General features: G+C 35.9%; 3 protein-coding genes across 54 annotated transcripts; 1 reads left to right on the forward strand and 2 right to left on the reverse strand.

The window, feature by feature from the left end:
- Window positions 1–287: 287 nt before the first annotated feature.
- On the forward strand, window positions 288–59183 carry LOC127875237 (uncharacterized). Of its 50 annotated transcripts, none has more exons than XM_052420373.1 (14): window positions 288–377; window positions 27623–27685; window positions 30332–31372; window positions 42358–43343; window positions 44145–44506; window positions 45124–45189; window positions 47745–48634; window positions 49245–49393; window positions 51296–51407; window positions 52162–52316; window positions 53140–53285; window positions 55827–56343; window positions 56564–56651; window positions 56784–59183. In XM_052420373.1, the coding sequence occupies exons 3-5, from the start codon at window positions 31038–31040 to the stop codon at window positions 44495–44497; spliced, it is 1674 nt and encodes a 557-aa protein (XP_052276333.1). In that variant the 5' UTR covers window positions 288–377; window positions 27623–27685; window positions 30332–31037; the 3' UTR covers window positions 44498–44506; window positions 45124–45189; window positions 47745–48634; window positions 49245–49393; window positions 51296–51407; window positions 52162–52316; window positions 53140–53285; window positions 55827–56343; window positions 56564–56651; window positions 56784–59183. The 50 variants fall into 50 exon arrangements, 47 of the variants coding, with proteins under 47 accessions (XP_052276333.1, XP_052276351.1, XP_052276361.1 ...); XM_052420391.1 differs by having other exon boundaries at window positions 56564–56607; XM_052420401.1 differs by having other exon boundaries at window positions 55827–56299; window positions 56520–56607.
- An 18110-nt stretch (window positions 59184–77293) lies between these two features.
- Window positions 77294–90239, reverse strand: LOC127875420 (NACHT and WD repeat domain-containing protein 2-like). 3 transcript variants are annotated; one of them, XR_008047412.1, is made up of 5 exons: window positions 81532–83872; window positions 80507–80664; window positions 79793–79961; window positions 79454–79566; window positions 77294–78082 (listed from the first exon to the last, which is right to left on the reverse strand). XR_008047412.1 is itself a non-coding variant. In XM_052420483.1 (4 exons), the coding sequence occupies exons 2-4, from the start codon at window positions 89075–89077 to the stop codon at window positions 88179–88181; spliced, it is 237 nt and encodes a 78-aa protein (XP_052276443.1). In that variant the 5' UTR covers window positions 89078–89147; window positions 89708–90239; the 3' UTR covers window positions 87689–88178. The 3 variants fall into 3 exon arrangements, 1 of the variants encoding a protein (XP_052276443.1); XR_008047405.1 differs by having other exon boundaries at window positions 77296–78082; window positions 80543–80664; window positions 81532–83868; XM_052420483.1 differs by lacking the exons at window positions 77294–78082; window positions 79454–79566; window positions 79793–79961; window positions 80507–80664; window positions 81532–83872 and adding exons at window positions 87689–88222; window positions 88526–88685; window positions 89045–89147; window positions 89708–90239.
- Window positions 90240–104093: 13854 nt separating this feature from the next.
- LOC127865312 (uncharacterized) lies at window positions 104094–119341 on the reverse strand. The gene is made up of 8 exons (XM_052405328.1): window positions 118765–119341; window positions 118001–118090; window positions 117703–117807; window positions 116563–116646; window positions 115235–115298; window positions 114121–114326; window positions 108215–108395; window positions 104094–104151 (listed from the first exon to the last, which is right to left on the reverse strand). The coding sequence occupies exons 1-8, from the start codon at window positions 119039–119041 to the stop codon at window positions 104094–104096; spliced, it is 1065 nt and encodes a 354-aa protein (XP_052261288.1). The 5' UTR covers window positions 119042–119341.
- Window positions 119342–144179: the final 24838 nt, after the last annotated feature.

A 144179-nucleotide genomic window follows, 5' to 3' on the forward strand; every position in this document is an offset into this window, starting at 1 on the left:
TTTTGATATATTCTGTTCTAAAATTTTGATACCTCACTGTCAATGGAAAACATCTTTTGTGTACATCATTGATTGGTTGTGAAATCATCAATTTTTCTTCCTTTTTTACCAGTAAACAATCTAGTTTATATCAATATGGTACGTCGGCATTATTATTTATAAATCCACAGTGAAATCTTTGTTTGATATATTATACATATGCCATTATTATTTGTGACCGGGTCGACTTTCTCCCGATTTGTTTAGTGTTTTATAACCCGTACTTATTATTTTAACATGATATTTTTGTGAGTGTAGTCACATGATCAAATCGGAGGGAAAAGCTGGCAGCCATTTACCTGTTCTATAAAAAAAACGAGTCCAAGTTCACTCTAGTGGTCAGTATTGGTTCTTGTGTTTGGATTTTATTGTATGTAATTGAAAAGGGTTGCAATGCATCGTTTTCATTGTATTTCGTTTGAGGTTTGAACCAGAGGCGCTCGATGTCAATGACAATGTTTTGTTAAGGTTCATGTAAACATAGCTAAAGAAACTTAAGCGTATGGTTATTACTGGTTGAGTCGTGGGTTCTGTTTGATTCGTGGGTAAAGAAATCGCCTGAAATCTCGCGATAGAATGTTCGCACATGATGCAGTTCGTTACGGAAAAATGTTTTGACACGGTCACCATTTTTTTCCGATCAAAAATGCGTCAAAAACAAGTAAATAGTGTAATTCATCACAACTTGATAGATCGGTATGAAATATTTCCCCATTTATGCATTGTTCATATAGTGTTTCAAAGTAACACAAAATCGTTTATTTAGAAGTATTTACCATGCTACATCGTCTGTTGACATTTTTTCACAAGAAATTAACCTTTCCTGCAAGGTCAGTTTAAAGGCTATTTATAGTATGCAAATCTTGAAATTCTGGGGGCAGGTATAAAACCCGGAAATATCCGGAAATCTTTATGGTAAAACCCGGAACCGATATAAATGGTTATAACTTCATTATTATTCGTCCGATATTAATTATAATGGTACCGTTGTAAAGAAGATCCTCTACAGATTCTAACCATATCAAAATATTTTATGGCAGGGTCGTAGTCGGCCTGTAAATCGCGGACAAAGTCGGCCTGTTTTAACGTTTTTTTTTACACACGCAAATGCCGAAAAGAAAACCCGGAACCGATATAAATGGTTATAACTTCATTATTATTCGTCCGATATTAATTATAATGGTACCGTTGTAAAGAAGATCCTCTACAAATTCTAACCATATCAAAATATTTTATGGCAGGGTCGTAGTCGGCCTGTAAATCGCGGACAAAGTCGGCCTGTTTTAACGTTTTTTTTTACACACGCAAATGCCGAGAAGAAAACCCGGAACCGATATAAATGGTTATAACTTCATTATTATTCGTCCGATATTAATTATAATGGTACCGTTGTAAAGAAGATCCTCTACAGATTCTAACCATATCAAAATATTTTACAGCAGAGTCGTAGTCGGCCTGTAAATCGCGGACAAAGTCGGCCTGTTTTAACGTTTTTTTTTACACACGCAAATGCCGAGAAGAAAACCCGGAACCGATATAAATGGTTATAACTTCATTATTATTCGTCCGATATTAATTATAATGGTACCGTTGTAAAGAAGATCCTCTACAGATTCTAACCATATCATAATATTTTATGGCAGGGTCGTAGTCGGCCTGTAAATCGCGGACAAAGTTGGCCTGTTTTAACGGTTTTTTTTACACACGCAAATGCCGTAAAGAAAACCCGGAACCGATATAAATGGTTATAACTTCATTATTATCCGTCCGATATTAATTATAATGGTACCGTTGTAAAGAAGATCCTCTACAGATTCTAACCATATCAAAATATTTTATGGCAGGGTCGTAGTCGGCCTGTAAATCGCGGACAAAGTCGGCCTGTTTTAACGGGTTTTTTTACACACGCAAATGCCGTAAAGAAAACCCGGAACCGATATAAATGGTTATAAATGCATTATTATTCGTCCGATATTAATTATAATGGTACCGTTGTAAAGACGATCCTCTACATTTTCTAACCATATGAAAATATTTTATGGCAGGATCGTAGTCGGCCTGTAAATCGCGGACAAAGTCGGCCTGTTTTAACGGGGTTTTTTTACACACGCAAATGCCGTAAAGAAATCCAGGAACCGATATAAATGGTTATAAATGCATTATTATTCGTCCAATATTAATTGTAATGGTACCGTTGTAAAGAAGTTCCTCTACAGTTTCTAATAATATATAAAATAGTTTATGGCAGGGTCAGAGTCGGCCTGTAAATCGCGGACAAAGTCGGCCTGTTTTAACGGGGGTTTGTTACACACGCAAATGCCGTAAAGAAAACCCTGAAAAGGAAAAAGGGAATTATAAAAACATTATTATTAATTCGATATTAATTATAATGGTATCGTTGCAAAGAAGAACCTCCACAGTTTCTAACCATGTTAAAATATTTTATGGCAGGGTCAGTGCCAACCTGTAAATCGCGGTCAAAATTGACCGAAAAATACCGTTTTGTTTTTGTACACAAAACAATGTCTTGAGGAAAACACGTAAAAGCTAAAAGGGGCTATAAAAGCATCCTTTTTCTAACCGACCATACATTTTTGGTACCGTTGTTATGGTTTTCTTCCACTGTTTCTAAATATGTAAAAAAAATTGTGAGAAAGCATAATATGAAATAAGGCGATGCATCAAAGCGAGCTCAATTAATCTGTAATAGAAGAAACCACGGACTCTAGATGACAATATACAATATACGCACCGTGAAGAAACTAACTCACAACTTATATACAGATAATATTTGAATTAAATCATTAAAGGCACTTCTAGCAGAAGAACCTGGAGTTCGTAAAGACTTTTATTAAAAAGTAAGGAAATGAACTTTCAATTATTACTTTAATCAGCAATTCAACAACAAACGGGCCATATTAAAGGGTTTCATGTGACCTAATGAACTGAACTGTTAGCCCAAAAACCCCGCCCAAAACAGATTGTCATACTATTCGTTGCCATCCTTGCAACCACAATTTACCTACGAAGGTCAGATCGGGATTCGAACCCGAAACCACCCATTAGCCATCTAAATAAGATATGATTCCGGCCTGGGTTGCTCTACCAATTAAGCTATTCTGACCTTTTGAAAAATATATGGGTAAACTGCAATTCTGTTGAATAGCATGATTAACTTGCTTAGAAAAACGTTTCCAAAGAATTACATGTACATTTCATTGAAATTGTTTTATGATTTAGAACGATATATTGGCAGTTTAAAAGGTCACACGAGGCAATGTTTGAAAAGCCCACAAAAGCTTTCGTTTGTAAAATGGTGATAATTTGCCGACCGTGTAGTTCATATAAACCCTTATTTTGCACAAATCGGGAAGAAACATTTATGGATCGAAAACCAACTGCAGATAAGAGCAACATAACAGTCCTTGTAACTAAGTAACTTTTTTGTTTTAAAATCGCACAAAAGCTGCTGTTTGTAAAATAGATAAAATCACCTTATGTCGGCACACATCTGAAGTATATATGGTTCGAATACCAACTGCGGATAAGAGCAACTAAACAGTCCGGGGCAATTGCACTTTACCGGTACGCACTATAACCCAAGCCCTTATAATTAGTGTTAAGTTGCGCAAATTTCGGAATCCATGATGGCAGCGTACCGGTAAAGTGCAATATAGCCAACATAAATAAGGAGTTAAAGCGGGACTGCACGATTTGTGTCAAATATGTTAATCAGCAATTAAACAACAAACAGGCCATATTAAACGGTTTCATGTGACTAGACGAACTGATGAACTGAACGGTTAGCCCAAAACCCCGCCGAAAACAAATTGTCACACTATCCGTTTCCAGCCTTGCAACCACAAGTTTATCTACGAAGTTCAGATCGGGATTCGAACCCGAACCCACCCATGAGCCATCTAATGATACCGGCCTGGGTTGCTCTACCAATTAAGCTATCTGACCTTTTGAAAAATATGTAGGTAAACTGCAATTCTGTATAATAGCATGAATGACTTGCTCAGCAAAAGTTTACAGTTATTCGCACATCCCTGCTCATAGCAAAACACAATTGACTAACATAAAATCTTTTTCCGTAAATTTCTAAATCTTTAATCGAAGCATCTTCATTCATTTTCAGAAGATAATGTTTTATTAATTTTGCATTGCCTTGTGGCTTTACATTTAAATTAGGAGATTTGTGACGTATATCGTGTGTGGTCATTTCAGTGACGAAAAAAACTAGTTTAACCTCAAAATATTTAACATACAGTCCACACAGGCTAAACAGGGTCGACACTCTTCGCTGTTATGACATTTTTCGTTTAAATGAAGTCTCTTCTTAGCAAAAATACCATTAAGGCGGAAAGTGTCGTCCCTCATAAGCCTGTGCGAACTGCACAGGCTAATCTGGGACGACACTGTACGCACATGCATTATGCCCAGTTTTCTCAGAATACGACACATAGTTTAAACGCATTTTCGATAGAATTAGCGACGACATATGAACGTGGTTTGTTTTTAACAGTTAATTATTTATTCAAAGCATCATCAAATGCAAAACGTATTTAGGATTGTTTGTTTGTCATGCATTATTGTAAACTTCGATAAGATTAAAAAAAGAGCATACATGTGTATGTGGTTAAAAAAAATTAAGATAAATTGAAAGAGAGCATAATGTGGATGTGCATTTCGTTTGACTCTCTGGATTTTAATGACAAGTCGGACGTGGCATTTTAGTTAACAGTAAAATATTTGTTAAAAATTCGAACGAGCCCAAAACGCATTTTGGATCTTGTGTTTGTCATGCATACTAGAAAACTTCCATAGGCATAAAATAACTCGCTTCTACGTGATCGCGGGTTTGTAAAAAAAAAATGGTCAGAATGGTTAGCGTTCGAAACAAACGTTATCAATAATGGTGTGGTTTAAATTAAATTTCGAAAAGGTGACGGCAGTACAAAAATGGTTGTGCATATCATTGTAAATATACCTTTAGACTTTTTTTCATTGTATATTCGGAGTCCAATGCAATCAATGACGATTTGTCCAGTATACTTATTGAATTATCTGTCTATTTGTAAATCCAGTATGAAATTTATCAAACCCATTTTGATACTTAAAATACTTTCAAATATATATGCATTTAAATACAAGCAAAGTTCGGATTTCAATACACATATCTATACTTAGATTCTCAAAACCATACCCATATCAGTAATTTTAGTCGAAAAACTCACCCCGTATTTTCGGCACATCCCTATATACCCGTATATAGGAAGTTATCCCCCCCCCCTTTTTCCGGGGCTGGATGTCGAAGGCATAAATTGCATTTTATTGGACGAGATAGATTAATTTGTTATAATGGAAATGACACCATAAAAGTAACTGTACTGGAGGATATCATTACATTATATCTAAATAGATATCATATTTATAAACATTAAGATATAATTGTTGTACCATAATCACATACCTTTATCTCAGTGCTTGTTCATCTCAAATTACCATGTGCAGTATGGACACAACCATTTTTCATCTTGGTTTGTCATTGTGTACCCAACACATCTTTTGTGAAACCATCTATTCATTTTGCATCTTTTATTGTCACATTCCACCATATCGCCAACTATATCAGGCAACTTACAAGCGCAAAAAATCTTAATAGAACAACTTTTTGCTACTTTACACGGCATTTTTGGCATTTTTTCTATTTTTGGAAATGTTGTAAAATGTTGTTTAGTAATACATTCTAATAAATGTGCTCTCATTCTTGGTATATCATATCTGATAATTGAAAAATCTACATCATAATTGTTGTGTAACACCTCAGTAAGATTGGCAATAGCAAAAACACCACAATCTGTGTAATTAGGTTGACGTTGTACGTCGGGTATTTGTACTTGTACACTGCGCTCTCCATTTTCATAGATTTGAGCGATTTGAATTGAAATACTACTGTTTAGAGTTCTTGGAGATTTTAAACTGTCCACCACAATAACATGTCGATCTTTCTGTGATTGGTATGATAATATCCAGTGATTACTGGCGTTGTAATGTATTTGGGCGGACGGGGGATTTTGTTTCGTTAAACGTTTATTTATATCCCAGGTACCTAAATCATGATTAAAGTACGGAGCAAGAAGTGTGTTCTGCATCCCACTGTCAAGCGCGAATTGTTCTTTTAGCATTTGCTGACATTTGTTTATTATTGGGTCGTTCAGCCACCCGGATGGATTTTTAACTAGCTCGATTGTATATGCCTAATTTTTCTAACACCCAACGACCAGAATTATTCAAAATGGTTTGATGCAAATGTCTGTCAAAATAGTTCTTAAATTCCTGGCTCCACTCTTGTTCTATTTTAGATTTATGGTCAGTGTAATCGTCTTCAGTTGCACATTTCATTAAGTCTTGCACATGTTTAGTGTACACGGAGAAATCATCACTTTTTGCATTAGTTTTCTTAAGCCAAGTAGTTACGTCTGTTCGTATGTGATTCCAGCAGTGAATAATTTGTATGTTGGGTAGCGAATTCTGAATTGCTAATTTTATTCCGGCCTCGCGATCACAAATTAGCGGAAAATGTGTTCTTTTTAAATTTGGAATATGTTCCTTTATAACACTGAAAAACCTTTCATGGAATTTTGCGTCTCGCCGTTCGTGCATCATGAATGCTACGGGCACTATTTTATTGCCTTCAAACAAAATATGTTGATATGACAGAACACTAACAAACAAGTGCCCCATTTTATAAGTTGTGTCATAAAACATTTTTAGGGGTGTATCGGAGTCGAACATTAGTAATTCATTGAATTCTGTCAGTATTTCTTCCAACCCCGATATGCACACCAGGGATGGAAAGACGTCAATTTGTTTGTTAAAATTTTCTAATTCTATTGAAATTTCACAGAGATTATATATTTCGTCGTTGCTATAACGTTTTTCACTTCTACTTTTGTATAAATGATTTTTTACCTGGCGAACGTTTCTTGCTGTTTTTACACCAAAATCTGTACCTTTCTCAGCTTTGCATTTCAATTCTTTGTCTATAAAATTAGCACTAACGGTTTCATCATCAGCACGTGACTTGATATGTTCAATAACAGAAGGATTTGTGCTTATAAACACCGTTTCCTTACTCTTAGAATTCCCATGTGCTAGTGGTGTATATATGGTGGGGTCTCCAAGGTAATGTATAATTGCAAATTTTCCATTTTCTAAGCGTTCGTATATATGCTTTTGAAAAGATTTTGAATGTTGGTTTTCGACTAATTTAATTTTGAAAAATGACTTAAACATCGTTGGTTTTTTCTTTGGAAAGCGTTTGCGACCGTCATTTACCCACATATATTTGTCCACGCGAACGTCTTTTTTCATTGCTAATGAGTCTAAAGCTACCACATATATATCCCCACCACTTATGTTGAAAGGCATGTCAGTTGATACCTTACCTTGCCCAGCCTCACAAGCACCCATTATGTCGTCAACACTCTGTGCAGACAATGGTTCCTTCTGGTTTGAATGTACTACTGCAGTACCCGCCCCCCACCGGACTGTCTTTTTCTACCGTGCGGAACTTTTGTAGCATCTTCAATCCATCGGACTATCTCATCAAGTTCGAGATGAGTATATGGAGAAGCGTGCTGCTCGTGTCGCGTCTCACCACCACCATCACCACCACCACCACCACCACCCCTTCTACCACCACCCCATCTACTACCACCCGTACTACCACCACCACCACCATCAACACCACCGCACACTACCGCCACCACCACCACCACCACCGCCACCACCATCACCACCCCTACCACCACCACCCCTACTACAACCACCACCACCACCACCACCACCACCCCTTCTACCACCACCCCCCCCTACCACCACCACCACCACCACCCACCACCACCACCACCACCACCACCACCACCACCGCCACCACCACCACCACCACCCCTACCACCACCACCACCACCCCACCACCACCACCACCACCACCACCACCCCACCACCACCACCACCCACCACCACCACCACCCACCACCACCACCACCACCACCACCACCCACCACCACCACCACCCACCACCACCACCCACACCATCACCCCACCACCACCACCATACCACCACCACCACCACCACCACCACCACCACCCACCACCACCCCACCCCCTACCACCACCACCACCACCACCACCACCACCACCACCACCACCACCACCACCACCACCACCACCACACCCCTACCACCACCCCCACCACCTACCACCACACACCACCACCACCACCACCACCCCTACCACCACCACCACCTACCACCACCACGCCACCACACCACCACCACCACCACCACCACCACCACCACCACCTACCACCACCACCACCCCCTACCACCACCATCACCGCCACCACCACCACCACCCCACCACCACCACCACCACCACCCACCACACCCCCACCACCACCACCACCACCACCCTACTACCACCACCAACACTACCACCCACCCCACCCCACCACCACCACCACCACCCTACCACACCACCCACTACCACCACCCTTCTACCACCACCCCACCACCACCCGTACTAAAGTCATAATCTTGATGCAATTTATATTTTTATGAACGTGTTTACACGAGCATTAATTTGTACCCGCGCTTTCGGTAAATCTAGTAACCGTTTATAGATATATAAATATATTTACGTAAAACAATGACACTGCGATAAGATGCACTAACGCGCATAATATAAAATGGTTTAAGAAATCAAGTATATTATGACCAGGTCGGAAATTAACTCATTAGCAATGGTTACCCACGCTTGATTTATAACTAACAGACCCTAAAAACAACGACAATATTTACATAGCTTACAATTAAAGACTATATCAGTTATAAATTATGTCAACCCTCCTGAACATCAACATACAACGGACAGTGAACGAGTACATGTATTTCATCCTCGATCTTATCTGTACAATGAAAACAAGTTCTGTTACATAGCTCATTATTTTCATTCCGGCCGGTCTCTAGCCTGACTACTGAACATACTAATATTCGCGAATAAACCTGAGTTCACAGAAATGAATGCTATTTACATTATTATTTCATGTTTCAAAATCAGTGTGCACTTAATCAACTAGATCTAATAATTAGCACTTACTCATTCGTACAATAACAAAAAATCTGTATAAATTAAGACTCGTTTCATGAAGACTGAAATCAAAATCATGATGAGAGCTCGAATATACGAATTTGAGTTTTTTAGTGAATTTTACTTTAAACGAGAACATTGCACTATGAATGCATACTAATTCGTTGATTTTGGACCAATTCGTACAAGTTTTTACCCGCAGCCTTGGAGCGTTCAAGTCTCTCTCTCTCTCTCTCTCTGGTGTTAAATGCAATATACGTTTACAATCTCATATTTTTGTGCAGTTATTTCAGCTTGTGGTTTTGTTTACAGTAGACGTTTAAAACGATTTTACTACTAGCGAAAGGCAAGTCAGTCTTTCGTTGATTTTTTTGTTCTAAAAAGTGCTTTCTGCAATGCGTGCTTATACTTTTGTAAGATACGCTAAAAAGAAGTACAATTCCTTTTACCAAAATATGAATCATTTTCTGCACACGTGAAATGCAAATTATTTCATTGCGAATGAGATGCTAATAGACTGATGTAATGACAGCGATGAATTTAAAGAATCTGTTTGTCTTACATGTACACTATACATGAAAGGAAGGTATCATTAATCTCGTTTATTTTATACATATTATTATGAAAAATTATTTCGTTAAAGGCATAGTCAAACGGAAAAACTTTTCATGGTTATTATAATATATCATTCCTTCACTAAAATGAATGATATATCTTTGGATAGTTGTCAATTTTGTGGTTTAAATTTGAAATGTCATAATATGTAACGTCTCTTACAGAGTATATTATATATACGATTTTGTAGTGACTGTCATGTTTTATACATAGCACACACAATGCACCCATATCCGATTTTTCGTCATTTAAAGTCAAAAGTTTCAATTGGTTGCATCAAAATATCACTCACTACAAGTTGGTTTTTAACTACTTCAAAAAATGAAAATGCCCCTTTAATTGACTATAGAGGATTTGACACCATTGAGTTAATGCTGTTAGTACAGATGACATAATAGTTTCAGATTTTAATTCGCACCGTTCGCTTAACTCAACGTTCAATGGCACGCGAACTTATTATTGTAACTAATGCAAGCTAAAAATAATATGTGAATATTTTCTAAAAAAAACACTATCCTGCGAAAATGGATCTTATTTAATTGTGGTTCCCTCTTATGTTGTCCGTCGACTTTAAGAATAATGTGTCAGTAATAAAAGTATTGTACATATTCACATGCTTTGTAATAAATGAAAGATGCAAATGTGTCCAATTCATCTTTTTCAGTGCGCTTAATGAAGCTTCTTTAATATCCAACTTAATTAGCGCCGTCTTTATTAAGGCTATGTCTATTTTAAGAACAGATTACGGGGCGCCTAGATTACAGTGAAGTTTATACTAATGTGCAACAATGATGTGGGTCCACTCTCGTTGTTTATTTTAAATGTACATAACAATTTGGCAATAAATGACATCAGTTATTTTCAGTAAATCCAATTTGTTCATAACAGTAGCCAGGTGCCTGAGATAGAGCTGATAAATAGGGATAACCACAGCGGGTGGCTAATACACAGTGTAGACTTCCCCTGTTTTATTATTGGAATTGTTTTTTTATCTGATTGGCATTTATGAAGTGTATTAATTCGGGTCTGTTGGCGATCATTTTATGTGCAAAACTGTGTTTCTTACATACTTTCAATCGTTATGCTTTTAAACACAATTTCATGAAACCATTTAATTAAATACATTGGCGCGTTGGAACATGAATTATAAATCAAGCTGAGTGGTATCAGTTTTTAAATCGCATAACTCGCTTAAATCAACGTTCAATATCACGCACGCTTAACAAAATTATAAAAACATCACGTGATTCATTATATTGGTTTAAAAAAGTATGTACACATATGATATGTATTGTTATATTTTGTTTTTGTTTTTAATCAACAAGAAAAAATAAAACATTGTCATATATATAACGCTTTACCTTTGCAAAATTCTACATTACATAAAGAAGTATCGTATTTGTTAAAGTGAACATGCTTGACATATTTATCATGCATTATTACAAGTAATATAGTGCACACGGAATTTGACCTTTAACTTTATGCAATCCACATTTTTAAGCGTCGTATTGTAACAGTAGCAGACAACAGGCATCAGGTTAATAAGAATAACTGATGTATTTATAGAACGTGAATAAAATCACCAAGTAACATGTTTTGAAATTACAAATAATAGTATAACATTATTCATCTATCAATGGTCATTAAAAGCTATGTTTAAAAGCAAATAATATCAAAATGTTTGCCGAAATAAACAATTGTGCTGTGTTTGTGTCACGCTCTATTGGTATTTAAGTCGGTCCATACAATCATCGAAAAGCACCGAAAGGCACTCAATTTCTCTATCTATATATGCAATATATCGTTTCTAGCGTGTGTTAACGGGTTTAATTAGTTATTAATGGTTATATGAATGTATGTCTATACTACATTTTGCCCAAAATTGGATTAATATCGGCAATATACCGACCGAATAGCAATTCATGTGAAGACCGAAAAGCAATCAATTTCTTGTATATAAATGAAAAATTGCGTTTCTATTGTGTGTAACGGATTAAATGAGTTATAAATGGTTATATTTTATGCATACTTATACTACCTTTTGTTTATTATGATGTATTTATGCCCAAAATTGGATAAATATCGGCAATATACCGCCCGAAAAGCACTTCATGTGACGACCGAAAAGCACTCAATTTCTCGCTATATATATGAAAACTTGCGTTTCTATTGTGTGTAAACGGACTAAATTAGTTATAAATGGTTATATTTCATGCATATTTATACTACCTTGTGTTTTTTATGATGTATTAATGCCCAAAATTGGATAAATGTCGGCAATATACCGACCGGAAAGCACTTCATGTGAAGACCGAAAAGCACTAGATTTCTCGCAATATATATGCAAAAATGCGTTTCTATTGTGTGTAAATGGACTAAATTAGATAAAAATGGTTATATTTCATGCATATTTATACTACCTTGTGTTTATTATGATGTATTAATGCCCCAAATTGGATAAATATCGGCAATATACCGACCGAAAAGCACTTCATGTGAAGACCGAAAAGCACTCCCGCGACAGCACAGAATCACCGAAAAGCACTCAATTTCTTCATATTTACATGAAAGTAAGCCATAAGTGCCGTTTATAATGGATTGAAAACATGTATGTATTAATTAAGTCATTAATCACTTCGTTAAATATTGATTTAAGTGTAAAGATCACGCACAATAGTATTTTTATTTGCAACCGAAAAGCACTATCGCGCCAGCATAGAATCACCGAAAAGCACTCAATTATTCTATATATACATGAAAGTAAACTATAAGGGCCGATTTTAATGGAGTGAAAAAATGTACATATTTATTTAGTCAATAATGACTTCGTTAAATGTTGATTTAAGTATAAAAATAAAAAAGGCAGTTCTTCTTTTCATTTGCATCAAATTAAAGGTTAAAGACCGAATGTTTAAAAAAAAACTGCTATTTTATGAATATATATCAAGCACGTACACTTAACCAAAAAATACGATATTTCTTTATTTAATGTAGAATTTTGAAAAAGTAAAGCGCTTTATACATAACAATGCTTCTTTCTGGTACTTCTTGAGTAAATAAACAACAATGTACAGCATATTATATTTGTACATAATTTATAAAAAGAACTATGCGCGTCCCATTGAACGTTGAGTTAAGCGAGAGTTGAGAATTAAATTACACATTCATTGTTTCATTATTTCTTTTTTAAATTGAAATGATTAAAAAATTAAGTCAGAAGACCAGCTTTTCTGCATTAAATGACCTTTAACAAAACGCCATCAGACCCGAATGAATACACGTCATTTATTCCAAGCAGGTAAATAACAAATACTATAATAAAACAGGGGAAGTCTACACTGTGTATAAGCAACCTGCTGTGGTTATCGTATCAGCTCAATACACAGGAACATGGTCATAATGGCTACTGTACTGGAAAAATTGGATTTACAGTCAAAATAACCAATTTTTTTTAAGTCTACACTGTGTATTAGCAACTTGCTGTGGTGATCTTATCAGCTCAATAGACAGGAACATTGCTACTGTACGGAAAAAAAATGGATTTACAGCCAAAATAACTGATTTCATTTATTGCTGAAGTGGTGTGTATTTAAATTAACAACGAGCATTGATCCACCTCACCGTTGCACATTATATTAAATTAATTAATTTAATGAACTAATTAAAGGCGGCGCTAATAAAGTGTGAAGGTGGAAATTAAGAAATAAGATATATTTTCGCATGACACTGAATACACACGATACATGGATAAAATATAAATAAGACACATTTGAATCTTTCATTTCTCCAACAAAATAGCACGTAGTCACATATATAAGATAGCTTAAAGACCAGAAAACAATATAAGTTAGACACATTTGCATCTTACATATCTGAAAAAAAAAACAAACATGTGAATCTAAAGCAATACATTTATTACTGACACTACCTATTCTATATGTCGGCGGACAGCATAAGTTCAAAGAAGGAACCACAATTAAATATGATCCATTTTCGAATGATAATGATTGTATAGCAAGAAGTCATATATTAATTCTAGCTAAACTTGCATTAGTTAAAATAATTGTGTTCATTAAGTTCACATCAATCTGTTCTGTAAAAAGAGATAGAACAGATTAAAGACGGCGCTAATAAAGTGTGAAAGTGCGCGTGCCTTTGAACGTTGAGTTAAGCGAGAGGTGCGAATGAAATTACACATAATTTAAAACTGATACTATTGTGTCACCTTGCATTGTGCTAACATCAATAACTCAAAAGTGTCTCGATGCTCGCGCAATAAATGGTTTTAATGGAACCATTAAAATCGCTATTATTAATACAAAGCACATTAACTAAAATTCATGCTGCAATTTCTATTTAAGAGTTTCACGTCAATTAGAAAAACTTAAAACATTTACATCAATTTACGTATAAGATGATAAACAGCATGAAGTGCTTTTCGGTTGGTACATTGCCGATATGAGGCAATATCTTGATATTGAGTGTATTTTCGGTGCTTTTCGGTGCTATTCGATGCTTTTCGGTACTTTGCGGTGATTGTATGCACCCGTAAATAACTATGTATAGACATCGTGAACAATACATAGTGAGCAATCTACCCATATATATTTTGATATGGTTAGAATCTGTAGAGGATCTTCTTAAAAAACCCTTTAAAACAGGCCGACTTTGTCCGCGATTTACAAGCCGACTACGACCCTGCCATAAAATGTTTGGATATGGTTAGAATCTGTAGAGGATCTTCTTTACAACGGTACCATTATAATTAATTTCGGATGAATAATAATGAAGTTATAACCATTTATATCGGTTCCGGGTTTTCTTTTCGGCATTTGCGTGTGTAAAAAAAACCCGTTAAAACAGGCCGACTTTGTCCGCGATTTACAGGCCGACTACGACCCTGCCATAAAATATTTTGATATGGCTAGAATCTGTAGAGGATCTTCTTTACAACGGTACCATTATAATTAATATCGGACGAATAATAATGAAGTTATAACCATTTATATCGGTTCCGGGTTTTCTTCTCGGCATTTGCATGTGTAAAAAAAACCGTTAAAACAGGCCGACTTTGTCCGCGATTTACAGGCCGACTACGACCCTGCCATAAAATATTTTGATATGGTTAGAATCTGTAGAGGATCTTCTTTACAACGGTACCATTAAAATTAATATCGGACGAATAATAATGAAGTAATAACCATTTATATCGGTTCCGGGTTTTCTTTTCGGCATTTGCGTGTGTAAAAAAAAACGTTAAAACAGGCCGACTTTGGGCGGCCCCCGACTTTGTCCGCGATTTACAGGCCGACTACGACCCTGCCATAAAATATTTTGATATGGTTAGAATCTGTAGAGGATCTTCTTTACAACGGTACCATTATAATTAATATCGAACGAATAATAATGAAGTTATAACCATTTATATCGGTTCCGGGTTTTCTTCTCGGCATTTGCATGTGTAAAAAAAACGTTAAAACAGGCCGACTTTGACCGCGATTTACAGGCCGACTACGACCCTGCCATAAAATATTTTGATATGGTTAGAATCTGTAGAGGATCTTCTTTACAACGGTACCATTATAATTAATATCGAACGAATAATAATGAAGTTATAACCATTTATATCGGTTCCGGGTTTTCTTCTCGGCATTTGCATGTGTAAAAAAAAACGTTAAAACAGGCCGACTTTGACCGCGATTTACAGGCCGACTACGACCCTGCCATAAAATATTTTGATATGGTTAGAATCTGTAGAGGATCTTCTTTACAACGGTACCATTATAATTAATATCGGACGAATAATAATGAAGTAATAACCATTTATATCGGTTCCGGGTTTTCTTTTCGGCATTTGCGTGTGTAAAAAAAAACGTTAAAACAGGCCGACTTTGGGCGGCCCCCGACTTTGTCCGCGATTTACAGGCCGACTACGACCCTGCCATAAAATATTTTGATATGGTTAGAATCTGTAGAGGATCTTCTTTACAACGGTACCATTATAATTAATATCGAACGAATAATAATGAAGTTATAACCATTTATATCGGTTCCGGGTTTTCTTCTCGGCATTTGCATGTGTAAAAAAAACGTTAAAACAGGCCGACTTTGACCGCGATTTACAGGCCGACTACGACCCTGCCATAAAATATTTTGATATGGTTAGAATCTGTAGAGGATCTTCTTTACAACGGTACCATTATAATTAATATCGGACGAATAATAATGAAGTTATAACCATTTATATCGGTTCCGGGTTTTACCTAAAAGATTTCCGGGTTTTCCGGATATTTCCGGGTTTTATACCTCGCCAAATTCTGGCAGCCAATCAGAACCCACGAATTAACCAGAAGCTTATTTTCATGATGGTAGTTTGACACTATCAACACAGTCGATTATTTTGATGATAAAAGACGATAAACATTTGGAAAAAAGCAACAAATCTTAAAGAAGAAAGGTTAATTATCATTTTCATAATGAGTCATGGTCATATATTTATAAAATATTTGTAATGTAACAACTTTATGAAAATTACCCACGCAGTGATTTTTTTTGCTTTAATTTGTTACAGCCTGTGCCTTTTGAATTGGGAAAATTAGCGCGATAAACCGTGAAATTGGGAAAAATAGCACGATAAACCATGAAATTGGGAAAAATGAAGCATTAATAATAGGATTATAAGTAACAGAAGTGATATTGTTTTTAAGTGCATGTTCAGGGAGTTTTCTAGAAAAGTAGTCTGGTCAAATTGTTGTTTTTTTTAATCAATAAAAGTGGCAAGTTTGGGAATGAATTATGGACAAAAATGACTAAATTCAAGTTATATATTTTGTAAGATGTTTAAAAAATAAAGTTGAGACCTAGATTTAAGAAATCATAATTAAGTTATATGAGACTTCTTTCTTAAAAAAAAAAAAAAAAAAATTTTTTTTTTTTTTTTTTGAAGTTGGGCTTTTTTTGGGGAAATTTTGGTCAGAATTTTGGGAAAAAACGTGTATTTTTGCGATTGGGAAGCAGCCGAAATTCGGCTGTAAATTTAAGCAAAAAAAATCACTGCCACGACTCAACCAGACTATAGCATACAGTTTATATAGTATTGACAGACCTGTACGCTGAAGCTAACCCCGTATCAACCAGAGTCGTAACATATTTATGTCACGCTATAAATCAAAGAAAGCTCATTTTCTTGGATACATTTCTACATATATTGGTGAATTAATATAAATTACTGCATCGGGGAATATCTTAAGGTTCAAATGTTTCGAATGCATCTTACAATAGAATAAAATAACTCTAATCAGTCTGAAATTCACAATTTTGACGCCATTGTCGCTTTGTCACGTGACGAGTTTTCATTTGGATACTTTCGGATCGACCTTGACATTTTATGCTGAAATGGTAGACAGTCTTTCGTTTTCTGAAATCTATTATTTGTGATTAACAAATTACTTCTGGTGGATTATAAGACTGATTTCAGTGTGAATCAGGTACTTTAAAATAATATTCACGTTGAGTTTGTATTTACATTACAATTTGTTTACAAAACAAGCAAGAATAATCTTAAATACCGAAAAATGTCATTCTGAATTTGAAAACACCTGAGCACATGGTATGTTACTTAAAATAGAAATAACGTAATATGACCGTGAAATCTCGGGAGATTCGCATTTCAATGAATACGTTACATCGCTGTTTTTCTCGATATGTAAGAGCAAAATAGATAATTTTTTAATGTTTAAGATAGTATTTTGGGAAAGAATATATCATTTAAATGTGAAGAATGTCAATCTTTCCGATCAAGTGGTTGATTTGGACCAATAACTGCATTTAAAAGCTGTTTTGAACCGGTCTTTGTTAACTGTCAACTTTTCGGGAATTTCTGGTTGACTTTCCTAATGGGGTTGGTCCATAACTATAAAGTCATGCCAGTCAAAAATCTTAAAAAGCGACATTTCAAGTTATAGTAGCCAGAACTATGTAAACAGTAAAGTGTAAAAAGGCTTATTTTTCACATAGGAATAGTTCAATAAATATTATGGCAAATACTTCAATTTATATGTCAACAGGCTTGTAAATACTTGTAGAACAGAAAAGTAAATGCTAATAAAAAAAATATTATGCAAAATGTTGCTTTTGAAGAATTATACAGTGCATGCATGAAATTATCAAAATAACAAACGGAGTTAAATTGAACAAATTCCTTTGGTCAAAATATTGTATACACTTAATGTTAGGTACTACAAATGAAAAGTCCACACAACACACACCAACAATCCTAAACTAGAAATGGCGCGGCAGAGGCCGACGCGTATCCCCACGCCGAATGTTTGACCTAGGTGTGCCCCAGGGTTGGTAATGGGGCCATGCATAGCTGAGATTGACCGTATTGTCATAAGAGAAGTTCATCATCAATTAGAAGTGAATTGGTGTAGAAATGAAGAAGAAGTTATAGTAAAAGGCAATTTTGGGTGGGTGTGACATATGTGGGCAGGGCGCCCCAGGGTTGGTAATTGTGCCATGCATAGTTGAGATTGACCGTATTGTCATAAGAGAAGTTCAGTATCAATTTGAAGTGAATCGGTGTAGAAATGAAGAAATTATAGTAAAAGGCAATTTTGGGCGGGTGTGGTCTATGTGGGCGGGGCCCCAGGGTTGGTAATGGGGCCATGCATAGTTGAGATTGACTGTATTGTCATAAGAGAAGTTCAATATCAATTTGAAGTGAATCGGTGTAGAAATGAAGAAATTATAGTAAAGGCAATTTTGGGTGGGTGTGGTCTATGTGGGCGGGGCCCCAGGGTTGGTTATGGGGCCATGCATAGTTGAGATTGGCCCTAATGTCATAAGAGAAGTTCAGTATCAATTTGAAGTGAATCCGTGTAGAAATGAAAAAATTATAGTAAATGGAATTTTTTGGTGGGTGTGGCCTATGTGGGCGGGCGCCCCAGGGTTAGGATTGGGGCCATGCATAGTTGAGATTGACCCTAATGTTATAACAAAAGTTCAGTATCAATTTGAAGTGAATCCGTGTAGAAATGAAAAAATTATAGTAAATGGAAATTTTTGGTGGGTGTGGCCTATGTGGGCGGGGCGCCCCAGGGTTGGGAATGGGGCCATGCATGGTTGAGATTGACCGTATTGTCATAAGAGAGGTCCAGTATCAATTTGAAGTGAATCGGTGTAGAAATAAAGAAGTAAATGTAAAATAACCTAAAAAATGAGTGATAATTTCTGACGCGGCCCCACCCCAACCGCTATAACTTTTGACCCAGGGGTCAGATCAAAATTCCAAATAGTGCAGGGTCGCACATATGCTCATAGCTACCATGTGTGTAAGTTTCAAGGTTCTAGTGCTTTTAGTGTAGGAGGAGATAGTGGCCAGGACGGACAGACAGACGGACGGACGGCGGAGATAACCACAATATCCCCACCTTTTTTTCAAAAAGCGTGGGGATAAATATCCAAAAGAAAAACATCAAAGAATGTCAAAAGTTAACAAAATAATTGGGAAACTACTTTTAGTATGGTGGACTTTCCAGTGAACCTTTATTGTCAAATTTACTTATTTACTCGCAATACAGTACTCATTATAGTCACGAAATGACACTAATACAAAAAATAAACTATATTACCAAAAGTCATAAACGTGTATTGTTAATTTGAAATATATAAGACTCGGAAAGACGACTAATTTGCTACCTCAAAACAAATTACAACATGTTTATGTCACTGCTTGAACACCATACCTGTTCGTCAAACACGTGGGGCATAAAACATCCGGTTTAAAGGAAGCCGACATAACAATATTTTAATTAACGATCTAGGCATAATATTTATGGGATCGAAAAATTAATTATACAAATATTGGGCACACGTTACTCCTATAAATATGAGGTCGATTTACATCAACCTCATATCGTTTAACGTTATTTTGCAATAGCATCGTTCCGACATGAATTCATGTCAGAAGCTTTAACGGCATCAAATTCATATAACAGCAGGGCTCGCACTGTCGTTCGCCATTTGAGCCATTTGCGAAAATATTGAGAAATTGGCTCAAGAAAATTCTGATTTGCGAAAATGCTAAAATCTTTCAAATCTTCATTGAAATTATCCGCCATTTAAATCCAGACTGGTTTTTTATAGTTTTCTCTTTGTTTCATTAAAAGTGTTCGCAAATTGAACAATAAACGAAAACCGTTCTGCACCAGAGCATGAGACATCGGTTGACCTTTTTGTTATTGAAGTGCACGTGGTAGCTGGCCAATCAAAATTGAGTTCGCTCACACATAATATTGGGTCAATCATGCGTAGACACTTGGAATACACAGTTGATATTGTCGTCTGCCTACAATTTAGCGACCGATGTCAAGCGTCGTATTTAAAGATAAACAAATGACAAGAGCAACAATAAATAATTTCTCAGCTGATCACTTTAGACCTGTCTACCGACTATCGATCTGAATTAAAGGATGATCATTAAATAATAAGTTCTATGTTGATGATGTTACACCTTTCTGACGATTATCGACGTTATCGTTTGAAATAAAAGGTGATAATTAAGTTGTTTTACCCAAAAGCTATGCTATTGTAAAGAAAAATGTCAACCAAATGATATATTTATTACGTATTTGCTAGGCTACCAATTTTCATTTTCTGCAAACAAACGATATGCAAATTCTATTTCAAGTGCAGAACGCGTACAATTTTTCGGACTGTCGTTTTCGGATACACTATTTTTCGCAAATTCCACGCAAAGTTGTCGTTCCTTGCTCTCACATACAACTCTGCGAAATGCTCAGCTTGCCATTTTGTCTATAAAATAGGTGAAACCGAACAAACGCATTCAATGTATATTTGATTAGATTTTTAAGATCGCATGCATTAAATTAAGAAATATGACTTTTAAATGTACGATAAATCGTGCAAAAACTTGTGAGTTTTAATGCAATTCTTTGGAACTAATTTATTGCCCATTTACGCAGATGAAATCATTCCATGCACTTCACAAATGTAAACAATTGAACATATTTTTTTTGAGTTACGTTAGGAATTGCTAGACGTGTGTATGTATGTTGGTTTCTTAACATAAAAAAACATATCAATTTTATAATAATGAATTAAGACTGATATAAGATATCATGGTATGAGATGGTTTTCTTTAATGCAGTGAATGCAATGTAACCGTCGTGAAAGAGATTGTTTAGTATTCTGTAACCTCAATGATGAACGCTTAAAATGATCATGGCATACATGAGACGCTTTCATAACAATAGTCCGTTCTGAGCCCAACACAGAGGTGAATGTAATGTAACCATCGTGCAAGAGATTGTATTTTTCGCCGATTTAAATTTATTTTCGGAGTTCTTTATAGAAGAAATAGAATGCCGAATACACATGCGGTAATACAGACGATATGGTTTATATTATTTCGAATTGTATTCACTTGAAATTGCAATTGGAAAGACTATAATAAAGAACAATTTGTAAGTCTCTGGGTGGGGTATGGGGCTTTGCCTTTTATTCCTGTTGGGTTCCTGGTTATAAGACCCCCGGCCTAATTTTCAGGATTTCAAATTCGGGACAACTTACTCCACTGTTAAGTGTACATGTAAAAATTAACTTATGTTAGTACTTTGAAAAGCACCATAATAATTACTTCTATATTGAAAACTGCATGTTATATTATATGTGATATGCCCTTGTTGTCATAAAAAGAAATATGAACAAGTTGATAATATATATTATTATTCTAAAACCACTTTTCGCTCGCCGAAAAACGAAATCTGGTTGGCTCAAAGAAATTTTGGGCCAGCTCTAGCCCTGTAACAGCACAGAATAATCGTGCAATAAATTATTAAACATAAAATATAAACATTATTTTACTAATTGCACTAGAAGAATGTTTATACAAACTTACAAGTAATGATAGTCCAGACCTTAAAACACTACCACTGTTCAAATTCCATATTGTTGCCATATAGCACTGTGTAAATTGAAAGTTGCATAATGTTACCTCATTGGTCGGTTATAAATACATTGTTTCTCTATATAAAGTATTCGATTAAGACGAAAATAATAATTTACGTGGAATGTCACATTAGTTTACCATTAAAACTTTGATCTTGCCGTGTGTGTTAATGGACGTTATTAATTATGTTATACTTATTTTTGTATTTCATTAAGAATAAGAACGTATAGCCCTTTTTGTTAACTGTTTTAAGCAAACGATTCGCGGCTTATTAAGTTAAGACACGGAAAATAGTTAAAGCGACACTTTCATTTAAAGGTTTAATGTGAACAATATTAAATGAAACCTTTTTTGGTATTAATGTATTTTATTGACATGTTAAATTCGATACTTGAAAAGGTGTTTAGTCTTTAAATAGATGTCGCTGATATTGTTAATTTCAATTACTGTTAATATTCTCAATGTTGTATAAGAAATTGAATAGTGTCACTGAGTTGTATTCCCTAAAATCCGATATCGTAAAACGCGCAACGGTTAAGAATAAGGTCTGAATACGTTTAAGTATTCAGATCCGAATATCAGCAGCTGTGCCAGCTGGGAAGCCCTGTATGGATTTAACAACCGCAAGCGAAACAACATCCTTTTTTTATGTCCCCCACTATAGTAGTGGGGACATAGTGTTTTTGCCCTGTCTGTTGGTCTGTTTGCGCCAACTTTAACATTTTGCAATAACTTTTGCTATATTGAAGATAGCAACTTCATATTTGGCATGCATGTGTATCTCATAAAGCTGCACATTTTGAGTGGTGAAAGGTCAAGGTCATCCTTCACAAGGTCAAGGTCATCCTTCAAGGTCAAACATCATATAGGGGGACATTGTGTTTCACAAACACATCTTGTTAAGTCTTGCACTTCGACTCCATGATCACAGAAATAACATTGAAATCCCCAAACCAAGATAATATTTGCATTTAGAGTAAGAAGTATGCACAAGAGTTAAATTGGTTGATAGAACGAGAAAGGGTAAGTTATCTAAAGGATTTAAGTATAGTGTATGTCCATTAATACAGTGTCGGAGACTTTTTTCGCTTTTAATGAACTATTCGATTATCAATATTATGTTTCGATGATTATTATGTCTCACTCATAATGAGCTTCTCCACCTTTATTCATGATTTAAATTTTGTTCATGTACGTTTATGTATGTTTTGTTTACTTGTGAGTGTGTGAGTGTGAGCATAGGGCTGGTGCATATTTCTGCAATTTTGTTTTCTTTTTGTTGACTTCTTATGAAAATATGTTGTTCTCGTGGGCCCCATATGGCGTATTACAGGTTTTTTTTCCTTCTTTAACTAGTACCGGGGAACGGTACCTTTCCCAAAGCCTACCGGAGGCTTCCCAATTTTAGCACCGGACCTTTCCCAATCTCGATATCTACCGTTCCGAACGATTTTAGGTGCCGTTCCCAATAGCCAGTGCCTTTTATTTTCGCTGGAAATATCTTTTGATATTGTCGAGCCTTTCATTTTCGGCAATTTATTTTCGCAGGACATTGTTGCGTAGAAAGTAAACAAAACTTTTCAAATGGGGCGCAACTCTAACCGCTGTGTAAAATGTGAATGGATTACATAACCGCGACGAGTGATCGATATTTCCTGTGAAAGAATTCCATCGCTAAGACCAGTCTTCCTTACATCAATAAACTTTCTCAACACTAATTTTTCGTTGACATTAAAAAAAACGTAACCGTATTGAGTTAAATGCGCATATTACTTCTATGTATAGTTTTTTAAGTGTCAAATACGGACAGTAACTATTCGGATACGAATATAAACAAATAAAAGTTTAACATAAAATTAAAAATAATGAGACATGGGTGTAAAATCCTATAGTTATTTACAACATATACATAAGCATTTAATGGCAGATGATCTTAATATCTTATTTGATGATTTGAAAAAAAAATCAAAACAAAATATAAGACTTACCTTTGAAAATTATTGTTAAAGCATTCCACTCTAAAAACTCATTTTGGTTACGTGTGACTATTCTCACTGTCTATTGTTAAAAGATGTCAAACCAGTACAAGATCCATTGTTGTTGTTTTTGTTTAGTTTTTAAGTTTTTAATTTAACTCACATGAAACATTGCAGGGCTTGTAAGACTTAAGGGCTAAAACAAAATTATTAATATTATTTTTTATGCAACCTCAGTGCTTATGCCTATCACTGGAAGATATTTTTCCAATTGACGGGCACATTCTAACTGAAGTGGCAATAACACAATTTTCACATGACATGATACGATAGTCAAAATATCATAACCGTACTGTAGTTTTTCTGTCAAAACCTAGAGTTTAAAATGCTTTGTGATGCAGAATATAGCCCCTAATGATAGATTACATGCATTTTAAAGGTTCCCAATTCATCAATTTTGCGACTCGAATTTTTCCCAATTCATTGATTTCGCGACTCGTTTTTGTCCCAATTTGAAGATTTCACGACTCTAAAAATTCCCAATTGTAGGGGTACAGGTACCTTTCCCCTTTGGGGTAAAAAAAACGCTGTATTAGATCGAAATAAACACCTATCATATATTCTTTAAAAAAATGTTTTATTAAAGGGGCCTTTTCACAGATTTTTGGCGTGTTTTGAAGTTTGTCATTAAATGCTTTATATTGATAAATATAAACATTGGATCTAAAAAGCTCCAGTAAACAATCAAGAATAAAATTTAACAAAAGGGGAAAAAAAGTAGCCCGCATCAGGGCTGAAACCAGTGACCCCGGGAGTCCTGGAGTAAAAACCAATTAGACCGCTCGGCCATCCTGCCACGTATGTATAAGCGACCTATTTTAAACTTTATATAAGCAATCTTCGTAGTTTTACAAAATTAAACGACAAAAACAGAATTCTCCAAATTATTCAATCGTTTGGCGTTGCAACGCTTTATAATTTTCAGGTTTTTAAATCGCCAAAAGATGCATATAATGGCTATATTAGACCATGGTAAATGTTCAGCATAACTGTTTCCTCACAAAAAATCATAACTAAAACGAAAATTTGCGAATCTGAAACAACTTTTTTCAATTTTGTCAATTTACCAAAACGTGAAAAGATCCCTTTAAGTATTATTCCGTGTTTGCTGTCAAACACATTTTTATTAAAGAATACATTTCATAACGTTGCGCAACAATTAATGATGCATACAACTGGTAGTTTTAACACACACATAAAGGTTTCATTTAATTAAAGAGTACAGAAAGCTAAAAAATGATGTGGTTTGTTGTACAACAACAATTGGTTATGTGTAACCTATTCAAAAAATAATTTCGTTCAAGATAATTCAATGAATTTCTATAAATGACAAACACACTTCGTGTGTTGTGTATGTTTATTATGTCCCCCACTATAGTAGTGGGGGACATATTGTTTTTGCCCTGTCTGTCTGTTGGTCTGTTTGCGCCAACTTTAACATTTTGCAATATATTTTGCTATATTGAAGATAGCAACTTCATATTTGGCATGCATATGTATCATATAAAGCTGCACATTTTGAGTGGTGAAAGGTCAAGGTCAGAGGTCAAATATATGTGGCCAAAATCGCTTATTTTATTAATACTTTTGCAATATTGAAGATAGCAACTTGATATTTGGCATGCATGTGTATCTCATGGAGCTGCACATTTTGAGTGGTGAAAGGTCAAGGTCATCCTTCAAGGTCAGAGGTCAAATATATGTGTCCCAAATCGCTTATTAGCTCATCTATTTTTTGAAAAAAAATTATGAGCTATTGTCATCACCTTGGCGTCGGCGTCGGCGTTGGCGTTGGCGTCGGCGTCCGGTTAAGTTTTGCGTTTAGGTCCACTTTTCTCAGAAAGTATCAATGCTATTGCATTCAAACTTGGTACACTTACTTACTATCATGAGGGGACTAGGCAGGCAAAGTTAGATAACTCTGGCGTGCATTTTGACAGAATTATGTGCCCTTTTTATACTTAAAAAATTGAAAATTTTGGTTAAGTTTTGCGTTTAGTTCCACTTTTCTCAGTAAGTATCAATGCTATTGCATTCAAACTTGGTACACTTACTTACTATCATGAGTGGACTGGGCAGGCAAAGTTAGATAACTCTGGCATGCATTTTGACAGAATTATGTGCCCTTTTTATACTTAGAAAATTGACAATTTTGGTTAAGTTTTGTGTTTAGGTCCATTTTATTCCTTAAGCATCAAAGCTATTGCTTTCATACTTGCAACACTTACTAACTATCATAAGGGGACTGTGCAGGCAAAGTAATGTAACTCTGACTGGCATTTTGACAGAATTATGTGCCCTTTTTATACTTAGAAAATTGAAAATTTGATTAAGTTTTGTGTTTAGGTCCACTTTATTCCTACAGTATCAAAGCTATTGCTTTCATACTTGCAAGATTTATGAACTATCATAAGGGGACGGTGCAGGCAAAGTTATGTAACTCTGACTGGCATTTGGACGGAATTATGGGCCCTTTATACTTAGAAAATTGAAAATTTGGTTAAGATTTATGTTTTGGTCACTTTACCCCTAAAGTATCATAGATATTGCTTTCATACTTGGAACACTCACAAACTATCATAAGGGTACAGTAAAAGGACAAGTTGCATAACTCTGGTTGTCATTGTTACGGAATTATGGCCCTTTTTTGACTTAGTAACTTTTAATATATGGTTAAATTTGTGTTTCGATCCACTCGAAGTATCAAGGCTATTGCTTTCAAACTTCAAATACTTACATGCTATCATGAGGTTACTGTACCTGGCAACTTGAATTTTACTTTGACCTTTGAATGACCTTGACTCTCAAGGTCAAATTATTAAATTTTGCTAAAATTGCCATAACTTCTTTATTTATGATTAGATTTGATTGATACTTTGATGAAACTACTCTTACCTGACATACCACAATAGACTTCACCCAAACCATCCCCCGTGCCCTCCCCTCCCCCCCCCCCCCCCTAATTTTTTTTTTTTTTTTTTTTTTTTTATAAGATCATCTCACAAATGACCACCACACCCTCACACTATACCCCCACCCCACCCCCCCCCCACCCCCCCCCCCCAAATTTTTTTTTTGATTTTTTTTTTTGATTTTTTTTTTTTTTTAAGATCATCTCACAAATTATCACCACACCCTCACACTATACCCCCCCCCCCCCCCCGATTTTTTTATTATTTTTTTTTTTTTTTCGCTTTTTTGGAAGATAATGTAATAAATGTCCACAACCCCACACTATACACCCCTCTTCACTCCACTCCTCCCTCCTTTGTGATTGAAAATGAGAGTCCCTTCACCTTTAAAAAGAAAATAGATGAGCGGTCTGCACCCGCAAGGCGGTGCTCTTGTTTTATAAATACTTTTGCAATATTGAAGATAGCAACTTGATATTCGGCATGCATGTGTATCTCATGGAGCTGCACATTTTAAGTGGTGAAAGGTCAAGGTCATCCTTCACAAGGTCAAGGCCATCCTTCAAGGTCAAACGTCATATAGGGGGACATTGTGTTTCACAAACGCATCTTGTTAAAATGATTTTTCATCTGATTGTGTCGGTCAGTCGGACCGATTATCTTAAATCACTTGTCGGTCCCAAGAAAAAATTGCCGGTCTGGACTGGCAGACCGACGGTTTTGGCGAACCCTGATTGTCATTGACATCCAGAGCCTATGGTTTGAACATTTTTAATGTTCAACTCACATGATTTCGCGAATGGCAGCAAATAAATAAATTCACTTTTGGAAAGCAACTTATACACTGAGTTGAAACACCATAATATCTGTTTGCATGCTCGAATTTACAGCACCAGCAGGTTAAAAGAGGAGAGACTGAAGTGAAAGAGAAAGGGACTCAATTCCATAAATTGGTAAGAATTGTAGAAATTATATCAATGTGTTGAATGATATATTTTTAACTCATTATTATGCCCCCCTTTGAAGAAGAGGGGGTATATTGTTTTGCACATGTCGGTCCGTCCGTATGTCCTTCCGTCCGTCCACCAGATGGTTTCCGGATGATAACTCAAGAACGCTTAGGCCTAGGATCATGAAACTTCATAGGTACATTGATCATGACTCGCAGATTATCTCTATTGATTTTGAGGTCATTAGGTCAAAGGTCAAGGTCACGGTGACCCGAAATAGTAAAATGGTTTCCGGATGATAACTCAATAACGCTTAGCCTAGGATCATGAAACTTCATAGGTACATTGATCATGACTCGCAGATGACCCCTATTGATTTTCAGGTCACTAGATCAAAGGTCAAGGTTACAGTGACATAACTTATAAATATGGTTTGCGGATGATAACTCAAGAACGCTTACGCCTAGGATCATGAAACTTCATAGGTACAGTACAGCCAAAGCGGCACAAACATAATCCGCGGCTACGCCACGGCCAGATTATTAGTCCGCGGCGGCCGAATCGTTTGTTCACGCGGCGTATCGCCGTGGCACTCGGCATCGATCCGGGCAATGACGCCGAGTCTGTATTAACCTCGCGTACTTTCGCGGAGTAAATCCGCCGCATATGTACGCGGCGGATCGAGTGAAAAGATATCCACCTACATGTACATGTATGTGTAGCGTAGAATTAATTACGCGCAGCTGTTTATATTTCGTTCGATTATCATTATTAAATTTGTAATCCGAAACACACTTCCAAATTTTAATGCTAACGCGTCCTTTGGCAAATTCTAGCGTCAAATTAACAGTGCTAAAATATCCTTTGTTTCATAAAATGCGCGCGAAAATTATGCAGACATGTAGAACGTCGTTTGGAAAGTTTGGGTGTATTTTGTGTTGTATAAATACATGAACATCACGTCAGGCGTAAAACGCGTATTCAGTGAAAAAAAACCCGCCCCGATTAGACGTGCTTTCATCATCTCTATAAATAGTAACAAATGCCAAAATGTATTTGATACTTAAGGAAATATCGAGAATGTGTGTGTTTCGTCAATATTTACTAGCATTTGCTTTAAAACTGGAATATACGGGATTATCCGGTAATTAGTAGCGATATTTACTGTATAATATGAACAAAATAAAACGTATTTATATACGCATATTCAAACAATAGTTATAATAAGCTGATAATTAACAAAACAACAAATACATCGTCACCGTCTTGATTATTGATGTGGCTTCAAACTGCTAATTTTCTCAGCTAAAATATAATAGCAGAATCAACATGCAATTAATTTATAAATCCACCATATGCTGGAGCTTTTACCACTTGTATGTGCGAAAACATAATTACGTGACCTTGTTTATGTGTGAAATACATACACTACGGGCGGGAAACAAACTTAATTGGCCAGACACATTAACTATGCTTACATGTATATGCTAATACAATCCGCGCACAATAAAGATATTTTGATTTTAATTATTATTATAATTGTTCTTTCAAAATTTGTTAACTACATGTAACTAATATTTTTAAAAAGATTTTTTGTTTCATGATGCGCATCGACTCGGCATCATGTCGCGGAATGCCTCGGCGGACAGATGCGAAGTTTCGCGGCGAAATGCGACTTGCCGCCGCATACTGATGCGGCTTCAACGACTGACGCGGCATCGACTCGTTTCGCCTTGCCGCCGCGGATCGCGAAATACGTTTGTTCCACTTTGGCTGTACTGTACATTGATCATGACTTGCAGATGACCCCTATTGACTTTCATGTCACTAGGTCAAAGGTCACGGTGACTTGACACAGTAAAATGGTTTGCGGATGATAACTCAAAAAAGCTTATGCCTATGATCATGAAACTTCATAGGTACATTTATCATGACTCGCAGATGACCCCTATTGATTTTCAGGTCACTAGGTCAAAGGTCAAGGTCACGGTGACCCGAAATGGTTTCTGGATGATAACTCAAGAACGCTTATGCCTAGGATCATGAAACTTCAAAGGTACATTGATCATGACTCGCAGATGATCCCTATTGATTTTCAGGTCAAGGGTCAAGGTCACAGTGATTCGACTAAGAAAAATGGTTTCTGGATGATAACTCAAGAATGCTTATGCCTAGGATCATGAAACTTCATAGGTACATTGACCATGACTCGCAGATGACCCCTATTGACTTTCAGGTCACTAAGTAAAAGGTCACGGTGACTTGACACAGTAAAATGGTTTCTGGATTATAACGCAAGAAAGCTTACGCCTAGGATCATGAAACTTCATGAGCACATTGATCATGACTTGCAGATGACCCCTATTGATTTTCAGGTCACTAGGTCAAAGATCAAGGTCACAGTGCCAAAGAACGTATTCACACAATGGCTGCCACTACAACTGACAGACCATATGGGGGGCATGCATGTTTTACAAACATCCCTTGTTTTTAAGGTTTTTGATGCTGCTTTGTGTATTTATGATTATTTTTGTCATTGTTGTGCCTAAATCTTATATGAGTGGTTGAGTCATATAAAATAAATGTTAAGGCCACTAGAACAGAACTATTGTTTTATTGTTAAGCATTTTATTATTTTATATATTTCAGATCCTGATTTATACTGTAGGATTAACTGCTATTTGAATTTTCGTCTGCATGTATTTCATAAAGGACTGAAAAGCATTCCTACATTATTAAAAGAAGTGAACTGTGAACTATCTTATTTATGATTTCTTGTTTATTGGAATACAACACAGCCGTAACCATCCGGGTTACAGTATTATAGACTATTTTAACAGAATTATACTTTAACCCTTTCCAACTTAGAAGCAAAGTGAAAATGGCTATGTGCAAACAGCATAAAACCAGAACAGCCTGCGAGTAACTCGCAGTCTGTTAAGGTTTTATGCTGTTTGCTGCTCATCAGTATCTAAGGGTTGGAACTGAAACCTTTAAACATTGGGTCTAGTAAGAAAGACCTTCAATAAAATGCAACTTTCTTAGGGACTACAAATGCGTCAAAATACGTATCTAAGTGGTAAAGGGTTAACTACATGTACTTTAACATGTAAAACTTCATACACTAGAGTATCAAAATTGGCGACAGGTTCATTGTCTAATGTTGTGAAACGTTGGCCTTTGGTTGAAAAGCTTTATTGTACATCTTGTGTTTGAATTTATCCGTGTTTCAGTGTTAATTTTAACTTCTAAGGTTGATAAACTTTTGGAACTAGCTTTATTGTTTTCATATTTCACAAGAAATATACTTGAACGATACGAACAAAAAGGTTTTAACATTATAAACAGTAACAAAATGGCAACAGGTTCATTGTCTTCAGTTCCAAAACGTTTTCTGATGGTTGAAGACTTTTCTTGCACATGTTGTTTAGAGCAGAATCTTACGGAATCTGCAGACATTTATTGTGAACAATGTTTAAGGTTTTATTGTAAAAAATGTGTTATCCTGCATAGTCAGTTGTTTACAAAACATATGACATGTGGAAGGGAGGATATTAAGAAATGGCCAGTTTCTAAGGCGGTGGAAGATTTTCTCAGGAAGTGTGAGGTGCATGAGGATGAAACACTGACACAGTTTTGCCATGACCACAGTCAGCTGTGCTGCTCTGCATGTGTTGGAACAATTCACAGGTATCTCACACATTTATATTCCTTTAGTTATCAATAATTAACAGCACTTCCGCTAGCTTTTATAGGTTGGAAGTCCTGACTACCAAACCATAAAATTTGGACGTCCCAAACATAAATTTTGAAGTCCCACTTTTATTTTATAATTTTAAAAGACCCTACTTGTGATTTCAATGGATACAAACATGTTCCTTAAATCTATAAATAAACATATTATATTGATAGATCTTTGCATGTTCCAACGCTATCCATTACCGGATAATCCAGTATTATTACGATTTATATTTTCAAAACCAAAATACGGCCAATATTGACAATGAATGTTTCAAAGAATTTCATAAACACAAATGTCCGCCATTTTACACAATTGCATATACAAATTGAATTCTGGGATGGGGGGAATTCCCATTGAAAATGTGTGAATCACGTGACGCAATTTGAGAGCATCGAGGACAGTGCTTTTTTTTACCTGTGATTCCTGCGTCCTGGACTCACAAAAATATCTGGGGATGCAAAGTTTTGAGTTATGTGAGTCCCAAAAATGCATAGAATTTTCAAAAAAATAAAGTTTAATACTTGGACTCGCAGTAGCAGCGGTTTTCAGCCTTATATATCAGGAGCCATAAAGGCCCCTTTCCCAATAAAAAATTTCATTAAAATCATGCAGATTTTCCAAAGATCTTTACTTACACCAGCTTTTTCATTTCCCAAAGCAGTAATTTTAGCGAGAATTCTTCCCAAAATCCATAGGTTAGGGCCTCTTTCCAATGAAGCGAGGAAAACCCCTGACTCGTTTTTTTTATTCGGAGACTTTGCAGTTTTGCAGGTTATGTAGTCCCAGGACTCAGATGAGAAAAATTGTAAAAAATCACTGCGAGGACCGATCATCAGGGATTTCAATAGATTTTTAAAACCAGGAGTCATCAATGCCCCTGGACTGAAATTTTGAGGAGTCTAACTTAAAAATGCTGGGGTCAATTTTGAAGCGTGCTAATTGTGTTTTTGTCTGTATTATTCAATTTTTTTAATACAAATATGCTCTAAGAGTAACACAATATCTTAAAAAGTTATACTGCTTTATTAAATAAAAAATACCATGATAAATAACACAACATATTTTAATGAATTGGTACACAAAGATAAGGACACACTTATCAATAATTTGTGCGAACAATATAGACTAAGTTTTTCTAAAACAAAACCTGTTTATTTTACAACTTTTTATTATTTCTATCACTATACTATGTTTATTTGTAAAAACAATAAATGCTCATTAAAATTACTTGATCATAACACATTTAAGTATTTAACACATTTAAGTAATTTAAGATATGTACCAGTAGCACCGTTCCATCACATATTTATCCTCATTATATTATCATCATCCCTATGATAGCTTTTGTACAAAAACACAATCTTAATGCATGGAACATCTTGTATATCTATCTGTTTATCCGATTACTATACATGTCCAAAATATATTCACTTAAGAATGCCTTACCAGTAGTAGTTTAACTTTAATTATCCAAATTTTCCTTGTTGTTATCTGGTTTAACCAACCTTATCAAATGTTTGTTACATCCAGTTAATGCTTTCTCCATTATTGAATGACCATAACTTGTAATTTGAATCGCCATTTTTTAATTGAATGCGGCTTCAATGTTAATTTACAATACGTCCGCCATTTACAATGTCGATGGTCATGACGTAGCAATTTAATTCTACTCGGATAATGTATGTATCTCATCGAGGAAATGTGTTTTCTTAATGTTTATGTGTAGTATTATGACTTGTTAGTATAAAAATGAACTGTGATTCCAGTTTATATAATATGGGCGTTACTAGTAATTATCGGTGGATTAGCAACTTTCAGGTCAAAGGTCAAGGTCACGGTGACCCGAAATAGTAAAATGGTTTCTGGATGAGAACTCAAGAACGCTTATGCCTTGGATCATAGGTACATTGATTATGACAGATGGCAGATGACCCTTTTTGGTTTTCAGGTCACTAGGTCAAAGGTCAAGTCACAGTGACCTGAAGCAGTAAAATGGTTTCTAACATGATCACACAATGGCTACCACTGCAACTGACAGCCAATTTGGGGGAATGTGTGTTTTACAAACAGCCCTTGTTAGGATTTTATCAGTCAATAGTGTGTATGCCCCGGCCTTGATTGATGTGTGAGGTACATGTATATATTGATTGACCAAACCGTCCATTTGTACTTTACTTGACATTTGCCTTAGTTGGCAATTATATTTTTCACTAATGCTTATTTCTGGATTTATCGTTATTTTCATTATTCAAGCTCTTGGCATTGCATTTAAACCACTTCTGGGACATTCATCAACAATCTTTGACTAATACAACATGGTAAAATTTTAAGACATTAGTACCAAAAAAAAAGAACAAAGAGGCAAAAATGATCAAAGTTTAAAAAAAAATAGAATAGATTAATTACAGAACAGCCAACATGGTACAAATATATTTTGAGAACCGCGGCGGCAATGCGAAACAAGTAGATGCCGAGTCGGCCGTTGAAGCATTTCGAAGCAAAGCTTCGCATCTTTCCGCCGAGGCAAGCCGCGATCTGAGACATGACGCCGAGTCCATGCGCATCTTCAAATCAAAATCTTTTTTAAATGATTAGTTAGTCAAAGAAATTTAAAAGAACAATTATAATTATATTTAAAATCATAATTAATTTAATGCGCACAGATTCAAAATAGATAAATTAGTTAATAAAAAAACATGCTGTTGTTTTGTTTCTAGTGATTGCATTCCCATTTCTAAAGAAATTGCTGTCATCCAGATATAAATAATTATTATTTTAAAAGAATGCAAATAAAAAAAATCGAATTAATTAAAACAAAATACGATTATCACAGGCATGTATTAATAAGATTCCAATAATCATTTGCCATCGTCATTTATAGAATCGGCTTAAGTACTTTAAGTTACTTTGTGTGCGTTTATTGCACTGTATGAATATTGTCTTTATATTAAAACGATCAACAGACATATTTGTTTTGGGTTTATTTTTTACGACAAAGTGTATTAGCATATAAGCATATTTAATGTGGCTGGCCCCAAGTTAGTTTGTTTCCTGCCCGTAGTGTATGTATTTCACACATAAATGTCACGTAATTATGTGTTGGCTCATACGAGTGGTCAAGAATCCAGCAGTTGGTTGATTTATAATTGCTTGTTGTTTTTGCTATTATATTTTAGCTGAGACAATTAGCAGTTGAAGCCACATCAATAACCAACACTTAATTGTTGTTTTGTTAATTATCAGCTTATTATAACTATTGTATGACTATGTGTATATAAATTAGTTTCATTTTGTTTACATTATGCAGTTGATATCGCTAATCATTACCCGATAATCCCGTATATTCCAGTTTTAAAGGAAATTCCGGTAAATATTTACGATAAAAGTGCTCAAGACACACACACATTCGCAATTATTCTCAAGTATCAAGTACATTTTGGCGTTTGTTACCATTTAAAGATGTGATGAAATAACGCCAAATCGGGGCGTTTTTTTCCCTATTGAACACGCATAAATCATCTGACATGATGAATGTGTTTATACAACACAAAATACACCCAAACTTTCCATGCAACGTTGTACATGTCTGCATAATTTTCGCGAGCTTTTTATGGAGACAAAGGATATTTTAGCACTGGTTATTTGACGCTAGAATTTGTTAATGTAGCATTAGCATTAAAATTCGGAAGTGTGTTGCGGATTACAAATTTAAGAAAGCTCATTTCAGAATCAAACGAAACATTAACATTGTGCGTAATTTATTCAACGATATATGTTAAAGCGCACTTAGTGCCATATCGCTTATTAAAACGTGAAAATAATTAATATGAAAGTAGCATAAATCTAGGTTTCTATGCTACACAAATGTAAGCATAAATCTAGGTTTCTATGCTACACAAATGTACATGTAGGTGTATATCTTTTCACTCAATCTGCCGCGTATGTATGCGGCGGATTTACTCCGTTAAAGTAGGCGAGGTTAAAACAGACTGCGTCATTGCGCAGATCGATGCCAAGTGCCTCAGCAATACGCCCGTGAACACTCAACACGCCCGCCGCAAACTAAATTTCAGGCCGTGGCATAGCCGCAGATTATGTTTGTTCCGCGTTGGCTGTAATGTAGATCAAGCATCTAAAAAAAATGAAACCACTTCTGTCATATTAGCATAGTATAATTCAAAAACTGTAAACTGTAAGCGGGTGCTTAACACTACACTTCTACAGAGAAATATTTATGAAATAAATATTATTTATTACCAAAATAGTTTTTTTATAGTTGGTCAATGTTAATTTGGAGTAGACAGATAATACTATACACAAATTGGTTTCATACATTAAAACAATTGTTTCACAAAGTACATAGCATAAAGGGATATGCTATATGGTTTTCAACACATGTCAATTGTTTAAGGATAATATTTTTTCGGGTCAGGACACCGTCAGGTAAAAAAAGCCTTCAAAGTGCTAACTGCAAAAGTTGTATGGCCGTAATTGGTATATAAGTTGCTATTGAAATTTTGCTGATGACAAGTGTTATTGTATATTATGTTCGAATGCTTTTACAAATATATTACACTACTGCGATTTTTTGCCTAAATCACCGACACTCTGTGGTCATTATTTATTTTGGGTGAAAAATTATCGCGATCTCGCGCGATCATCACGCTAGGTCGAGCATGATCACCGTGTATGCTATAAATATCATCTCCGCGGTGATTCACCGCGATTCACCCCGTTCACGGTCAACGCAGTGAAGAACGATTTTCCTACGTTACATGTACATGTCTAATCTTCACAAAGATTATAGCAATATGGGATTATTAGCATTGTTGGCAGATATAAGAGAGTAGCCTTTTTTAAATTTCAACATGTATTTCACACCCATGTCCCTGACAGGTTATTTTTTACTTTTTAAATGCTGTGTATAAAACAAAACAGTGTTCGCACCTAGCTAGCTGTATGATACCGCAACTGGAGGAGTGTGAATTGCGTTATTGGTATGCAATTAACAGTTTGAAGCCATGGAGAACTCATAACTGATTGTAATATCAGCGATTTTCCTTGTCCAATTGGGAAAAGTACCTGTACCGGTCCAATTGGGAAAAAATGAGTCGTGAAAACCTCAAAATTGGGAAAAATCGAGTCGTGAAATCCTTAAATTGGGAAAATCGCGTCGTGAAATTTGGGTCTTATTGAATACATCATAAAGTTCAAACTAAATTGAACATACCCATTAAAATAATCATTTGCAGGCATGCCTTAATGACCATTTCTTAAAGTAATAAAGTTGATATAAATAACAAAATATTATATAGAAGACACAAAATCAATTACTAGTTGTTTTAATCGCTTATAAAGCAATGTCTCTCGCTTTCATTTTTATGTCCCCCACTATAGTAGTGGGGGACATATTGTTTTTGCCCTGTTGGTCCGTTGGTCTGTCTGTCTGTCTGTTTGCGCCAACATTTTGCAATAACTTTTGCTACATTGAAGATAGCAACTTCATATTTGGCATGCATGTTTATCTCATGAAGCTGCACATTTTGAGTGGTGAAAGGTCAAGGTCATCTTTCAAGGTCAGAGGTCAAATATATGTGGCCAAAATCGCTCATTTTATGAATACTTTTGCAATATTGAAGATAGCAACTTGATATTTGGCATGCATGTGTATCTCATGAAGCTGCACATTTTGAGTGGTGAAAGGTCAATGTCATCCTTCAAGGTCAGAGGTCAAATATATGTGGCCAAAATAGCTTATTTTATGAATACTTTTGCAATATTAAAGATAGCAACTTGATATTTGGCATGCATGTGCATCTCATGGAGCTGCACATTTTGAGTGGTGAAAGGTCAAGGTCATCCTTCAAGGTCAGAGGTCAAATAAATGTGGCCGAAATCGCTTATTTTATGAATACTTTTGCAATATTGAATATAGCAACTTGATATTTGGCATGCATGTGTATCTCATGGAGCTGCACATTTTGAGTGGTGAAAGGTCAAGGTCATCCTTCACAAGGTCAAGGTCATCCTACAAGGTCCAACGTCATATAGGAGGACATTGTGTTTCACAAACACATCTTGTTTTGAAAATTTCAACAATCTTTGATGTTTGATCATCACTCAGTTGCTGGCATCCCTCTCTGCACAGCATCATTAGAGCTGTCAATGTGTCCTGTGATAGATGGTTCCGATTGGTCGTGCAAAGATTGTTCATTAGACTGAACAACCTTTCCACAGAGGCAGTGCTGGAGGGCATTTTAAACTACGATAAGGTTTCAAACCGACGTCAAACAGTACGCTGGCTGCCTGACAAAAGAACCGCAAACAGTAACGACTCTATTGATTGAACGCGCTGAATAATAAAACCAGATATTAATCGAGCGCGTGGTTACACACAACTATACGATTTCCTTTGTTCGCTTGCCGAAAGTTGGGTTTTGTTACGAAACTTTCGATCATTTTGAGAAAAAATTCGGACGCCGATTGGGATTTTTTCAGATGCCGATTGGGAATTTGGAAATTTTTGCTCGATTGGGAAAGTACCGTTTACCGGTACTTTATAAAGAAGGAGGAAAATCGCTGAATGTAATCGTCGTATTTTCTCCGAGTCTCTCGATTCCCCGATACATACGTTTCAACTGTCTCAATCACATTCATGCAACTTCTTCCGTCTTTATCCATTGCTCGATAATCCCGCATATGCCCTATTTCCATTTTAAAAGCGAATTCTGGTTAATATTGATGATAAGAGTCCTAAAGAATGTCATACACGCTGTTTTGTAACCGTTGCGCTGTTTCAGTTCCTTCATTATTGAAACAATTATTGTATTGTATACTGACTACACACTTAAGTGTCATGTACAGTTCATAATCTTCTTCAACGACCAATACACAACTTAATTTATATTTAGATTAAATGCAACATGTACACATCATTTTCTGGGAATCAAGAAAGCGAGTTTATTTTGTGAAAATAAACCAATATCTGTTTATTGAATTTGTCAGTTTTTTTAATGCACATGTAAGTCATTTTATGAAAATCAGGACGAAGTGAAAGTATTAATTTTACAAATAAACCAACATTTGATTTTATTCAAATGGTCGACATTATTTAAATTCGTGTCGTCTGTGTATTTGAGCAACTCTTAAGCAAATAGATATGGTTTATTTCGACGTTTAAAGCAAGTCTCGTTTCCGATATTAAACTATAAAAATTTCTTCGGTATGGTTATTGACCTACACAATCATTGACAGATGACATCCGATGGTAATTGTATGAAGTATGCAGAGAAACTGACGAAATGTTAAAACAATCTTGTAGAAGTAAAAATATCAGGTTATTATCTGTAACTGTTTCTTTCGGAGTGAATACTCGTTGTGGCTGCGGAGAAACTTGAGAACAAAAGAATCTGTAGCCGCGAACTTTGTTGGTTTTGCGTGAGCCGTACTGTACAATTGTTATTTCAACAAATAAAGATATTGTTTGTAAATCAGGATTTGACATTCAGCAAGCACGCTGTTTACTTTCATATCGGAATACATTTTCGCGATCTAATGTGATCGTCAATAGTGATGACATTAGTTAATAAGTTGAAATTTAAATCTAGTAGTCACTGCGAATCAAGGCGATTTGCGGTGTTTTCGCAATGATTCTACAGCTGATCTTTATCGCCAGATGGTCGCAGTGAAATCACCGTGAATCAACCACAGAGTGGATTCACCGCAATTTGCGGCGAATCACTGCGATTTGCCACGCTGGCCCATACGCGGTGGTGGTTGATTTAGGCAAAAATCGCGGGGCGCGTAGTGTACGCTTATATCTTGCTTATTTTGTGAAAACTTTCAAAATATTCTTGTCCTTAACTGTTGGACCTAGGGCTACCACATTTCGTATGTAGTGAGATATAGTAGTCCTCTACAAAGTTTGCTCAAATTATGCCCCTGGGGTTAAATTTGACCTAGCCCAGGGTTCACAAAAGTGTACATTTGCTTAAATAGGGCCTATATTTTAGTATTTGCACACACCAAGAAAATTTTCAGCCTTTTTCAGCAGTGGAGCGATACAGGGCCATCATGGCCCTCTTGTACTTGTTTGTTTACTTGCAGAAAATGCGCTTTTTGAAAAAAAAATGAATGAATTTGTCTTTCTTTTTGGAAATTTTCAGACAGCAATTTGGAATTTCGTCGTTTTTCTTCAATTGGGAAAGTATACCTTTTACAGGTACTTTATAAAGAAGAAAAAAAAATCGCTGGGTTGCATGTCATAAGCCGCTTATCACAGGCTAGAATGTTAATACTCGGACTATATTTAGAAATAGAGGACCAGTTTGTAAGAAGCAGGGTTATTTTGCTTTGCATCTGTTCTTTAGTCCGTTGGTCCGTAGACCAATTGTGTTCCACAATATATCTAGGGAATGCTTTGACCTACAGCCAGGCAACATGTTTTATGTTTACATCAGTGCCCCAGATAATTATTTGGGAAATAGGGTTTTCACCCGTTGATTTTGAAAAATAGGGTGATTTCAGTTTTTAAAAAGGGTGAAATATGTTATTAACATTTATACCTCAAACTCATGTATGCTTTACTTTTGTTGCACAGACTGGTTGCAGTATGCACATTTCAACTTTTATTTCTGCCCTATCAACGTAAACCATTTCTAACCAGGGATATGACTTTTACCACTTTTGACAGTTTTTTTCAATCACGGAGTCGGACTTTCCGTCATGTTTTTGGATGTCAACTAGCTACTTTCAACTGCTGCATACACAGTGGATAAGAAATCGATAACACAAATGATTGCGTTGTTTGTACGTGGTTGGAAAAAGTTTGCGATCGACATACATTTAGCGCAACAATCGCGCATGTCTTTCGACCTCGCATGGACATTTTTATTACGCATCGTTATAGAAACTGAAAGTACAGACACTTTACAAATGCACGTCATAAATATTTTGGTCAGACGCTTAATTTGTTTTGAAATTTAGTCCGCATAGCGTTTGAATAACTTCGACTGTTTTGCTCCTCCGTCACCCAGGCGCTTGCTCACTGTTGAATGAATAAAATCTTCGCCGCCGTACGAAAATTATTCCAATTAAAAATTACCGAAATTGAGCGAAGCATTTTCGATCGAGACTCATATCGTACGCATCAAATTTAAAGAATAAGCGTAAAAGTCAAATTGATTGCGTTTAAAATACGCATTATATTGAATTTCTTTGCGTATTTAAACATTTTAATAGGGTGAAAAACGCCGATACACAGCTTATCTGGGTTACTGTTACATCGAGGAATATTAAGAGGTCAATCCATTTTAAGGTCAATAGGTCAAAGGTCACAGAAGATTACAACATGAAATTATAAAGATTTAGTAGTCAGTTTTAGTTCCTTGTTATACCCATAATAATATTATAAGCAGATTTTCAATTATGATAAAAGTTATATTACAGTACTGCCATTATTAAATGCATTTAATCATTGAATTTTAACCCATTTAAGACAACTGCATTAATGTCAAAAAATTATGAAGAAACATATGGAGTTGCACGAGTTTACCTGACAATTAAAATGTCACGGTGACTCAACTTAGAAAAATGGTTTTCGGATGATATCTCAACAATGCTTACGCCTAGGATCATGAAACTTCATAGGTACATTGATCATCACTGGCAGATGACCCCTATTGATTTTCAGGTAACTTGGTCAAAGGTCAAGGTCACAGTGACTCTAAACAGTAAAATGGTGTCCTGATGATAACTCAAGAATAATTAGGAACATTTTGAACAAACATATTGTTTGCACACGCTAACCTGACCATTCAAACATTTAACAATGGCGTCTTTACTTTTCCACAAATAGATCACATGACAACAACAAAAGCAAAATAATCACAAGAGGTTAAATAACAACAACAAATATTGGGAGATAGTAGACCAGGTTGCATGTCATAAGTCGCTCATCACAGGCTAGACTGGACATACTGAGTTTGGGAATAGACATTAAATATACGTCATGCTAGTTTTTTTGTGGGATGGAAGAGCATTAATGATCTTTTCTTGCATGTGTTATTATGGATAGTGTGGTCAAGGTGTACAATGATACTAAAACTGAAAACAATATTAACTACTAGAAATGTATTCTTAGTACATGGATACCTCTACAATCCAATTTGTCCCACAACTGCACAAATCTCTTTAAATTATGAACAAACATGGAGTTGCACAAGTTAACCTGACAATTACTGTTACTGTAGAAGTATCCCTCTATTTGAGTAACGCTTCTCACAATTGAAAAAATATTATTGTTTGGTTAAAGGGATTGTCACATAACTCTTCTTATGTAAAAAAAACTTTAAAAAAATATCAAGGTGCATAATTTCACATGGTGGGCTATACTTAAAGAATAGTTCATCCCTCTATCAGCTATACTCTTTGAGTTACTCACAACACAATTTTAAATGTGATTTCTTTGCTAAACAGGGCCATAACTCTGGGTATGTTGAAAAAGACATATCAAACTATGCATGTGGGTAAAATTACACAATGATAAATATTTATGTAAAGTGATAGTCCTCTTGTAGCAAGCAATACTGTTTATTTTACACTGCACATATGTTAAAATGTCATTTTTGTATAAATATAAGACATTACTACAATTATGATGAAAACAACAGAAACAACATATAGAAGTGCGCATTAGCTCACATGCCTGGTTACTGTACTTGTTAAGTTGCAGGAATACATGTGGAGTTATATACAACAGAAAAGTCACGCAGATGGATGGAAAAGTGCAAATCTATATACCCCATATTAAGCCCAAGAAGCGTTAATTTATTGTCCATGTATGTTTTTATTTGACACTTTATACTTGTTTGAAGCATTTCATAATATCACTGACTATTCCTTGGTTTGTACATGTATTAATTGTTTATTTCAGCCAGTGCAGTAAAGTGACCCAGATTTCGGAGCTGACCAACACGCAGCCCTCAGGCCTAGAGGGGCTGTCAGTGGAGCTGGAAACTGTCCTGGGGGAAATTAAAACCCTGCAGATCAGTCAGGAGGCCAGCATTCAGTCATTGCAGAGAACATACAATGAACATAGGGAAGTTATGATAGAGCAAATGTGTGGCAATTTAAATACTTATATAGATGAATGTGATAATAATTCTGTGGGTACATCAGGCGGAAATGAGCAATATTTAAAAGAAGAGATATGTAGGAATGTTGTTTCTATCGTGAATGAATTTGATAATATTACTGCGAAGGAACTTAACGAGATGAAAGATGAAGTTATAAGCATTAAAGGGTCAGTTACAAGTTCTATTCATAAATGCACCAGTGTTCACAATGACTTGTCACAATTCCATGAAATTGTTCCGAAAATTGGAGATCATAAGCAGCTCTGCCTTATAGCCAGCATAAAATGTAAGCATATAATACAGCAGGCACTGACTCTGCTGGGAAAGTCAGGCAAGGCGTTTAATGTCCAGAGTAATACTAAGCACAATGTGAGAATACCAAGTGATTCAGATAAATGTTTGATCACAGGCATATGTGTTCTGACTGATGGGCAGGTGCTGGTTGCAGACAGGCGCAATGAGAGGTTCAAGCTGCTGAACCAGCAGTACCAGGTGGTGAGTCACTGTGGTGTGGCTGAATATGTAAGGGACATGTGTCAGATCACACCCAGTGTGGTTGCAGTGGCTGTGGATGATTATAATAACACACATAATGTCCAGTTTATCACAGTCACCCAGAGCCAGCTCACTCTTGGTAGGAAGCTTGAGTTACAACATGGATGTACAGGTATTACCTGCCATCAGGGAGACCTGTTTATCTGCTCTGGTACTGCTCTGTTCAAGTACACACTATATGGCAAACAGGTCTGCAGACTCTATGAAGATAGGTCGTCTGTTAATACAGGTAAGAATCATGGTGAATTCATCCTGATAACATTCGTATTATGTCTAGTCAAATTGTTTTATTTTAAATCCATACAATGACAAATTTGGGAATTTTCGTCCACTAAATGAACCGTATTGGTATTTATTTTTTTAATCAACAAATATTGACCCTTTAGGCCATTATCTTAGTATTTTGAAAAAAAATCTTATAAATTATAGTTACATACTTTGTGAGATGATAATAAAATAAAATTCAGATGTAATAGTGGAACACCCGCTGATTTATTATAAAATATTTGATATATAATTCATATGTGCCCTTTGAATGCTACAGTACATTGTAGCCAAAACAAGATTCACTATTATTGATTTATAAACATGAGTAATGCAGTATTTTGACTGTCATTACATGGCATGTCTATAAATAGAAACTGAGTTCCTGGGAAAGAGACACTTTCTGACCCTATCTTAATTTTGTGGTTGTTAAATGATTGTACATGTACAATATGTTTACCTGTTGATTGAACTGTGCAATTGTTTCAATATGTGTAATTGTTTCCATCTGTGTAATTGTTTTTCTTCAATTCATATCTAACTCACCAGTCGCATTTCAACATGTCAAACGTTAACACAATAGCTCTGCTACTGAAGTTTATTGTCACACTTAACTATTGAATTATTGAAATGTATGCATATATTTCAGATGTGTAAAGGCCTATTTATAGCAACATATGCGTAATACAATATCACTGCAGTATGTTTAATAAGATTATTTAACATTGACAGTAATTCAATATCTTGATGTTACTCTGTTTTGCAGTAGAGAAGTGTGCTGTGAGTCCCACAGGAGACAGGCTGTACATCACCAACTGCTCCCATGACAAGCTTCACACCCTGGCCAGGGATGGCACACTCCTGGCTACATACACAGACCCAGCACTACGTGACCCATTTGGTGTACATGTGACCCCTGCAGGCCAGGTGCTGGTCTGTGGAAACTATTCCGACACTGTACAACAGGTGGGCTGGGAGGGGCAGAGTAAGCTGGCTACTCTTGCTAGACGGGAAGATGGAGTGAGGAGCCCATGGTCAGTCTTCTACAGCAGCACAACATCATCCATCATTGTGGGACAGTTGGGGAGAGACAACATCCTGGTGTTCAGAGTGGAATAGTGTGTACATGTATGTATTAGTTGTTGTAATTAGTTATTAGTATTTCAATGACAATGTGTTGTTTAGCATACAAACATAGTAGTGTGTGATGTTACAATACAACATTAAGTGTGTAGTGAAAGATACAAATAATTTATGTACACATATTGTTATCTGCTTATACAATGTGAGGGGTTTTCTTGGAACATTAGATCTAATGCATATTATGTTATTGTTGTCATAACATTTGTGTAATTATGGTCCTAAAGTTTAATTCTGTAAACTTCGCATGAAAAAAAACAAAGCATTTCAACTGAAAATTTAATATTTGTACATAGATGCACATGTACATAGCAACTGAGGCTATTTTTAGTCTTTCATTTCTATAAACACCATGCCGTGTAAGAAATGCATATGGATGAATATTTTTTAGATAAAATATGAAATTGTTTAAGTAATCTTTGGAGGAGTATATATTGATATTTTACGCAATGTTTACAGAAAGGTAACACTTGATGTGAGATTTATTAATTTGCCATATTTTATGCTGTTGAACATGTCTTATTGATTTTCATTGCATTTATATAAATTTGTTTGAGTCCTAAATATACATACAAGAAAAACATCAAGCTATTTTGCTGCTCCAGTCGCTGCTGAGTCAGGACAAGGATGCCAAGGATGTGGTGGACAAGGATGACCTGAATATACAGAAGGTAACAAAGACGTTTTAATTATCAGGCCTTTTCATGGCCAATTTGGGAAAAAATGCAATTTTGGGATTTTTATTTTTTGTGTGCGAAAAGTCCATTGCTTTCAGAAAAACAAATTTAATATAACTATTTCTAAAACTTAAATGTAAAGAATAAAATCATATTACGCTAGTAATATACTTTTTTTTAGATCTTATTGAAATATAATTGAGACATATTAATCATAAGGCACTTATTATGCCCCCCATTTGAAGAAGAGGGGGTATATTGTTTTGCACATGTCGGTCCTTCTGTCCGTCCACCAGATAGTGTCCTGATGATAACTAAAGAACGCTAAGGCCTAGGATCATGAAACTTCATAGGTACATAGATCATGACTGGCAGATGACCCCTATTGATTTTCAGGTCACTAGGTCAAAGGTCAAGGCCACAGTGATTCGAAATAGTCAAATGGTTACCGGATGATAACTACAGAATGCTTAAGCCTAGGATCATCAAACTTCATAGATACATTGATCATGACTGGTAGATGACCCCTATTGATTTTCAGGTCACTAAGTCAAAGGTCAAGGTCACAGTGACAAAAAACATATAAACACCATGGCTGCCACTACAACTGACAGCCCATATGGGGGGCATGCATGTTTTACAAAACAGCCCTTGTTAAAGAAAGAAAAACGCTTTGCGTATGGGTCCGTTTCACATACCCATAAAAGGAAAAGACCTGCTTATGTATTCCCTATGTATTAAGAAGGCAAAAAAGATGAGGTGGAAAAGAAAAGTATGAATTTACTTAAGATAAAATACCCTTTTTACTTGTTTGTATAGTGTAAACTCATATATATATATATATATATATATATATTCATCCGAAATTTCGTGGTCAAAAAGACTTTTACGGACACATTAGTTTATTTTGTGGATTTCTCAGTTCAGAAAAATAAATGATGAATTTGTGTCAGTTACTTTTCTGTGTGTGATAAATTTGTGGATCAGTGAACCCTTAAAATCAACCAAAATAATGTCCCTGAAATAATAATGGTTTACAATGTAACCTGTGTATTAAGAATGTTATATCTCAAGGGACATAGAAGTTATGAGGTTTTTTTGAAACCTAAACGCAGATTTCGAAACCTAAACACGGACCCTAAGTTCAAGGTCAAGATCACAGGGGTAAAAATTTGTGTGCGTATGGAAAGGCCTTGTACATATACACATGCCTACCAAATATGAAGGTTATATCTCAAGGGACATAGAAGTTATGAGCATTTTTCGAAACCTAAATGCAAAGTGTGACAGAAAGACGGACAGACAGACAGACGGACAGACAGACAGACGGACAGTCAGATCACTATATGCCCCCTTTTCTTTGAAAGGGGGCATACTTAAACCATTTTGTATTAAAACATTGTTGGCTAATGTTATACTAATCTGTGAATTCAAAATGATAATTTTCACTAAACTTTCAGAGCTGTTATTTTATAAGCCAATATGCGGCTCATCAATAATATTAATTGTTGTCGTCTCAGATAAGCATGTCAAGTCCACATAAGCTTATCAGGTAGGACACTTTACGACTAGACTGGATTTTTGTTAAAAGGACACTTCCTTTTAACGAAAAAATCTTTGAAGAGGAAAGTGTTGTCCCTATTAGTGTGTGCAGACTGCGCAGACTTATAAGGGATAAGAATTTGAGCACATGCATTAATAGGGGGAATTTTGACAAGATGAAATTGACAAGAATGATATGATTTAACAAAACATAAAATGGCGTCTTTTATTGTGTATATCATGTTTACAGCAGGACTTGTTTTACTTGAGGATCAATAACTCAAACTCTTCTTCAGCTCGATGCTTTCCAACTTATCATACAGGAACCTCAGTTACACAACACCCCGCGAATTTCTGTCATCCTCATAAGGCCTTGAGTTTTTATAAAGTTGTGAGATATTTAATGAAGCTTATAAATATGATTCCATGGAATGCATTTGTTCTCAATAAGAAGGACCCCGGCCTCATTCCCAGAACAGTGTAATAAAAGTTTTAGAGTTAGTTTTCATGCATGCAATGGCAACAATGTAAGGTTGCATGGGAAAACAGGACTTAATGCATGTGTGTAAAGTGTCCCAGATTAGCCTGTGCAGTTTGCATATTCCATATTGGTTCGCTCAACGTTACAGCTACTGCTCATCAAAGAAGACAACTGTCTGGTGAAAGGCTGGCCGTATTACAGTCCAGTGATGTGGGGGGGACGCGGCCTTTCCATGTCTGGGGATTGCATTGTAGCGGACACTAACAAAAAAAGTTAAAAATATTAATTGTGAATTGACAGATTAATTAAGTATTGACCAACAATTTAAATGATGTTTGAGTACAATATGGTTTGATTGAATCAATTGTCGTGTTATTTTGGACAAGGAACCAGTGAAATGCCAAGTTCAAAATTCATGAGAATGAAGTTTTGCCTCTGAAAAACTTCAACTCTTATCAAGAGACATAGTTTGTTATGGATTGTAATATAAACCTTTTTTACTAGTTCATATTTCCCATGTTTTCAGGAGAGCCCCGGTTTTGATATAGAGTTGGTATGGCAACGACACCAGTCGGGCCCACAGAAGCCTCAAGTCAAGCACGACCCCTCCCCTGACCCCTAGCTTCTCCCATTTGACATCCAGCTTCAAAGGGTCAGCATCGTTGAACAAATTCCTCCTATAGAAAATTTTGAGCACAAAGAGTTTTCACACATGGTTCTCAACAACCACAATTTTCGTGTCGAGTGATCCGCACTTGAGCCTGATTGGTTTGTTAGACCCGAGTGCCGGAGATGGGACAACCGTTACAGACACAAGGACTTATTGCAGCAGTTATGGCAACATGTACAGTCAGTTCTCAATGTTGTACTTCACAACTAATATCACGATAAATACAAAGTTGGATAACTCGTTCCATTCTTTTTGGGACAAACAATACAACGGAAAGTAACAAGAGAAAATCAAGGAATATATGTAGATTTTTAGTCGGAAGCGTATGCTTACCACTGGGATACTCCTGGACAGTTGTAACTTTACGGACAGTCCCGGTTTGTCCTCATAGGTGTCCAAACTGTCCAAAGAGAACGCACTTTTGACGCAGTTGCTAACAAAGAAAGGCAGCACAAACTTTGTTGTGAACACTCAGAGCATCCATGGCCATGCCTCAGGCGGGAAGTTCGACCAACAGCTGAAACAAGGTGCTAAAGGTGAACCCATCAGGGTTTGTAACTTCCCACTCCAATCCTAAACAGCCTGGCATTGAGTCGGCACTTGAGAAGGCGTTGAAAAATGACAGCAGTTTTGTTGTGTGGTCCAGTATGCCCTTAGGCTCTCAACCAGATGTTAGGTAGAACTCAAACTGTGCTCTTAGCAATATCAGCGAGGCTAGAATGTCATATCTGCATCTTGAGCTTCAGGTGAGACCTTACAGTGTTATTTATTTGGTCAAAGCATTCCTAATCTCAAAAAGTCTATTCCATATTTTTCGATAATTACTGGCTTAATTCTCAATTAAATGTTTGCCAAAACAAATACTGTTTTTAATAGGTTGTGACATTGAGTTCATTTCCTTGGCTTATTCAGCTCTATAAGTTGAACATAAGTACAATTTATATTTATAGCACTGATTCTAAATTTTTAAGTATTCGTTAGCAAAACGTTGTATTGCGTCATATTTAAAGTGGTAAAGTGTCACGTCTAAAAGTGCTTAAGTTATTCTTGTTTTTTAATGTACAGATAAATATGGCAACTTGCTACATTATGTACTTTACCATGTATTCCTCACTGTTTAAAACCCCAAAATTTGTATTTAACATTTTGGTGCGCGTTATTCATTATTACAATGCTATTGTGAGTGCTAACTGGCGAAAAATAAATCATTATGCAATCCTAAATATAAAATATAGACTCAATGTGTTGCATTAAAAATCAGGTGTGTTAAGTAAGATGTTTCAACATACATAGTCAAGGCATATTCGTTTGTCACTAAAAACACTATTTTTAGTTTACTTTCCATTTCCTTTGCAGAAAACATTATAAGCAAACAAGACAAACATCATGAATGTTTAGGCAATCCCAATCCACTTATACTACAACTCGCTCAGGAAATTCAGCACGCCACCTTTTAACATCTTCTCACAAGGCGCTAAATCAACACTTCCAACAGCTGAGCCTTGGTGAGTTCCACTTTCATCACGACGAGTCACTCGAGATGAAACAATCTGATCCACAGATAGAGCAGACGCTGAGTGACTCGTCTCTTAACGTGACTGACCTCCATATGTTGCTCTCTAATAATGTGAACGTGACGCCTGAGGAGCAGTGTTGTCCTACATTCCCTGTTCAGAGCGGTGACTTAGGCGTCAAGACTCACACAATCTCTGGCTATGGCCCTATCGCAGCAGCAACAAAAACAGGAAGTATTTCAGCTGCGCTCTGTGACTTTCAAATGTATGAGACTTGAGAAAATTAAATTGGTGATTCAACTTTGGTGAATGTTTTTTTTAATATTTGAGCGGATAATAACAATTGAGGCTTGAACATGTGCTTAAAGTGTCGTCCACGCAGGCTAATCTGGGTTAACACTTGTAGCTGTAATGGTATTTGTTTGTATAAAGGAAGTCTTTTTGGCAAAAATCTAGCTAAGGCGGATTGTCGTCTGAAAGTGATTAGCCTGTGAGAACTGCACAGGCTAACTTGAGACAATACTCTACATACATTTATTTTATGCTTTCCGGTGGTTTAAAGAGAAATATCAGTGAAATAAAACTGGTATTTCACTGTTTTAAACAGTGAAAAATAACAGTGAAAAATATCGATATTTTTCAGTTTTACGGTGAAATGACGTCATTTTTTCGACTAAATGACGTCATAAATACAGCGAAATTATCAAGTTTATCTCTTTCACAATATTAATAAGCGGTGAAAAAAGCATTAAATAAAAAGAAAATGTGTTGGATTTGATGGAATATATATTTTAATTCACTTGTGATCATAAAAAATGCATATTTTCACTCCCGCAGCCTGGCTGCGCCACTTGTGAAAATATTATTTTATATGATCACTCGTGAAATATTATCGATATTCCATCGAATCCAAAATATCCTCTATACACATAACCCCATTTTCACGGAGTGAGGCTCAATTTTGTGAATATTCATATACATGCGGCATTATGATTCTGTCCATGTGACCTTTTCATAGCTCGATGAACCAAATGCATCTACAAATTATAAACTCATTTACTAGTAATCTCAGTTATAAACCCAAAAGAAGGCAGTTTTTATAATTTTCTTTCTTAATTTTGTATATTAATTACTTTAGGTTATTCCATAAACTGTGTTGTTGTGGTTTTAATAATGTTTGAAAAATGATATTGAAAACTCGATGACCAAGTTATATTATATTGTTCCATCTGTATTTGTAAACAAAGTGACTGCAGAACAGGGCATCACTACATAAATCTATTAACATTTACCTTTAAATTTGTATTTTTTTACAATTTTGTATTTGTATACGGGTGGTGCGGTAGTCAAGTGGTAACACACTGGTCTACCAATCCAGAGGTCCCCGGTTCAATTTCTGGCCGGGGCACTGGAAATTTCAGAAATGCTTCAAGTGTTTCCCACCCATCTAGAGATGTACTGGTATGAAACCCAGGTAATTCTCGCGTGTATCGTTTCTATCAATGAGCATGTAAAAGAACCAAGGGATCTATTTGCAAAAAGCTAGGGTATCGCACCCGGATTCCTTGTATCTCAATACTGTCTCTTCTGCTTGCTGTCTATTCAGCAAAAACCAAGGACCCCATTGGAAATAAGTGTTTGCACTTTCATGGGTTATCCTTGACTGCAAGGTCAAAAGAAATACACATACACATTTGTCAAAATGACTAAAGACAGGGCATCAACAGAAACATGTTCATTTAAATATTGCTCAATCACTGACAATAAACGGAAATTCTACAGAAAGAAAAATACTTAAAAATAATCCTCCATTGTTTTACTGTAAACGAATTGACTACAGAACAGGAATATATCTTTAAACATTTCCCTTTAAATATTTTATATAATTTTCAGTAAAGATGACTTCACAACATGACATCCGAGACTGCAGGGATGAAATGAGTGTCCTCACTTCAGCAGAGGACGCCAAGACACATTACGAGAATTTCCAGCAGCTTACCTGCTTGTATGGGTTTATTTTAAACCTAATTATTATATGATTTAGTTAGTTAATTTGATATATTTACATAGTTTAAATATAGATTTGATATTATTCACTGAAGTAAAAATATGAAAACAATTATTACAATATTTTTGTTCATCATCAGCCAGACAGTAAACTGTTTGTTTCTAAGAAATGCAAATGTGTGTCGAATATCAATAGGACATTTCGTTTGTCATAAATCAATTTAAAATATTAAATTAATCTACAACAGTGCACACAATCTGACACGTTTTTTCCACCATACTTTTTGTCAGTTTGTAAAGATGCAATTAAAAAGAGTGTGTATCCGACTTTGCATCAGACCCCTATTAGAAGTAGAGCCCTGCCTATAAAGAGACTAATCCAGTACCGACCTGTGCACATGTCTATTGCAATAAACAAGCTGTCATACTTGCACTTGTCTTTGGCATATTCTCAGATGAGTCGCTATATCAATGTATTCAATGTTAATTTTGTCTTTAAAAAATAACAGTGCGTAAATGTAAACCCTGTAAATTCAAGTGATTTCAAAATAAAACACAAGTAAATTACTTTTTAACTGTTCTCACTTTAGTTTTTGTTATTGTACTAAAACATAAAAAAGTGTTGCATTTGGTAAATCTTCATATATGAATAACACTTTTTCTAGAACAAGTATATTTAAACCCTTTCTTGTTAACCCGCCTCGTGTATTTTATGCCCCACTTCAAAGAAAAGGGGGTATATTATTTTGCAGGATGTTTGCCAGTCTGTCGTTGGGTGTGTTGGTAGACCAGTTGATTTCCTATAACTAACTCATCAACGAATTGATCTATTGGCTTGATACTTCACGTGTGCATTGGTCTTGGACAGTAGATGACCTCTATTGAAATTGGGGTCACTACTTCAAAGGTAAAGGTCACTGTCACAATAATTATGAAAATCATGTCAGATCAATAACTTGTCAACAAATTGACAAACTGGCTTGATACATGTACTTCACATATACATTTGCCTTGGACAGTAGATGACCTCTATTGAAAATGGGGTCGCTAGGTCAAAGGTCACAGTCACAATACGTGTGAAAATCCTTTCTGATCAATAAATTGACCTATTGGCTTGATACTTCACATGTGCATTGGCCATGGACGGTAGATGACCCCTATTGAAATTGGGGTCACTAGGTTAATGGTCAAGGTCACTGTCGCAATAAGTGCGAAAACCGTGTCCAATTAATAACTTGTCAAAAAATTGACCGATTGGCTTGATACTGAATATGTGCATCGGTCTTGGACAGTAGAGAATGTCTATTGAAATTTGGGTCACTAGTTCAAAGGTCAAGGTCACTGTGACATTGGGAGATAAATTGGTATTCATTCGATATGTCATCAAAGGATTGAGTGGTGGGTGTCAAGGCTCTGTTTTGGGAGGTATCTGTCACAGACCGTGGAGCTCTTGTTTTTATTAACATTCTTTAAAAAAAAAGTTTGGTGATAAACCAAAATGAACTTGTGTTTCCTCTCTAATTATTTTAGCTTAATTGCCTTCACATTTTTAAATCGCTTTACATCACTAGAACATTGTCGCTCTAGTTAAATATTTTGACATGGCATTGTCGATATGAAAGGTCGAAACACTGACAAGTGTTTTGTCGGGTTTAAATTAGTTTTGTTTGTCCTTGAAAACGCTAGTATTGTCTTTAATTTGTTTGAAGCACGATTTACTTTTATTCCAGAAAACCTGGGAAGCAGAGCAATGAGTATGTCCCAGGAGCATTTGCAGTCACAGCAAGTGAACCAGCGGCAGTCATCGTCTCCAGATTCTGAGATCCCCATGCTTCACAACCCTTAGTCTATGAAAATCATGCAGAGCGAACCTTGGGTGAGTTTTCGTGTCATGTGCATGCTTGTTCATGGCCTCACTTTCAGAGATTGGTGGGTGCATGTAGATTTACCCTTTTGTGTCCATACATCTTTCAATCCAGCTGTGTTTATTTTGGTCATGTGTGACCTAGAAAAGTATTGCTTCTTGTGTGATAAAATCAGACATATTTACAATCATGTGAACTTTCCTTCTTGTTTATTATACCCCCACAAACGAAGCTTAGGGGTGTATATAGGAGTGAGCTTGTCAGTCGGTCGGTCTGTATTAAGTGTCCACTCTCTAATTCAAGTTTTTTTCATCGGATCTTCACCAAACTTGGTCAGATGTTGTATCTAGATGATGTCTAGGTCAAGTTTGAATATGAATCATGCCGGGTCAAAAACAAGGTCACTGGATCACTTAGTGCGTTTTAAACATTAAGCATGGTGTCCGCTCTCTAATTCAAATAGTTTTCATCAGAGCTTCACCAAACATGGTTAGAATTTGTATCTAGATGATGTATAGGTAAAGTTTGAACATGGGCCTTGCCGGGTCAAAAACTAGGTCACGGGGTCACTTAGTGCGTTTTAAACATTAAGGATGGTGTCCGCTGTTTTTTTTTTGTGAATGCAACATGCAAAATATTCAGTGTCAATGCGGCATGTAGGGTATAAGTCACGTCTGTGACGAAGCTCTAGTTTTGGTTAATTTTTAGCTCGGCTGTTTTCAGAGAAAACCCGAGCTATTGTCATAGCCAGCTAGTCGTCCGGCGTAGGCGTCGTGCTAAAACCTTAACATTGGCCTTAACTTTTTAAATATTGAAGATAGAAACTTGATATTTGGCATGAATGTTTATCTCATGAAGCTGCACATTTTGAGTGGTAAAATTTCAAGGTGAACATCATCCTTCAAGGTCTAGGGTCGAAAAAACAAATCCAAGGGAAGTAAAAAGCTTTAAATGGACAGAGTTGTCTGACCTGCCAACGTATATATTTTTGTTAAATAAATCAAAGTGGTGCAGTAGGTTGCATTTTGTTTCTGACAAACACATCATGGTAAAAGGTCAAGGTCATCCTTTACGGTCTACGGTAAAAAATACAAATCCAAGGGAAGTAATAAGCTTTAATGGGAGATACCTAATTAATATTGAACATAGCAACTTGATAAATTTGGCATGCATGTGTATCTCATGGAGCTGCACATTTTGAGTTTTGAATCTACAGTCACGGTAGTGGCTTCTAATTATTTGCTACTCAAAATAGAGATTTGTTAGAGACAGTTCAAGGGAAGTAATTTATTAAATTATAAATGTCATATTATATATATTTCCTTACCAAGAATTGAAGTTCTTTTCACAGTTACTGTACAGATTTATTATTTTGATTATTTATAACTCAAATGATTGATTTGTCAAAGTTTTTTTTTTAATTATATAATTATCATTTCTTTCATGTTTATTACATACCTGTGGACTTATGTCCATAGATACATGATCAAATCTGGCTATGATCTCTTTTATACCACAGGCCTTGGTTGTCAGTGGTGTCTGACATGGTCATAATTGACTGTGAGACACCCCCCCCCACTCCAGTTGGATTGGACAAAATTCAAGGGAAGTAATAAGCTTTAAAGGGAGATGATTTCTATACCTGCCAAATGATAAATAGCAATTTTATTTCAAAGCAGCGCAATAGGGGGCATTGTGTTTCTGACGAACACATCTCTTGTTTTAAATGATATAATTATCATTTCTTACCTGTTCTAATTTGTAAATGCTAGTTTTCATTAAATATCAGTTGACTCATGTCCATTAATACATGATGAACTCTGGCTATGATTTCTTTGATAAACCACAGGCCTAGGTTGTCAGTGTTGTCTGACATGGCCATTTTTGACTGTCTACAAACCCCCCCCCCCCCCCCCCCCCCCCCCCCCGGGTTGGATTGGACAAAATCCATGGGAAGTAATAAGCTTTAAAGGGAGATTATTTCTTTTCCTGCCAAATGATAAATAGAAATTTTATTTCAAAGCGGCGCAGTAGGGGGCATTGTGTTTCTGACGAACACATCTCTTGTTGGGTCACTAGGTCAAAGGTCAAGGTCACTGTGACCTCTAAACAAAAAAATAATAATTTCTGACAAGTTTTCGCAGCCGAGCGTGGCACCCATTATGCTGTGCTCTTGTTCTTTCATAGTAGTAAAGTTTTCAGTCAAAAGTAAAATGTGGTTGCATCGGTGACTTTTTGCCTACTTCACAGCAGACATCTAAGAAAAACTCTTTTTCAACATGTTTTATTTGCTATTGGCTAGTTGGCCCTTTTTAAATTGTTGTAAATGATAAGGAAATATTTTTCCAATGGAAAAATGTATGTTTATCGAATATCATCCCATATTTCCTGATTAATGGAGAGACTTACAGTTAGTTGGTAGTAAAGTGGTTATAATAAACTTTTAATGTAACTCAATGTATAAAAGTGCTATTATTGTTATTGTTTATCATTGGTAACACACATAAAATGAAAAACTGACATTTACTGTTATGAATTTTTCTTTATTTCAGACGTCCATTGACGAAATCAAACCGGCAAATCAGAAGGACAGCCTGTTGCTACAGTTGTTATCATATTAACCCCAGTCATACCGAAGAAGCTCAGAGATATAAATGCTGTTTAAGATGTGCTTGTCTCTGCATACTCCATGTCTGGTGTGAACATGTACAAATAAAGGTCTGTACATACCCCATGTCTGGTGTAAACATGTACAATTGAAGGTCTCTACATACCCCATGTCTGGTGTGAAAATGTACAATGAAGGTCTCTACATACCCCATGTCTGGTGTGAACATGTACAATTGAAGGTCTCTGCATACCCCATGTCGGGTGTGAACATGTACAATTGAAGGTCTCTACATACTCCATGTCTGGTGTGAACATGTACAATTGAAGGTCTCTACATACTCCATTTCTGGTGTGAACATGTACAATTGAATGTCCCTACATACTCCATGTCTGGTGTGAACATGTACAATTGAAGGTCTCTACATACACCATGTCTGGTGTGAACATGTACAATTGAAGGTCTCTACATACCACATGTCTGGTGTGAACATGTACAAATAAAGGTCTGTACATACCCCATGTCTGGTGTGAACATGTACAATTGAAGGTCTCTGCATACCCCATGTCGGGTGTGAACATATAGAATTGAAATCTCTTACATACTCCATGTCTGGTGTGAACATGTACAATTGAAGGTCTCTACATACCCCATGTCTGGTGAGAACATGTACAACTGAAGATCTCTACATACCCCATGTCTGGTGTGAACATGTACAATTGAATGTCTCTATATACCCCATGTCTGGTGTGAACATGTACAATTGAAGGTCTCTACATACCACATGTCTGGTGTGAACATACACAATTGAAGGTCTGTACATACCCCACGTCTGGTGTGAACATGTACAATTGAAGGTCTCTACGTACCCCATGTCCGGTGTGAACATGTACAATTGAAGGTCTCTACATACCCCATGTCTGGTGTGAACATGTACAATTGAAGGTATCTACATACCCCGTGTGCGGTGTGAACATGTACAATTGAAGGTCTCATCTTTGAAATTGGGACAGGTGGAAAATTGATGCATTGATGCAGACAGAAGTCGCATAATGACAAATCACAACAAAAAGTGAAAATCCAGACAGTCGTGTGGCCAGCCATGTTTTTATGTGACCATCCAAGTTGTGTTCAAAGAAAACAATATTTCTTTTTAATTGGAACTATGATGCTGATAGACATTTTATGTATAAGGCTTTTATGAACTATATTTAAATACTCAGTATAATAAGATTAAGATTACTTGATAAAAGCAATAATGAACAATATTATTTTAAGAGCAAAATTAGCAAGTCTATCCAATTACTGTGTCTGTATTATGAAATTTTATTTTGGAAATGTTAAGGAAAATATAATGTTACTAAATATATGTCTATTAATGTTCATTTTAACATTTGTCAAAGCTGTTTAAATGATGCCGGTAACTTTGACAAAATTGAAAGAAAGTGTATTCTTTTCATGTAATGAGACATGCTTCAGTTTGTTTTGGCTTAACATGTAATATAGAGGTGGTAGTAGGTTAAACACATTGTTTAGACAGGTGGATAATTTTAATGCTAAGGCTTTGATAACTTTAAGTGTGCCCAGTGGTGTCAGGTGTTTTTGTCAAGCATCTTGTTTATTATCTTAGTATTTCAAGACAATATTGATTAATTTTAGACAAAATCATTTAATCTTCCTTAAATTGTCTATTCGGTATTTACTACCAGTTATTTATTAATTTACTTGAACATGATTTAATAATGACTTTTTTGTTGCTTAAAATGCTTTAGATCTATATGTTTTAAAACTAAGCATTTAAAAACGAAAATATAAGATGTGGGAATAATGTCTAAAGTTATGATAGTTATTTTTTGTTTTTGTAAAGTTAATTATGCCTTATATGTTTGTGCATAGACATTTAGACGACCAGATTAACCTGACCAAGAATTCTTGATCAATGTGTATATCGGTCACTTCATTTGTCATTTGTATATAGAGCGATTGCGAAATGATCGTATTGTTAATGAAAATCATGCGTTTATTGTTGCCATTTTGATTTTTGCTGTTAACATGTATTTGTACAAACAATTTTCATCCTGTACATCTTTTAGATGCCAGATAATAAAAACAAACATTGCTTGTTGAGATGCTCATTTAAAACTTTCTTAATGATACAGAACAACACATTCTGAAGAGGCAAATAAATTATGCTTTAGGCAAAAGGAACATCTTGTTACTAGTATATGTACTGCTTTTCATTAGATAAAGTCAACTATTGAAAGATTGGTTTAACTTTTTTTTGCATTATCTTAAGAAAAATTAATATATTCTACTTGGAAATCAGTCAATTGCAAATCAAGCGAGAGTGATTTAACATGCTAACACTTGTCAATAATTGAATTGTCTCTCTTTGTACATAAATATAGGGATGTTGTTGCTTGAAAAACAAAGTTGTATCCGTTGTTAGATAATGCTTTTGTTTATCTCTCAACATAACAAGTACATTCATTTGTTCATCTCTCAACATAACAAGTACATTCATACAGTTATTAAAAATATGACACTCTTAATTCTCAGCCATCAGTTTGTATTGGGATGTTGTGGAATACTTACTAAACTAATATACGTCTGTTTAATGAATGAATAGCTATGGTACAATATGATACTCAGTGTTACAAAACATGTGTAATAAAAATATAATGTCATTTATTTGAAATCATAAAATTTAGTTGTCCATACAATGCTTACAGTTTTGCAATTGCGATGATAAAGGAAATGTTCTGCTCAAAATGTCTTTTTAAGACATGTGAAAATTGTAGCAATCATATTGTACTTGTATTTATAATATACATGATAAGAATTTACTTATGGCTGATGATAGCGGCAGTTTACTATTTGTGTAACAGTTTGTTCCACTCGACCATTAGACCGTATTTCCTTAAACATGTGATTGTTTATATTGAACTTAAATTGAATGCATGAAACATGATTGTTCTGTTGCTTAACAGCTGAAAATAGCTTGATGTTTGTAAAATTGTATGAAATGTTTCAAATAAATCATATTGATTACATAAATAAATAAAATTACATTTTGCGTTACTTTGAATGCATAACAAACAATTGTTACCATACAATCATATTAGTATTGAACTTAATTAATACTTTTAGATGCAATTTTTACAATAATATGTTAATATTGTCATCCATTCCAAATAAGCATTGTGCATTCGTAAATATAGGGTGTATATACACTGCTTAGATGCCTTTTTTAAATTGCTTGTGTACGTCATATTGATTAAAGACTCTTATGTATTGCATATTTGTGTGTGCCAATGTCTTACTTATTCCTTCATCGTCCTTAAATTACTGCAAATAGTACTTTAAGAATGTTAAAATATTTATCTAAACTATAACCAGGTTATCTGTTAATTTAAGTTTCATACATAATATTTAGTGCTAAAAAATCAGCACTATTTATTGATTTTTTATATGGGCACTTTCCATGACTTTATTCGTGAATATTTCTTTGAATGTGCGGTAGGGAAAACATTGTTTGCTTGAAGGTTAGAAACTTAATGTTGACATCTTGAAAGATGGCAGTAAACATTTAACTGCAGAGTAGCTGGGAAAAAGATTGCTGTTAAACAATGTAAGACAGAACTCCACGCAAGATATGTCATGCATGCGATATGCGTGAACAATCTTTTTAAAATAATTTGGATCTGAATTATCTTTAAGAAATGGTATGGTTATGAGGGTCTCTATGTGCAAAATGTTGCATTTATTTAGTGCACAAGTTATTGCTTTAACATTGAATTTGCTATGGAAATAATATAGTTTATGTGACTTAAAGAGATATACATGTCTAAAAGTTTGTTTTTTTTCTGATCCAAGTATGTTCTTGCACACTATTTAAAGTAGATAACTACAAGTTATCTCGTTCAAATGGAAATAGTATTTTACTGTGAAAAAGTGTTGTGAGTTCAAATAAAAATACTTTGAACCGTTGTATTAGTACTATATTGGCTCCCCTATTGAAACTATGGCACACATATTGATTTTGGCCTCTCCGTCTATTAGTTCGCCGTCATACTTTGGTCAACATGGGTTACCAATCAATATCTTAAGAACTATTCCGTTAAGAAATTTCAAATTTCACATTGTGATTGGCCTTCTTAGAGGTTTAGTATCGTTTGATTTTGGATTCCTCAGGTAAAGTATTAAGGTTGCAGGGGTCTCTTGGGTGAAAATGGTAACAATGACGGGATTAAGACTTGAGCACACCATCGTCTTTGCATTCAGTCAATACTTGATGTAACGTTTATAAGGAAATCGTTCAATGAGACATCACTCAGACGTATGCACACTTTTCATCATGGTGACAGAGACGTTATTGAGACGTCGTCATACATAATAATTTTACTAAATCATGCTGGTAAATCCTAAAATTTGATAACTTCTGTGATGCAATTTGATGCCGACGTAGTCATGTCGCCAGAATAGCTGCATGCTATTGGTCAAAGCAAAATTTGCAAATGCAGACTACTCTCTGTTGATAACACAGTATTGTTTTCAATATATCAAATAACACACATTTTAGGGAAAGACATTTAGGAAAACCTATCGGTAAATGCCATTTGTCTTGTATTGTGAGGCAGAACTACCTAATAGTAGAGTGGCCATGATACATGTAGAAGGAAAATCGTTTAATTATCTAACCGCACATGTGTGACTCATGCAAGTCAAAATAGTCTACGGACATTTGCCAGTTTGCTATAAACAACACAAGGTGAATTCACTTTTCTATCGGAAAGTATTGAGCTTAGATGTTCTATTTATAAGACGCAATGAGATTTGTACACGGGTCATGCACAAATTCTTATGCAATATGATCCCAACGTAGCTTCAGCCAGGCCTGCGCAATCGCACAGTCTTGTAAGAATATGAATACTGAATAAACTACTCTGGAGATATTACCAAACCTTGCGTGCCTTTTTTAAAGCGGAAAGCGTAGCCATTGATGGGAAAGTGGGCAGGCTTGGCTTGAGCTACTCTGACCGCATATGCCATAACACCGATTTTCGCATGACACGGATGATACAGTGTTATTTGAATATGTGGAAAAAACTGCGTCTCAAAGCCAAACAACTTATTTGGCATAGTAAATGTAAGTATAAATAAGAAACATATGTTATCTATGCCAATTAGAATATATCTGGTGGTTACAAGGTAGAAATCTGTCTTTTTTTGCGCTTTAAAACTTAAAAATAATCGCGTTTGTCGAAATGGACGTATACGTCTAGAAATCCTACTTTCGGTTTGTTTTAAAAGCGGAACCGTTTGAAAAATAATAAATTACTGGCTAACCAGGCTTTATATTTAATTTTATCTATGCCAATTACAATATATCTGGCGGTTACAAGGTAGAAATCCGTCTTTTTTTTCGTTGTAAAACTTAAAAAAAAATCGCGTTTGTCGAAATGGACGTTTACGTCTAGAAATCCTACTTTCGGTTTTAAAAGCGGTACCGTTTGAAAAATTATAAATTACTTGCTAACTAGGCTTTAGATTTAATGACAATTTTGCACATTTTCAAATTGCATCTATATATGTATTGATTAACAAGCATTTCATTTATGGTCAGAGGCAAAGTGTGTGGCTTTAACAACAATCAAAAAACCATATGTTTTGATCACGAAGAAATACATAATAAACCATGTGAGGACACATGATGTGTTCTCACGAAGTTAAATAATAAAACAGTACTTAAACTTTTGTTTTAACTTTAAAAACATAGAACGTCTATTTTCTACCTAAGTAAGGATTATTATTTTTTAATTTCTGGTGTGGTTTTGTGTGTTTTTTTTGTTGTTTCTTTGTTTTTTTAGGGGGGGGGCAGTAGGAAACCCCACCTGTGCGGTATGGTGACAACCAACCAAACTGACATTCTGCCAAGAACGGGAATTGAACTGAGTGTGTGAATCAGAGTTTATTGACAGGTCCTACTGGCCTCTTCACGAGGTCTTTATAGTCCGACTTGCCCTTGTGACCTTTCAGGGGAGAAAGTTTAATTTTGAGCCAAAGTAGGTCAAATTTTCCCCGGCTTTCCGGGTATTCGCCAAAGATATCATTTAGATCCAAATAGACCAGTGCACGGTGGCCAATGAGACCTTAATGTGCACTGGTAGATAGACAATCTCAAGACAAATTCATGTCTGAACGCAGCACCGCCAAGGGACTGCAGCGCACAGCTCCGCCTTTATGGCCCACTTGTCGTCACCGGCCGTCGTCTTCATCCCCGAGACAGTTTCCCCAGTGCGTTGAGCGTACTGAGTACCGCCGTCCCGGGGTCCCTATATAAGGCCACCCCCTCTATGTTCTAGTAGCTACTCCGAGCGCAAAAGTATCCCCAGGTCCGCCCCGTCTTTCCTCCACACTGGTGATCTTGCTGTCCTACTATCCCCGTCCCTCTACAGACGGGACCTCTGACAGGTCCGGGTCAGCGAGCTCTCAACGATAAACAGCGGGTGACAAGTCCGCTGCATCCTGGAGAAGACAGCAATCCCAGCAGTGTGGAAGACGTCCGGCTCGTGGGTGATGGACTCAGCTGGATTAGCAGAGTCACACGCACAAGTGAGTAGATCTTCTGCGGGCGACTCTCGCCTCGGTCGCGACGCGCACGCTCCAGCTGCTGACCGAGTTTGACCGTTCCTACGGCGGTGACTGAATTTTAAATCATTTATCTTTGTGTGTCTGCAGTGTTTTGTACTGAATCAATGGCTTGTGTCTTGTGTCTGGCGGGTTTGAAAATGACCAATTGCCATTACTAAAAGGAACGTGTGCTATAGTAAGGTGTGTCTACTGTTTGTACAGCTGAGTTGTATGTATATTGGTGATAGATACGGTTATCGCATTTGTTTTGTTGAATATACATGTAGTGATGTTTGCAATTTGCTAAACGTGGCTTTGAAACACACGACAGAAAAGATGACGGTTTATGTGCCGAACCACTTTGCCCTTGAATTCTCTGTTATGGCAATACTGTTGACAACAGTGATGTCATTTTCGACGTCTCTTGGATGGAATGCCAAGGAATCGAACAGGCTGCAGGTCAAGGTCGCTTTGTTGTAGTGGGCACTGATGCAGTTCTCTGTTTCGGAACAGCTTGATGCGCAAAGGAGATTTGACAGGACCTTCGCGGAAACGTCGATTGCAGTGCCAATGTGAACATATCCTTGGAAAACCGAATAACGTGTGCCTGAAGACGAGAACATGTCAAAACGCGAACGAGAATTTGTAATAGGATTTGTTTCTACATGTATGGATATGTTTTGACTGCGGCATCGTCGCTATCTACTGTCTTCTAGGCACTGGTCAGTTAAAACATGTATCCTCAAATATAAATTCACGTGTTTTTTTCACGTAATGTGCCTGTTCCAACGCCGACCAGTTGCATATACATTCTGTATTTTTCAATATGAAACCGAGAAATAATAGTTTTATAAATATCTTTAAAATTTACTTATTTCGCAACCTACCATTGGCTGCAGAGTTCGGAACACCTTCCACGTCAACCTCGCACAGAGTGAGTACATCGTTAGGAGTGCTACGCGTAATCCGTACCCACTGTCCATACACCGGTGTAGCTAGCTCAAACGTGTATGAAACGCCGACCTCTCCAGGGTGAAACCCATTCACGAGATTGAAAGCCGGCCTCCGATAACCTGACGTAAAGCTTGACATCTCTATGGTCACGGGTTCGATCCCCACTATGGAAGCGTTCTTTCGATTACCCCTGTAAACACCAAGTACTGCTTCTAGTCCCAGGAAACGGACTCGAGAGCGTTTATTACTTTGATATCAACTCGTCCAATACACAGCTAATATTCAAACTATGGATATGACCGATACACTGCCCTTTGATGCTTTAACATGAGTATATTGTCCATATATGGACAATGTTTGATTCAATGCATTTTATTTAGTATTATTTTGATATTTTATTGACACGCGCAACGATGGACAAGTCCTGGGTACAGGAATTATCACTCTATATGCAGATGCTTACTCGTGACAGAAATTATGGTAACCATCCGCTTTTCTTTTATTTTAGACAAGTGACGAATGTCCTACACGACGCATATAAGAACCGCGTTCTGAGAAAACTGGGCTTAATGCACGTTCGTTAAGTGTCGTTCCAGATTAGCCTGTGCAGTTCGCACAGGCTAATCTGGGACGACACTTTACGCCTTAATTGGATTTTTGCTAAGAAAAGACTTCATTTAAACGAAAAATGACATAAAAGCGTAAAGTGTCGTCACTGATAAGCTGTGCGGATTGCACAGGCTAATCTGGGACGACACTTAACACACATGTATTATGCCCGGTTTTCTCAGAACGCGGCTCATATGGTTAGGGTCCCTGTTAATTGTCTAATACTAGACATGTCTGAATTCCATATGCCGAAGAGAGTTGTGTAAAGATGCATTACCAAACACGGCATTGTTTGACCAAACATATTGACTTACAACACATAGAAAGATTCTGATACGAAACATTATATTTTGACAATCTTTTTATATAAACGATTGAACGGTTTTACATTTTACAATATATTTTCATAACGATTATCCACACAAGAAATGACAACGCACGACAAACCCATTAATTATGAGTTTCACCAAATTAAAGGTTCACACTTATGTCGTACATTCCTCTTGTAAATCTTGACGCTTCGGATGAGGAATATCTGCTCGAGATTCACCCATCATGAGACGTTGTGAGACGCTGTGTGGGTGCACGACTGGTCTTCAATCAAACGCGATTTCGTATTTTCGTCAACGGCACGGTCCGCCGTATATGGACGGTTGGTGTCTGTTTGGTAGGCAGGTTTACCAAAGGCAATGTTAACGGCGTCCGTCTAAGAAACAAGGTTGGATGAATGTAAATGTAGACATTACTACATTGACTTTGAAATATCGCTTTTATCGATAAATCCTCCGTGAAAAGGTAAACGGTGAAAAAACACGCCAATGAAATATATATGTATATATATATATATATATATATATATATATATATATATATATATATATATATATATATATATATATATATATATATATATATATATATACAGTCAACCCGTTACTTCATCTATTGTGCATCGATTTCCATGAACTCGGTCTTATTCAACGCAGAAATGAATTTCCTTTCTGGAAAGGTACATATCTTGTGTACATGTATATGAACGTAGGTCACGCGAATTGTGTATCGTGTTATTTCTTAAAATTTGACCCAGCGTTTGTCAAAATATTACAATACATGTACATTTCCAGAAAGGGTAGTTACTTCTGCATTGAATAAGTCGTGAATCCTAAAATTTTGATTTTCTTAGGCAACCGTGTAGGTCAAGTTCACGGGCGGGTTCACACATTAGATAATTGTTATGTTTAATCTGAAATTGCAAACAAACCGTATTATCCATAATCATGAACAACTCTTGTTGGGATATTTTGACGCTTATCAATGGCCTTAGGACTTTTTAAACACGAAATGTGATCATTGATCATGTTGATATAACGAGTTAAGATGGCAGGTTTCTATTGCAGAGTGATGTATGCCCGTGCACTCTATAACATTTAATAAGTCTATGGAAAAAAACTGTACTATAGGATTCTGGATAAAATTAAAAAAACGGGATTTATTTAAAGAAAAACGCCCAATGGTATCACGTGTCAAGTACTCGAAACGTATTAAGACGGCACCTACTCAATGTTAACCAGAAAGGCACAATCACAGGCAATCGGCACCTGTGTCGGAAGCAATTATTAAGAATCATTAAGAAAGTAAATCGATAGAAACAGAGAACCTACACTTGCGCACCCTTTGAGCCATTCTAATCAGTCATCGTCGTGATTTTCGCAAAAGTTTTAACAGCCGTTAGACATTTATGATCGATTTTCTTATTAAGCGAATGGCAACAATTTTTTGATCGACTAGTTTGCAGCCAAAATATAAAGCACTTACCTCGTGTCAATGTTAAAATTTAAATAGGTCGTCACATAAACTTGTACAAGATGTGAAAAAGGCACCATCATGGCGGCAGCCATTTTTTCCAAACAAACCAGTTTCGCAAGGGAAACGGCAAATATAACAAGAGTTCTGATTGGCTAATGCCATAATCTAAAAATAAATGCTGGTCGAGCAGGGTTTTTCTGCTCGAGCAGAAAAATTGCTGGTCGAGCAGTAAATTTGCTGCTCGAGCAGCATTTTGCTGGTCGAGCAGCATTTAAATGCTGCTCGAGCAGCATTTTTTTCTGCTCGAGCAGAAGTTAAAGTTTCGACCCCTTTGGTATCCCATATACTCATGCCAGCGTGGTGGTACTCTTAACCCCTCGATGAATTAAGAATCTCTACCTAAGTGCGTGAATACTGGAATCGGCGGACTTCGCAGAGGAACCACCAGACGATCAACGGGCAAGAAGGTGATTCTCAGCAAGGCCTTGTGGCACGCTACGGGCACGACAAGACACAAAAGAAATCGTGGACGTCCACTACATCCGTCTCTGTCTCAAGCCGTCTCGACCCTGTTCGTCGACGAACTGCGAAAATCTTCCTCACTGAAATCTAAGTCATCACACAAGTCATTCTGCCATCATCAACCTCGCCCCATCGATCAGAACAACAAGTGCTGTGGCGACGGGCGAACGACGAACCGGCAGATGCGGGCACTCTGGAAGCCGTAGGCGAAATCCTGCACGCAGGCGGTTTAGGTCATTGGTTCCCTCTTAAGTTACAAGGAGCAGCAGTGGAGTCCGGCAGAACCATAGACGACTGAGCAGCCCTCTTTAAGAATGCACTGCTCACTTACAGGTATGAGGAAAGGGCTAGAAAATGTGTCCTAATAATTGCTCGCTCAAACGTTCCCAAGACTGCTTATCGCGGCTGGAAGGGGGCCCTACACCAGCAGTCGGAACGAAAAGAAAACAAATAGAACGAGAACAGTTCTTCTCACATTAGACGTATTTTACGTGCGCAAACCTGTGCGCAGGTACCATACAGACATACCACACTAGAATAGCTCTGTTATGGAACGAACTCGTCAGATACGGAATTGACATCGTAGACTTCCCAGTAAGCTCCCATTTATGAAAGGAAGGAAGAATCGTGCTATGCTCAGCTCCTAAGCCTTTACCCAAAAGAAGTGAAAACAAAGTTCTACGCAGACCTTCATACCGTCCTTACCGAGTCCTTGGACACACTGGAGTGGGCCAATACAACATGAATGGTGTTCTTTTGCCCCAAACATGCGCGAAACAAGATTCGCTGATCACAAACACGATCTTCCGCCAACCAACCCGTAACTGAACGTCATGGATGCACCCTCGCTCAAAACACTGGCATCTTATTGACTATGTTTCCGTGAGAAAGAGGGAGAAAGAGGGAGAAAGAGAGATTTATACTAAAGCCACAGACCCATACATATGAGCCGTGCTCTGTGAAAAGAGGTTTTAATGCATGTGCGTAAAATGTCGTCCGAGATTGACCTGTGCAGTCCGCACAGGCTAATCAGGGAAGACACTTTCAGCTTTTATTACAATATTAGTTGAAGAAAGTATATTCTTAGAAAAGTCCAATTTAGGCGGAAAGTGTCGTCCCTATTAGCCTGTAAGGACTGCACAGGCTAATCTGGGATGACACTTTACGCACATGCATCAAACCCCCTTTTTCCAGATCACAGCCGATATGATACATACGAAACGAAAACATACTTAAGAAATGCTTTCACAGGATTAATGGTTAAATCCCGGCAATAAGGTTTTTAAAAAACCACAAAAGTTCTCATTTTGCAACAAATAATTTGTGTCAGTCTTTCCGAGTATGTGCTTTAAAAATCGTATGTAAGTTTAAAGTGTTTGCATGTAATTTGTTACTGTTTAACCAGTTTGTTCTGTTTTGCTGACTGCCTCGTGAAGTTCGCGTTTTGCATCGCGTATTTTGTAATTTTGATAAATCTTTTTTTTCTGTTTTCATGACCCACATACAATTTAAATAGCGAATGCTTATAAAATAAACAACTAATGCTTTATTTACTGAAAACAGCAAATAGCGTACTACACTGTATGCAACTGGCAATTTAAACGTTAATTAATAATATGCTTGAATACAAGTTCAAAAGAAACAGTCCCTGAACACTGCGACACTGAACGCTTTATACCCTTGCATAAACTGTTTGTACAGTCAAAACTTGCTGAGGACTTACGCGTATATACGATCGTATTACTATTTTTAAATCGATAAGACGATATTGTATTAACGACTTTAATACATTTCAAACGAAGTCGAGCATAACAACGTAACGTTTTTTTTTTCAATGGCAAATAATGTTTTGCTTTCATGTACTCAAAACAGGTACGCAGTTGTGTAATCTCAATCGATTTGTGAAAATTCGTTCATAGGAAACATGGACACATTGTGATCAATTATGTATCAAACACGAGTCAATTTGTCGGTATTGGCATTAATTTGCTCTTGAATTTTCCAAGAAGTAAGAACATAAGAAGTATTTGATGTTTTATAACATTTATCAGTCATGTTCATAAATTAATTTGATATTGCGATAATAATATGAGTCGTGTACTGAGAAAACTGGGCTTAATGCATGTGCCTACAGTCCGCACAGGCTTATCAGGGACGACAACTTCCGCTTAAGCTAGATTTTTGGTAAAAAGGGACTTCCTTTAAGCAAAAAATTCTATTAAAGCTGAAAATGTCGTCCCTGATCAGCCTGTGCGGCTACAGGGCTAATCTGGGACGACCGTTAACGCATATGCATTATGCCCAGTTTTCTCAGAACACGACTTATATATTCACATTGCAATCGTGTAGGCATTCCTTACGCGAGCTTGATTATTTAAACTATTTGTTAAGAGGCACATCAACTGTTTTTTTTTTTTAGAAGCAAACCAAAAATACCGTAAAAGCGGAAAGTGTCGTCCCTGATTAGCCTGTACGAACTTCACAGGCATATCTGGGACGACACTTTACGCACATGCATCAAACCCTCTTTTCACAGAGTACGGCCCGTATTTAATCTTTGTCAGAATGCCTTTAAAAATGTGGTCTCATTGGATCTTTCGAATGAATCGCAGCACTTATTAGTATTGGTGTGTGCAAAATTTAAATAATCTTGTACATTGTATGTACAATAAAGTTATAAATTAACAGAACTTATAATTCAGAGCTCCTGTTATCGACATACAATTCTTATTCGGAACATCACTTACAATAAACTGCAATAATGTAGCGGTAGGAAATAGCGTTTCATTAGTAAACGAATAATTGAGCATAACATAAAAGAAAACGTATTTCGTGAAACGTATTTTGTTCCCATAATATTGAACAGGAGGAGTGCAAACTGGTACTTTTTTTAATTCGGCGGCCGAAAATGAAAATGCGAGAAAATGAATGTGTCAATCAGATACTTCAATAACAACAAACGTTTTGTTTTAGTAACGTTTGATGATGTCATGAGGGAAAGCTGTCGCTTTGAATAATTTAAGAAGAATCGGAAATCAAAGTTATGCTATTGAAGCATGTGGGACGGAGAAATGCGGATACAATATCAAAGGAAGAACATTTTGTCATATGAAAATAGTGTTTACAATGAGGAGTTTAAAGCCATAGCGCAACTAAGACCACTGGGACTTTTAACCCATGTATGCCCAATGGACTCTCCCATTATTCTAAATTGGATCAATTTCATTCCAAAATTAGGGATGTCTAGTATTTTTATTTATATATTTAGAATATTTCTTACAGAAATTCCTGTAAGCAAACAGCGCAGACCCAGTTGAGACGCCTCAAGCGGCGTCTCATCTGGGTCTGCGCTGTTTGCCAAAGCCTTTTTTCTAGACGCTAGGCATAAATGGCTTAATGCATGACATATTTTAAATACAAATAAAATAAATCTTTGAACGAAAACACTTGGGTTTCACGTCATAAACAAACTGTTGTTTGTTTTTAAGAAGCTTATAGGAATTTCAATATACCGAATTAATATACGCGCCAACGTTAAAATAATGTTGTTTTTTTGTTATAAAGCTGCATATACTTTTTGTATAGATGATAACTATCTTTTTTTTTTGGAAATGAGTAATGAAACTTAAAAATAAATAAGCAATTATATTAAGAGTCTTATTTCATATTTCTCGTTCTGACGTTTAACAACATAACTGTATAAATAACGGCTATGTTTTATTTATGTTTGTTTTATGGGAGCAACAAAAAAGATGTAAAGAAAATTATTTGGTTTTCAGTAGTTTTAAGTTTAGGCTCTTTCAAAATCGGTATACGAATTAAATATGTATTTATTTTCGTATTAATGTTGTCGAATTTAAGACGAAAAACGAAAATACTGTATATGGATGGACTCTGTATCCACTGACCATTGCCCACGAGTTTGCAACGACTGCATTTAATTTAACTCAGTGTTCTTTCATAAATATAATGAATATACACGGACTTTGTTTGAAACTAAATATTTTTTCTTTTATCAATGTTGTATTTGCTCTAATAATCTGAGTGCATTGTCGTCTATTTGCTTAGCGACAGCTTAGGTAGTTTGTTATATGTACTACACATGTAATTACTTCAAGTTCTAAGTGACCTACAATTTCGCTGCGTACTCGTTCTATCATTTGGAATTCCGCTGAAAATTTATGAAAACAAAACAGGAGAAAACAAGTAGTCCATAATAGAAGTTGGTACTTTGAAATTCTAAATTATGTCTGAAAACACTTAAAAAAAAATAACAATCTTCTTTCTTCTTCTCATCCATATCACATAAAACCACACCGGGTCTCTGCGCAAAGGTAGGATTCCAAAATTTCAGAACTAATATTTAATCTTCCGTTTTAAAATTCATTACGTATTCATGTGCAGGTAATGTAGACAGAAGATTTTATCGCGATGACATGGACGATAAAACTCTCTTTTTAGAGACCTCTTGTGAACTATGAAAATTATCTGTAATTTCCATAAGCGGGGCGTATCAACTTTTAGTCTCCTCTAATATTCCCCTGATGATCTAACAACTACGTGATGGGTATATATTATTTATTCCCTTACTTATAGACTTAAATCATTCGTCCCAGTGTTAGCCTTTGAATCTTGCAAGTCATAGTTAAAAACAAAACTTGGCATGGGTCAACGCCGAGGTTTCAAATAACACTCGTGGATGGCAGACCAAGAGCAGATTATAAAGGGGTCATAATGCATGTGCGCAAAGTGTCGTCCCATATTAGCCTGTGCAGTCCGCACAAGCTAATCAGGGACGACACTTTCCGCCTTAATTGGATTTTTGCTAAGAAGAGACTTCATTTTAACGAAAATGGACTGCACAGGCTGATCTGGGACAACACTTTACGCACAAGCATAATGCCCAGTTTTCTCGGAAATAAATCTGTCAACAGGCTGATTCAGATTATAAATAAAAGTGGGATGCAATCACGTGACAGACAATTTGGCGACGTCCATTCCGAGATTCGTATTTTTCGCCATTGTATGACCTTGAATACCTTTTTTAATGCCGCTCACATTCCAGCCATATAAGCGAGAAATATATATGAACAATAGTAGATTGCAACACTATTTGATTTGAAAAAAGCAATGTATCTAACTCGGCCGAACTACAATTTGATTATTGCCAATGCGCGTGCGTGAGCATTAGGATAAGATGTTTTTAAATACTTTTTATTACGTTAGTTTTTTACTTGTAAAAACCTTTTGCATTTGCTGAAGAATTCCGTATATATCAACCACGCAGTATAATATTAAACCCTCTCCCATTCAGAAGCAAAGTGAAAATGACTATGTGCAAACAGCATAAAACCAGAACAGCCTTAGAGTAACTCGCAATTTTATGCTGTTTGCTACTCACCAGTATCTAAGTGTTGGAAAGGAAGCCTTACAAACTTGAAGAAAGGCCTTTAATTTAAAAGTGCTTTCTAAAGGACTACACATGCTTGAAAATACGTATCTAAGGGGTAAAGGGTCAAAACACTCATATACGCATTTCAGGCCATGGTATGTTAAGCCTAGCCGATTCGATAAATTATGCAATAATAGAATAGTAACATATTCTCTGTATGAAGTGGGCATTATAGCATAAAACAAGCAATAGACGAGTTTTACATTCCCAAGTTGGGGGATGATCACAACGAGGAAATCAGGTTCAGTGAGATTTGCCATCGAGATTCTGCCAAACCGTGCTTTATTATTTTATGAAATCGTTAAATTGTTTGATCATAGAACCACTTTATGAACATATAGTGTATACGTGTAACAAAAATTGTAAGAGTGCACGTGACAATTACGTACTCCACATGGCACCAGACACACTTTGGCGTCGCTTTATTACAATAAATATGATAACGTGATATTATTTTAGTATTTTTTCTTTCTCTGCAGCTTAGAACTAAGAAGAGAGAGAAAAGAAGAGTATTCCACTTTTATAAAGATCACATGATGAAACTATTTGAGCCTTGTTTTGGGATAACTGGGCTTAATGCATAAGCGTAAAGTGTTATCCCAGATTAGCCTGTGCAGTCCGCACAGGCTAATCAGGGACGACACTTTCCGCCAAAACTTGATTTTCGATACGAAGGGACTTCCTTGAAACTAAAAATACCAAAAAATCGTAAAGTGTCGTCCCTGATTAGCCTGTCCAGACTGCACAGGCTAATCTCGGACGACACTTTACGTACATGCATTATGCCCAGTTTTCTCAGAACAAGACCCATATAGTGTATACGTGTAACAAAATTGTAACAGTACATGTTACAATTAAGTATTCCACATGGTACCATGGTAATCAGTGCAGTAACCCAGGTGTCATTGTTTCGACATTGACTTCATGAAATGTGGATAAAATAATAAAATAGACATTTAAGTTTAAGGTAAATAAAACTTCACATAATATAACATAAGATTGATATTGATAAGATCAACATTACATATTTATAAAAAAAAAAATTCTAGTGAGCATAAAAGGCGCATGACTGTATAAAATTACAATTAACACTTTCTTGTTGAGTTGTTTGGTATAAATTGTTAAACTTATGTGTTTATCTTTGCTTTCTTATTTTATTGTTCTTACTAGTGATCTTTTAATATAGTTGGACCGTGCTCTGTGAAAAAGGGGTTTAATGCATGTGCGTAAAGTGTCGTCCCAGATTAGCCTGTGCCGTCCGCATAAGCTAATCAGGGACGACACTTTCCGCTTTTATGATATTTTCGTTTAGAGAACGTCTCTCCGTGCTCAAAGTGAGCTTCTGTAATCATCCTATGTCAAGCGTCCAGCATCATTTGGTGTGCGGTATGTGTGTATCGTAATATTTCAGATCGTTAAAAATCTACAGGCCACGTTTCCCATCTAATCTTTATGGAACTTAGTCAGAAAATATTGGACTGTTTAAACATTATATAAAGATAGAATTTAAGTCACGTGTTTGAAACTAGGTCACTATGTCAAATCATAGCAAAATCGTGTAACCATTCTTGAGTCAACAATAGTGGTCTAAAACAGTGTATTCCTAAGGGCATAAGGAATATATACTGGACTATACATTCGCAGGGTATGACACGCAGAGCGTACGTAAGTGTTAATATAGTATTGTATTGACTGTTACTATCATTTAATACGTATTTATAATATGAAATTTGACTATACTATTATACAAAGTTTGTATTAATATTTAAATATAATTAGCATTGCACCTATCACTGCAATAATTATAAGAATGCGGTACCATATTACTAGAATCAGCCCGGGTGTTTCCGCGCAAGATGTATGATACGTTGGTGGGATTTACTGCCTCTTTCCCAAAGACCAAGATCTTGTCAGTAATCAGAATGTCCAGTAGATATTTGGACAGCACAGAGAAGACCGGGCCTTTGCATCGGTCCTCGATGAAAAGGTTTAACACTAGTCCATGGGAGTGCAATGCGGCTCGAAGCCGGCGCCTCTGCAATGAAAAGAGGTTGCAGTGTAGCAGAATGTGGACAGCCGTGAAGGGCTCCCGACAACGGTTCCAGAACGATGACATACTCTCCTGCGCCACCGAGTTACAGTGTGTTTCCAATCCGAAGACGCGTCGTGGCTCTGTCAAGCGTAATGGCTCTGTTAAGCGTTATGTCTCTGTCAATCGTCGTGGCTCTGTCAAGCGTCGTGACTCTGTCAAGCGTCGTGGCTCTGTCAAGCGTCGTGGCTCTGTCAAGCGTCGTGGCTCTGTCAAGCGTCTTGGCTATGTCAAACGTCTTGGCTCTGTCAAGCGCCGTGGCTCTGTCAAGCGTCGTGGCTCTGTCAAGCGTCATAGTTCTGTCAAGCGTCGTTGCTCTGCCAAGCGTCGTGGCTCTGTCAAGCGTCATGGCTATGTCAAACATCGTTTTTATGTCAAGCCTTGGCTCTGTCAAGCGTCCTGGCTTGTCAAGCGTCGTGGCTCTGTCAAGCGTCGTGGCTATTTCAAGCGTCGTAGCTCTGTCAAGCGTCGTGGCTCTGTCAAGCGTCGTAGCTCTATCAATGTTACAGTTCGTTCATGGAAGCATTTTGTCATTTATTTGAGTCGCGTTTTGAGAAAACTGGGCATAATGCATGTGCGTAAAGTGTCGTCCCAGATTAGCCTGTGCAGTCCGCACAGGCTAATCAGGGACGACACTTTCCTCTTTCACGACATTCTTCGTTTAAATGAAGTTTCTTCTTAGCAAAAATCCTATTTAGCCGGAAAGTATCGTCCATGATTAGCCTGTGCGGACTGCACAGGCTAATCTAGGACAACACTTGACGCACATGCATTAAGCCCATTTTTCTTAAAGAACGCGACTCATTTTATGACGAAAGCATTCATGTTCCCATATTGAACCGCGATTGTTTGGAATAATGATTCAAATCGAGCATATTTGTTTTGTAAATATTTCCTTAATTACCATCTCCACGGTATCAGGTTTGGTATGAAAAGCATACGTATTACCTATGTATGTGACACCACATTGAAGTCTTGTCTAAGTACATGTTTAAACAGCATAGCAAGCCTAAAGTTAAATGACTTGTGTATGGACTCAAAATGACCGTTTCACAGATTTTGGCATGTATTGTAGTGTATCATTAAATGCTTTATATTAATTAATGTAAACATTTGATCTAAAAAGCTTCTGTTTAAAATCAAGAAAGAAACAAAAAAGTAACCCTCCACTGGGCTCAAACCACTGACCTCTGACGTTAAAGTCTAATGCTTAGACCACTCGGCCATCCGTTCTCATACAATGAATGATGTATTTTATACTTTATATAAGCAATTCTCGTAGTGTCATAAAATAAATATAACGACAACAACAGAACTCCCCAGATTATTCAGTCGTTTCGCGTTGCAACAGTTTAAAATGTTCAGGTTTTTAAATCGTCAAAAGATGCATAAAATGTATATTTCAGAGCATGGTAAATGCTCAGTATTACTGTTTCCTCACAAAAATCATAACTTAAACGAAAATTTACGAATCTGAAACATTTCTTTTTAATTTTGTCAATTAACTAAAACGTGAAAAAGTCCCTTTAAAATGCATTCCTTAATTACGTTAGTATTAAATAAAATATTGTAGAAATCGCTCCTACTGGACATTGTTTTTCAAATCAAAACAACATACGGACGCATCGCTTTTGAGAAACAATATACATGTATCATAACCCATTTATGCCTAGTGGACTCTCCCATCCTTCTAAATTGAATCAATTTATTTCCAAAATTAGGGATGTCTAATATATTTATTTCTATATTTAGAATACTTCTTACAGAAATTCCATTAAGCAAACAGCGAAGACTCAGATGAGACGCCGCATTGTGCGGCGTCTCATATGGGTCTACACTGTTTGCAAAGGCCTTTTTTCTAGACGTTAGGCATAAATGGGTTAAAGTAATGCGACAGCTTTGGGATGCCTTGTTCTTTGATTGTTGTTAAACTTATGATAAAGTATTTCCTCGTAAACTAATGATGATCGTGTCGAAACACAAAAAGACATTGACTTTTGCAGTCGTTTCTGTCAAATATTGTTTTATGTTATATATCTGCTTTGCTTTTACTATAGCAGGTTGTCTAAATTTCGAACTTTTAAAGACCTTGACATGATAAAGTTGGTAAGGACATTCAATGTAATGTGAATAGGACTTATCTTACTTTATAGGTCATGTGTGGTTTTAGAACTTGGTTTAATAAACCCAAATCAGTCTGTTAAAACCCAAATGTAGACCGATGCGAAATATCATGTACTTACTTTTGGTCTTATCATGTGTTTTTCAGATACACCGGACTCAGCATGTATTCTACTACGAGATAAACGAAACTTTTATGAACGTATCTGTTTCAATCTACTAGTTTTAAATGGCCCGAACAAACTCTTGCCACGTGGTTGAATAAGGTGAGTGGTTATGACATACGACCCATTGTCGCATGACGCGTCTCATAGACCATCGCTATTATGACAATATTGCATCATTCAAACCTATAGCGTTACTCGAAGAAACCTGGGTGTACATGTGATTTGCATCAATATTTTTTTGTTGCTTACCGGTATATTTCGTGATGTTCCATGCACAATTCTTTGGTATCCTAAATCTGTAAAATCATTTTAACCTCGCTCTGGAAAAATCGGGCTTAATGCATATGCGTTAAGTGTCGTCTCAGATTAGCCTGTGCAGTCCACACCGACTAATCAGGGGCGGCACTGTCCGCTTTCAGACATAGTTAAGTCATTTGGTTCAGATTTAGCTTTGATTTCAAGCGATTCCTATTTCGGATTCAACGTTGAATGAAAGACATGTTGTTGTTTTTGTTTTCAAACCTTTATGTTACATTTAATCGTAACTGTTTTACACCTGTATTTAGTATTTATTCAAATGAGACCATCTCAAGGTGAAAAAAGAATGCTTAACTGCTTCTTATTAATTGCTTTTGCTCAAAAAACATTTGAAAAAAATGCGTGCCAATTTCGTTGTTGCAGATATCAATCTTGAGAGTAGCGACTGCTTGATTACTTCTTGACATTCGCTTTTTGATCTTTATGCAATTCGTATTTGTGTTCAAAAAGTGAATGTTGCTGACAACCGCTTTGAAATATTTACATTTATACCGTTTGAAATACAGACATGTCGAGAACATCTTTTTATGAAATTAATATAAATTTAAATAACCAGTTATGAATTTAAATGACATGTTCATGATGCAATATTCTGAACGACATTTAACCATGTGCATCGGGAGTTAGAAAAGGATATGGGTATAAACAATATATACATAGATTTATACCATATATTTATACATGTACTCACATTTGTGTTAATAAGACCTTGTAAAACATTGATCTGCCAATACCAAAGAAATCGAAATTAAAAACATCGACCGGTAATTTAAGTTCTTTCAATCGGGAAACTAACAAAGCTAACAAGGGGAAAACAATCCTTAATACATGCTTTTAAAGTATACTCCCAGATAACCATGTGCAGTTACCGCTTTTATGGAATGTTTCGTTTAAAGGAATTCTCCTATAAACGAAAATCTATTCTATGAGGAAAGTGTCGTCCCTGATAAATCTGTGTGGGCTGCACAGGCTAATACGGGACGACATTTTAAGCACATGCATTATGCCCCGTATTCACAAAACGTGGCATATATATTAAGTTATAAAGGCAATCAACTAAGCGACAACGGTGCTTACATGTGTTCACATAAAATAAATATTTGTTTGAATAGAACTGAATTTCTTCAACAGATTAACATGACGAAAGAGACTCATTGGTATACAACATCCGTTCAAACTTAAAAGTCGATTGGTCGATAACACTTTCGTAGTCTTATAACATATGGAGCGAACACCATAAACTGATCTTGAAAACAACATTCGCAAAGTGCGCTTTATTGATAGTATATGTTATGCTAGTATGCAATGCGTACACAGAAAAAGAAACGCCGTTAACATTAAAATATATTGTACGATATATGCCGCGAAATTCCAACGTATTTTTAATTCTGAGAGGTAAAGATACTTTCGCATCTCCTGAACGTACTGTTTGAGATCTCATACATGCGAGAGTGAGTGACAAGGTCCATCAACACTACAGGTCCAAAAACTACTACCGTCACTGCAGCAAGCCTTCCCGGATCGTTCACCTGTAAAACAACGATATGAGCCTTGCTCTGGGAAAGCAGAGACGACACGTTCCGCCTTGACTTGATTTTCGCTAAGAATAGACCTTTTTTAGCGAAAAATTCCGTAAAAGCGAAAAGTGTCGTCCCTGATAAGTCTGTGCGGACTGCACAGGCTAATCTGAAATAACTCTTTACTCACATGCATTAAGCCCATTTTTCGCAGAACGGGGTTTATTTACATTGATCACCGTTTTCAACAGTAAATAAGTCATATCGTGGCGGCCAGTTAACATAACTGTTAATTGGCTAGCTGATTTCCAATTACTTAGTACTAGTGGTGAGTTGATTAATCAGATCGTCGACGCGTCATCGACGAATCGCTGCTGACGTGACGATGACCATGAAAATTTAGAGTCGACGAAATTTTGACAATTTTTTTACCGCACGGATCATTCGATATATATGTTTTTGTGTGCAAAAGTTTAAATCTTTAAAAATATACTTTAAGCACTCAGCCCCTAGCATATTCAGCTCAATTTTTTTTATAATAACAATAGTGCAGTAAGGTTCAATATTTCAGCTAATCAATAACATTATAAAACAACCCCTTTAAACCTATCAGCGATCTTAATACGGATGTGTATAGCAGCTATAGCCAATTCATTCAAGATGTCGGTCAGAGAAGAATTTGTTACCTTTCCATGTCAAGAAACTATTATCATAACGTCCATATTTAAGTAGATATTTTCATATTCTTCTGATAATGATCATACAAGTTTTTCTTTTGAAATAAAATTACTTTTTAAAGGTCTGTTTTTATTCAATAATCTGTATTACTCTTCACTCTGTACAAGATTTGTTGTAGTCATTGGGGTTTAAGCCATTTTCACACAGTACGTAACATTGCAGCCACAATATTTCAAACACAAAGCAAGATTTGTAAGCATGTATTCATTATTAAATCACAAAACACATAAGGAATAGTCATGATAAAGTTCTTTTTGATAAAATATAGTAATATAATGTTAATATCAACAAAAACATTGGTTAAATATTAAAAACTTAATTTTTTGTTAAAAAAGCTGATTAATTGATTAATCGCTGATTATGGCCTCCGATTAATCGACTCCGTTTTGGGGAACCGATTCCAATCACTTAGTACAAAAGTTAGTACACATGCTTTTATCAGATCTGTTAACTGCCTACTTGAATCAGGGGTATGGGGAGAATGGTCGTATATATATGAACACATCACTTGCGAATGTAAATGTTCGTCAAAACATTAAAAAACAAACTGCAAAACAGTTTTGAGATGTTCACTGCTTGCTACTACACCACTTGTACAGTACAGGTGGCATATGACATAATGTTAAGAAAGGTATAAAAACTGACCACAACTTGGTAGATCTCCTTCTTGCGTCCAGTTTTTATTATGGCGTCAATGCAGCCGTTTGTGATGTTGTACAGTTTCACGTTCTTGCCAAAACGTGACGTCACGAGGAGTTCTACAATGGAAGAATGACGTCATAGACAGAGATAAAGTGGGCGGAACGGTTTCTTACGCGTTCTGACCCAAATCGTTCAGTTAGCAAAATCTTTAAATCATGAATTTGATTTCTTAGTGACGCGGAATAGTAATGACACACCATCACCGGAATATTTAATAACTATGTTGTGAATACTGCCACCTCCACACATGAATTGTATAATGTAAATAAGAATTGTACGTACGCTTCCGTTAGGTCAAGATACACACTCGTGTATCGACTACTCGACCCGGAAACACGATGCTGACGTCCATCTTTTCAAGGTCAAACAAGTAAAACTTATCGTAAATTTCCATGACCACTGATCTGTTATCTGCTTCGTAAAACCTCGTGTTTGCATTGCAGGCCACCTTCTGTTGAGTATAACGTTTGCAAGTATGACGCACGATATTTCGTTATTTTTGAAAAGTGTACTTATTGGACTGTTTTGTAATCAAATTAATCATGAACGTATCTTAAGTATCGAATAATTTTCAGGGGGAATGCAACATTTTACAAAAATATGGACGCTTTTAGTGTAGAAAGAATAATTACATGAAAGAAACTCAATAAAAAATATTTGAAAACAAAACTGTAATTAATTGATTATTTATATGAGCCGCGTTCTGAGAAAGACTGGGCTTCACGCATTGCATAGAGTGTGCAGTCCGCAGAGGCTAATCAGGGACGACAGTTTCCTCACTGAAATTTCGTAAAAAAGAGACTTTATTTTAACGAAAAAATTCAACAAACGTGGAAAGTGTCGTTCCTGATTAGCTTGTGCGGACTGCACAGGCTAATCTGGGACGACAATTTACGCACGTGCATGAACCCTACTTTTCACAGAACGGGGCTCATATAGACGTCATCATTATATGTTGTCGAAATTCATTGAAGCAAATGGGAGCAATACACATACAATTAGCAAAGAGCGAAATAAAAACCGTCGTCTAACAAGTTCTCGGATGGCGCGGTATTCCAGTCTGCCGACATCATACACGCCGACTATGTTGGGCGAGTCCTCTCCCGCACTGCCGGTCACGAACAACGCATCCTGGTGGCCCAGTGGAACACGTCCTGTGGAGACAGACTTTATTGAGGCTACCGGTAATTAAAGAATAATTGTTAGTGTTCCGAATGATATTGCGGTGTATTTTTACTTGATAGCGAAACCATTAATATTTCTTAAAAACAATAATGTGTAACATTAAACATTAAACTAATGTAATTGTTATGGTGGTCCGCCGGAAAACACTTTCTGTGTAGACAGACTTTATTGAGGCTAATTAAAGAATAATTGTTAGTTTTCTTAATGCTATTGCGGTGTTTTTTTACATTATAGCGAGGCCATTAAAATGTTTTTTTCTCTGCGCACACAGTCCCCGTTGTTGTTTTATTGAATATGTGTAACCTTTAACTAATATAATTTTTATGTTATATAAAAAGCAAATACGTTTCTCTGAAATATTTCTTTACAACAAAAATAAATATAAATAAGCTGTATGTTATTAAAGTCGCGAATCAAGAGGACTAAAAACATGCGCTTAAAATAACAACTTGAACTGAATAAAATATAATAAATGACGTTAAAATTGAAACGAAACCGGAAACGAAACAGCCCTAAAAATAAGTAAAATATAATTATATATGAGCCGCACTCTGCGAAAATGGAGTTTAATGCATGTGCGAAAAGTGTCGTCCCAGATCGGTTTGTGAATCTGCACAGGCTAATTACGGACGACACTTTTCGCTTTAATAGAAATCTTCGTTTAAAGGAAGTCTCTTCTAAAGTAAAATCCAGTCTAAACGACAAGTATCGTTCCTGGATCGCTTGTGCTGACTGCATGATCTAATCTGAGTTGACAAGTAACGCAAATGCATTAATTCCCGTTTTACCAGAATATTTTTTATATTTTATATATTTTTTTAATTATCGCTAGTTACTCGATTTGGCCTGCCGATCTGTGGCCCTCTTTTTGTCCCGGGATCGATCCCACACCCTGAAGTTGTTGTCTTTTGCAATCGTTACCACCGTTACCATGTCAACGGTGCGCGCGCCTTTCAGATCAATTGTGTGTTCCAGACGATCTTTCTCCTGTCGCGAAGAGCGGTGCACGATGCCGTGAAAATATGCCACATCTTGTAATCGTAATCGTTAATACAGGCCGAACCATGAGTAGTTGAATAAATATCATTTTTGTTCTTAATCAAAGTCATAGTATTTATTTATATATGTGTATATATTTTTTATGTATGTATGTATGTATTTTTGTATTATTTTGTATTTATTTATTTAATAAATGTTATATGTTTATTTTTAAACGAAGAACTGAAATTATTTACGAAACTTGTGTTTGTAAGCCTTCTGAATCGTTACTGCATGTAAAGATTTTACATGGATAAAGATTTGTGTAAAACCCCGAACAAAGGAAGAATTACTTGCAGTGTGGCAGTGTTATGAAATTCGAGGGATCCGTAGCTTATATAAAAGATAAATCTGCCGTCGACAGAGAAGTTTATACTGCGGATGCAGAGACTATAGTCGGCTAAAAGAAAGAAAGTTATACAAAGGAGCCTCGCTCTGGGAAAACTGGCTTTATGACTGTGCGTTAAGTATCGTCCTTATTCGGCTGTGCAGTCCGGACACGCTGATCAGGGACGTCACTTCCGCCTAAATTGGATTTTCCTTAAACGAAAAATACCATAAAGCGGAATGTGTCGTCCCTAATTTGTCTGTTCAGACTGCACAGGCTTATCTGGGACCACACTTTACGTACAAGCAAGAAGACCCGATTTCAAATAGAAAGTCTCTAATACTTTCTTTATCTAAGTCAATACTTGTATACATATATAGTTTGTTCGGACTGCACACGCTTATCTGGGACCACACTTTACGCACTAGCAATAGGACTGCACAGTCTTATCTGGCACCACACTTTACGCACAAGCAAGAGGACTGCACAGTTTTATCTGGCACCACACTTTACGCACAAGCAAGAGGACTGCACAGTTTTATCTGGCACCACACTTTGCGCACAAGCAAGAGGACTGCACAGTCTTATCTGGCACCACACTTTACGTACAAGCAGAAGGCCCGTTTTCCCATAGCGAGTCTCTAATACATTCTTTATCTTAGCAAATACTTGTAAACATATATAGTTTGTTCGGACTGCACAGTCTTATCTGGGACCACACTTAACGTGTTAGCAAGAAGACCCGATTTCCCATAGAAAGTCTCTAATACATTCTTTATCTAAGTCAATACTTGTATACATATATAGTCTGTTCGGACTGCACACGCTTATCTGGGACCACACTTTACGCACTAGCAAGAGGACTGCACAGTCTTATCTGGGACCACACTTTACGTACTAGCAAGAAGACCCGATTTCCCATAGCGAGTCTCGAATACATTCTTTATCTGTGGCCCTCTTTTTGTCCCGGGATCGATCCCACACCCTGAAGTTGTTGTCTTTTGCAATCGTTACCACCGTATGTATGACCACACTTTACGTACTAGCAAGAAGACCCGATTTCCCATAGCGAGTCTCGAATACATTCTTTATCTGTGTATACATATATTCTATGTGCGGACTGCACAGGCTTATCTGGGACCACACTTTACGTACAAGCAAGAAGACCCGATTTCCCAAAGCGAGTCTCGAATACATTCAATATCTAAGTCAATACTTGTATACATATATAGTCTGTTCGGACTGCACAGTCTTATCTGGCACCACACTTAACGTACTAGCAAGAAGACCCGATTTCCCATAAAAAGTCTCTAATACATTCTGTATCTAAGTCAATACTTGTATACATATATATTATGTCCGGACTGCACATTCTTTTCTGGGACCACACTTTACGTACTAACAAGAAGACCCGATTTCCCATAGAAAGTCTCTAATACATTCTTTATCTAAGTAAATATTTGTATACATATATAGTCTGTTCGGACTGCACGCGCTTAACTGGAACCACACTTTACGCTGTTACCAAAATCGCCGTTGAGCAGCGGTATGTCCATACATTGTTTACCTGCAAACAGGAATGCGATAATGAAGGTTATATAATCTTTTTTATTAAAACCATACAACATCGGATACTTTTGGCAGTTGAATCGATTCCATTTCATAGCAAGACCAACGTATTAATGTCTTTTGAGATGATTCTAAGAGCGCACCCCGAGTGGGGATTTAATAAGTGATAACCCGGTCGCAAACGAACAAACTATCGACTGCATCATTGCAACCGTATAAGAGTTGAATGCAACTGCAGCGTGCAAACTACCAATTCTTTGCAATGACCGGTAATCGTGGTATGTTTGTATGTTTTAGTTGGGGTTTTTGTTATAAAAAAAGTAAATAATAATAATAATTTCATGCCTGTTAAGTTTTATGGAGTTTAATTGCTACTTTTAAATATGTATTTTACATTTTAAGTATACATTTTCTTTGAGAGGTGAAATGACGTTGTGTTTATGAATTTACAGCGAATCAGAACTGATTGTTGATAAAATTATCCGACATTCGTTGTTATTTTATTTCATATCATTTATTCGTCCCGAAAATTCGTCAGTAACCACCAAAACCGTTGAATAACAATAGGGTGTTTGAAAAGAAACTCGTGACAGGTTCTATCCTAGTATATAGAGAAAGTCATTTTCGGCTTGGCCTAATTATTGTGTTGATGTTCTGTTTGTTTGTAAAAATATGTTGTTGGTTTATGATAAGAACACATATTAATATTTCAAAGACTAGCAAAATACAAATTAACATGCATACATACACAATCAAAAATATATATTTCAATATAGAGTTTTTTATTGGTAATGCTCACCTGTTTGCAGACCTTTTACTTTTATTACGTTGCCAAATTTCATGGCGATCAACTCATCACCATGACAAAACGCGATCTTTCTAGACTGACCTTTACCCGTCACATTGCGTAGCAACCGTGGGGGTCGACCTTGATGTTCAAGATTTTGATCTCCTTCAACGACCCGCAGACTAAAGAAGGTCAAGCCGTAATAATCTCTCTATATGAGACCATCTTGTTTAGCGTTTCACGTTTGTTTACAGTTTAGAGCCAATTTATTTTGGTTTCGTTTCTGTAGAAAACTGTGAATTATTTCATTTTTCATCACACCATTAAACGGTAAATACGGACCTCTCTCGTGCAATATTTGTTTCATCGTAATGGAAATATGTGGCCTCGATTACGCTTATATATGTTGATAAAGAAAGTTCAAAACTGTAATAAAATACCGACTCTTACAATTTATACATGTCGAAAATTGTGAAACTAAAAACGTTAATTCAGTTTCGTAACCCCCCCCCCCCCACAAAATGCAACTCTTTTATAAAGTTATGCCATAACGTATAATGCACCTGTGATTACGTAAGTTCCACATGACGTAATCGTCATCATGTCAATTTCGGACGCGTGCACGTGGATGCTGTGTAGCAGTTGACCCCCGGTACGCTCCAGGATGTTGACATCGGGCTCAAACCACACTTTTGAGCTATATTCACGTAAGCGCTGCTTGAACTCGGCTGTTGACTGAAACAAAACACTGCATTGAGCCGCGTCATGCGAATATGGGTCGTATGCCGATTGCGCACTCTGGTCAGGAGTTACTTTGTCCTCTTTAAAGTCACGCGATATTTCGTGATGTCAATAGCAGACATGGTAGCTCCTGATCCGACTGAATGAATGCGCAGGCTGGCCTGGGGATTCGCTGACAACATACGGCAAAAGAACAGTGTTTGCATGAAGCGGCTCAATTCACACAGAACTTTTAAGAAAACATTTCTCGGTGATTTTCCTTGTTAAAAGTCTGTATACATATAACGTATTATAACATCAAACAGCATATTTTGATTATTTTTGGTGAAAAAGAGTGTTCCACTTGTATGCGCGGGGTTTCTTAAGTAATAACGATATTTGACTAGCAGATCTCTTATTCAATGATCTATTATTCAAGTGCTACCGGAGATGTACAAAAATGATTTTGTATTCTTGTTTTACCATAATGTATGTTTATAAATATGCGTCTTGTTCTGGGAAAACTGGGCTTAACGCATGTAAATAAACTGTCGTCCCAGATTAGCCAGAACAGTCAGAAACTTTCCGCTTATATGGAATTTTTCGTTAAAAAGAAGTCTCTTCTAAACGCAAATCCAGTTTCGGCGAAAAGTGTCGTCATTGATTAGAATGTGTGGACTGCACAGGGTTATCTGGGACAACAGTTTGCGCACATGCATTAAGACCAGTTTTCTTGAAACGAGGCTCATATCAGTCCTATTTCAAACCTCGTTGTCCTCCAGGCGCCCTAGTAGCTGAGGCATGAACTGAACCGGATCCATTTAAAGCCCCTTCCGGGAGAGCAAAAGCGCCTCCAGAATGCACGTGATCAGGGGATTCCCCGGGAATGCCGCTTTGGCCGCCGTGAAGTCGTCTAAAAGCGCCCTGGGAGAGCCGCGAGAAACATGCGTGAATTACATACTTTTAAGACGCGTTTGGCTCATGTTCCAGTGTTAATACAAGAGACAGTATTTTTGTTTATTTTGACAGTAAAAACATGTACCATTATTTATCTTCATATGTTTTTAACGAAAAGCTAAAAATGTTACCGAGCAAAGTTTACTTACTTATTTGTTAAAAGCTATATATAATGTTCAAATAAAAAAACTCAAACAATCTAAATTAAAGTTAGACTGCACGATTTTTATATGTGTTAAATTGATAAAAATATGTTAGAATAACACGAAATAGACAAGAAAAATTATACATTGAAGACGAATTTCATAAAATGCAGCATAGACAAATTAGCGCCCCGAGCCGATTGTGACGAAGATATTTCGTACATATTTTCCTACAATAACCGAAGCATTCGTCTTTTTATTAGATTAAATTTGATGTAAATAAATAAATATTTGATGTAAATTAATAAATATTTGACAAAATCGTGCAGTCTTACTTTAACGTGTATTTAAACAGGTAAAAAAGTCATTTTATCAGTCTACAATTACATCAGGTAAGTAAGTCCGCATACAATTGTTACAGTGGTAACAATGACAGTAAACGACAACTAAAACCAAAGGTAGAGGGTTAGGTCGTAACAATTTAAGTGATTAATTATAACATACGATGTAACATTTCTTAACCATAACGCTTACTCAACAGGAAGTGCGTGTAACTTAGCAACGCAGAAGTGCACGTTGGCGAGACACTCCTTGTTGAGAAGGTCAACGTGACCCGCGTGCAAGCGGAGATAGGGCAGATTGTTGAGAGCCCGATTGTTGTAGTCATCCTCTCGAAAGCGAAAGGGCTGTGACGTCCCATAGCGGTCCTCTTCTATTACCTCCCCTTCATCGTTCGTATACGGCTTATTCTCCCTGGAATAAAACACTTTAAAGCTTATTTTAGCATCAATCTCGGAAAACTGGTCTTTATGCATGTGCGTAAAGTGTCTTCCAGATTAGCCTCTGCAGTCAGCAAAGGCTAATCCGGGACAATGTAAGCACATGCATTAAGTCCAGTTTTCCTAAAGCGAGACTTATATAGATACTCACGTGCTAGCACATGAATTTGGTTACATGTATTTTCGGTGAAAATTTCGATATTACAGGGAGTGAATTAGTAAAACCAATGTCAAAAGTCTCTATTTAAAAATGACTTGCGGCAATTCGAAAATAACGAAACGTTTAAAAACTCATGAATACGATAATGTTCCTCATTATACTTCTTTATTGAAGGATCAAAAATTATCAAAGACTCACATAGCAAATTGCGCCTGATTGAACAATCAACTGATATTTTCATTGTTTGCATACTCGTTATTGTGATTATCTTTCTGATATAACGACTAACTGTCCATACATATCATAATTATGCGCAATACTACCATTGGCCCAGGTTCCCGCGAAGAAATCAGCTAGGTTGCTATGGAGACGCTTTTCTGCGCACAATCTGCGCAGTAGCGCTCGTGCGCAGCTTCCGTTAACTGACGGTGGTACCAGTTCAACACGCGCGCACCGTCTGCACCGTGCTCAACTGCGGTGAAAAAACAACACATCTGTTAATTATAGTCAATCACAGAGCATTACAAAAATACGCGTAGTGTGTATGTAGTACATGTACTATTTACATGCAGAATGTAGCTAATTTACCACTTCCGCTGTTGCAAAAGTCATAAGCAAGTCACTTAAAGAAAGTTGAACAAAGTGTTTCTCAGCTGAAACAAATCAGAAAGCATCAAGTGGTAGCGAAACTATATGATCACAAGTTCTTAAGGCAGACGTTCAACCGCGTTGCGATAACCGCTTTATCTTAATTTTAATAATATGCGATGTTGATAATGAATTGGAAATCCCAATATAAATCGCCATAGTACATATAACATCATTGTCTTCTCATCAGTTCGACGTTCGTGAAACATTAAATTCAAACGAGAAAATAACAGTAAAGCTCAGTATCGATATATTGGTCGATGTCCGCCCGTATGCACACGAGAAGTAGAGGGGCAGTCTGCGCATGGGCGGTGTCCAGTAGGTGTAGACGTCATTTAATACGTCATCATCGCATCACAACACGTCATCAAGCTCCACCTCGGTGATTTCGTTATTGGCTGAAGTAAAGATCCATTATTGAAGTGGATTTTTGCTAAACGAGACTTCCATTAATGTGCTGGCAAGTAGATAAACAAGTGATCCTCGTTCTGGGAAAGCTGGTCTTAATGCATGTGCGAAAAGTGTCGTCCCAGATGAGCATGTGTGGCCCGGACAGGCTTATCAGGGAAGACATTTTCCGCTTTTATTTGGTTAGTATACAATCTCTTCTAGATAAACAAAAATCCGTTTAAGGCCGAATTAAGTGCTTTAAGGCCAGTTTACCCAGAACAAGACTTGAATACAAGTGACTCAACCCCCACCTAAGGTAAAATATCCCAAGGCGCGACACACCAATATCCGGCCGTGCAGTTTCTCCAGACGACTGAACAGGAAGTCGACTGAGGTACGGACTGTCGTCTGCAGTACTGTCCGTGACGGCGGGTCGAACGAGCGCCAAAGCATGGCTTCGTCAAACGACAGCTGATCAGAATTGAACAAAATGCCAGTATAGCGTTATACAAAATAATTTATTGAAAAAAACCCTAGCTGTGTAATTTCTGGTTTGCATCAAACGTTCAAGTTTCTACTCACTTCAAACTTGTCGACTAATATGATCCTGATTGAAGACTTTTTGGACAGAACGGTTATAACTTAGGATTACCCATAAGATTGATTACTAAAAGAAAATAATGAATTCCCAATTAATTCAATGATGATTTACTGACTTACAAGTATTTTTGCTTGGCATTTAATGTTAGATTACAAATACAACTGGCACTAATAAACTATTCATCTTTCAAAAAGAATGTTCTTTATCGTGATGATAATGATACACGTACCAGGCCGCTTCGTGGGCTTTGATTCCCCAGCATACTCAGTTGTTGCACCAGACTCTGTAGCAGAGGCACTACGGAGGAACTCTCCACTGTTGTACCGAGAAACCTGCGGCCCAGAGAAATATGCGTCATGTGATGTGTTAACGTTTCAGGTATTGTGTAGTTTCCAACAAACAAGATAAAGATGAACATAGTTACGGCCAGTTTTAAATAAAGGAAGCGTGGAAAACACCAAGAATTGTTTTAATACAATTCTGACCTTAAGTCATTTTAGATGATTTAAAGAAGTTTAGATTGAGAAAGAAACACAATCATCATAACGTAAATACTTATGTAATAATATCACCACAGAACACAACTGTATTAACCCTTACGAAAGAATTTTAGAGTACTGAAATTATTTATTTGTCTTTTTTTAAGTTAAGCATCTCTTAATAATGTATAGGTACATGTCGGTAATTACATATTTTTAACAGCAGATCATAAGCATTTCAAATTTTGAACATATATCTGTTATCAAACATTTTCCTATAGTTCAACTTCAATCGCGCGTTCGGAAATCTGACACCAGTTCTAGCCAGAAAACGGAACTGTATGTATTATAATTAAAGCGCAAACATTTGAAACAGTCGAGCCAACATAGGGTCGAATATCACTAAAACTAACCGTAAGCTGTATGTATTCTTCGAGTAACTGTCACGCAACTAACCGTAAGCTGTATGTATTCTTCGAGTAACTGTCACGCAACTAACCGTAATCTGAATGTATTCTTCGAGTAACTGTCACGCATTTTAAGAACACGGGCTGATAAAGCCTTCCTTTACGCCCATAATGACAGAAAGCCGCGTTGATACGCCGTAACTCAATTGTGTTTAATATGGTAATCATATAAGCGTCTTACTGCATAATTATCGTTGTTGTTGTTGTTGTTTTTTATCGAGTGCACCGGGATTGTCTCCCATATGGCCATCGCCCCCAGAAAGACGTGTTAGTTGGTTACGGGGGATAGTGCAAGATACAGAAGACACCCCGTTCCAGAGGTGACCCTGGGTCTTTTAGTGCCCGGTGTATAGCACATAGTACACTGCACCTCGGTTTAACGTCTCATGCGAAAGACGAGTTAGTAGGTTAGGTGCAGCGGGGGATCGAACCAGCGATCTCTGGATTGTGAAGCTAGTGTGTTACCACTAGACCACGGATCAGCTACTTGCATAATTATCAAACATCGAACAGCCCTTTTATATTTTACGTTTTCGGAAACGACGTCTTTTGCAAAATAGTAACACGCGCGAGGTGCAGCGCTGTTTTCGTGCCAATAATAATGACATAATTATTATTGACGCTGTTATTCACAAATGGGTCGGATGTCATTTGGGCGTCGATTTTGATTCTACTTATTTGTTATGGTACAGTGATGATAATACTGTTTTTGTTTTATGAAGTGCTGTAATTGTGAATATTTGTCGTTATTTTCTTAACAAATAGATCTTGATTTTATCAGGCACGTACTTCAGTAAACAATTAAGATAAAGATTGTCTGTTGTTGACGTATTAATGATTTGGTATTTATTCAATCATCAATATTAAGTAGCAATTCTACTGGTAGTTTTAGAAGCACAAATGTCAAACTAGCCGTAACATGTAGTTTGAGAAGAGAAGTTATTATAGTTCGATAATTCCTTTAGTATTATTATATGAAAAGTCAAATCGTTTATAATCGCAGCTATATGTCAAGTACCTTGGAACCCCGGAAGTTCCCTCGCTCGCGTACCGGGGCTCCGGTCGGTAGGAGGTGGCATGTCGTATCAACAATTCCTTTTCCAATATTCTGGAAACACTTCCGGAAATGAAGAAAAACCGCTGCCCGCCGTTGGCTGTGGACAACCGGAAGTGCAGAGTCTTCGATTGTGCAATGCGACCAGAGGCGACGTCATCGAGTCATGCATGCACACCGACGCCTAAGAATTGTCCAAGCAAGTGGTGGATGAACGAAAGTGCCGACACGCATGAGACCAACAAAGAGAATGGTAATCAATATGCTTCAAGATACAGAAGGGTTTTGCACATGTATTCCGTTTGGATGCGTTTCATATCGTTATTTAAAAGAAGGCGTTAAATATATTTTGTTTAGCGAGTGCCTTATTGAGCATTTTGTTCCTTATCTTTATCAATCGTATTTCGCGTCATTATTTCAACTAAACGTATTTTAGCTATTTTCAAAAGGATATGTATTATGCATGACGTTTGCATTAAAAACAAAACTTGAGTTAACTTAGAAGATTAAGATCGATATTATTTACTTTACACGAACCAGGTGAACTTCCGATCAGCGACGACACGTACCGAAAGTGCAACGACATGTGCATGGTGTCGCGCAACGATGGCTACACACTAAGCATCACAACAGATGAGACTGGCTGTCAGACGTGCGCATACGTGGATTCAGAGCCGTGTAGAATTATCACTTGATCTATGGTAGTGTTGGTGATGATGATGGTGGGGGTGATGTTTTTTGAGCGGGTTTGTGGAAGTGATTATGCTGATGATGCTGACGAAGAATAGTAGAAGGATGAGAAAAGGAATGATTGTTATGATAGTGCCGATAGATTATGATGTAGGTGGTGGTGCTACTGCTTCTGAGGCTGCTTCTAATAATAATGATAAGGTTGATTATAATCATGTTGCTCACGATGTTGATGATGATTATGAAGATATCATGATGATGATGATGATGATGTGTCGGTTGATGATGGTAGCGACGGGGATGCTATTGTATTTGATGATTATGATCATGATGTCGGTTCTGATAATGATGATGATTATTATTATTATTATAATTATTATTATTAGTATTATTATTATTATTATTATGATGATGATGATGATGATGATGATGATGATGATGATGATGATGATGATGATGATGATGATGATGATGATGATTATGATGATGATGATGATGATGATGATGATTATGATGATGATGATGATGATGATGATGATGATGATGATGATGATGATGATGATGATGATGATGATGATGATGATGATGATGATGATGATGATGATGATGATTGTGATAATGATGATTATGATGATGATGATATGGATGATGATGCATTACATGTTTAAGCATTTTCACTTTAGAGAAAAAGTATAGACTCTCCACCAATACCATTCTAGGATCTTTGCAACATTCCGCGTCACAGCAAAATTGGAATAAACCACAAAAGAACCAACCACTACAGCATCCGGTATGAGCTCTTCAAGCGGCAAGGGGCTCTCATCATCCGGGAGCGGTGACGGCGCAAGTGCTGGAAGAGACTCTTGTGGATCTGGTTCAGAAACCGGAAGCAGTGGCGGGGGTTGTGATCCCTGAAATGCAGCGTCGGTTTGAGACAGTGACGGGAGCGCTTCAGGTGGCGGGATGGACGCATGAGGAGCTATTAACGTCGTTAGCGGGCGTCTTCTAGTTGTTTCGGTCCGATGTGTCCGGGAAGCGGAGGTTCTGTTATTTCGTTTTTTCATTTAACCTCATCAACAAATTATGAGGCTCGTTCTTGTAAAACGGAGTTTAATGCATAAATGATGTTAAAAGGAGTTCGCGCATGCTAATCAGGGACGACAGTTTCCGCCTTTAAGGAATTAACTGTTTAAAAGAAGTATCTTCTAGACGAAATTACCAGTCTTGGCGGGAAGTGTCGTCCCTGTCTTGGCGGGAAGTGTCGTCCCTGTCTTGGCGGGAAGTGTCGTTCCTTATAAGCCTATGCGGACTGCACATACTGATTTGAGACGTTTATAAAGCATATGTATTAAACCCAATATTCAAAGAACGCGGCTAATATAGTGTCCATCTTTTGGTCGAGGGGTTCCGAGTTGTATCACCGCTTTCATAATTTCCACCCATAAAGAAATGGGTTAGCATTCAACTAATGTAATAGTGTCTTAATGCGGCAAATTTTAAAATACACTAATACGGTGTTTAAATAAAAAGACAAATAACAGATGACCCCGTTGATGGTATCCTTATCAAAAACCTCAATATGCGTAGATGACATGTTGTACTTCATGTTATGATATAACACATAGATGACATTTTGTACTTCATGTTATGGTAAAACACATAGACAACGCCCTTGTCTCTATTTCAATTTAAGTTTTGACCTGTTTATTTTCATGCCCACACTGAATGGGTAACATGATAAATTGCACATGTCCTTCCATCCGACCACCCGTGGTTAACCGATTGAATAACATTAATGTGTAAATGAATGTAAAGAAAGGCCTTATGTGTGCGACGACTTTTTGAAGAATAATCTCAATTAGTTTTTTGTAATATGTATATTAAAGCGGAACTGCACGATTTTTATATGTGTTAAATTGTAATAAATTGATAAAAAAATATGTTACAATAACACAAAATAGTCAAGAAAAAAATTATACATTGAAGACCAATTTCATAAAATGCAGCAAAGACAGCGCCCCGAGCCGATTGTGACGAAGATATTTCGTACATATGTTCCTACAATAACCGAAGCATTCGTCTTTTTTATTACATTCAAAATAAAATTTAAAGAATACCTACAAACAAATCATTGATATATATGTATGCTCATTTGTTAATTTTTCTATGTTAATACTTTGTTGTGATGTGTCTGATGTGATTTATTTGAAAGATTAATTTTTGAAAGATTGATTTTTGTATCACATTTTGCATATTTTGTATTATCATAATCATCATCGTCATCATTATCATCGTCGTCGTTGTCTTCGTCGTCGTCGACGTCGTCGGAATTGATAAGGAAGTTATTATAACATTTAACTGTATAGTTCATTTTCTTTTTTCCCTTGTATGTTCGTATGCATGTTTCAAAATATATACTTGTGTTTTGTTACTGAAGACCACATTGTAAAAAAGAAATTATTTCTTAATGTGAATTCTTCATGAAATAAAGTTATTATTATCATTATTATTATTAGTTAGTGTTTGTGTGTCGTATGAATAGATATCGTTGCCGGAAATTAACATGATCCGTAAAAATAAATTTAGATTCACATCGTACATGCATTATATGCATGCTGTCGAATTCGACTATAATACAGACATTTTCGATTTCAGAATAAAATATCTGGCTTATTTCGCATTTTTCGACACATTTTCTTCTTAACTTTTATTTTAATTCATATCGAAATATATGTCTTATGTGTTTTTTACACATTTTATATAAATTCACAAAGATTTGACAAAATCGTGCAGTCCCGCTTTAAGAATCACAAAACACGCACATTTAATGAATACGTACATAATATATGCACTATTTTAAGAAAATATTACGCATCCGCAAATCGACGTTATAAAACCTTGAGTTAATCTCTTAAACTTCTTTATTGCATGACCTATGTATGTTTAATTGAACATGTATTTCACTATTATAATGACTTAAACTGTGTCTATGCAGTGGCCTTATGTGGGGAAATTGATGAATTGAGGTCATTTTCGAGCGTGCGATGCCTACGAAGTGAGTTCGGATCATAAATTTCGCTTGTATCGTTTGTCCGTCCCGCTTCTTGGCGGAAAATAAATCGAAACGTGATATAGGGGTCCAAATTATACTTCATGCTATGAAAGAAGGAGCTGGATGGAGTTGCATGGAAGAATGACTCTTAATGGATAAATCCGATTTTTTTAAATGTCTCCAGGATAATGAAGATGGTTTTTTTCCATATTTTACAACAAATTTTGTTTTAAGATGCCACATGGCGCGTATATACACGAGCACTGCATTCTTCATTACAGGCGGCATCAACCCGATGTTTCCGGTAGTCAGTGGAAGCGGTAATGGCGGCTGCACGGGCCCGTTCTGTATGGGCGCCGGAAATGGCGGCAGTGGAGGAGCCAGAAGTGGCGGTGGGATGATGGGCGGACCCAGGGGAGTGAGCGGTAAATATTGGCGTCCGTTCCTGTTGTTATTGCTGGCCGGACACGAAATTCGCCATAGGTTGTCAAACTGTGACGTCATCGAGCCACGCATTGCAGCTGGGAGAGGCATCACCGGGGAACTAATATACACATGTCCGGTTTTCTCTTCGGATAGAGGGATGTCCTCTGTTTTTTTCCGGATCTCCGCCCAACAGCACACCAAATGTACATATACAGTGACAATAACTTAATTGCTGTAAATTGCTGCTATTATTCAGTATTCGACCAAACGTCCTTGTTTGTAGAAAGTAAATGCAGTCACGGACGCGTAAGGACCTCATACACTTTGAAATACAAATTAACTAATAAATGAACATTGGGACATTGATCCACAAACATCAACTTGATCTCCTTCACAATGCGAGTTTTTGTCGTTTCAGTTGTTGTTAAATATTTTCATATTTTTTTTTGTTATACTGGCACATTTTCCGTTTTATTAAATTTTAAACATAAAAAATTGATTCAACATAGTTCAAAAATACGACTCAACGAAAAAAGTAATAAAAAATTGATTGAACACAGTTCAAAAATACGAATCAATGAAAAAGTAATTTAAAAAAAAAAAATATTTGTCAAAAGTGTAATGTGTAAAAAGTATAATTTCTGAAACGTATAATCTGTGACTACTACTACTACTACTTCTTCTTCTACTACTACTTCTACTACTACTACTACTACTACTACTACTACTACTTCTACTACTACTACAACTACTACTACTACTACTACTACTACTACTACTACTACTACTACTTCTACTACTACTACTACTACTACTACTACTTCTACTACTAGTACTACTACTACTACTACTTCTTCTTCTACTACTACTTCTTCTTCTACTACTACTACTACTACTACTACTACTACTACTACTACTACTACTACTACTACTACTACTACTACTACTACTACTACTACTACTACTACTACTACTACTACTACTACTACTGCTGCTACTGCTGCTGCTGCTGCTGCTGCTGCTGCTACTGCTGCTACTACTACTACTTCTACTACTACTACTACTACTACTACTACTACTACTACTACTACTACTACTACTACTACTACTACTACTACTACTACTACTACTGCTGCTGCTGCTGCTGCTGCTGCTGCTGCTACTGCTGCTACTACTACTACTTCTACTACTACTACTACTACTTCTACTACTACTACTACTACTACTACTACTACCACTACTACTACTACTACTACTACTACTACTACTACTACTACTACTACTACTACTACTACTTCTACTACTACTACTACTACTACTACTAGTACTACTACTACTACTACTACTACTACTACTTCTACTACTACTACTGCTGCTGCTGCTGCTGCTGCTGCTGCTGCTGCTGCTGCTGCTACTGCTGCTACTACTACTACTTCTACTACTACTACTACTACTTCTACTACTACTACTACTACTACTACTACTACTACTACTACTACTACTACTACTACAACTACTACTACTACTACTACTACTACTACTACTACTACTACTACTACTACTACTACTACTACTACTACTACAACTACTACTACTACTACTATCACTATTTTTCAATCTTACAACTGACGCATACTTTACAATTCAGAGATTCATTTTAAGGAATAGAAGGTTATAGTTGTTCAAAAATACCGTATGTATTGAAATACAACATGCCATTTATTTTTTGTATATGTTAATTAAGTGAATAACAAATTGTGAGTCAAAGGCTGATATTTGCCTAGGTAGCTTATTTAGGTCCTTATTTTATCACAAAATCTATTTTTAAATCATCGTAGAACGAAAGTAAGGCGCCTTACCCCTGCGTGGGGTTACAGTGATTATACATACTTCAATATAAAAATGAGTCACATAATTTTCTCTGAAACTACATGACCCCGTGGTTTTACAAGCTGAGCTGTTTATTTTCTGCCAATCGAAGGTTATGATATTATTTTTGAAATTTAAATCCTCTCTTTCTTGTGAAATTTGACAATGTTCATATTAATACACTTCGAAACAACCTGCATGTGCATAGTGTTCATTGTTCAGGTTACAACAACAAGTGCGTGGGACCGGAGTGCTCGGCAAAAGTGGGACAAAGTATGTCGCCTGAATTTGATGTCTTCCCGAGAGTTTTGTCGCGTTTGGGCGGATTTGGGCGATTACTTCTAAAAAAGACCAACACTTGTGTGTTTGTGTTTAATCCGAAATATATCTTGACCATTAGACACTTGACAGCAAATTGTTGGTGGTCTCTTTATTTTCTTTACATTTTGAACTCATCGCAACCACTCGAACCCAACATCCTGTAAACCCGCCTCATCCTGCAAATGCGCTAATTTTAGAATTATGAAATACACGCAACTATGTTTTTGTAAATGTATACATTAATATTAATCACACATTGATTCGTTTTACTGGCTCTGTTTTGAAAATTTACTTAATGTTGTTAATATCTTGTTTTTGTGATTTTCAGGATTTAACCGACCCTGAAGCAAAACGGGTTTGATTCAGAACAAGTGTTTGGAGTGTAGTGAATTTCATAACCAGGCCAGCCAAGTTTTATTCACTGTTCAGCATCCCCATGATGTTTTATAAACTCGCATGTAAGAATTCAAAAGTCGTTAATATACTGTTATTAAACAGTTTTACCATGTATACTTCTAATAGTTGTACATGTTTACCATATTTATTTCGAACAGTAGGGTAATGTAACCCATAACCCTTTGTAAGACCCGTCCCTTCTTGCATTTGTGATTTTTTTCTATATGTCATTACTCTTCTTGGTGGTTTAATTTTAATTTTAATTATTGATATGAAATCAACATTTAACTTATATGTAATATAATTATCTGTTGAAATGTATATTATTACCTCATTGTACCCAAAAACGAATATAATGATGAAACGATACACCAATGCTTTTGTTGTTTTTAAAAAATGAAAATAAACGAACAGAAACGACGTGTTATGAAAAAAGATTAAATAGAGGATATTTGTTCATGTCAGTGTAAGATCGTTTGTTATTTCACGAGAGATCATATACAATATATTTTTTTAAGAATGGCGTAGCCATAAGTGAAAATATTATTGTTCTATGATCACGAGTTAATGTTTCTTTTATGCCCCCTTTTCAAGAAAATAGCCAACAGCTGTTTCCCTTTCGCTGAAAAGTTACCCTTTCTCCCGTTGCATGCATCAATACATTTCAAAACACAAAATGACGTCATTAGTGTGACGAAATGACTTTAAAGCATGTGAAGAAAATTATGAAATAATTACTATTTTATAACATGCGATACAAAAATAGACTCCAAACACGTATACTGTACCTATACTGACTTTATCTTTATTAAATATATGTATATTTATCCTGATTATCGATTACTGTCCGATACAGTATACTTGCAATTTGACATGTGGCCCTTAATTAACACCACGGAAAGGGACATTATACTTTTCAAGGAAAATGACAGAATTACATTTCCGTTGTGTTCGACCCTTTCCGTATCTTTTTATTGTTTAACCAGAAAAACCTTCGCACATTCATCAATAAATCATGAAGTTGGTGAAAATGTTCAGTATGAACATAATTTAATATGATTTTTTTTTCTATTTCAATATTCGTTACATTTTTGTAATAGTTTATTATAAATCCCAATCGGGAATCCTTGGACAATTCCACCATACCGGCGATGTGTAGCACACTGTCCGAAGTGTTCAGATTGTTATAAAACCCATACGTTCAATAAAAGCTCTTTCCGCGGATATGAGCCTTTTTCGTTTTTCAGTCATAACCCTAACATATATGAAGGGAGCAAATTTTGCCTCTAATTGTGTAGATCTACATTTATGATTATATTCGGCAACTGATATTGTTAGGCACAGTTATTTTCAATGATTTGTTTTCAATACAATTTTTGATTAATCGCAACTAGACATAGCAACGACGCTGTTACTGACTTGGAGAAAGGACTTTGTTAAAAAAATAACATTTTGGTTCCAAATGCGGAGGAACGAATTGTTAAAAACGCTATTTTCACGACTACATAAAACATTGACACAGTAAACATCGCGGGAATATTTCGTTTGTTTATTTCCGAGGAACGAACACAAAACTCCACTCTGCGTGGAATGCTCGGTAAGGCCTTCAAATAATTAATTGATATTGTTTGTTTACGTTATATTTCCTAATAGGCCATTACCTTTTACCACAGCACGACACTATGATAATTCGTGCCACTACCTGTTCGTGCCTCTGATATTTGTGTAGGGAGGCATTGGACGTTTCGTCCCACTGATAATATATAGACTGATAGGTGTGAATAATACCGTATTGATGTGAATCATAACGGGACGTATATTTAGTATTTACTGTTAATTACAACCGTATTTTAATGATTAATATGATAATACAGGGAATAATCTACATGCACGTCCCGCGTCTATGGTGCACAAATATCGAAATAGACGCATAGTTTTGAAATATGTGCGACTCTGACGCATTGCTAAAACGAATCCGTTAACGCATACGCGAATCACAATAAGTAAGAACCATCTTGGGTATGACGTATGAGTCAAAAGTGTAGCGATGAACGCTGAGTTTAACCGAAATCTCCACTTTCCAATAGACCATAAGACCGTTGTAAACTGGTGACTTCCGGTTTCAACGTAATTCGGATATTCCGTTACTGCCGTTGTAAAAGCATATTGTCAATCCATCGTTTCTGGTAAGAAAATCAACTATCATTTAAAATAATATTGGAAATAATCGTTGGATGTGTTTGATAACTATTTTTAATATGTATCATATTGATTTTGATGTGTTGTTAGCCGTATGAATAACTTTTTTGAATACATGTTTATGGTGGGTGGGGTAAAGTATATTAATGTTGATTTATTGAATAATAGAACTGTGTGGAGAATTTAACCACTATAACCACTATAGCAATTGACCTTATCGCGATGACGTCACAAAAGGGGCAGTCCCTTAGCGACGGTGAAAACAATGCCCTAGATACGGTCGATTTACTACGCTGATTGAGCACCTCTGCTGATATTTCATCAATTGCATTCTTATTGGGAAGTTGATAGGTAATTGAATGTCCTGTAATTGGTGTTTAAAATGACTTTTGACTATTATGAAGGGTAAGATTGCACTTCGAAAGCCCGATACAATAAGATTATAAAACTAATTGGACTTAATGAATGTCCGTACAAATTCCAAGCTGGATGTTGGAAAATGACCCGACCAAGTGGCCGAAGATCGAGTACGGCGACATTCATGATTAACTTCCTCACTGAGACACCGGGTAAATTCGTTTATTCTGTAATAATGGGAGTATCCTTGTAGATGTTGATGTAATGTGTATTGTCGTTCTTTTCAGGGTTCATTCATCTTCGAACATTATAATTATATTTCTACTATGTCAATTTATCATGCTAATGTGAAGCTGTAAAATAAGTAGGGACATCTGGTACATGACTTACTGAAAGCCTTAGTTGTGTTCATTGTAATGAGTACGAGTGACAAATATTAAAATTAACACATATATCTGTATAAATATTTGTTTTTCAAACATTATCTACCCCCATTGCTGTCAAACGTAATTTCTTGTTTAGGATGTTGATCGTTTATTGTCGTAACATTAAATCTTAATACGGAATGACGTCTATTTAATTAACTGATACACGCTAAATACGTGACTTGTTTTTTTACGTAATTTTTATAATTATTAAATACTTGAATAAATTAATCGGGCTAGTATCTTTACGGTGTAAATTTCTGATAATCTATATTGGACATGACTTTATATTTGACCATATGTCACATATCTAATTTAAGCAACTGTTAAATACATCGGCGTTAATTATTCATCCAAATGACTGCTTAATACTACCAGAAAGAGGAGACATGGTGGCATCTATCGTGTTAAATGACACTGTCTGGACCACCCAGTGTGGTTGATGACACCTTTTTGTCAGTTAAGTTTGGACAATGTTTGATCAAAACCAGATAATCGGATAATGCAAAACAAAGGGGCAATTAAACACCAGAATACAAAAGCTTACACGATTTTAAGACTGATGCAAACAATCAAATGAAAAATATTGCATTTAATTTAATTAAATGTTTTTTTAAGGTGTCAGCGTGTTTTATAAAGCAACTGTATATTCAATTGTTTCGGCATTAAAAATTTGGCTTAAATGACTGCTCAGTATGACAAGAGATGACATAGAGGTATCATAAATTGTATTTAATGACCACATGTGGTTTATGCAGAGCCCCAAGTATAGGTCCCCAGCTGGCTTTATGACACCGTGTTTTCTTTGTCTGGACAGTATCCGATCATAACGAGATAATCGGTTTGTGATGAAGAAAGGGGCATTCAAATACCTAACATGCGGAAACAAAAAGTGTCGAAATTGGTGTGAATTAAATAAAAACAATAACATTTATCATGAGAATTTATTTAATACGTAACAAGGTAATAAGGTAACACATATAGAGGTTCAAATCAGCTACTAGATATATGTTGCATATATTAAAAATTTATTGGTTGTTTGTTTTCATCCTTATTTGTGTTCGTTCATTAAATTTAATTTATTATGAAAGAATTTCTTTTTCTGGGTATTTTTATTCTAAAAAATGGTCGCGAAGATGTGCCTTAACTTAAGAAAATTGCGAGAGGTGTTAAATATTTCAATGCAAATAAAATGGCGACAGCGCTTTTGTTTTCACCGTCGTCAAGGGGCATGTAACTCTAACTGACGCAAGTGCCTGGATTTTGCGATAAGGTCAATACGGCTGTAAAACAATACATTAATACGTATCTGATGATTTTTTTATTACATTTAACATTATTGGTTATAATATATTGTATGGTAAACAACAGTTGACATATAGCTACTGGAAATGAAATGTAATTATTGTCACTGTGCAGCTTAACATGTTTTTTCTATTTACTTAAGGACACTTGTGTAGTAAAATTATTATACCAAATATTAAAATTCATATTATTAAACTATTATACTTCATTTTTATTTATATAATATATTGTCTATTTTAAGATATCGGATGCCACATGGACCATGGTAGTGTGCAAACTACTATTACACCTAAGAAGATTCAACATATCAGACAGACATTTTCTTGCGCACCACAACATACATTATAGAACAGCGAATTTACATTTACTTCCAAGAGATGCGTAGCCTAGAAAACATCTTTTGCTGGACATAATTTTATATGATGTGATATGCAAGCTTAGAATGGCTGCTTTTCCTTCCAAAGCTTAGTTTGCAAGGCTGCTCAGCATATTTTGTTTGAGGTACTTGCTCATATTCTCAATTAGTTTGTATACAGGTGTTCATCTATATCATAATCATATATTTTCTATAATAAATTCTATGTTAATATATATGTGATCATGCAAATTATCTGTGCAACAAGCAAAACCATTTAAAACCATACATAGCATTCAAGTCATTCAAATTCAAAATGAGTTATTGGCTCAATTTTTCATCAAATAATTTTATGGTTGTAACTATGTACATGAACTTTCAATTAAAATAATGATTTATTTGGTTGTCAGTTTTAATGTGGTGTGTGTTATGTGTATTTACTTAATAATATTATTTACATGTTTTGCCTGCATATAATGTACTATCTATATTTTTTTCTTTTCAGGGAGGAGATGAAAGTATCTGAAAGCAGACTTAAAGTGATATCTTGATATAAAATGAACAGTTTACAGAAATAGAAAATGTTAAAAAGTGTCACGGAGTAATGTTCTTGTAACTCTTTTTTTAATGGACCAGCCTTGACAAACTACATACCCGGTAACTGTTCTGTGGAATTACATAACCGTTCAAGTATTGCAGTGAAAGAAAAAAATCACAGTAAAGGTTGAATAAAAAAATAAAAATATCATCAAACATTTTGACAAATCAAACAACATTTCATGTTTATTACTTGGTGCAGTGGTAATAAGATCTTGCAGCCCCCTTTTATGACTGAGGCTGTTGAGTATTTTCATTAAGCATCTTTAAGTATTTTCAGATATTCAGGTTTCATTTGATTTATTCATGTATTACCGGTAGTACAATTTAATATGTTTTTTTGTTATAGTAAACCCCAAATTAAAGACATTTGTATGATAACTTGTTAAGTGTTAATTGATTCTTTTATATGTTTGTATAGCAAGATTTGCAAATTCAAAAATTGACAAGTTAAACTTACTTTGTGAATACTGCTGTACTTTTATATGAAGTTGATACTGAATTACTATTGTATTTAACATGTGAAATTTGTATGCTTACTGTTATGTAATGAAATAATTTATGTAGTGTTTATTCTGATATATTAAAGAAACCCATGTGAGCATGTTATTGTAAACTAAAGAAACTTAAATTAAAAGACCACAAATAAGCATCATTGGGTTTATTATTATTATTTTATCCTCCGCCATAGGAGGAGGGATATAGAATTGGCGTTGTCTGTCCATCTGTATGTCAGAAACTTTTGGATGAGGAGAATTGTAGTGCACAAGAACCATAACCCTACACTTTCTTAAATCAGAGTTATTGCCCGTTGTTGTTTGGTTATGATGTAACTTTTTCAGGACTCTACCTGTGTTTCTCAAATACTATAGAAGATTTCTACATGAAACTCCGTGTTTTGTGAGGATTCTACCATACATCAATGAATTTGCACCCATCCATATACACAATTTTAATTGCGGGTGATACAAATTCAAAAACAATTCTTTTTTTGTTATGAAACCACTGTTTTATTAACATGTATAATCAGATTGCATATGTATCTCATCAATAACAGTAATAACAAAGAAGCAAAAAACACGAATACATGTTTACACTTATGTTTATACATACACTTTGTTTTGATTATGCAAAAATAAATATAAAATGGTTTGTTTATATAGTTCTTTGAGATAAAAAGCTTTCAATTAACACCAGAGTCCCTGTCTGTCTGTCACTGCGGTTGTAATATTTGACTGGCTGCATAACGACACCTTCCGTGATGTTTGATGGTGTTCATGTACCTCTTACAAAGCTTCGAACCTTATATCCAGTAACAAATCGTTCGACTTATCCTTGTCAAGTCTGAAAACAACAAAAGAATAGTACATTTTAACTGGAGTGCTTTTTACTTTTTTGACGTTTATTTATACAAAAACTGTGTATAAATAACAAAGCAAAAATATGATTTATGATATTTAAAACTGTACAACACCGGGTAAGTGAATATGAAGTAAATATTATATTTTAACATCAAATAGGTTTGCTAAAAAAGAAAATAGATAAAACTTCAACAGGTTGGTATATTTATATCTATGTTCAGTCAGGGACATTTACAACGTATGTCCCTGGTTCAGTTCAAAATAAATTATTTTGAACACTGCACCCCTCCCACTACTGTACCACTAAAAAATCAAATTCGGCTGAAAACCCATCGAAAGACAATGACTTGAGTGCATTTACACCAAATTCAATATAATTTAGGTAACATATCCTTCATTATCTGACAAAATGATACATACTGTATTCACCGAAGTTGATTATTTTCGTTATTGCGCAAGAAGAATAAATGTTTACGTTTAACCGGAAGTCACCAGTTGGTTATGCCGAAATGAATTATGGGTTACTGGAATATAGCGAATGCAAAGTGATATGTGTGTGCACTATTTATCATCCTATTTATGTTATAGACAAGTTAATTGTTATTGTTTACATTGGACTTGTTTGTGCATGCGCTGTCAAAAGCGCTGGTTACTGATACGTAAAATATATGCAATGAGTCATTTTTTTCATAAGAAAATAAGTCAGAACTTCTAAAATGAATTCTAAAACACAATACATTAATCAAGAACTATATCACACCACACCAACATCGGCTTTGGAATAAATTGTATTGTTATTTGTTTTAATAATTAGCGTAAATGATCAACACCATTAAATTGTTATTTGATTTGGAAGCCATAATGCGATATCTACAACCTGTCAAATGTTTTGTGACAGAAATAAAGTATTTTATTGAACAACAAATAAATTTTGTGAATTAATATCGGAAACGTTTATTTTCAATGAACCGCCATTTTGATGAGTATTAGAAATATGCAAACACTTGTTTAGTCTTTTGTTCCTTCTATATTATATAATGTATTAATTTAGACAAAGAAAGTGATAAAAAACACACACGACTGCATGCATTTTTCAAGGTTCAAAATACAAGTGAAAGCATCATTAAGCTTGCTTTATTACTGGACAAACACCTTCCAACCTGTTGGGGGGGGGGGGCACATTGGGTCACTAATGTTTATGACACTCGTATTGATAGTTTGATAGTAAGTATCTGTCAATCAAAAGACCAATTATACGGCAGATTACATGTGTCGACGCGTATCATTATGAACACATGCAAATTATTTTTATAGTAGACACACTAATGTTTATGACACTTGTGTTGATAATAAGTATCTGTCAATCAAAAGGCCAATTAAACGGCAGATTACATGTGCCAACGCGTATGAACACATGCACATTATTTTTAAAGTAGACACACTTTCCATTTGTGCATTGAAATTTTTGTGTACATTCATGTTGGACATGTTGATTTCATAACTTCACATGCTTAATTAGCTTAAACAGAAATACAATGTTATGTTTTATATAAAAGCTATTTATTACAAATAATGTAATTGAGTTTCAGTGTGTTTTGAGGATTAAAATAATTGTGGAAATATCAGTAATTTTCAACACAATCTTTCTATATAGATCAGCGTTATGCCAACCACCTTTTGCCAACCAGTGGGCAGAGTCTGCATATAGCAGGTGTGCGTGAGTCGGCGTGACGTCACTCATTAACTCGTCTCCAAAAATAACGAAATATCCCTTTTAGACGTTCTGAAAGCATAAAAAATATGATGAAAATGGTATATCATGAGATTCAATTAATATAAAATAGAATTTGCAATCACCATTAAAATATTATATAAAAATTGTTGGAATATTGACGATACCTAAAAATATTAAGAATATAATTTTATTATGGAAATTCCCGTTCGATTTTTTTTATCTTTTTGACACCATAAACAAAGTCAAAATATACTATAAGATAATTGGTGAAGATAAATACAAAATAAATTTGCGAGGAATACATTTTTCTCATGAATTAGGTAGTCATAAACACAGTGCTGTTGACTGTACTTTGTTGTTGATGCATTACTTGTTACCCTAACAGTTAACATGGTGTCAACCAATCTCTGTCAGACCATAACATTGGAACTTCATATGTAGATCACTGCAGGGAATCACTGGATATTAAAAGTAAAAACAGATGATGTACTCAAAACCGTTCAGACGATGTACTCAAACAAAAAACGTTCAGACGATGTACTATTTTCCAAATTACTCGCAACAGATCTAAAAAATGCTTAAACAATGTGGACAACCTTGTACGAAATATTATAAACATGTTAGAAAGCAAAAAATGTTATTTGTATTTGTTTGTTTGTCATCTTGAATAGCAAACGCGTCAAAATAAAGTATGTTCAGACGATGTACAATTTTCATTGTTTATTGCGTCTGAATGTTTGAGAAAACTACAGAAATCTAAGAAAAACGACAATTACCAGAGTACATAAGGAGACTAAGCGGGTACTTTGCGCATAGTTATCATTAATTTAGATATAATAAAATATGACAATACCTTGATTTTCGTTATTAAGCGAGAGCTTTTTCCGCCATTTTGTGCGTACAATGTACTTTTGTGATCACATGATTCCCCGCAGTGTAGTTGCAACTTGATGAATTTTACACGGCACACCCATTTTTTGGTCACTAGGTCAAAGGTCAATGTCACTGGGACCTCTAAAAAAAATTCGGACAATCTTTCATTTATTTCAAACAGCACCTGCAGCCAAGCCTTGGCACCTGTTATGTGGTGTTTTTGTTTATATTTTGTTTTAGCGATTATAAAGCATTTTTGTCATTGTCTATAGTAAACCTATAGTTATTTGTGAACTCGTGTTCAACATTCTATAAATTGAGAACTGTGAATATAAACATATTTTACCTTATACTCTTGCATTGTTATCACTTGTGATACAATTAGGAAGGTAGATATTGAGAATAAGGAAAACTGTTTACGCGGTGTTTTTTTCACCATTTTGGGAATGGGACCAGGCCCCTTTTCATTGGGGAAATTCGCGGCGTTTTGGCTAAAATTAGGAAATTGGTGTTGTTGTTTTGCAAAATATGCTTCAAAATTGAGAATAAAAGTGTGTTCAGTATTATATTTACTATGGTTGAATTTGGATGGGAGATCACAAAATATTGAGATCTATTTTTTTTTTTTTTTTTGGCAAACCTTCCCCTGTGAAAAATTCAAGAACTGTTCTTGATTCAGTTCTTGAACATGTTCCAGAACAGTTCAAGAACATTAAATGGCCGTTCTTGAATTATGATTTCCAGAACTAAGTTCAAGAACTTGTTATAGAACAGAATTTATTCTGGAACGAGTTCTTGAACATGTTCCAGAATTAGTTCTTGAACATGTTCCAGAACACATTCTAGAAAAGTTCAAGGACCAATTCCAGAACTTATAATTTTTTAACTTCGTTCAAGAACTTGTTCTAGAACAGAAATCAAAAGACCTCAGCGAGCTCAAATTTCTTGAACAATAAACAATTAGTTAGTTCTTGAATTTGTTTCAGACCAGTTTTGGAACATTAAATTGAACTTCTTTGGTTCATTTTTTGTTAACTATAGCCCATATAAAAAAACACTGCTTTTCTAGTGCAAATCTTAAATCACCTTTGACCCAAAATGGATGTGGCAGGTAGAATTCATATACATATGAATTTTGTCGGTTAGCATTTTCATTGAAGAGCAAATGTATTACAGTAAGTTAAATACAGCAAGCAGGCTATTATATTACAATCCAAGTTAAAAATTATGACAGATGGACAGAATGACACACCAAATCCAATGATTTTTTATGTGTTGCTTTATTCAAAAGGCTTATAGGTTAAGTCAGACTGCTTCATTTTTCTCTCTTCTAAGAATTTTCTGTAAGGTTTCAATTTTTTTTTGGAAACTTTGCTTATCATATGAAGTGTATTTTAATACTAATGTTTCCAGTTCCTTAAATTTGGTGTGACCTAACTGGGGTTTCACATTGTCCATACATTTGATAGTTCGCTTCCCTGTTAAGGTGCAAGACACCAATTCTTCCTGAGTGAACTTGTATAAACATAAATTTTTGAATTTGTTCTGATCCCCGATAGCCTTGCCTACAATGGTTTCAACATCTTGTTCACAGATTGCCTGGCACGGCTTAGTTTCAAGTATCGAATCAGCCTCCTTTTTTGATACACTTCCCTGTCCCTCTTTCTTCTTTGCCAACTGCCCTGTCATGTCCGCTTTTTCCACCACTTGTTCTATCTTAGAGTTAGATGCTTTATCCTTATCCAACTCTGAGACCCTATCCTCGAGTTTCCCTAATTTTCTTCGAAGGCTACGAACATCTTCCTCCAGTCGTTTTATTTTATTTCTGAAAACATAAATTATTATCTGCAATAAGTTTGATTTTAATGATTTTATTCCTTACTTACTCAATAACGTAAGTTGCGCATGTGTTTGGTCAAAATCAGTACAAGTGCTGTCAATAAGGCTCAATGGGTCATTGTAAGCTCGGGTACTACTTACATGTACACGGAGTACTCTTAAGTATACTTACATGTACCCCGGGTATGGTAAATATACTTTAACGTACCCAGGAAATTAAACGCTGAATCGGTGGTTGTTGGCTATTTTATTGAATAAATAATATTCACATTTATGTCCATTTTCTGTGAAATGACCTCTATATTATCGAAACTCGCACTCAAAAAGCATGTTGATGCAGTTTTTTTTTTTTTAAAGAGAAGTTTAAGATAATCGGTAGCGCGTTTTAAGAAATAGGATTTTGGGCGGGAATACAGCTCGGGCACAGTCTATTATCGACCCGGTATGATTAAGTATATTTACCGTACCAGGGGTACATGCAAGTATACTTAAGAGTATCCGAAGTACATGCAAGTAGTATCCGAGCCGACAATTACCAATCGAGCGTCAATAAGACATTTTTCCCAGCTTTTTTTTTTGACAGACGGACGATGTTGAAGTGATCCCAGAAGGTTGCAACTACCCTGTAGAAGGAGACATAAAAAGAAAAAACAAGATTAAGTTTCTTGACATTTCTTTAAAAGAAATGTTTTTGCTGCTGAATAAATGGATTTAGATCACAGGGGTGACCTAATGAGTGGGTTTCTAACCAGAACACTCAATATACTTGGTAGAAACTGGCAACTACTTGACTTGAAACAACGAGTCAGAACTGGTGCAGCTGATTTTTCTTAAACATTTAAGCCTGAGAGTAGCTTTCAAACCAGGCATATATATTGTGATGAAATAAAAACGTACCCAGATGCATCTTTTCTGTTTGAACCAACCCTACTGCTTAAATACTGGCTGCTTCCTGGAGTCCCTGTACAGATAAAGCAAACACAGTTTGTGCAAGAAGTATTTTTAAGGCTTGATAAAACACATTACCAGCAGTGAATTTATACTCTCCCCCCTCCTTGACAAATAATGGTTATTTCTAACTACAGTAACTGTACAGAAAATACTGCACTTCAGGGTTCGACACTAAGGCACGTCCGACTGACATTGTCTAGTAAGATCGGCGGTTGGGCTAGTAAAACTGCGGGCTAGCTTGTCTGACTGGTATTACATAAATTAAAAAAAATATATACTGATTCATATAACTATTAATAACTGCTGTGAAAACCTTTACTTTTAATGTGTAAAATTACTCTTGTATACGTTATTTACATTAAAACAAAACTAGTATATTTAAATAAACGCAGAGCGTTCACATGATTCATCGCTACCGTACATTCGCGGCCATAAGTCTACCTCGGCCATAAGTCGAGGGGTATAATGTGGCTAGAAAAACTTGGTTTTTTGCCTTGACTCTGCCATAAGTCGTGTGGTAAATTTCCTTTATCTCGGACATGTTTAAGTGACGTTTTAGTCATGGTTCTGAGGGCTTTTGTACCGGCAGTTGACATTTTTTGGGATATTAATAATTAGAATATATTTAAAACGAAACATTCAACGTTTCAATGATTTATTATCACGAAAAATATATTTTATTGTTCAAAATCATAATAACATATCATTGATTATTTCGAACTTAATATATATTTCACAAATCAAAATTAGTATCCCATTTAACGTAATAACTTTCAGTGTTTATATTATGAGCAGATATTTTTGTATTCAAATGTTAGTGCTATTGATGTGAAAAATCTTGAACGCAGAAATTCATTATATGGTCAAAATAATTGTAACTTGCTCTCAAATAATCAACAACGCTTTCGCCATTATGCGTGAAACACGTGAATTTACCAACACTCGCATCGCTCGCTATTCGACTGTTATATACATATTCGTAAATCACTAGATACCCGAGGAATATTTTCTGCATTCTGGAACAACGTCTTATCTGATAATACTAAGCAGATGATCCAAAGTAATTGTGTATTTGATATGTCCAATTACACTTTTTAATAATTCAGGGTGAGTGCGTTTTATTATTATAATCATTCAATGAATGAAATCTTCAATCAGATAAGATCTATTTATTTACGAAACGATTATGCATAAATTGTGGGACAGTTGTGAATAAATCAACGAAACCACACCTTCATCCAATCAAAAAATATACCATGTTTAGTTGAACAATAGCGATTGGTTAAAGGCGTATCCAACGATCAAGTAATTATTTTTAATTGGTCAGAAGTAGTTTGTAGCAGAACCGTTGTGCATATCATTAACGGATAACTATTTTAGGCGTGACGCAATAAAGACAAATGATCGAAAGGATGCTAACACTATACTTTACACTTTGATCTTAGTCAAAGGCCGAGAAGCGATAATTGGTGGCATGAAGACACCTGCAACTGTTGACAGTTTGTATTTACACGGATTAACTTTAAATGGGTACAAGTGTCAGCAGTCGATTTACTATTGTTCTTAGCAGACAGCGGGCGATGTATCAATAGACAAATTGCCATGTATAATTTTCACCACTTTACCGTATGTCACAAATGTTTAATATTTTCGAAGTTATTTTTACATGTTTTTATTTGGACTTATTACGAAGATTAATGAATTAAAAAGCAATGTAAACATGAATATTTTGTTATCGGCGGACATATAAGTAAAAGACGAGTCGGCCTTACCGTAAACAGTCATCATTCCTCCGCTTCAGAGATTTATTACTTTAAAAAAACGGTACAGAAATATGTTTTTTTATTTTTTTTATTTAGTACCTCATCCATAGGTCGAGTTGACTTATAAAGTCAATTTTGGCAGCGTTTTTAGGTCGACTTATGGCTGCAAATTTACGGTAAATGTTTGTTTCCGAGATCATATACGAGAATTACATCGATATGTTAAATGGCATGTATACTCAAATGTTTTTACAAACAACACGTGCTTATCTAAAGTTTGTGTTTCGTAATACACAGGATATTGGATTATCGGTGCTTGATTGGGCAATAAAACAAAGACGCAGTCGGCGGTCTTCAATATGCCTTTGAACTGACCAACATAATAATTAATAGCGCACGTGCTAATCTAACATTTAGGGATAAGAAACACGGGTTCTAGACACTTTGAATTAACATGTTTACCGGACGCAGCAGTAGTCTTCAGATGACGTTGGCGCGCGTGCCATGTTACCTCGGCGTTTTGTAATTTGGGACACGAATACACAGGTTTGTTGGCGACTTCTGGGTTATAAAGTTATATGTCGGCAATCAGATTATAAACTGGAGTATTTGATAATAAAGTAGCCGCTTAAAATTGGAATTTTGCAAATAAATACACAAACTGAAGACTTATTGAAGACGCTGACATTGCCGGATTTCGATCAGTAATAAAATGCAAAATGCAAATTAATTATATGAATATTCATGGCACATTATGCAACATCCAATTAAATTGTTACCGGTATCTATAAATGTTTATAAATCATTTGGTGAATTAATGTAATAAAAATACCAAGTATTGTACAAATTTTATAAGAAATAATACAATTGATTTTGAAAATGCATGAAGTTGTTTGAGAAACTCTGTGTTTTTCTATAGTTATTTATAAGAATTTACACGAATTTTGAGGCTTGCAGAATGAATTTATAAAATAAAAAAATCTTCAAGAAAGAAGAATTGTAGTTTGGAAAGTAAGAAAAAAAAAATTAATATTCCAAAATATAAATATTTGTATTTGATTCAACACACCAACTTCGCAAAGTTTCTATATGAGCTGGAAAGAGATTTGCATTTCAACTCAGTAAAACACACAACGGTCAACTTTACATGACTATAACTGACCAATAAATTAAGGTAGAAACATACAGTTTACACCACAGGAAAGGAAATTTTATTAGCTTAAACTTTCATATTTTGTATTTTTCAGTAATATTTTAATTTTTATGAGAATATCAGGTTCAAAAGCAATGAGGGTCATAAAACAGGGTTTTTCCAATAATGCCTGTAAAGATGGGGAACTGATATTGATAAGATTGCTATCAGCCACTGGTCAGCAGGCAGCTAGGTCTTTTGGTAACTGGAGAGGCTTATATTGGCTAAATGGCTGTCAAGGAAAGGGTTAATGTCCTCTCATCAAACCAGTCATTGAGTTTCTTGCACCAAGGGAGGGTGTAGCATAAAACAGCTTTCTGAGTGATGCCCAAACCAATGCTCTTCCAGAGCATTCACAAAGGTCAGCTTGCAGTTGCAGTCTTTAACTTGGCAATGTTCAAGGGTTAAGGGGCCTTCTTTCTTTGCCAACATTGTTTGGGCTGAAAATGTATATTGGGCTTGGTAATAATGAGGTGGTGATCTGTCTAGCATTCGGCAACAGACATTGAATTGGTCACCCATACATCCTGCCTGTAACTCTTTCTCAAGATAACATAGTCAATAAGATGCCAGTGTTTTCAGCAAGTGTGCATCCGTTACGTTCGGTAACGGGTGTTAAGGGGCAACCCCTGCGAAAAATTCAAGAACTGTTCTTGATTCAGTTCTTGAACATGTTCCAGAACAGTTGAAGAACATTAAATGGCCGTTCTTGAATTATGATTTCCAGAACTAAGTTCAAGAACTTGTTCTAGAACAGAATTTATTCTGGAACGAGTTCTTGAACATGTTCCAGAATGAGTTCTTGAACATGTTCCAGAACACATTCTAGAAAAGTTCAAGAACCAATTCCAGAACTTAAAATTTTTGAACTTCGTTCAAGAACTTGTTCTAGAACAGAAATCAAAAGACCTCAGCGAGCTCAAATTTCGTAAACAATAATCAGTTAGTTCTTGAATTTGTTTCAGACCAGTTTTGGAACATTAAAATGAACTTCTTTGGTTCATTTTTTTTTTAACTATAGCCCATATAAAAAAACACTGCTTTTCTAGTGCAAATCTTAATTCACCTTTGACCCAAAATGGATGTGGCAGGTAGAATTCATATACATATGAATTTTGTCGGTTAGCATTTTCATTGAAGAGCAAATGTATTACAGTAAGTTAAAGACAGCAAGCAGGCTATTATATTACGATCCAAGTTAAAAATTATGACAGATGGACAGAATGACACACCAAATCCGATGATTATTTATATGTTGCTTTATTCAAAAGGCTTATAGGTCAAGTCAGACTGCTCCATTTTTCTCTCTTCTAAGAACTTTCTGTAAGTTTTCAATTTTTTTTTGGAAACTTTGCTTATCATATGAAGTGTATTTTAATACTAATGTTTCCAGTTCCTTAAATTTGGTATGATCTAACTGGGGTTTCACATTGTCCATACATTTGATAGTTCGCTTCCCTGTTCGGGTGCAAGACACCAATTCTTCCTGAGTGAACTTGTATAAACATAAATTTTTGAATTTGTTCTGATCCCCAATAGCATTGCCTACAATGGCTTCAACATCTTGTTCACAGATTGCCTGGCACGGCTTAGTTTCAGGTATCGAATCAGCCTCCTTTTTTGACACACTTCCCTGTCCCTCTTTCTTCTTTGCCAACTGCCCCGTCCTGTCCGCTTTTTCCACCACTTGTTCTGTCTTAGAGTTAGATGCTTTATCCTTATCCAACTCTGAGACCCTATCCTCGAGTTTCCCTAATTTTCTTCGAAGGCTACGAACATCTTCCTCCAGTCGTTTTATTTTATTTCTTAAAACATAAATTATTATCTGCAATAAGTTTGATTTTAATGATTTTATTCCTTACTTACTCAATAATGTAAGTTGCGCATGTGTTTGGTCAAAATCAGTACAAGTGCTGTCAATAAGGCTCGATGGGTCATTGTCAGCTCGGGTACTACTTACATGTACACGGAGTACTCTTAAGTATACTTACATGTACCCCGGGTATGGTAAATATACTTAAACGTACCCGGGAAATTAAACGCTGAATCGGTGGTTGTTGGCTATTTTATTGAATTAATAATATTCACATTTATGTCCATTTTCTGTGAAATGACCTCTATATTATCGAAACTCGCACTCAAAAAGCATGTTGATGCAGTTTTTTTTTTTAAAGAGAAGTTTAAGATAATCGGTAGCGCGTTTTAAGAAATAGGATTTTGGGCGGGAATACAGCTCGGGCACAGTCTATTATCGACCGGGTATGATTAAGTATATTTACCGTACCAGGGGTACATGCAAGTATACTTAAGAGTATCTGGGGTACATGCAAGTAGTATCCGAGCCGACAATTACCAATCGAGCGTCAATAAGACATTTTTCCCAGCTTATTTTTTGACAGACGGATGATGTTGAAGTGATCCCAGAAGGTTGCAACTACCCTGTAGAAGGAGACATAAAAAGAAAAAACAAGATTAAGTTTCTTGACATATCTTTAAAAGAAATGTTTTTGCTGCTGAATAAATGGATTTAGATCACAGGGGTGACCTAATGTGTGGGTTTCTAACCAGAACACTCAATATACTTGGTAGAAACTGGCAACTACTTGACTTGAAACAACGAGTCAGAACTGGGGCAGCTGATTTTTCTTAAACATTTAAGCCTGAGAGTAGCTTTCAAACCAGGCATATATATTGTGATGAAATAAAACCGTACCCAGATGCATCTTTTCTGTTTGAACCAACCCTACTGCTTAAATACTGGCTGCTTCCTGGAGTCCCTGTACAGATAAAGCAAACACAGTTTGTGCAAGAAGTATTTTTAAGGCTTGATAAAACACATTACTAGCAGTGAATTTATACTCTCCCCCCTCCTTGACAAATAATGGTTATTTCTAACTACAGTAACTGTACAGAAAATACTGCACTTCAGGGTTCGACACTAAGGCACGTCCGACAGACATTGTCTAGTAAGATCGGCGGTTGGGCTAATAAAACTGCGGGCTAGCTTGTCTGACTGGTAGTACATAAATTAAAAAAAATATATACTGATTCATATAACTATAAATAACTGCTGTGAAAACCTTTACTTTTAATGTGTAAAATTACTCTTGTATACGTTATTTACATTAAAACAAAACTAGTATATTTAAATAAACGCAGAGCGTTTACATGATTCATCGCTATTTTTAGACGCAAAGGAGAGCTTCCTGCAGAAATTGCTTGTTTCAATTGGTCAAGTTGTCATGAATATTAATGATTTTCTGCAGTGTCGTAAAACTGTAGAGCATGATTTTACGACTTCTATCGAAAATCGGTATCGTCAATGTAAACATTTTTGCGTAGAAGACAAGATAATGTAATTTAAAGAATGGCTCTGTTCAAGTTCGGATTTTTGTCTGACAAATCAGTTAATAAAAAAGAATCCGACGCTAAACTGACATAAAAACCTAAATATGAATAAATACGAAGACGTCCATTTTATCCTAGATGGAAAATCGAGTCAGTTCCCATGGCTTGAATTTGACGAAGAAAAGCAAAAGAAGGGTTACTTTATTGTTTTACTATATGCATAAAAAAATCTGGTGTTCACTGATAAATCCTAATTTAACAGTAACATGACACAATTGGATTTGCTATGTCATTTATGGTCTAGTAGACATCAGGTTCGGGCTAGTACATTTTAAAAGGAGCTGGTCCAACAGTCTTGCTGTAAAAAAAGTTAATGTTGAACCCTGCACTTAAATAAATCATGGTATATATATTGACATAGCAAAAAAAATAATACATTGAATAGCAAAGAAAACTTCACCAAATTATGGCTTGATAGCATAAAATGTATCAAGCAAGTCCACAGTAAATCAGCCAATTTTCACAGCTAAGCTATAACAATTAATGTTATATATTATGATATTAGCTCAGATACTTTTTGAGATAAGCTTCACACTAACTTTTTAGACAGACATTTGGGTAAAGGTGAATCTAAAAGTCTGACCCCCCATCAATTTTTGGGGGCACAAATATGCCAATATATTTTTAGATTACCTTCAAGCTTCAAAACTTTCCTTGCTGAGTGAGGCACGATTGGTGAACCCTCTGACCTTTCCAGATGTCTTTTCTTAGGAGTCACTGCAAAGAAGAGATCAAATGTTTACAATATACAAAGCATGTGCAGCCTTCGAATTAGCCTATAAGCCCGAGTCGATTCTTGGGCCGGTCGGTTGATCCTAAATGCTTGTAAATAGCCCGACTGGTCAATTAAATATTTAAGCGTAAAATTGTAAACAAACTGAAAAACTGTAACTACTATTATATCAATTACCCGATACATATGCGTTTTTAAGAGTCACAATTTAATTCGCTATAATTATCGGGTAAATGCCTTAAATGACGTAAGTTTTAAAGAATTGCATGAACACATGCGGCCACCATACAGATAATTTTTAAACATGATAATAATTGAATATGCATTAAAATAAAACCAAACATCGGTCAAACTGATTAACCCTTTGCATCCTGGGTAATTTGTTGTCTGCTAAAATGTCTTCTGTTGAATGTCTAAAATTAGCATTTTCTTAAAAAAAAATCAAAGAATACTATCAGAATAGCAAACAGTTTGGATCCTGATGAGACGCCACATTCTGTGGCGTCTCATCTGGATCCAAACTGTTTGCAAAGGCCTTCGAAATTACGTTCCAGCCCTTAAAGGGTTAATGGAATCATTGAATGAGAACATGTGTAATAATAAAGTTACATCAAACAGCATAATTATCTGGTGCATTTTGTATATTAAAAAAACATTTCAAAAGGAAACAGTATACCCTTTATTACTGTAATCACATGCATCAGTTTTCATTAATGGAAGTAGATTTTCTGATTGTTAATAACTATTTTGGTGTTCCTGGCCAAAAAAAGTCAACAAATTTATATTGACCTCTTCAGGCTATTGAACATGTCTTCTGGCTATTCAAAATTCCATCTGATTAGCCCTATGGGCTATTGGGCTAAAATATTAAGCGTGAAGACTGCATGTGTTTTAAAAATCATTAAAAATTAAATTGAATCAGTTTTAAATGCTTACATTTTTATATGTTTGACATATGATTATCATGTACATTTGAATTTAGGTTTCATGATGTTAAACATACTTGGAATAATAGCTGTAATAAAATATGAAAAATTTACCATCAGATGTCACAGATTTCCGTGGGGAGCGCCTCAGAGGCACTTCAGATTTTTCTGCATTGCCTTCCAGCGATTGTTTTCCTTCTTCATAAAGATCAGGATGTCCTAAAAAATCTTATTTATTTAAACATGGTTATCTCACATTTTCTTTGTTTTAAGGAAACTTAGCGCAGCTAATTTAAACTGTTGTCAATACAGTTTAAATAATCATGAGTCAAATTGTTCAATCAATACAAATACACTTTGTAAACCATATCCAGCAATATCTAGCTATAAGCTAATAAATTTTAGTGCTTACTTATCTCTTCAAGTTCACAAAATTTGTCCGTGGGATCTGCAGTTAAAGGCAGGATTTCACTCTTTAACCATTCTGTCATTTCCTTTTTGCCTGAAATGTGATAAAAAAAATGTGGGTCGGTAGGTAGGCTTTTTTCCCTCCTTTTCACAACACTTAATTGAATATTTAACTCAATGAGAACGTTATTTTCAGGTATCAGCAGTGTGAAATGCATGACGACATAGTACTAACTTTCAGATATAGTTCTTAACAATGTTTGATCCAGATTGTCTTTATCTGTAAATTACTGTACAAATAACTATTCTTTGAAAACTAAAGACTGCATTTTGAATAGAGCATTTATTGACTAGAATGAATGCAAATGAAACAAACCTGATTTACAAAAATAACAGTTCTGAACGATTCAGACGCTTACCGCAGTTGCGTAAATTTTGGACATAAAATTCGGATGCGGATTTTGTAGATAACAAAAATACTTTTGTCTTGATCTGTAAATTACTGTACAAATAAATATTCTTTGAAAACTAAAGACTGCATTTTGAATAAAGCATTTATTGACAAGAATAAATGTAAATGAAACAAAACATTAAGTAACAAAAATAACAGTTATGAACGATTCAGACGCTTTCCGCAGTTGCGTAAATTTCGGACATAAAATTCGGATGCGGATTTGTAACAGAAAAAACTTTTGCGTCGGCGATTTAAAAACAGGGTCGGTCGGATAACATGAAACAAGACTTCTGTTTTAGGTCAAATTAACTTACCTCCCACGTTCAATATGCGGAATTTCCAAAGGCCTGGAAACCCAACGAAAACAGAAAGCCCACACATTCCAGGTTTGTACTCTTCTTTTGGCAGTTTTGGCTCAGTAACATACTTCAAGTTGTGTACAGATATCCTGTTTCCGTCAGTTAACCATCTCATCACCGCAAACTTCTCGTTTTTTTGCACGTTTTTCGCCATTTTTTTGTACTTTTTGTGTGGTTGCAGACGAATTGTTTCTTTGCGCCAAAATAACGATTCAGCATAAGCAAATTTCATTGGGCGGATAATATCGAACAGCCAATCATGCGAGGTCTTGTTTAGCTGTGATATAAAGTAGATAACCTAAACGCTGACTGGTTGTGTGGGAATCGATTGACCAATAGAATGGCCGTTTACGTAAATGCTTTGGCAGATATTAAAATATGGCTGCCAAAGAGGAAAACTTCCAGAAAGTTATTGCTGGCGAAATTTTAAAATACAAGTGTTCATTGTGTTCGCGCCAGTTAAGCTCGAAACAGAATATATTGCATCATTTGCACAAAACACACGACCTGTGTAAGCTATTTTTCTTTTTTCCTCTATTGAAAGTAAAACTTGTTAGGATTTTTGGTTTCTGGTCAACTCGTCCCCTAATTCTTCATCGATTTGGTCAACTCGTCCGCGAGTCAACTCATTCCCCAGTCAACTTGTCCCCTATACAGTATGGTTTTTGTTAATGTATTTCAGTAGAATCCATATAGTTAAATGCGGAAAGCATATATTTAATGCAATGAGCATTGAAATTCGAAGCCATTTTTTAGTTCAGTGTAAACTGTCATGCTATTGTTTATATTTGAATAAGAACAAAAAGGACCCACGTTTAAATATTTTTATTTCAATATTAATTTTAATTCTTTATCCATTTATCATATTTAATGAACATTATTACTGATCACAGAAGAAAAAAATCACAAATATAATATAATTTTCGATCATATGATTCCTATGAAAAGTAACTTCAAATACATTGCAATTATATTATTTTTTTGTGTTTTTGACTTGGGTGACCAGATATACCAGACTTTTTATATTTTTCGAGGACTGCTCTTCACAGTCGTCAGTAATGGTGATAGCTGGTCTTTACGTAGATTTTCCGATGTGAAGTCATGTTGATTTAATTATACTAGACATACGAAGATAAATATTATGATGAAATGAAAGCAGTATTTTAGCCAAATAATATAAATGAAAGCTGAATATTTTGCCTGCCCTTGGGCATATTATACAGCAAATTAAAATTTCGACATTCTCTGCTTGGAATCTTTGAACTTACATACACATTATATTTACAGCCCCTGTAAAACGGCAGAGGAAATTGTATCTAGATAATAAAGATTTGGACATTCCTCAACGTACATTACGTAGATGGAAAAGACAGAAAATCCAGACAGCCATCCACAGTTACGAACGAAATCTGCTTCTGCTCAAAGCAAATATAAATTTTGAAAGTCAAGGTAAGGAAATTAAATTGAAAAATTTTTACTTTATGTTTTATTGGGCTCTTCATTCTTTTTTTTTTTTGGGGGGGGGGGGCTCTCCTCAGTCTTTTTACATCAATTGTCATGCTGCGGTGGTAAGCTTTTGTTATCATCTGACCATCCAGAGATAAGTACTTTTACTAACCTGTCCTTATAAACTGATGGGCCATTTATTGCCAATTTTAATAGGAATATTTATTTGATTAAGCATTACCAAAGTTGTTCAAAGAATTTTGATCTATAATAAGTCCAGTGGATATCTTGGTATGCTAATTTGTTGAAAAAGATGACAACTTAGAGTCTTCCTTCTTTGTAACATAGATAAATATAAACTAAAGAGTAAATACTTCTAAAAGTTCTGTTATTTTAGGTTTGATTTGGATCCCTGAAATTCTTCTTGTTTATCATAGTGTCAAATTCTTTTACTGAATATTTCTAATTTTAGGTGTGGAAACACAAAAGTGTGATTCAGAAGCTTCTTCCCAGGAGTGTAATGTAGAAACTTCCTCCCAGGAGCGTGATGTAGAAACTTCTTCTCAGGTGTCTAATGTAGAAACTTTTTCTCAGGTTTCTGATGTAGAAACATTGACAGCGTTGTTAGTGATACAGATAGTGATTTACTATTCAGTAATAATAGTGGGTGCTTATCTGAATTGTCAGATGCTGGATCTAATTCTTCAAATTCAGAATACATGTGTATATGTCAGATTTCTTCCATACAGATGAAGAAATATCAGATATAAATACTGTTTCAGCTTCCAACTCTGACAGCGATTTATCTTCTGATACAGTCGCAATATTCATCATTCCCCGACACTTCTAATGTTCTTTCAAAAGATCAGAATGACATGTTGACAAATGAACTAGAGGCATTAAAAATAATGTCTTGTTTTCGTCGTCACAACCTGACCACCAGTGCTTGCAAAGACATAATTAACACAGTGAAATCAGTTTGTAATGATTCAAAGAATGCTCATGTGCTAAACTACAATTACTTAATGACCTTTTTTGACTCAAACCCACTGAATGAAGTTCATTATTGTGAAGTATGCTGTGCAGTGTTTCCAAAGGACCTAGATATATTTCAGTGCTGCACTATTAACTGCGAGGGTTTGCGTTACAAAGGCCCAAGATCGAAACAGAACAACAAGGATAGACAGCCTAGAAAATGCTTTATCATACATGTAGCTTGTAGCTATGTTTTATATGGAGATAGTAATGTGGAATGTGTTGCGTATTTTGTTATCAATTCAGATTCAGGTGTAGTTTATGCAGTTCTTGAAAAGTATGACTCTTGTGAAGATGTACAACTTTCTCAGTTACCTGCTGGAAAACATCTTGTCCCTATAACAGCCACTGGTATCAAATATGTGATTCCTGCTGACAGCTTAATTGATACGCTTGTGTACATTAAAGTCTGTCCTGAAGTTAGTGCATGTATTTCACTAATGCCCAGCACTCATGGACATGCCATCTTTAAATAAAATTTTGCATCACCTGCATTGTGGTTATCATACGAAATGTCAAATAGTTTGTACAAGCTTTATCATAAACCTTTACCTTTTAATATTAGAAAAACTGATCAACTTGGGATTAAATAACACTGAGAGTCACAGTATTTGTCTTAAAAATAACCTTGATTATTGAGTGGAGTTTTGAGTAAAAGACCCAAATCTGAAAATGTACATCTTTTTGTTTTCAATGTCCTGTTTCAGCAAAAACAAAGTAATGTACACCAACTTATTAATATTTACATAAAAATTCAACACAATGGTTCTTAAGCGAAATATTCAACACAATGGTTCTTGAGTCTCAGGGTCACAACCTAAAGATGAAAGAATCTGTAGTTCCAGAATTTATCCTGAAAAGTTCTAGAAGAAATATTTGACCATGATAATAACAGTTCTAGAACTAATAGCAGTTCTTGAACCAAATTCTTACAACTTGATGAACATTTAAAGAAAAAATCTTTGTTCTTGAACAGTTCAAGAACTATATCTGTTGTTAAATTACTGTTCAAGAAATAATAGCAGTTCTTGAACCATGTTCAAGAACATTAATTCCTGTTCAAGAACAGTATTGTTAGTTCAAGAACTTCATAAGTTCTTGAACATACTGTTCAAGAACTAATACAAGTTCTTGAACCATGTTCAAGAACATGAATCTTTGTTCAAGAACAGTGTCGTTAGTTCTAGAACAGTTCTAGAATGTTCAAGAACGGACTGTTTGTTCTTGAACATTTTTCGCTGGGGAAGATAGTGTTTGTGATCTGAGGTTCATGCTCATCACATGTCTGGAGAAAAATAAGACCATTGATGTTGCAGTGCACCACTCCAAGGTGTCCAGGGACTCCTTCCTAGTCAGTGCCAACTCTTTTGTTGATGTCAATTAAACTTTTAGCTTCTCTCAACTTAACATTATTTGATTATTTTGGTCACCTAGCTGTGATGTTTATCATATTGATATACAAATAAAGTGTATTATGACTTATTTAAATTACTTCTTGTAATTTGGGTGATTATAGGAAATTATAGTTATTAAAGTAATAACATAGTAGATGACATTATTTAATTGTCAGTTTTTTTTAAATGATTGTTATTAAAGATACGGTCAGATTAACGAAAGGTTTTCTTGTTGCGAAAAATTGGCAACAACTTTTTGGAGGCCAGTGAAACCCCTGTATTCTTCAATAAAACATGACCCTTTGGCGTATGTAACATGGTTTATTGGCTGTCTACCATGTTGTAATTATAATAAATCATTAACCTGGGGACAACACTTGAACACAGTCTTTACTACCCAGTGAAGTGTACATGTTTTAACTAAATTTGTATTGCAAAATAACTTTATTTCCTCAGAAACCACATGGCCAAAAAGTTTAATTCTTGGTTTGTGGCAATTTATTTTGATAAGTTGTATGTATGTTCAGTTATTTTGACTTGCAACATTGAGCATTTTATCAATACTTTGACCAACTCCTATTTATGTATTCTTATGCAGGTCACAGATCTGGTAGTCTTGATTTGTACATTCTGATAAATACTGCAAAACTAACAGGTTTGTATATACTGATAAATACTGCAAAACTAATAGATTGTACGCTACATATCGTACTAAAGGAATTATTATAGCAGTAAAAGTACATCTACAGTATGTTATATTTATGTGTTTACAAATTAAAAAGAGATGAAATCAACTAAAAGTGACTTTTGATTTAAACGAAATATCTGGCAATAATGCCCTGTCTGTACATGTACTTATTAATAAGCCAAAACATATTTAATATGATAATAATATAATAATGGTATAACACTAAGAACCAAACTGATTTAACACATCAGTCCACATAATAACATAAACCAGCTATCGCCTGCAACTACATCATTTATGGTGACATAAGAAAGCACACTCGTAATATGGGTTAAAATGTACTAATAAAGTATTAATAATTTTGGAAAATTACCATTTTTATGCCCCGGTTCGAAAGATCGGGGTTATATTGTTTTTGGCCTGTCTGTCTGTCATTGTGTGTGTCCCAAAACTATAAACATGATTAAAGTTTGATAACTTTTTAAATATTGAAGATAGCAACTTGATATTTGGCATGCATGTGTATTTCATGGAGCTGCACATTTATAGTGGTAAAAAGTCATGGTTAAGGTCATCCTTCAAGGTCAAAGGTCAAATATCATTGTATTTTTTCTTTCCTTAAACTTTAACCTTCGTTAAAGTTTTGTCATAACTTTTTGAATATTGAAGATAGCAACTTGATATTTGGCATGCATGTGTATCTCACGGAGCTGCACATTTTGAGTGGTGAAAGGTCAAGGTCATCCTTCAAGGTCAAAGGTCAAATTTGTGGCTTCAAAGCGGCGCAATAGTGGCCTTGTGTTTCTGACAAACACATCTATTGGTATACTTGGAAAACTCGCTAACTGTCGTAAGGGGACTGTACAGGGCAAGTTGCATAACTCTGGTTGGCTTTTTAACGAAATTATGGCCCTTTTTTGTCTTAGTAACTTTGAATATTTTGTTAAATTTTGTGTTTAGATCCACTTGACTTTTAAAGTATCAAGGCCATTGCTTTCAAACTTCAAATACGTTCTTACTATCATGAGGGTACTGTACCTGGCAAGTTTAATTTGACCTTGAGCTTTGAATGACCTTGACTCTCAAGGTCAAATTAATAAATTTTGCTAAAATTGCCATAACTTCTTTATTTATGATCACTTTTGATTCATACTTTGACAAAACACCACTTACCTGACATACCACAATGGACTCCACCCAAACCATTCCCCATGCCCCACCCCAGAATCCCCCCCCCACAAACAAAAAATAAAAATATTTGTTTCTTTTTATGTCCCCCACCCACAATAGTGGAGTACATATTGTTTTTGCCCTGTCTGTTGGTTAATTGGTTTGCACCAACTTTAACATTTGCAATAACTTTTGCAATATTGAAGATAGCAACTTGATATTTGGCATGCATATGTATCACATGGAGCTGCACATTTTGAGTGGTGAAAGGTAAAGGTCAATGTCATCCTTCAAGGTCAGAGGTCAAATATATGTGGCCAAAATCACTAATTTTATTAATTCTTTTGCAATATTGAAGATACCAACTTGATATTTGGCATGCATGTGTATCTCATGGAGCCGCACATTTTGAGTGAAAGGTCAAGATCAAGGTCATCCTTCAAGGTCAAAGGTAAAAAAAAGCGGCGCAGAAGGGGACATAGTGTTTCTGACAATCACATTTCTTGTTTTTCTTTTTTTTGAAAGATCATCTATTAAATGACCACACACCCTTATTATACCCCCCTTTCCATGATGGCTTAGGTTATACTGTCAAGCACTTGAATAGTTGAGCACGCTGTCCTTTGACAGCTCTTGTTTAATATTGAAGATAGCAACTTGATATTTGGCATGCATGTGTATCTCATGGAGCCGCATGTTTTGAGTGGTGAAAGGTACGGGTCAAGGGCATCCTTCAAGGTCAAAGGTCAAATTTATTGCTTCAAAGCGGCGCAATAGGGGGCATTGTGTTTCTGACAAACACATCTCTTGTTTGTTGTTGTAATTACCAGTACTCTAGAGAAATGTTTGTATGCTATTTAAGAAACATTTTTTCTGCGGTTTACATTTTTATTTTCATGTAGCTCTTTAAAATGTGTTCGAACCTTTGTACTTCACTACCTCAAAACAGTGTATTTATCCGTTCTGAAACAATTAGCTCCTTTTTATAAGATATCAACATTAAATTTCATGTGCGTATAGATATCAGTGAGAAGAAGTGTCATGCTAAAGAACCGTAACCCTTTCTTAAATAAGAGTTATTGTCCTTCTTTATTATGTATTTTTTCAGGGCTATATCTCACATACCATACATGATTCAAACATGAAACTTCATGGTTGTATACATATCAATAAGGAGAAATGCTTTGTACAAGAACCATAACCCTCCACTTTTTAGCTCACCTGAGCACAATGTGCTCATGGTGAGCTTTTGTGATCGCTTTTTGTCCGTCGTGCGTCGTCCGTCATCAACATTTTGCCTTGAGAACACTCCAGAGGCCACATTTATTGTCTGATCTTCATGAAATTTGGTCAGAACATTTGTCCTATAAACACCTCGACTGAGTTTGAAACTGGGTCATGCTGGGTCAAAAACTAGGTCAATAGGTCAAAAAAAAGAAAAACCTTGTGAACACTGTAGAAGTCACATTTGATGCCCAATCTTCATGTAACTTTATTAAAATGTTTGTCTAAATGATATGTTGGTTGAGTTAAAAAATGGTTTCGGTCTGTTGAAAAACATGGCCGCCAAGGGGCGGGTCAGTATTCCTTATATGGCTATAGAGAAACCTTGTAAACACTTTAGAAGTCACAATTTTTGCCCAATCATCATGAAACTTGGTCAAAACATTGGTTTCAATGATATCTCGGACGAGTTTGAAAATGGTCCAGATCGGTGAAAAAACATATTTTCCTTATATGGCTATAGTAAAACCTTGTTAACACTCTAGACGCCACATTTATTGTCCAATCTTCATAAAATTTGGTCAGAAGATTGGTCTCGATGATATTTTGAATGATTTTGAAATTGGTTACGTTTGCTTGAAAAACATGGCTGCCAAGGGGCGGGGCTTTTTTCCTTATATGGCTAAATACAATGTATGGCTATAGTAAAATCTTGTTAACACTCTAGAGGCCACATTTATTGTCCAATCTTCATGAAACTTGGTCAGAAGATTCACCCCAATAATATCTTGGACGAGTTCAAAAATGATGCTGGTTGGTTGAAAAACATGGCTGCCAGGGGGCGGGGCATTTTTCCTTATATGGCTATAGTAAAACCTTGTTAACACTCTAGAGGCAACATTTATTTTCCGATCTTAATGAAACTTGGTCAGAAGATTTCTCCTAATGATATGTTGGATGAGTTCAAAAATGGTTTCGGTTGCTTAAAAACATGGCAACCAGAGGGCGAATCATTTTTCCTAATATGGCTATATATCATGCTTTAGTAAAACATTGTTAACACTCTAGAGACCATATTATTTTCCGATCATCATAAAACTTGTCCCAGTGATATATTGGATGAGTTCGAAAATGGTTCCGGTTGGTGGAAAAACATAGCCGCCAAGGGGGCGTGGCATTTTTTGCTCACCTGAGCGATAGCTCGAGGTGAGCTATTGTGATCACTCAGCGTCCGGCGTCCGTCCGTCCGTCTGTAAACAAGTTGTAAACATCTTCTTCTACTAAACCATTGAGCCAATTTCAACTAAATTTCATGTGGAGCATCCCTAGGTCATGGGACAAAAGAATTGTTAAAAAAAATTTGATCACATAACCAAGATGGCCGCCATGACCATATATGGTAAAAACCTTAAAAAATCTTCTTGTCAGAAACCGCATTTTCAGATTTTCAAAAATTTCACAGGGATGACCTTTGAGGGCTCCCCTGAAAAAGTTGTTCAAAGAAATTTGATTTGTCAAAAAACATGGCCGCAGGAGCTCGTTGAACTTTGCATGTTTATTCGTTTTTGCCTATTTTGTGAAAACTTTCAAAAATCTTCCACATTTTTTGTCCGATCCTTTCCAAATTTGCACAGTGTCTTTATATCAATGAGGACACAAACCCTACAAAAAATGAGCATTATTGGTCCATGAAGTACAGAATTACCTCCCCTTGAATTGAGAAAATGGTGTTTATGCAATAAAGTCCAAATTTTTCATCCAATTCTTTCCAAACTTGTAAGGATTTAGCATGGTTCAAACAAGGGAAACAACTACGGTTTATGCATGTTCTTTTTATTACAGATTTGCCTCCCTTTAATTCATTCAAAATCTCATTTTACAGCAGAGATTCCAAATCTGACCTGTAAATGAGCCCCATATTTACTGCTGGTGCTATGTTACCTTTTCCCATTTGATCATTCTTAAGTATTGGTCTTGTTATGCTGCTACTGCTACTGCTACTGCTACTACTACTACTACTACTACTACTACTACTACTACTACTACTACTACTACTTCTACTACTACTACTCTCTGACTAGACTTCTACGACACGACCACAGACTACTACGACGAGACGACGCTACGTATACTACTAAACTACTACTAGACACTAACTACACACCGACCACCACCACCACCACACCACCACCACCACCACCACCACCACCACGTCTACTATACGACGCTAGACTACTGCCATACTACTACTATGACCACTACTACAGACTACTAAGGACTACCACTACTACGACTACTACACTACACTACTACTATACGACTACTACTACTTCTACTACTACTACACTACTACTTCTACACACTACTACTACTACTACTACTACGACTACAACTACTACTATACTACTATTACTACTACTACTACTACTACTACTACTACTACTACTACTACTACACTACTACTACTACACCACCACCACCACCAACACCACCATTCACAGTGACAAAAAAACGTATTCACACAATGGGCTGCTACTACAACTTAAGCCCATATAGGGGGGCATGCATGTTTTACAAACAGCCCTTGTTTCTATGGGATTTTAACCACAACTGTTCATGTTTATCTCCGACACATATTTTTAGGTCACCTGTCATGAAGTGACACGGTGAGCTTATGTGATCGTGTGATGTCCGGCGTCCGTTGTGCGTGCCTGCGTGTGTCCGTGCGTCCGTCCGTCAACAATTTGTTTGTGTAGACAGCAGAGGTCACAGTTTGCATCCAATCTTCATGAAATTTGGTCAAAATGTTTATCTTGATGAAATCCGGTTTGGGATTGTATTTGGGTCATCTGGGGTCAAAAACAAGGTCACTAGGTCAAATAATAGAACAACCTTCTGTAGACAATAGAGGTCACAGTTTTCATCCAATCTTTATGAAATTTGGTCAGAATGTTTATCTTGATGAAATCTGGGTTGGGATTTTATTTGGGTCATCTGGGGTCAAAAACTAGGTCACTAGGTCAAATAATAGAAAAACCTTGTGTAGACATTAGAGATCACAGTTTTCATCCAACCTTTATGAAATTTGGTCAGAATTCTTGATGAAATCTGGGTGGGATTGTATTTGGGTCATCTGGGGTAAAAATCTAGGTCAAATAAATAGAAAAACCTTGTGTTGACAATAGAGGTCACAGTTTTCATCCAATATTTATGAACTGTGGTCAGAATGTTTATCTTGATGAAATCTGGATTGGGATTGTATTTGGGTCATCTAGAGTCAGGAACTAGGTCACTAGGTCAAATCATAGAAAAACATTGTGTAGACAATAGAGGTCATAGTTTTCATCTGATCTTAATGAGTCAGGTGAGCGATTCAGGGCCATCATGGCCCTCTTGTTCCTTATATAGCTATAGTTAAACATTGTTAGCACTCTAGAAGCCATATTTATTGTACAATCATCATGAAACTTTGTCAGAAGATTTGTCCCAATGATATTTTGGACAATAAGTTCGAAAGTGGTTCCAGTTGCTTGAAAAACATGGCCACCAGTGGGCGGGGCATTTTTCCTTATGTGGACTTATGAATCTTCATGAAACTTTGTCAGTGTGTTTGGTTAAATAATATCTTGGATGTGTATGAAAATGGTTTTGGTCTGTTGAAAAACGTGGCTGCCAGGGTGTTCACTAGTCATGAAAGTTGTTAAGAACATATTGTTCTAATGACATATTGGGCTGCACAGAACAGGTCAGTTCCTTTGAATCTCAGGTGAGCAACTTTGGGCCTTTCAGGCCCTCTTGTTTCTTAACAAGTGTTATTGCCCTTTGCTATTTATGCATGATGTAACTTTTCAGGACTATATCTCAGATATTGAACAAGATTTGAACATGAAACTTCATGTGTGTGTAGATATAAATGAGAAATTCTTTGTTCATGTACACGAACCATAACCCTACACTTTCTCAAATAAGAATTATTGACCCTTGCTGTTTTGGTATCATGTAACTTTCGGGCCTATATTTCAGATTTGATACAAGATTACAACATGAAACTTCAAAAGTGTGCAGAAATCAAAGAGGAGAATCTCCTTGCACAAGAACCATAACCTTACACATTCTAAAATAAGAGATATTGCCCTTTCTTGTTTTTGTATGATTTAACTTTTCAGGGCATATCTTGGATACACAACAAGATTTCAACATTAAACATAATGGGGTTATAGATATCAATGAGGACAAACTTGCAATGCATACAAACAATTACCATATACTTAATTTGTTTGGTTTAGGATAATACTGTATATCAAAAGATAAGAAACCAAATGCTAAGTTTACATCTGGCCACGATTACCACGATGTCCCCGATTCCAGAGCATCGTGGCGAACGTAACAGAGCGTGGAGTCGAATCGGGGTGATCGTGGGGGAGCGTAACGGAACGTGGTTGAATCGGGGACATCGTGGGCATCGGGACAGATTTTAAATCAAACTTAAATTTCACCACAATTGCCCCGATTCATTTTCTAATCTCAAATCGTAAGTCAAATCGCAGGAGATCGCAACAAAGCGGCTTTGTCGTGGGAGATCTTAACAGGACGTAACGGAACGTGGTGGAGCGTGGAAGCCAATCGTGTTGATCGCAACAAAGCGTAACAGAACGTGATGCAAATCGTGGGCTCGATCGTAGCAACGAAACGTGCTGATTTAGTAAGGGAGCGTAACAGAACGTGGAGTATACCATTTAATCATAGAGCTCCCCGATTTTTTAGCCTCTGGCTAATCGGGGAGATCGTGGCCAGATGTAAACTTAGCAAAACATAAATAAGCTTTATTAAGGGGGATATCAATTAAACTAATGTACTTGTTATTTATGTCCTTGATTCGTGTACACTGTTAAGAGGCCGCACAAGATTGATTTAACAACTTTCAGAACATAAAAAACTTGGAAAAATCATTGTTAACGCAATCATTTAATGTCAGTAGTCTAGGGTTTTTTTTACTAAGAAAGTGCCGCTGATATTCGGCGTCTTCCCCTACCAGAATTTTTCCCCTAAAAATACCATTTCCCCTCCAAAATATAATTTTTCACCAAAATATAATATTTTATTCTCAAAGAAATGTTTTTTTTCTTTTGGGAAGTCGACACTTATCCAATTTGTACCATGTACAACGATCTTGCTCTCTCTCTCTCTCCTGACGAACACTCAAATCTGGGAATCCCAGTGATTCTATATACAGTCAATCTTGTATTAAGAGACCACTCAAGGGAGTAATCAAAAGTGGTCTCTTAATAAAATGGTCTTTAAATAAAAAAGGCCATTCTGGAAGAATGCTTGCCCTCAATTTTAATCTATATGAAGGATAATCTCTTTTGTCAACAATGATTTTAACTTTTATAATTAAATGAATTTAAACACAATACATAAAGAATATTTTACTTATAATGTGTTTTATTTTTGCACTTATTGTAAATTATCATATATTATAAATGAATTGTGTGTACATATTTTTTTGCAAAAACAACATTTTTCAAGGAAATATTTTTCGCGTTTTTTTTCCACCTGACACATAATTTTCCACGTCTTCAAGCACCTCGGCTTTACGCTTAAGAATGTTCTGAATTTGAGTTTTACCGACTCCAAACTCATCTGCAATTTTACGTGCACTTTTACTCTTTGACAATTCCAAAACCCGAATTTTCTCGTTCAACGTTAACACTTTTCGTTTTGACATGTACGCTTAAGGAAATCTGACTCGATTATGATACATAATGAGCTGAAAAAATTAAAACACTTCAATTGAAAACAAACAAACAGACCTGATTGGAAAATTTATTAAGTAAATAACAATGTGATTGGCTAACAAATATCTACTACTTAGCATAATTACAAATTGGTAATGTACGGATTTCGACAGATGTTGCCGATTAATAGTTTATTTTCCGCGCTTTTCAGGAAATGTTTGTTGCGTACAGTGCATTGTTTCTGCACCTGTTATCTATACTCGAGAAAAATCGGCGTTGTCTCTTAACGTTCCACATAGTAAACTTGTTAAGCTGTAGACTGTGAGTACAACGTTCCTCTATTATTGAACTCAATAAATTGATATGCAGTCTACAAATGGTGTGAAAAAAAAGCAGCGGTGTAACAGTACATTTTATCAGCTTAGATAAACAATTAACACGGATTTGTCCCTGAAAGATCAATACATTAACCACTGTTACCTCCTAGTGGTCGCTTAATTCAAGATTTGGACATCAAAATACATAGAAATCAGCGGTCGCTGGTCGCGTAAGACAAAAGTCGCTGAATACAATTTCATTATATAGCGAAAAAGCTCCGTGGGATTTCAAAATGGTTGCAATAGACAAAGGTCGCTTAATACAAGTGGTCGCATCCACAAGATTGACTGTATAGCTCTAAAATTACGTCATGGAAACCGGGCAACTAATCGTATTAACCATGTGACTATTTTACTGGATTGCGCGAGAAGGGTGTTTCGTCAATTAGTTACCGGAAACCAGTCGAATTTTCATCCGGGTTATGTGAAAGCCAAGATATAAACGTTAAAACAGAAAAAAGTCTCACAATTGGCGTTCATACACGAACAAAATAAAACGTTCGGACTCGGAAAATATTAATTGCGTTGACGCATTTTTTAAAGAATGAATCATCAAAAACCGTTGAAACCCAGCAGGATTCGGAGATACATGTAATCAACATCGATTAATACTGTCGGATTATTGTGAAAGTGAAAGTAGACAATCGGCAGCTGCCGCTCCTTTCCCTTCCAATACTGTAGCAGATCTAGATCGTCAACCCATTCATCATGAAATTGAAATCACAATATTGACATCGTTCCCCGGCCCCAGTTGAAAACATTTCCCATTATTAGATCTACCCCTGCAACTTTATTTAGGACTTTGACTTTAATATCATACTTGTTCATGTGTTTAAGAACAAAAAGGTCAGAGACATGCCTCTTTTTCTAAAAAAAAACCTGAACTCTGTAGGTGAGTTATAGACATTGAAATGAACAGTTTTTATTTTTTCCCCAAATATGTCTCTTTCGCGCTCGATTTTCCCCTTTTACCCAACGTCCAGCGTCTTCCCCTTTTTCTAAAAAAAACCTGGTAGCAGTTAATGGTTTATATATAAATATTTGGAGCATGATTATAAAATTAAGAAATTTAGTTGCATGATGTAATGTTTCACTTGTGACCAACTCAATAGCTTTAAAAGAATTTTGTAAAGCAGAAATGTTCATAGAGTGTATTAAATTAACTTAGCTCTGTTGGAATGTGAAAGAAAATTTTAAATGCTCAATAACAGATCTATTAACATTTTCTCTTGACTATTCTTATGCCAGAAAATTGACATTGCTTATTTGATTATTTGAATTGATAACACACTTGAATAATTATAATGGAAATAGTATACCTTAAAATGATCTCTGGTCCAATTATGACTTTTGAAAATTATTCTGTATTCAAACTTAAATAGCTTCAAAAATGAGATTACCTAACCAGTGAATTACTTTATGTCAAAATATATTTATTATATATAACCGCTCTACAAATCTCTTTGTGTGAGTGTATTGTCAGGCAATTTGAAAAAGAACTTACATAGATTGAATTGCTTTCATTTCATACCTGCCATATCACTTGAAGCCTTGGACTACTAATGGTTGCAATATGAGAACCATATCTGAAACTTTCAATTTAAAACCCACTGGTGGTCAGCCATTAAAGGGACTTGTTCACACAAATATGAATGAGGGCGGATATAAGTCACATCTTCCCTCTATGTCTGTGTTCTGGTGTGTATGTGTGTGTGAGTATTCTGTCTGAAATTAATATCTAAGTAATTTGTGCATTCCTAGAAGGATTTTAATGTTACTTTATATTTTATATTTCCCTGACTACCAGACAATGTGTCCTAAACATTTCCATGCCCTAGGTTAAATTGTGTGAATTTTAACATACAGATGCCTGGATGGATTTTAATTTAAACCAGGATAATTATCTTCTTCGATCAGACATTGTGTCACTCATTAATTCAATTCTCCTTGCAGCTCAAGGTCAAAGGTCATACGTATACAGTTCTGCTTGAAACTATTTTTTTAGATTTACTTGAGAACTCTTTCTTATAATCTTATTCTTATCTTATGCTTACCCCACCCTCTCCCGCCCCCACCGCACACACACTACCTGGCAATAAATAACGTTTGTGATGTTGTCGTGCTGCATCAAAAGTCACCCAAACAAAACATGGAACAAGTAAAAGACAAACATAGTATTTGTGAAACTGCAAATGAAATCAGCAGAACTTAATGTAAATGTAGCATTAAATTAATCCTTTACCACATAGATACGCATTGTGACTTATTTGTAGTCGCTCAGACAGTTCAATTACAATTAAGACCTTTCTTATTAGATTCAAAATTTAAAGGCTTCATTTTCAACCCTTATATACTGATGAGCAGCAAACAGCGTAAAACCTAAACAGACTGCAAGTTACTCGCTGGCTGTTCTTGTTAAATGCTGTTTGCACATAGCCAGTTCACGTTACTTCTGAGTGGTAAAGGGTAAAACATTGATTGCTTGACAAGTCTAATTCTCTGAAACTGGAAGGGTCAAGGTTTAATATGTGGTGCGTAACATCATATTAAGGTTAGTTGGTTCAAACTATTGACCTGATGACCAACTTGCCACGTCCTAGCTATGACATAATTTATATTGACTCTAAATAATATATACTGCACATATTTTCGCACAAACCACAAAGTTAGGGATTTAATAATTGTGTATATCATCATATAGTCATCTTTTGCTAAGCTTAATCAAAGCATGCCCATTCTATCAAAACTGGCTGAGCCCAAGGGATTTATTAAAACTGATCAGATAAATAACTATCAAAATCTTCTATACTGAAACAACAAGTCACAGACCCCTCATGTGAAAAATGGCCATGCCCCTGTGGCCGCATGATTTATAAAGACTTGTAACAATGGCCACGCCCTTGTGGCCTCATGATTTATAAAGACTTGTAACAATGGCCACGCCCCTGTGGCCTCATGATTTATAAAGACTTGTAAATGGCCACGCCCCTGTGGCCTCATGATTTATAAAGACTTGTAACAATGGCCATGCCCCTGTGGCCTCATGATTTATAAAGACTTGTAAATGGCCACGCCCCTGTGGCCTCATGATTTATAAAGACTGGTAAATTAAAAAAATAGTATTCATAAGTTTCAGACCAAATATTTGGTATGTCACATCTGGTAGATCCTGTAAAAGGATGTTTAAATTGAGCCAAACAAATTGGCCATGTCGTAAAAATCACATTTTTTGTATGGATTTATTTAGCCTAATAACTTCTTCTATTAAACCACAATGCCTACAGCATTGATATTTTGTATGTGAATTCAAAATGTGTTCCGCTAAAATTACTGTTCTAGTTATTTTCCCCGGGTTTCTAAAGTGGAAATGCTCCACCGTCACATAATTGATGTAGACCTTCATAGTTGAATTATTTTTAAAATCTTCTCTGCAGGCCAAGTCAGAGGTGTAATATTTGGACATATATGCCAGACGTCCCGATCTCGGGGGGACAGTCCCGCTTTTGGGCCCTTTGTCCCGGCGTCCCGATATGAGACGATTTGTCCCGACATTCGTAAAAAACGATGTAAGGTCTATAGGTTCCCAATAAAATTTGCTATTCAAGCTCTGTTTCGCTAACACTTACCACCGCTAATCCCTATATTGCCCCCCAATTAACAATCCGATTCTACTTCACGTGTGTACCAGTGTTGTTTATGACACCTTATCAGCGATTTATCGGCTAATTATTGATTTTATCAGGCATTGACACCATGGTGGTCTTCAAGATAGTGGTCGCTTATTGCTATCGATAGTTGGATTATAATGAAATAAATGTTGAAAATGTGTTTGTTTTTGTCTTTGTTTGAAACGGTTTACAAAACAATTGTTTTGTAAAATTAACTCTTCGTCATTAATGAGTCTTTTACATTCAATGAACACAAAGACGGTTTGCTTCCACCAAAAACCTACCTCGGAAATGTGTACGGCCGCGCATTCCGTGTCAAGCTGATGTAACTGTTCGGTAGATAGTTTACTGTAACCCGTACTTTCAGTGTAATGGATAGCCTCCGCTGCGTTAATGTTTGCCATTGAAAGTAATATAATGAGTATTGTTGTCGTAATGTTCCATATTTTGTACTCTTAAAAGATGAATATTATCTTTGTTGTTTGCTATTGTCTTATTTAATAAAACTGTTATTGTTATGTTTTAGATTTCATTCTTCATATCAGATGTTTTATGTCTTGAATAAAAGTATCAAGAGTTTTTGTTAGTACTAACTGTACTATACTGACTACAGTAGAGGTGGAATGATAGATTGTTTTAGGTGTCCTGCTTTTTGGTCAAATGTCCCGACAATTTTTTATGGAATGTCCCGCTTTGGACCTAAACAATTCTGGCATGTATGTGTTTGGAATGTTACATCATATAGTGGTCCTTTAAAAAGTTTGTTTAAATCCTTCTTTGAGGTCAAAATTGGCCCTGTCTGTAGTTGTTGAGACTTAAATATTTTATATTGTACATGCATTACGTAGCATACCAACTTAACAAACACAATGCACGCATATTTAATGTAGTATGTGACCAAAGATGTTGGTTCTTAAGAAAAAACTGTTCAAAACATGCCCCTGTGGTAAAATTTGGCATGCCCCATTACACAGAGAGCGATCAAGGGTTTTCTTTGCCCTCTTGTCTGAAAAATGTCATAAATATTACAATGTTCCTTTATAAATATCTGCTTGAAAAGAGAGAATGTATTGCTTGAAAAATGTTTATGGTTCATTGAAATTATCATTGGTATACCCCTTCAAGCTACTATAATCCATAAACAGTTCATAAACATCTCAAACAGCTTTATGGGGAACAAATTAATGTTCTTTGGTCCAACAAGTTTCTGTGATGTTTTATAATCTAATCAATACTCCTCACAAGATTTCGAATAGCTCAGCGAATGAGATACTTGCCTAAAGAAAATTCCTTTGTGTGAAATAGACATGTTCCAATATCCATAAATGAGATACTCGCCTTAAAGGGGCCTTTTCACAGATTTTGGCATTTTTTAATTCATTCATTAAATGCTTTATATTGATAAATGTAAACATTGGATCGTAAAGGCTTCAGTAAAAAATCAAGAATAAAATAAAAAAAGGAAAAGAACATTGTCCGGAGCAGGTTTCGAACCAGTGACCCCTGGAGTCCTGCCCGAGTCCTGAAGTAAAAACGTTCTAGCCTACTGAGCTATTCCGCCGAGTACACATACTTGACGTATTTTATACCTTATATAAGCAATCTTCGTAGTTTCGCAAAATTTAACGACAAAAACAGAACTCTCCAAATTATTCAATCGTTTCGCGTTGCAACGCTTTATAATTTTTAGGTTTTAAAATCGTAAAAAGATGCATATAATGGCTATATTAGACCATGGTAAATGTTCAGTATTACTGTTTCCTCACAAATATCATAACTAAAACGAAAATTTGCGAATCTGAAACAACTTTTTTCAATTTTGTCAATTTACCAAAGCGTGAAAAGATCCCTTTAAGAAAAGTCCTTTGTGTGAATCAGACATGTTCAAATAACCACAACCATTATGTACACCTTGAATAATTTTCAATAGGATATTTAAGCAAATTAGCCACTGGTTTATTTAATCCATTCCAATAAGCATTGAACACTTATCAACATATCATTTGTATTACTTGTTGTGCAATTTGCATGTCCGATTTGTGTGAAATAGTATTTTTGATATTGCAATTGTTGAATAATTTTAATTTTAATCATACTTACAAAACCTTAAAAATAAATGCCATTAAGTTCCTATATATGCAGTTAAGTTTCCCTCATTTGGTCATTGTCGGCTTGGGTACTGATTACATGTACCATAGGTACTCTTAAGTATACTTAAATGTACCCTGGGTACAGAAAATATACGCGTACCTGGTCAATTTAGACTGTACTTGAGTTTTATTCCCGCCTAAAATCCAATGTCGTAAAACGCGCTACAGAATACAGAACGAAATTCTTATTGAAAAAAAAAGTTCCTAAAATGCTTTTTGAGGAGTTTCGATAATATAGAGGCCATTTTACAGAATATTGACATCAGGGCTTTTTTTCCTTCTTTGGGACCCGCCGAAAATCGGCCCTTTCCCCTCAGATTTTTGTCCCCTCAGCAGGTAAATTTTCCCCCAGACTTCATTTTTTTCCCCTAAAAAAAAAAAAAAATTTTTTTTTTTTTTTTTAGAACTTTAAATACATAAGTTAACCTGACCCAGTGTAGAAAATATAACATATTGCATAATTAAATTATCTGTTGCCTTAATTTTGTTTTAAAAACAGCAAAATATGTTGAATTGATTATTTAAGACTTTCCTTATTTTCCCCAAAATCCGGCGTTTCGCGTGATTTTTTTCCCCCGAGATCCGGCATTTTGCGCGATTTTTTTCCCCTCAAAAAAGGCCAGGCCCTTTCCCCAAAATCAGATTAAAACCCCTGCTATATCAAAGGTCAAGGTCACGGTGACCTGAAATAGTAAAATGGTTTCTGGATGATAAATCAAGAACGCTTATGCCTAGGATCATGAAACTTCATAGGTACATTGATCATGACTCGCAGATGACCCCTTTCGATTTTGAGGTCCCTAGGTCAAAGGTCAAGTTCACGGTGACCCGAAATAGTAAAATGGTTTCCTGATGATAACTGAAGAACGCTTATTCCTAGGATCATGAAACTTGATAGGTAGATACTAAGATCATGACTCGCAGATGACCCCTATTGATTTTCAGGTCACTAGGTCACTAGGTCAAAGGTCAAGGTTACGGTGACCTGAAATAGTAAAATGGTTTCCGGATGATAACTCAAGAATGCTTATGGCTAGGATCATGAAACTTCATAGGTACATTGATCATGATGACCCCTATCGATTTTGAGGTCACTAGGTCAAAGGTCAAGGTCACAGTGACAAAAAACATATTCACACAATGGCTGTCACTACAACGGAGAGCCCATATGGGGGGCATGCATGTTTTACAAACAGCCCTTGTTTCAAACTATGAATTTTTGTCAATATTCGTTGTTGAAAAGTCAAACCATACTTTTGGGGGGGGGGGGTGGGGGCAAATTTATGATACTGCTGCCTGTGTTATCAGCAATTTATCGGTAAATTATTGAATTTATAAGGCATTCACACCATGGTGTTTTATGATATGGGTCACTAATTGCTATTAATAGATGTGTCGCACTGAAATAAAAGCGGGCTGCGACCCAATCAAATCCAAAGATAATGTGTATTATACAACCAGAGGTAAAAAGACCTGTCAAAACCCATGATTGTGTATATCAAACAAATTTAATGCTTATTGATACATTGATGTTTCTCATAAATTCTTTTTCATTTTTGACTGATTTACAGTAAATATTTTGTACATATTGCATCATAAGTAAATGGCGATTGGTCCTTATCCTTATCCTTATCCTTGGTCCTTATGCCTTCCCGTTTGCTTATTTTCATCTCGTTTATTGATGGCAGCTTTCATCAAAACAATGACCTATATAGGAAAGTCGTCTGCACTTTACGGGAACTGTGACTTTGTACATGTACGTATAACTTGTTTAGAAGTATCTTTGCATACAAATAGAGTATTCGATGATAAATTTTAGATTTGAATAATTGGCCGATTTTCGAAGATTCAAATATTCGGATATTAGGTCCCATCCCTAGTAATTATTCATCAAAAGTGTTTTTTATTCCCCCCTTCAAAGAAGAGGGGGTATATTGCTTTGCACATGTTGGTTGGTCGGTCTGTTCAGGTCCGTCCACCAGGTGGTTTTTGGATGATAACTCAAGAACTCTTGGGCCTAGGATCATGCAACTTTATAGGTAGATTGATCATGACTCGCAGATGATCTCTATTGTTTTTGGGGTCACTAGGTCAAAGGTCAAGGTCACGGTGACCCGAAATGGTAAAATGGTTATTGGATGATAACTCAAGAACAACAGGGCGAACTCTGAACAATATAACTGAAGCAACTGGTCTGTAATCCTAAATCTATAATGATCAGTCCAATGAAACATCATCATTTGAGTAAAATAAAGTGGATCAGTAAAATTTTTATCAGAATATGGGATGTTTTTGTATATTTTGTATATTAAATATTGTGTTAATGTTTAATTTTGTTGATTAATATAAATATAAACAGGATAGGGGAGGTAATACACTATTATATCTTTCTTATACACAGGGGAAATAAATGCAATAAGTTTAAATTTCATGTTTAATAAATAGAGGATATTTGTTAATGTCAGTGTGAGATCATTTGTTATCTTTTTCATTGTCCCTTGACATATTGCTTTTATATTTTGCATACTTGTTAACCAACATCACCCCAACCTATAAACAAGAGCATACAACTCTATCAAGCATTTTGTCATAATTATTGCTCCTTTTTTACTTTGAATATGCATATTATTGATAAATCTTTGTTAAAGTTTGCGTACTACCCCAAATATTTTCTATATCCTTTGACATATTGCTTTTATATGTTGCATACTTGTTTACCAACATACCCCAACCTATAAACAAGAGCAAACCACTGTATCAAGCATTTTAAAATAATTTTGGCCCCTTTTACACTTAGATAATTGAACATTTTGCTTAAATTGCCATAACTTCTTTATTTATGATCACATTTTATTATTACTTTGACAAAACAACACTTACCTGAATACCACAATGGATTCCACCCAAACATTACCCCACGCCCCTACCAGAATCCCTCCCCCCCAACCTCAACCCCCCCCCCAAAAAAAATGTTTTTTGTTGTTTAAATCATGTAATAAATTACCACACCCCACATTATACCCCCTCTCACCCCCTACCCCCCCAAACCCCCCCCCCCAATTTCTTTTTAAAAACATCTAATAAATTACCACACCCCACATTATTACCCCCTCTCACTCCCCCCTGACCGCCCTACCCCCCAAACCCCCCAAAAAACAAATATTTTTTTTAAACATCATGTAATAAATTACCACACCCCACATTATACCACCTCTCACCCCCACCCTCCCTACCCCCCCTACCCCCCCCAATTTTTTTTAACATCTAATAAATTACCACAACCCACATTATACCCCCCTCTCGCCCCCACCCCCTTACCCCCCCCCCCCCACGCCCCCCATTTTTTGTAACATCTAATAAATAACCACACCCCAAAATACCCCCCCTCTAACACCCTGCTACCCTCCACCCCCCAATTTTTTTTAAAACATCTAATAAATTACCACACTCCACATTATACCCCCCTCTTACCCCCCCCTACCCCCCCAATTTTTTTTCCTTTTTTTATTTTTTAAAAGATCATCTAATAAATTATTAAATATGAACAATTTCCCCATGATGGCTTACGTTATACTGTCAAGCACTCGAATAGTCGATTGGGCTGTCATCTGACAGCTCTTGTTAGGTCACAAGGTCAAAGGTCAAGGTCACAGTGACTCGAAATAGTAAAATGGTTTCCGGATGATAACTCAAGAATGCTTACGCTTAGGATCATGAAACTTCATAGGTACATTGACCATGACTGGCAGATGACCCCTATTGATTTTCAGGTCAATAGGTTAAAGGTTAAGGTCACAGTGACTCGAAATAATACAATGGTTGATAACTTACATTAGGTCAAAGGTCAAGGTCACAGTGACAAAAAACCGTACTCACACAATGGCTGCCACTATAACTGACAGCCCATATGGGGGGCATGCATGTTTTACAAACAGCCCTTGTTTTGAATATACAGTTTTATATATGACTTATTATTTATTAAAGATCTTTGCTAAAAGAATATACAAACAAAACTTAATATCTCGGCCGATATAACTGATTTATATGGTTATCATTATAGTATTCAGATATTACATACTGATATCCATATACAAATTCTGGCATTCATTTATTTTCATTGTCTTGACACTTTCTTCCAACAAATAACCACTTACTGTTAGATCAGCAATATTCGGACTGGTAAACTCTATCTAAAACCATGGAAAAGCCTAACCCCATTATTGCAGTTTATGGTTTATGTATAAATATGTGAAGTACATGTATGATTATAAAATTAAGAAATTTAGAAGCACAAGATAATGTATCACTTGTGACCAACTCAATAGCTTTACAATCATTTTGCAAAATAGAAATGTCCATGGGGTATAAAATTTAACTTAGATTTATTGGAATGTGAAATACATTTTTAAAAGCTTAATAACAGATCTATTAACATATTTCTCTCTGACAATACTAATGGCACAACATTGACATTGCTTATTTGATGATTTGAATTGATAACACTCTTAAATAATTATAATGGACATGCTATGCCTTAAAAATGTTCTTTGGTCCAATTATGACATTTAAAAATTATTCAGTACCCATGCTTCAATAGCTCCTATAATCAGATTTTCCTACCCATTGAATACCTGAACATTGTATTATATTTATAAGATATTATCGCTCCGCAAATTTCTTTGTGTGAGTGTAGTGTCAGGCAATTTGAAAAAGATCTATAATCAATTGAATTTCTTTTTCATATCATACCTGCCAAATCACTTGAAGCCCAGACTAGTAATCGCTGCAATATGAGAACCATAGCTGAAACTTCCAATTTAAAATCCACTGGTGATCAGCAATTTAACGAACTTGTTTGCAAATTTGGCCATTTTTGAGGAGGGCATATATTAGTCACAACTTCCCTCTAATCCTGAGTTCTTGTGTGTGTATGTGTGTGAGTATTCTGTATGAAATTAGTATCATCTCTGTAATTTGTGCATTCCTAGAAGGATTTCAATGTCATATCATATATTATATTTGCCTGACTACAGTACAGACACTGCAGTGTGCTTAAACAAAAAAGCCCGTCAGCAGTGTTCACTTTTCTCGATGGGTGACACTTTCCGGGGGATGGACACGCTACTTACCGCGTTGTTTGGCCGTATTTCACCTTGTTTCGCAATGAAAAGGAGTCGGCAACATGGGAATCGGAAATATGCATTCCGCAAACTAGGATACATTGTAAATAACAAAAATAATAAATATTCGGCTGATGGAGAAATGGCAAAAAATGACTTAGCAAACTGGAAATCTGAAATTCAAAATTCAGCAATCCGGTACAAAGATAGCGACGATCACAGCTTCATTGCTTTATTTGTCTGTTTCACCGATTTTAGATTTTTAACTGCGTAGAGGTTAAACCACTTTCGACAGCTAATTGGTGTTTATCTGTTGTGTAATGTCAATAAAGTTGTGAAAACTAAAGAGTCAGAGTTTATTACATGTATTCCTATTAGAGCAGTATGTGTAGAAAAATAAATGAAATTATGCAGATGATTTATGTACATGCTAACGCAGTGTAACTGTTAACAGATATTCATTTTAATTTTTACCCGTTATCAGAAAGTCCCCAGGAAGCCCTTTTTTGACATACTTTGTATGACACAATAAATCATTTTTTGTACATGATCGTATTGCATTTCATCTAAATTTAAATTTGCTCTTCCAATGAAAGTTGTGTCCCATAATGCATTGTACTCTTTACACTTCTGATAAATGACGTAGGCCTCAGATTTTGGTCCTTGTTCAAAACATTCCCCGGGGTTAATTTTGGCCATGCCCCATTACCCAGGTGAGTGATAAAGGGCATTTTTCCAATCTTGTCTCAAACATTTCATAACTATAACAATGTTTCTTTATAAATTTCTGCTTGAAAAGAGAGAATATGTATTGCTTAAATAAGGTTTATAGTAAATTGAAAACAGCGTTATTACATGTTTACCCCTTTAAGCTACTGTAATCTTTTAGTTCAGAAACATTTCAAACAGCTTTATGTGGAACAAAATAATGTTCTATGGTCCAACCAGTTTCTATAATGTTTTAAAACTGTTCAATATTCCCCACAGGATTTTGAAAAGCTCAGCATTAATTAATGAGATATTTGACACCTAAAGAAGATTCCTTTGTGTGAAATAGACATGCTCAAATATCCACAAACATTTGTTATGATCCCCCAAAATTTATTATGGGGATAGCATATAGTCACCGCTTCGTCTGTGTGTCCGTGTCCGTCCGTGCACAATTTTTGTCCGGGTTATTTCTCAGCAACTAATGACTGGAATTCAATAAAACTTTATGGGAAGCTTCACTACCAAGAGGAGATGTGCCTATTATCAGCGGGTTCTGGTCGGATGATTTTTTACAGAGTTATGGCCCTTTAAAATTTTCCATAAACTGTACATATAGTGCAATTCTTGTCCGGGCTATTTCTCAGCAACT

This window comes from Dreissena polymorpha, chromosome 1 (genome assembly GCF_020536995.1).
Source record: "Dreissena polymorpha isolate Duluth1 chromosome 1, UMN_Dpol_1.0, whole genome shotgun sequence".
Taxonomy (NCBI): domain Eukaryota; kingdom Metazoa; phylum Mollusca; class Bivalvia; order Myida; family Dreissenidae; genus Dreissena; species Dreissena polymorpha.

What these genes read in the sequence shown, in the direction of transcription:
- LOC127875237 (XM_052420134.1), top strand. Translation starts at nt 31,038, where the DNA reads ATGGCAACAGGTTCATTGTCTTCAGTTCCAAAACGTTTTCTGATGGTT. An exon ending in TGTGTTGGAACAATTCACAG is followed by an intron (nt 31,373 to 42,357) that starts GTATCTCACACA and finishes TGTTTATTTCAG; the next exon opens with CCAGTGCAGTAAAGTGACCC. An exon ending in TAGGTCGTCTGTTAATACAG is followed by an intron (nt 43,344 to 44,144) that starts GTAAGAATCATG and finishes TCTGTTTTGCAG; the next exon opens with TAGAGAAGTGTGCTGTGAGT.
- LOC127875420 (XM_052420483.1), bottom strand. Translation starts at nt 89,077, where the DNA reads ATGCTGGGGAATCAAAGCCCACGAAGCGGCCTG. An exon ending in AAAGCCCACGAAGCGGCCTG is followed by an intron (nt 88,686 to 89,044) that starts GTACGTGTATCA and finishes AATTCTGATCAG; the next exon opens with CTGTCGTTTGACGAAGCCAT. An exon ending in CTTGGGATATTTTACCTTAG is followed by an intron (nt 88,223 to 88,525) that starts GTGGGGGTTGAG and finishes TCTTTACTTCAG; the next exon opens with CCAATAACGAAATCACCGAG.
- LOC127865312 (XM_052405328.1), bottom strand. Translation starts at nt 119,041, where the DNA reads ATGAAATTTGCTTATGCTGAATCGTTATTTTGGCGCAAAGAAACAATT. An exon ending in AAAGGAGGCTGATTCGATAC is followed by an intron (nt 108,396 to 114,120) that starts CTGAAACTAAGC and finishes CTGATTCGATAC; the next exon opens with TTGAAACTAAGCCGTGCCAG. An exon ending in ATGGACAATGTGAAACCCCA is followed by an intron (nt 104,152 to 108,214) that starts GTTAGGTCACAC and finishes TGTTGTTTTCAG; the next exon opens with ACTTGACAAGGATAAGTCGA.